Source organism: Anguilla anguilla, chromosome 1 (genome assembly GCF_013347855.1).
Source record: "Anguilla anguilla isolate fAngAng1 chromosome 1, fAngAng1.pri, whole genome shotgun sequence".
NCBI lineage: Eukaryota > Metazoa > Chordata > Actinopteri > Anguilliformes > Anguillidae > Anguilla > Anguilla anguilla.
In genome coordinates, this window is record NC_049201.1 from 61,336,450 (window position 1) to 61,480,628 (window position 144,179).

A 144,179-nucleotide genomic window follows, 5' to 3' on the forward strand; every position below is an offset into this window, starting at 1 on the left:
TAACTGGCCCGACTGCTAGTTAATGCTGTGCTACTGGCTGGGATTGGGGTTCAGCCTCATTAGCTGAATGTGTACTGTACTCTGAAAGCAACTGAACTGACAAGCATAGCTGTGCCCTGTGGGTTGATATGCATGACATCAGGGTTTCAAATGCTTTATTTTTCTTTTATCGACTTAAAGATAAGACTTGTGCTTTATATATTGAGTTGCCTCAATATAGATCCAAACGTTTTTTAAATGAAATGTTCCATCTCTGTGTTAGCAAATCTAGTTAATAGTCATTCTTCACTTTAAGCACATTCATCCAATACATATTAGTGCATTTTTGTTATAGAACGGGAGCCATCTCATGGTTCCAAAGTGTATAATTATAGACTGGAACATAGAGCTTTGACTGGCACCCCTCACCAACCCCCCCAATCCCCCCCCCCCCCCCCCCCCTCTCAGGCAACCCTTATTCCTGTTAATCACCAGAAAAACCAGGCAGATCTGCAGATCACATCCCCCTGCCTTTCCACACAGGCGATTATGAAACAGGCGCTGTCGATGAAACCCAGCCAGGGCGGTGGAGGCTCTTGTACAGTCATCTCCATGCAGTGAGGAGAGGCACTTACAGCAGCCTGTGCTTCTCTCTTCTCAGGCTGAAGCTGACAGAAAAAAACACCCTTATTTATTTAAAGAGGTTGCCTTTAGGAACAGGGTAACGCTGACTGAAATTTCACTGCCAGGGATTCCTCATTCCACAAACTGCCATTTGACACAGCTGAAGGGTTACCATGGCCAGGATTGTGAAGGATGACCTAAGTGTCATGATGCATGAGGAGGCTGCAGACATCTTCCTTGAAGGTAGGAAGTCTAAGGGTGACGAGGGGAGGGGCTGCAACTTATTGGTGTGTTTGAAAGTGAATTGTGTACTGGGTCGTATTCAGGTATTGAACTAATTCAGAACACAAGGACCTCATAAATATTACTGATTGGAGCGAGTTTGCATATTAGCATGATGGCTTTGCATGATGGAAGCAAGGTAAAAACAACAACAGATGAGACACAGATGAGGAAATAAATAGTGGCTGGGATTTATTTTGGGGATATTTGATGTTGGCTATGGCTATGATACACACACATTTTGGCTTTTAATATTTTATATTTATATGTTTAGGATTTTAAGAATTTGTAAGGAGTACATTCTCCATACTTGGATTTTACCCATTCTAGTGGTCAGAATGCTGTGTAGGCATTCTGATAAAAATCTCTCAGTGCGTATTATAGTTTTGAATTATGAATTGTTTATTTGTTTGTTACTTACAGTAAGTACAGCTATGTAACAATACTTAGTTGATGACAGAGGATGCTTCAATACCTACTCATCACACATCAGTGTAGGATTATTCTCTTCTACCCATGAATTGGTACTAATGGTAGCTCAGCTAGTGTCAGTCAACAAAGAAAAACTTGACTATTCACCCTAATACGAGAGATTCTGTTTTAGATCAGATAATAATATGGAGTTACATTAAGCCATTATTTAATCACAATAGCTAAATTAGATGCAATGTCCAAAAAGTCTTATCCAAGGACCATGTTTCTTCCTGTATCTTGTTAATACCATCTTGGTTCTTGTGAACTACTCATTAGCTTCGAATGCTGCATGTGAATTGCCAACATACTGATGAATCAGTCTGCTTGTGTTTGGCTTGTCTTTGAGAAGTGTGTCTCCATTAACTGGTCACTGCTAAAACATTTGCAACTGAAAAGTGTTCTATAATTCATGCATTTTTCATAGCCTAAACACACCTGTGTCCCATATTTCTGATTCTGACTTCAAGGATATGCCATTTCTTAGTACGTGGCAAATCTTTTTCCTGGTCCTCCATCAGATGATTGTGTTCATGTCCTTCAGAAATTTCTGACATTTACACTAAATGCATACATTTTATTATTAATGTTACTAATACAATTATTATTTATTAATACTTTTATTATTTATGTAATATTACCATAAATTGTAACATATGACAGAAGCTGTTTTGGTTGTCTTTATAGACATAGGTTTGTGCACTTTTCAAGAGACACTACACAATGTTGCACCATTTGTCTATAAGGCCAAATTATCCACCATGCACATTGACAATGTAATTTCCATCATAGTATAGATGTAGACGTATAGACAAAGTAGTGTGTAGACTTATTTCCCTGGTAACACACTGATTCCTGCATCATACAAAAAGATAAATGGGATAATCTAAGAAATACATCTTTAATTTCAGACAAAAACATAAACAATACATGCAGGTGATCAAGGAGACAATAAATGTTCAGTTTCGGCCAATGATACATAAATTGACTGTGTCTGCAAAGACATAGATATTCAATGTATGGTTCAATAATGTACCTGTAGATGGGGTGCAAGCATCGCTAGCAATTGAATCATCTGAAGACCAGGGTCACATCAGAGCCATTGGCCCTATGGACTTATCACTGTAGATCATGGCAATTAAAAATACTGGCACATGTTATAACCATTGGTCTTTCTAGTTAGCACACACTTATAGCTGTGTGATTGACAGGAGATTCAGCAAGGAGTTGGTTAGACACATAGACACAAACACATGCATGCACACACACACACGCACACACACACACTTTCTGCTTTCCTCTTGGCAATTTAAATTGTTTGAGCCGAGATTATGTGGTGATTAGGGTACTACAGAATCCATGTTGCTTAGAAACAGGCAGAATCACACAAAAAACAGAATTTCTGCAGCAGATCTGCAAAACAAAACCTCCCATCTGCAAACCATATTATATGTGTGTACATTTTCAAAAAAGTCTACTGCAGCATGATAGCAATCCAATGCATTTCAGTACCTTTTCACCATTACCTTTCACTGATGCAGCTGAGCATTTGGCAGTTGCTGTTACTATAGTTCTCCACCCACAGTGCTCTCAAAGCAGCCTTTAAAAAACAGTTATGATCAAGCAATCCTACCTAATTATAGAACATCGCCAGTGTGCATTCTCTATGCATTATATGCAGGCTTTCCCAAATTGATCTCTTACTGTCAATTCAGTTGATCTCTCTGTCCCTCTGTTACCCTCTCCTCTTTTCATTTTGCTCAAAACCCTTTAAGTCACACAAAACTCCCCGCTGACCATTTCTCAGCATATCTTCCCTGGTTTTTTCTTTCTGTTTTATCATATGCAACATTTCTGTAATTCCTATTTGGATGGGGATGCATTGCCATTCCCATATTACATTAGACCAATGCTAATATGACATTAAACATTGAATTATGCAGGAAAGTTGCAGTGACTGCCGTCCCATTTTCATCCCTGAAATACTTCTATTCCCATGATCAGTTCCTCTGACAAAATTTATTTTGCACAACCTGGTAATCACTGGCTGTTAATCCAGTTTCCATGGCTCCCCACTTTCTCTTTTGCATCTCTGTTCTCCCCATAGCTCCAACAGAGCCAACTTATTACCTTTTAAGAACGTAATTTCTCTGAAACTCAGTCTACATGCTGTGGGCAGGATAAGACAACAGTCATTCATTAAAAAAGAAGTGCTACAAGAGGGATGATTTAACAATTCTATGCAAGAATCAACTTCAAGGTGGGGTTACATGTATACAAGTGCGTGGATGCATACCCTTTATGGTGTATAATCACACAATTATAAAATGGATACTTCTGGTCCTGGATGCTGATTGGCTGAGATTGGGTTTGAGTGTGATTGTAAATCCAATACAGTAACGGTTATTCAAATAGCCTGTTTGTAAACAGTATCACACTGTGCACAAACCATAACTTATGAAATAAGATTACAAAATAAAAAATAATCAATTAATTGTATCTACACGTAACCATTTTATTCAAGCAATATGGCACCTAAGGCCATGCTGTATCATGAATACAGCCATGGCTATAGGGGTTGCAGCACTCCACCTCACGCCTAACAACACCACCGTTGCCGTGACTGTATTCACAATACAGCACTGCCTCTCGTGCAGTATTTCTGAAATATGTGATTAAAATGTTCTTAACTGAACACTCTACTGCTAATTTAACAATCACTACTGGGAACTGAAAGCAATGGAGCTCTAGAACATCGACTAACAATTTTGAAAAAATACACTTCCAAAAAATGTACTCTTCAAAGGCCTAAATGCATCATTACAATATGATAAACTATATAAACTATATGCCATAGTTGTTTCTTTACTGGTATTTGTGATGTTAGAAAATTACGATATCATACCCCTGGAAAATATGGAAATTAGAGCCATCAAAAGTATGTGGTTATGCAAATTAAGGTGAATTACCCAAAATCAGTGTTTTAAAACATCATTTTATTGTAGAGCTCGCTTTTCCCTGGAGAAATCGCATGTGGGAGCAAAATTATTAGCCTCACTTTAAGTGATAAAAGTGAAAAAGCTATGAACTGAGCTGAATTTAAAACAGTTGTCCCATGGTTATGCATGTTCGGACATATGCATAATTTTGATTTATGCATTTTTCTACAGCTACCAAACCCACATGCCAAGATGAACCTTTTTTCTGGTGTTTGAATCCCATTTAAATTTCATCTAAACAATAAAATGGGGTATCATAGAAAACACCCTGCTAATATAATTTTATACTTGCCAGTCTCCAAATATAGTTCTTCAAGAAGTGGTATACTTCAACAATGCATATGTAAACATGCTTATAATTTCATTTAAATTAAAATGAACAGCTTTCATTGACATAAAATTTGAAGGACAATCTCTACTTAGAGTATATTAAGTTTACTAAACAATCCAATTAAGGAGCCATTACCATTGCTGACATTGGCAACCGGCAAAAAAATTATGAATTATGTTTATGCTACTTAAAGTTCCTAAAAGGAAAGGTCATCAAAAAGTAAAGCTTACTCAGAATAGATAAATAATAGGGCAATGTTTTCAACAACAACAACAACAAACAAAAAAAAGCCAGGACAGCTGTGTAAATACATGTGGTTAATTGCAGTAAGTGATACATCTTCAGAACTACAACTTGTTTCATCAACTCGCCACTTATGTTGAGCCCTCCTTTCTGCTCGACCGAGTCAGAAATTGTCCGGGTATGTAGGTGGGCCGGTGGATGGGAGAAAATTGAGGCACTCCAACTTAATAGTTGTTTCTTGTAGAATAGATAAAGAAATTTGAGTTGAAATTACCCCTAGGAGTAATACCATAACACATTAGAATAAAGTTGGCCATTCACAAAGTTAAAGACAATATTTCTATTTAAATTTTCATCCCAAAATTGTGTTTAGTTGAAGTATTGGAGACTAACCCCTGAATCACCTTTAGAATCTTGAAACTGAGCTATTGACCTTAACATGCATAAACCAGATTCATTATAATCTGAGTTAACTGCATCTTTGAGTATTAAGCCATGGCAAGTGCAAGATCCCAATGCTAAAACAGGAAATGGTAAAATTAAGAGTATTCTGTCTGTAGCAGTTTCTTCAAAGCTTAATTCTCTTTCTCCTTGTGAACTAACAGGTGTTCATGTTATGACAATCTTGTAATGAGAACAAATGAAAACAAATAAATATATTTATAAGTGCTTATAAATATATTGTTTTCATGGGAATGTAGTTTTAGTGCTTTCGCCAAATGCACAATTATACATAATATAATCAAATGTGCAATAGTTTGTGCTTCTTTTTATCAAATGATAAATGAGATTGTGATATTATTAACACAACAGGGCCTGTGGGTTGGATGGCTTATCTTGCAATTGATCATCAAAAGTACTGTACAGCTGTGACTCTGTAGGCCGTGGTGTCACAAGGATCTTTCCAGATGCTCTTGTTCACATAACTGATCTCAACTTACTGAAAATGCAAAAGCCATTTGTATGGCATTCATCTTTTCATCATTATTAGGAGAACAAAAGTTAACAGCCACACTGTAAAGTATATGTGAAAAGCTTCCAATTCTGTTACTCCACATCTGATATGTATCTGTTAACAAAGCAAATTAAAGGGGTACATCCTTAAATGGGCATTTGTGCACACCCCAACCCAACCCAACAATAATTGTGCCAACGAACCCTGGTTTCAAATTAATTCTATATTTATTTCCATTGTACATTTCATTTATTATTTTTATATTAAATGTCGCAAATAATTTATATTGGTTGCTTCATTCTTTGTAACTATGGCATTTAACATTTTGCCAACCAACCCGCAACATGATAACATTTAAACATTAATCACATAATTTTAGAAAACATCTCTGGACATATTAAATAAATATATGTATGTATAGCTGAGAGCCTAACTTTTCATTTGCTATTGTTATAATATTCTAATATGAATTATGCCAGGGTAATATGGCAAAGAGTGAAAAGTGTGCCAACTAACCCCGGTATCCCCGATTAGTAATTTATCGTCAGTTGACAGTGAGGCGTCTCCACTAGGCGTCTGGTCCGACCTCAAGACTTAACCGAGTCTTAGCAGAGTTTAATAACATAAAGATATTATTGGTCGTATTTTCGAACAAAAACATGGTTCAGGGGTATGTGCAAATCTTAGGCAATAACAGATCGAAAGGATATATATGCGCGAGACTTTCGTTGTAGGATTATTACACACGTAACAAAACTATTCGAAACCCCCTGTAAAAGAGGAAGCGTGTTCGGAGTAGTGACCATTATAGTGCATATTTTGTTAGCCTCTGACACATGACAATTGCCTTTTTGACATTATTTCACAAAATGTCACCAAACAAATATCAGCTGTTCTGCCCTGATCACCCCGGTCGACAACAGCCCGGTCTTTCACGCCTACCTCCCAGAACGTTGCCTGCTTGCTTATTGGTCCGCTGTCGCGAAAAAAAAAGTATTACTGCACAAATCAAAACTGCTGGTGGACGCTCTACATTTCACATGAAAGTAATTTCGTTGGAGAAACAAACTGTGCTGTTAACCGTTACACCACTGCACTCTTATCAGATGCTTACTTAGAATTCTACATGTTATCATTAGCTAAAACAACAGAAATTGGGACATATAAGACAGCAGCAGCGGGTGAACGGCCAGATATGGCTGTCGGATGGGTCATCAATTTATTGGAGAACCGCGTAAATTGATACTGATCATTAATTTTCTGCGAATATTTCCGGAGGTGCGTACTGCCCTTTATCTGTGAGTGTTGCATAACTTGTTGTATTTCTTTACATGTATACAACAGTGCTTTTCGTGTACAATAGTTAGACGTGGTGTAATGCGCACTACTGTGACTTCCGAAGTTAGCACAACGCATATGAAGACCAGCCACAGGCGCAGTAAACGGGATTAAACCTACGTAGGGATTATAGGTTGCGCTCTTTCGAGTCAAATCGATTGTATGTTTTCTTTTTCTTTTGGGTTTAATGTCATCATAGTAACTGAAACGGTTTAGTTCTCTGGTAGAATCCTCTATGTCTGAATTTATTTCGGTGCTTACATGTAGGTTGAACCTCTTCAAATGTAGTAAGTAAGCCTTTTGCTTAGTGTTAGTCTTCCCACATCACCAAGCTAGTACAATATGTGACAAAATCGTCGATCTCCTGCCCTAAGGTAGAAAGTGTAAGGCTCTGTATACCAAAATATGGTTGGTAGTGTCATGACAAGTCATTGGGTTTGGACGTCTCTCCATCTTAGAAGTACCTTTTGTGCTTCATATAGTCAGCACATCTGTATTCTGATAGCAGAGCTCCAAGAAACTTCTTTTCAGATATCACATGGGCCTATTCCTTTCTCCCATATGTTCAATTTCATTTTGCACTGTAGAAGGCAGACTGAAATGGTCTATTAACAGATGAGTGGGAAGACTTTTAAGATAAACATTTCTCCACAAAACACACGTACACAATGGAAACAGTAGAGTTTAGCTTGAGTTTTTCCACCATTTTCAGTAATAATGATTTGCATGTTTTCTGAGCATTGGTGTGGCAGAGTGCATTGATTCCTGAGCTTGTGACTGGAAGGTTCACGGATAATAAATTGTCCCGAATAAGAGTTGCTGTGTTAAAAACACTGTATACTGTATCATAGTAATTACAAATGGAAGATATGAGGAGAGTCAATGCCTCAAGTAAAATACTTTTTGTTTTTGATATTTTCTTTGGCCAGTTCCAGTAGGAACTCAATTTTCTGTTGAGTACTTTATGCATAATACATTTTTCTGGCTCTATTTTTCAGTCACACCCAGTAAGTACTGACCTTTTAAGTGAAGTACATTAGACTGCTATTTCAGGAACATACAGTTCCATTCCTGATGGGTTGGAGCATATAAAAGGTTTTGTTTTTCATTTATTATCCTGTCTTAATGAGCTAATTAGCTCTATATTCCAGCCATATTTTTCTCATTAGACCATGGTAAAACGTTTTAAAATAGGGGCACAGTAACAGTCTTCAGCTGTCACTCATGAGCTTATTACTAAATTATCTGAAATGCGAAATCACACAAATCATGAGGCTAATTAAATAATTAATATCAGGAACTGGTTGACCTCAACCTCTTTGAAGTCAACCAACACAGTGTCTAGCAAACATTGGCTCCAGAATCCTGGCTAAAACTGTGTGTGTGTGTATGTGTGTGTGTGTGTGTGTGTTCCTGTGTGTATGTGTGCGTGCGTGAGTGCGTGCGTGCGTGCGTGCGTGCGTGTGTGTGTGCTTGTGTGTGTGCATGCACATGTTTTAGGTCTCACTTGCTATGGGTTTTAAATCTAGCAAATTAGAGGTTATAATTGTGTGTGTTCTGTTCTCTTTTGGCTCTCTTCCTCCCTCCCATTGCATGAGCATTTTTTGAAGAGGAGTGGCTCGCATTTTCTCAGCTAACAGTCATTTAGTAAGGCGTGTCACATGGTAACTGAGATGCAATACTCTGGCCACATCCTCCCATTGACAATGTAGCCCCCCTTATGTCCTTTGTATGTGTTGTTTCTGGAATAGTTATATTTTCTAATACAGCAGAAGTGGAAATGCAGTGTGTGCAATAGCATATTAGGAATTAGGCTGTTCCCCAAAGGCTGCTGGTTTGACCCCTTTGATGGGTCACTGTTGTTGTAAACTTAAGAAAGGTATTGAACCTGTATTGTGGGATTAAATAACTTTAAATGCACATTCAGTATAAGAAAAAATTATGGATAAAAGTATCTGCGAAGCATTATTATGTGTGTACCGTTCAAATGGGCCTACATTAACCATTGTGGCAGCAGTCCACTGGTTATTTTTAATATATGTGTCATGTACTGTTGTGAATATTTATATACATTACCTAATGACTGCAAAATAGATAAACTGTGTTGTTTTTTTGTTGTTGGTATAAATGTGTTATCCTAGAAGTGTGTTGTCGGTTGAAAATGGTATGTATAACAGTATAATGTTTAGATCCATTGTTTAATCACGCAGCTCAGAGGCTGGCTAATCATTTGCCTAGAGCTTCTCCTGTCCCTTGTTTCACTTTTAATGATGTGATCTATTTCGGTCATCATATTATTGAAACCCCAGAACTCATAGTTTTTTGTTCTTAATAATAATAATAATAATAATAATAATAATAATAATAATAATAAAAATTATTATTATTATTCCTTGCATTTAAATAGGGCTATATGGAGTTTACATTTACCCAAAAACAAGGGCCATCCACAGTTCTGGACAAAAATAATCAGTTTGATTATTCAAGTATTTGATTGTGGTAGCAGATTATATAACTTGTGATACACATCCCTAATTCTGGTGGGATTTGGGACCGTGCCGCCTTGAGTGTGGCATATAATAAGAATTACTTCAGGACATACCCAAATGTTTTGGAGTGTGATATTTAAACTTGATCTTCGTAAGTTGTCCTTGATAAGTTTGCCTCTTGCACAAATGTATTCTGTAATAATCTTTCCTGTTTAGGCCCAGCATTAAAAAAGGCCAACACAATTGCTTGTGACCTATTAGGATGTTTTTAAGACAGCTTAGCACCTGATCAATATGGTCAGAAGATAATCTGACAGTCTGGTTACTGTGTTTTTGGTTGTTGAGATTATTTTCTTTTTGTTTATTGACTGTAATTTGTACTAAACAGCAGGAGTTAGGCTGAAATCTTTCTGAACTCTTAGGCTGAGCAAGTTAATGTTGTGAGATTATGTACTTATACTATAGATGGCAATATATTTTCTGTAGATATTTGTGTATGTATCTTCATGAAATGTGTCTTTTAAACAGATTTGTGTTTATCTTCACATAAAGACAAGTGATTCAGTTTTTTAATAATGTATGAATCTGGCTCTCTGTCCATCTATATGTGTGTATGGACTGAACTACATTGAAGAAAGTAAACATTTGTAAATGTGAGCAAATGTTAGCAGTACAGACTCACAGGAATGATGCATTCTTGAACAATACACCTCATAATCAAATTAAATATAAATGTTGTACTTTTGCAGGAAATGTGTAGTTGATATCACTCATTCATTTTAATTTAGTTTAACACAGCCCACTTCAGAAAGTTAGAGGGCATATGCCTCAAAGTATATTTCATAGAAAGAGTATGAACAGTTTGTGAACATAACTTTCGAGAAAGGTCACTCTATGGCAAAAACTAAATCAGTGAGTAGCCATGAAATGAGACCAGCTGTTCATGATGAAAGGAATACATTTCAAGTTAGCAAAAACCCTTTTAATTCATTCACATTCTCAAATGTAATGAATAAAAAGTAGGATCTGTCCACCCAATCCCTGCATGAAAGAATTCTTCTCCCATGTAAGGGAAATCAGACTGAAAAATCAGTACTACGATTAGAAGAGGAGTTTGACTAAACTGGTTTCTAGATGGGAAAGAACAACAAGGCCACAGTGTTCAAAGCAGAGGGTGCAGCCCACGGCTTGATGGTGGGTTTATAAGAGCCTTCTTGTTTTATTTTCATTGTATATTGTATGTAGTTTCCATGGTGATTGTGAGTTTAACTGGAAATAAATGTTGTCAGAACCCCACTGAAAATATGTCAGCATGCTTATGAACAGTTTACAGGACATCTACCCCTAAATACTCTTGCGCTGTGCCCTTACTGTTACCACATTATTTCCTCCTTTCAAATCAATAGATTGTGTGCATTTGTTTGATTTTTGTGAAATTACTTTGCCTTTCTGCCCTACTAAGTAATACTAGGGATGTACAACATCAGGGTGGTATTGGAGTTGGGCAATGATAGCTTCAAACAATCTTATTGGTATCAGCTGATTAGCTAAGGTTGCGGCTGATACAATGGGCGTATATGGTGATGCAATATGGATGCACCAGAGGGTGATTCATTTGATGCACTGCAGATGCTGTAAATGAGGTGCAAATATCATTCTCAAAAAGTAGATAACCAAATTCCCATGAGGACACAAAAATGAATCTAGGCAAGCCCTCTGCTTCACTGAAAACACCTAAGGCTAAGAAAATGCAATCTCTCGTCTGAGGTATCCTTTTATCTAATCTTAAAAGCGATCCAAACTTTGACCAGCAAATATGATGCAAAACCTGTGTGCCTTACTGTATTTGGAAAGCAAATTTGAGAAACTATTTGCAATTGCAAGCTTAAGGAAAGCCATTGAGTTACATGTGGCAGGTCAAAACGAGAACAGCTGTGACATCACAACTTTTAAGGAAAAACTGACTACCTATAGAATAAAAATATAACTGATGAAATATGGTTGAAACATACCCAGTGTGGGAACCTATTTCAAACTGAATCATTTTCCGAGCAGTAAGGCTGGGCAATATGGCAATATGAATAAATATTCAACACCCCCAGGAAACATTCCAGTCCAAGTAAACCATTTAAAGTATGCTAAAATAATATTCATATGCCTACTAGGTTATATGTACACTTACTTTCTTTTTGTTTTTTTTTTGATAAATGATTAGCACAGAAACAGCCTCATAATTGGAGGAGTACAGTCATAGTAAAATATTTTGTAGCCAACATGAGTATTAAACCTTCAAAAATGGAATTGTGAAATGTAATCTACCAAAAATGGAAGATACCTACTGTCACTTATTCTCCTGGGACTCGGTAGAAATTTTTAAAAGTATGTTAATTTATTGACATGAGATGACACAGCTGCAAATCAAAATGGGTTTTTCTAATGAACAAAGCAAGTCAAGTGTTCATTGCCACTGACGTCAAGCCTTTGAAGTAGACTAAGCTGCAAATGATCCCATACTAAACTGCATCAAACCAACTGGCAAATGGGTCATTGCAATTGCATTGCAAGAGTTGTGTATTTGCTTTAGTGTCAGAGACAGTGTTGTTCACCTCAGATGAGGTGGGTAGTGGAACTTGAGAACAACAAATCTTTGCATTTCACAATTCATTTTTGTCATACTTTAAGTTGGGAAAAGTTAAATACCCTGCCACACAAGGGTGCACAATGGCCCACGATGGATTTAAATGGGTGACGTTATTGTCCATATTTCCCTGCTTGACCCTGACTTGTCTTCTCCCGTGTGTCCTGTTTCCCCACAGGAGTGTCCTCCCCTGGCCCAGAGGTCATGGCCTCGGTGCCTCACTCTCCTGGGGGCCCCAATGGCATCATCCGGAGCCAGTCCTTCGCCGGCTTCAGCACCCTGCAGGAGAAGCGCTTGCGGTGAGTGAGGGAGGGAGAGTGGGAGGGAGGCTGGATTCGATTTGTATAGGAGTGGGAATGGGTATAGCGCTGGGAATGGGAATAGGAGTTGGATTGTAATGTGAGTAAAAATCTGAATAGATGTGGGAGTGTGATAGGAAACCCGGGTGGAACAGAGAGTCAGAATGGGAATAGGAGTGGGCGGGAGAAGTGGATAAAATGCAGAAGCCATTAAAAAGTGTTACACAGAGCATGGCAAATTAAAAGTCATTATAACATGAGATTTTTAAAATAACATGAGTGATGTGTATTTATGATCTGCACGATAATCTAAACAAGGCACATGATAATGTCCTGGGGTTTGAAGCACTGTGCTGCAGTCTAGCAGCCAATGAGCAAACTGCCCATGGTCAAAATCTTCCTTTTTGGCTGATTTAGGATATTAGGCCCAGTGTTGTGTGGGCTGACCTGCAGTAATTCGCAGGGGGGCTGTACTGTTGTGCCCTTGAGCAAGATACTCAGTCTGAATAGCTTCAGTAAATATGCAGCTGTATACAGGGATAAAATGTAAAAATGTAAAATTTAAGTCACCCAGGATAAAACCATCTGCTCAGCTGATAAATCTTAATCTGCACAGCCTGTGCACTTTTTCAGTTTTTTTTCCATGCATTTTCATCCCTGATGCAGTTCTCAGCTCTATTTCGCTTTCACTAGTGAAGTGAAAATGTTGATCATATTACCATTTGTACAACTAAGTTGTGACTGGGTGCAACTACAGAACTGTTATATGAGAGGCATGTCCGTTGTAGAGAGAAAAGTGAATTGGAATCTGTGCTGGTCAGGGAACCTGGACATTGCCACATTCAGTGGATTGTGCCGGAAGGTGTTTTGGGTAACCTGCTCTATCACTGACTTCCTGGAAGTCAATAGGAAGGGGATTATGGGAAAAGCCCCTTCTGGATAAAGGGACTTTATGATGCATGATGGACTTCAGGGAATCACACCAGGTATTTACAGAGTTAAACCAGACTATGATGTATCTACTCATTAGTGGGATCTAAATGGAGCTGCCTTTGGTTCATTTTGGCACCAATTAGTAGATATGTCAAATTTTGATTACAGACCTGACGTCTGTTCCCTCAGAGATGATTAAGCCAGTTAACAGGGGTTGTCCCTAATATGATACAGTAAAACTACCTGTGCCTCAGAATCCTCTAATTTACCCTCCAGGTTTTTGCAGAAATATTAAAATGAACACAAATTTTAACTTTATTTTAGAAATTTTTGAATTCATTCACAGTAAATTTTTGCGAAGGTGCGAAATGGGAGTGCGGAACCCTGCTGACGTCTCTGTACAGCCACATGGAGGGCTGATGCACTGACGCTCATGTTGGCCTCCAGGTGTAACTCCTTCATAGGGAACACGCTGGTGCTGAAGAAGCCCCTGTCCAAGCCAAAGAAGTCACACCTGTCAGGACACAAGGCCAGCGGCAGCTCCCGTGAGCCGCACCCCAAGAGGGTGGAGGAGGTGTACGGGGCCCTGAAACAGGGCTTGGTGTGAGTACACACACACATACACACATTCACACACACACACGCATACACACACTCATACACACGTGTATGCACACACACACACACACACTCAGTCAAACACATACGCAATTGCACTTATGTGTAGTCATATGCAGACAATCTCTTATATACATAGCAACACAGACACACACTCTCATGCACACCACTGTGTCAAGTGTTTGGGCTGACCTGCAACTGTATCTGTGTCTGCTCTGTGCCAGTGAATACTTGGAGGTGCACCAGGTGGAGCTGGACAAACTCACATCCCTGATGAAAGATATGACGCAGAACTCCAGACTGGTGAGACCAGCAATGACAATATGATAACTGCAACTAATACTCATGCCTTATTTTTATACATCTGATTTGATGTTTGGTTTTTAAGCACAGTGCCGAAGTATTTGCCTCCTTCCTCATTTCCGCATATATTTATATATGTTTGCGTATAATATGTATATGTATATTGCATAATAAAAGTATAAATTGCATAATATGAAGTTTTTCTAGTACTGCTGCTCTGTATAGTCATACTGCAACAACACTACTTTCATCTAATGCTGAAAATGTGATACTGTTCCGATGGATCGGCTATCATACTCCACAAGCAAAAATGCTTCAGTCAGATTATAAGACCAGAAATACATCTTGCCTGGGAAACAGTAATGTTGCTAGTAATGAATAAATGTCTTATAAGATAAATCCAGACATTAATGTGTTCATGTTATGTTTTCCTGATTGTGTTCTGTAGGGGGTGCTGTATGATCTTGACAAGGTGAGTTCACCTTGATGAACATTCAGTTGTTCTGCTGGCCATTAATATCTATTACATGGATGTTGGATGTTGCATTACTGCAATATTAACATTGATGAATGTGCACTGTCCCTGTTAAAATTAATGTGAATATATGAATCCCCCTGTGTGGCTTGCATATTTTGTACCATGATCCTATCTCTATCTGTAACCCCCTGTCTGGATAAAATGGCGAAATACGTCTGCTCTCCTTCAAAAAAAATCTCAAGCCAGATTAAAGGTATTCTATTGCTTTTACAGCAAATCAAGACAATCGAGCGATACATCCGTCGGCTGGAGTTTCACATGAGTAAGGTTGGTTTTTTGTGACGATATTATTCCTTTGTATTATCTGGACAGTAATTGGTGCTATTGCAGCTTTTTACGTTAATTCCATGATCAAAAGTCATTGGTTACTCAAGTATTTTGATAGCAACGTGCTTTTTGCGTGTATCGCAATAATGTGTAAAACAGTACATGCTAAATGATAACGGTAAAATCATGAAACTACTGATTATTTTGAAGTGTGCTGATAAGAAATTCATGATAACTTGCCTAATTAAAATGCGTAATCTTTTTAACCTTTGTAAAGGTGTAAAATTACAAATATGTGATTAGAATGTTCTAAACTGAACATTCTAATGCTGATGTAACAATCCCTACTGGTAATTGAAAGCAATGGAATTCTAGAAAACTGACTTTGAATTTTGAAAAAATACATTCCAGAAAACCTACTCTTCAAAGGATAGATTAGCACCCCTTATGTAAATCACTATATTCTCCCATACCGGAATCTTGTTCTTTTTGGTAGATGACACTGAATATAAAGAGTGTGAGTGTGGGCGTGAGGGTTATTGGTTTATATCCCAGTCTGGCTTAGACCACACAAGATGTGATGAGTGGCTCAATATCTGTTATCCTGGCCCAGCTGTAGATTCCTGGCTGCAGATCAGGCTTTGTGAAGCCTGGCCCTGCAAGGCCACAGTGTGGAGGATTTCATTTGAGCCAGACACTTCAGCCCTGGACTCAACTAACCCCTGTTTGTTAGACTGAACCGGATTAGCTTCCCTGCTCAGGTCTGAGAGTATGCGTTTAAAGAAAGCAGGAGCAACCTCTTGGACTGCCCCCTCCAATATGCCTGCTGTAGCATCAGTTGTCCATAGAAATAAGGTGTCTTTACATACATCAAACACCTTTGGTGATCTGAGAGAAGAGGTCTGCTGAGGCTGTGACACCTCTGACCTCCTTTTGCTCCTCCTCTTCTGCCTCTCACATCATCCATCCTGCTGAAACTCGCAGCCATCATCGCCCCCTGCTGACCCCCGCCCACTCGCGGTTAAACTCATAACAGACAGGGCGGAGAGTGGACAAACAGTGTACTTTTTCAGATTGTCTGGACGCACCTAAATCAGTGGCCACCTGGTGCTGTCTGTGCTGTGAGAAAGCAGGATGGAGCATGGCGTCTCTCCCACGCTCTTCTGCACTCAAACCAAGCCTGTTTGCCTCTTACATAAAATAACTGCTCAGTATTAGGTATCCATGGAAACCTGGCATGAAAGCATGGAAGCACTGAAGCTCAGTAGAGAGAAAGGAGAGTTATTGCTCATGATAACCCCCGTTGTTCAAATATTGTTCTCTGAATACATGGTTTAATTTCTTGTATCCTTATACCTCAAGTGAATCTTTTTTTTTTGCTTGTAATCATGACCACATCTGAACATTCACAATTCAGACTATACTGCTTGTGATTTGCCACTTCATTAGTTAGCAGCATACAGAAGCAGAGAATTAAGGTCAAGCTATCAACATCTCTTCTAATTGCTCTGATACATGATTGGGAACCAGTCGGAGTGATATCATATGGATGCTGGGGTCTTAGTTGTGTCTGTCATTTTATCATGTTTATAAAGGAAGAGGATTGTCTGCCATGTCTGTGTGTCTATTGGCTGAATTCTCCCAAGCTGTCAGTTCTGACCTTGTTCCTATATGAGATAAAATCCTGCATTTCCAAATGTTCCTTAACCCACACTAATATTTTACATTTACATGAAGATCATAGGCAGATTTTATCTAAAGGGTTTTCCCACATGCTATGATTTTACCTTATTATTGAGCATTTGTGGAGATTAAATGTCAGAGCTGATCATCTTTTGTGTATCATAAAATGATTTTTTTTTCTGTCTAGACATAACCCCATTCTTCCATTTATCCTAATTACAGCTGAATATTAGTGAATATTAGCAATGTGTATTCATTTGTTATTGTTTATTTTATTTTTTATTCCCACAGTCAGTTTTTCCAATATTGTAGCATAACATTCAAAGGTCATGTGTGGTTTCTTGAGAGATAATTAATTCCAGTAGTCATCAATGTTGCTCCTGTGACTAAGGATTCCTTCCTGTTTGGGCTGTGGGATGGCTGAAAGGAGTGAAGAAAGAGCATGTTTCCCTGTCAAACAGCAGTGGTGAAAAAAACTATGTCTTTTACCTACTGGGGAACCAGCAGGGGAGCAGGTCAAAACCACAGCTGACTGCAGAGAGCTCTTCATTAGAGTGTCTCTCTCTGCTGGTGGCCTCTGCCTGGTGAATGTGTGCATGTCAGCATGTGCATGTGTATGTGAATGATTTTTAACATCAGAGATGGTGTTTGTACATGATATACTGTAGCTCACTGTGTGTGTGAAAGTGTGTTTTGTGTGTGTGTGTGTGTGTGTGTGTGTGTGTGCTTCTTAGTGGATGAATGCAATGTCAGTATTGTAAGAGTGCCATTACTTTATTAGCACAGTAATGTATAACCTTGCCGTAGGTGGATGAGCTGTATGAAGCCTTCTGCATCCAGAGGTGCCTACGGGATGGAGCCAGCAGGATGAAGCAGGCTTTCTCCTCCTCTCCCTCCTCCAAAAGCTCCCGTGAGAGTCTGGCTGAGGTCAACCGTCGCTACAAGGAGTACAGCGAAGTGAGAGACGCACTTGTGCATAAACACACATCCTGGGATTCTGAATTCTGTCACAACCATGTAGCACGTACACAAGCGACAGGGCGACATAGCTCAGGAGGTAAGACCGATTGTCTGGCAGTCGGAGGGTTGCCGGTTCAAACCCCGCCCTGGGCATGTCGAAGTGTCCTTGAGCAAGACACCTAACCCCTAACTGCTCTGGCGAATGAGAGGCATCAATTGTAAAGCGCATTGGATAAAAGCGCCATATAAATGCAGTCCATTTACCATTTACAAGCACTCTTAGAGTATATGCAAACAAACACTTTTCCGCATTGACATTCTTACGCCCATGAACAAACACAAAAATACATCTGTATTTATGTACACATGCAGAACACACCCCCTGCGCTAACTAATCCTGCGCTATAGTGTCTTGAAAAAGCCTATGTTTTTCTCTTTGTAAGATTGAGTGACATCAGGAATGATTGGTTTGCACTGTTTAATGGGCCACATGTTGTTCTGGCAGAATATGAGCAGTTTTGAAGATGAGCTGGAGAACCTGTTGGGAGAGTTTCACATTAAGATGCGAGGTAAGAGCATTTTGTCATGATGTGTTGTTATTTGAGTTTTAATAATAATCTTCAGGATCCTGGCCCTCAGGCATTTTTTGGTACGTGACTTTTTGTTATAAAAGCAAGACGTTTTAGGAAACAAAGCAGTTTAAAATGGGTGAACTGTAACAATCAGAACAGTTAACACAATATATTGTGCTGTGGTATAACTGTTAGTCCAAGCTTAGACTTAAGACCTTATGGAGAGATGTAATTACATATGTAAGCTCTTTGCAAGTGTTACCTCAGGTCACTGGGTAAGTACTACGTAAATATATGTGTACAATAACCTCAGATTTTCCATATCGTATTTATTTAGTACTTATTTGGTATCCACATATTTGATTACACAAGTATAAAGCCAATGATGTTTCTTGCTATCTTCTCTTCCAGGTTTAGCTGGCTTTGCACGACTCTGTTCGGGAGATCAATATGAAGTTAGTACCATCAATTATAAGCCATTTTCTGTGAAATCAGCAGATTCCTGAGCTTTTTAGTGTGGGAGCTACCATGTGCTGTCAATTAGAGTTTTTTTTAATCAAAGGGCCGCAATTGCGTTCTTCAGTAAAACCACAGTTTTTTAATTAGTTTTTACTCATAGTCTTATTTTTTATTTACTAAAATACTTTCAGTTTATTCACTAATGAGCATAATAGTCCTCAATCTGTTTAATCTATAATCCTGTTTAATCCTTAGTCTCATCTGTGTGGTGGCGGAATTTTCATTTTCATTTAATCATAAATTTTAGGTTAAAATAAGTGAACATTTGAAAATACACAAGAGCTCAGCCAATTTTGGGGGTAGTAATGCCTCTCTCTCCCATTACTAGTGAATCGTTGTCCTTCTTCTATTGTAAACTGCAGCACTCTCAAAGATCCCTGTTCTCTCCTCTCAGGTCTTCATGCGTTACGGGCGCCAGCGCTGGAAGCTGAAGGGTCGCATTGAGGTCAACTCCAGGCAGAGCTGGGATGGGGAGGAGATGGTGTTCACGCCCCACATCACAGAACTTATCTCCATCAAGGTGGGAGGAGTCCAGAGTTCTAGGCTCATTCCAATTATCTGTGGTTGAGAAGAAGCCAGCATGCATTATGGGCCCAGAACAGTCTTTTTATGCTAAAGCTAAGGTATATTTCTCCAGCTTCTGTGAGACTCCTGCTGCAGTATTTTATATGTTATATGAGATATATGATAATAGTGTTAATTTGCTGACTTTTGATTGTCCGTCATTATGATGTTAGGTATTGCTTTCAAATTACCAGAAATGGGGAAATAGAATATAAAATGTAATCACTTCCTGATTTTTTTTTTTGTCCAATAAGGTGTCAGAACTGAAAGGCTTGGCCAATCACATACTGGTAGGAAGTGTCATCTGTGAAACCAAGGACCTGTTTACAGCCATGCCACAGGTGGTTGCTGTTGATGTCAACGACCTGGGCACCATCAAACTCAACCTGGAGGTCGCTTGGTTGTAAGTGGAGCAGTATTTGGGATAACAAAATCCAAGTTACTGCTGCTGCTCGTTTCAGATCTGCTCAGTCATGTTGTCTGTCCCCTTCTCCCTAGTCCATTTGATGTGGAGGACCTGACTCTGTCCTTGGGGAACCTGTCTAAGGCAGCCGCCCTGCAGAGACGAGTGTCTGTGTACAGTCAGGGAACGCCTGAGACGCCCATCTTTCAGGACTCTTCGTACTTTGTGAGTGTCTTAGTGTCCCCTCAGGGCTAGAAAGTGTCCCCTCAGGGCCAGAAAACAGCCAAAAGGGAAAGTCAGTATGAGACAGGAACTGTGAATGTGCCTGGCACACTGAGGCCGAAAGATTAGGGAACCATTCAGGCAATTTAATGTTTCCATACTTCATGTGCGATTTGTGTGAACTGTTTGGCACATGCAGCTTCACTGATGGTCTCGTTGAGTGTATTCTCAGAATGTAGATTGGGAAGTGTAGTTTTGTCAAGTGCGTGTATGTCCATGAGGCATGCTGTGTCGCATCATTGACCCCACCTTCCTCCACCCACCCCCACCCCCCCAACCATGGTGTCTGTCCTGTGAAGAAGTGGGACACCAAGCTGCAGGAAGGCCAGCACTTTTCTTTTTTCAGTGCCTTGCGTGACACCTTCTTAGCGAAGCTGAGACACAGCCGCTCGCACGGGGACCTCCCCTCCCTGCAGCTGTGCCCCAGGTCCAGCTTGGAGGTCTATGTGAGTGCCGTGTGCCCAGTCCTGTGCCTGTACTGTGTGACCTACTCTGGTCCTGATTTTAGTGTGCCAAGGACTGTATGCCCAGTTTCATGTCATCTGGGGTGTTGTCTGCTTCAGCACTGTCTGGTAAAGAGCCCCTTCCCCCGGTGTAAAGACCTTTATCTTTCCCGGCAGTCCACGCTGGCGGATGACGTGTTTGAGAACGGCGGCTGCGGCGTCACAGAATGCAAGCGGCTGTCCTTCACCTTCTCCGACACACCCGGGTCCAGCCCCCTCCCTCTCCCCAGCTGGTCCAACCCCGCAATCATGGTCACGCCCCCAGAGAATGACTGCCACTCTCTACAGTCAGAGAGCGCGGACGACGGGGGGCGGCAGAAAGAGGAAGACGGAGAGGAGGACGAGGACGACGACGACGAAGAAGAGGGGAGCATTAGCATCAGCCTGGCCAGCGAGGCGGGGTCCGAGTGGGAGGAGCAGGCGGAAAGCCTGGACAACAGGTCGGCGTCCCTGGGCTCGGACCGGCTGTCCGCCTCAGACGTCTTCCTGGACCGCTCCGTGTCTGACGCGCTCCTGCAGGAGGACGGGTCAGAGCTGAAGCCCGTGGAGCTGGACGGTGAGGAGGGCAACCTGACCAAGCAGCTGGTGAGGAGGCTGACCTCTGCGGACATGCTGCCAGACCCCGTGCGGCCAGAGGGGGCGCTGGGCTGGGGGAGCAGTCTGGAGGAGGCCTTCCATGGCCTGCTGCTGACCCTGGAGGGCCTGCAGGAGAAGAGCAGGGAGGTGCAGAAGCTGGAACGGGAGGTTCTGCATCTGGAGGATGTACTGAAGGTGAGAGAGGGCATTTTGGGGTTAAGGTGAGCACTATGAAGGTAAGAAAGGGTACCGTGAGAGTGACTGTAGAGCATGGGTGCACAATAAGGACCAATCCGTTTCCGAATTTTGTGCCAGCATCTCTTAATTATTTAATTAGCTCGAACATATCGTGATCTGACATTTGTATAAATTCCCAGTACAGCTACTGACTGTAAGTGCATTCTAATATTTACACAATGTTTTTAAATTTAAAAAATGGCCTGTTGAAAGTGTTTCTGCCGTGCCCGCCTTGTGTCTCTCAGAGCAGAGCTCCCACACACAGGAGCAGATCTTCTAGTCTCAGTCTGACAGTGGAGAGCGCTTTGGAGAGCTTCGACTTCCTTAATACCTCAGACTTTGATGATAATGACACAGGTGATGATGAGCTCCCTCATTCAGCGTTCTTCGACATGGAGACAGAGCGAATCGGGTGAGTGTAAACCCTCACCGCCCACTTCCTGGTGTCCCACTCCAATCTTAGCCTCCCCACTTTGTGGCTTCCTGACTCGTAGGGCTAATGTATAGTGCACACACACATGCCCTAAAGTGCTTGGTGACATTGCACAATGCAGGGAGCTTGTGCTAGCTCAGTGTGCATAGGGAAATTGGGAAATTCAGATTTTGCAACTATGCAAACATGAGCTGCCATACCATGTGCTGCAGTGGATGGCTGGAGTTGCAGACTCAGAAAACTGTCAGGGAAAGTTGTTGTGCACCTGCAGTCTGGTGGACTTGCATGAATTGCATTAACTAAACACACGTTTTCTTACAATATCACATGTATTCAGTGCTGCAGCCAAAATTCCCTTCTCATACATACATTGAAATAACATTACCAAGAATTTAAGCATTTGCAGGTGTGTTACGGTTGAGTCTGTATGGAGCATTGCATTACATTTGATGATTGAGGTGCCTTGTGTGTCTATATGTGCCATTCACTTCATCTTTGTGTGTGTGTGTGTGTGTGTGTGTGAGAGACATCTAGAATGTTGTCGCATTTACTCTCGCTGCTGATATCCATGATGTCCATGGCTTTATGATGAATTACAGCGCTCTGTACAGAACGCTAGTACAGTGGACTGTGACACAGCGGTGCTCACGCCCTGCTCTACTTCCTCAGGGCGAGTCAGCACCCTGAGGCGAGGGGCCACCTGAGTGAGGCTCTGACGGAGGACACGGGGGTGGGGAACAGCATGGCGGGCACGCCCCTGCCCCTCACCACGGGCAGCGACAGTCTGGACATCGCCATCACCAGGCACCTGCAGTACTGCTGCCACCTTATCCAGGTACTGTACCTGCCCACACTCGGGCCTCTCAACTGCGGTCCTGCCAGCTCACCCTCCTGCAGCCAAAGTGGAGTATATGCAAAACTGGCTTTTATGTGTAGACTGTAAGCTCTGTGAATCACTCTTGATTAGAGTGCGTGCTGAATACTTAAAACACAATGCAAATCTCTGTGTTAGCAGACTGCAGACAGAGCAGTTTATTGAAGTACGTATGTAAAGGTTTAAGCAGTGAGCAGAGATTATGACAAGTCATCCATGCCACAGTCAATAGTAGAGGCAGTATATACACCTTAAGCTTGAGGGCCTAGCGGTTTTGTTGGCAAATGGATTTGAGGGTGTAGTGCTATATGTAGCATCGGTAGGGCTAGTAACCCCATAACAAAAGCTCAGCATTAGTTGTGGGTGCAGTGTAAACAGCAGTGTTTTCATTCCGCAGTGTAAGGTTGACTGATTGATTGAATATCCCTGACTGACCAAGGGTATTAAATACATCAATATTGAATTTAGAAGGATTCATTCTGTAGTTTTTATGTCATTATTGATCTCCTTGTGTACCATCACATCAGATGGCCTGGAAAGAGTAATGTGTAAAAGCATTGATTTTAATCTTTAGTCTTATTTCTGACTGTGTAAATCACTGCAAATATTCAATTATTTGTAAAGACTAAAATAATTTGTAAGTGTGAGTTTAATTGTAATACTAAGTAAAACACGTTCAAAGGTAAACAGTTATTACATCAATGTGTAAACATTGAGTTTCCTCTAAAAGCAGCTCCTTTGTGTAGTACTGTATATGAAGTGGGTATGATTACCTCTGATACTTCAATGTTATTTCAGCTCCTGTCCAGCAGAGGGAGCCCCTCCAATGCCAGAGCCCAGCTCCAGAAACTCTCCTCTCAGACCCAGCTGCTGGAGGAGCTGGGAGAGATATTTGCCAACCAGCAGGGATCCATTGACACGCCTGCTGATGGTCAGAGTCATACTACTACTACAACTACTGCAACTACTACAAATAATGCTACTACAAATACTACTGATGCTAATAATGTATTGTGGTGGGCCGTCTGTCTTCAGTGCTCCCAGGACTGGCAGAGAGACCAGCGCTGCTGTCTCTGTGGTTGGAGCTCAGTGGTCCAGTCAGCCCTTTTCACAGCTCTCTGGACAGAGTGCTAAAGTACCTGCACCACAGCTTCACTGCAGCCCTGCAGGAGAGACACCCAGACACTGCACACACAGGTACCATCACACTTCTGTACTGACCTTTCTCATACCAGCTGCACATTTCATTATAGAGTAAAGTGCCTCTTTACGCGAATCCTGTTCCTCTTTCTACAGGAGTCTTTGCAGTGTTTCTTTCTCAGTTAGATATATCTGATGAGTTATGCCCTGTGCTCCAGCACATTGGATTTGAAATGAAACAATGAATATGCTGTGTATGGCTGCCAGTGGAACTGTATAATTTGTCTTTTGACTGTTGAGTTTGTGTGTGATGCATGCAGCTCAACCCTTCAGCTGTGAATATTTGGAAATACATTTTGGTAAATAGTAGAAGAACTGAAGTGAATTTTCCAGAAGATACATATGTAATATAAGGTAAACTACTGCAAATAAGAATGATACATTTTTAGCCCTTCTAGAATGCCCGCAGACATGCTGGTCCTTACCGATATTTTTGAGAGACAGAGCTGTGTGTGTGTGTTGTTCTCTGAGAGGAGTGTGTTGTATTGCATCCTACAGTAATTCGGCTGGTGGTCACCGAGATGATGGACAGGAGTGAGCTGGTCTCCTCCCCCTGCCCCTCACCACCTGCCCCAAACCAGGACATCCTCACTGTGTTCCAGTTCCACAGCTACGCCTGCACTCACAGCATACATGACATGGAGGAGCACTTTCTGCAGGTGGCTGGAGAAGGTAGGGCATAGGCAATTTGGCGTCATTTTGTGGTGATCTATTGATTTGAGAACTGGACTTATAATTACAGCTGCAGTTATTTAATATACCTTGGGGTACTGCTGTTGTACATCCTTAGGATGATACAGTGGTAAGCAAGGAAACAGAAGCTTAAGGAATTTATTAAACAAAAAATAACACCCAGGTGAATGAGGAATAGCGAGTGTATACAAAGCAGAAGATAAGACAGGTGTGGCTCATCTATTAACGAAGCGATGCGTAAGATTTCAGCATGCATAAGATTCTTTATAAAATTCTGGACAGGTTGGTTTGCCTTTAATTATTGCCAGCACAGAAAAGAGAAGGCCTCACTGAAAGAGGGATGATTGTTGGGCTTTGTTTGGCTGGAGCTTCTGAAAAGACAGCTCAACTTTGAACACAAGTAAAGATATTAAATGCAAAAAGATCCAGTGGATGGGAGCACATGCACTAGGGTTGTGATGTCCATACATTCATTTGATCTGCAAGGCACAATAGATCAGCGGTCAAAGGTCATTTGACCAAAAATTTCAGCCTGAGGTGAAAGCAGCCAGTTTAATCAGAACAGTTGTGGTCCATCACCCTATTAAGTGGACTGTAAAATGTTGTTATTTATTTCTTTGTTCACCTAGATAAAGACATAGTGATGCAAAAAAAATGATGTATAACTGATGCAGATGCAGGTCCTCGTTCAGTTACTAGCCATGGTTATAAATAGTAACACTGTGATTTATGTCATGTCTCCTTTTATACTGAAAAGTTCTTAGTCACCGAATATTCAGATATTAGACTGATTCAGAAATATTCTGATCTCTTAATATTTCCGTAGTTCACTACCAGAAAAAGCATTCCTCGTTACTGTGTCTTTGTGTGGTCTAGTTATGGGCTCAGAAACATTGCCACACACTGTGTTCTTTCATTATTGTGTATTGTTGCTTAGTTGAATTTGTTGCTGGTCTGCGCTCTGGCGACATCGAGTGGACACTCAGGGAACTGCAGGAGGCCCAGGCCTCAAGTCTGTGGCCGCAGGAGGAAACTCTGAGGGCCCTGGCTGCGCTCCTAGTGGCGGACACTCCACGGCTCAGGAAGGCTGCAACTGCCTTCCTCATTTCAGCCTCTGCTCATTCACACTTCAGGTCAAAGGTTAGACATACTTTATCAATGGTTTATTTTTGTGTACACATCTTATTTTCATTTACCAAACCCGTATATCTGTGATATATAATTTAACTGTGAGGTTCTCAGAATAGACATTGCATCACAGTATGGTTTGTTGTCACCTTCAAATACTTAAATTGGATAGTAAATTTTGACTGGGACTCTCTTTGAAGGCTGTTATCAGTTTGACTGTGTGTGCGTGTGTGTGTGTGCGTGTCTGTGTCTGTGTGTGTGTGCGTGTGTGTGTGTGTGCGTGTCTGTGTGTGTGTGTGTGTGTGTGTGTGTGTTTTCTTGTTGCACAGGCGGTGGATTGCTACATCCAGGCTCTGTCAGAGGCAGGCGTTCAGACTCAGAGAGCAGCTTGTGTCGCTCTGAGCTGCATACAGGTCAGTTGTTGGGAGGGAGGGGCAGGTTTGGCAGCAAGATTTAGAGGCTGAGGGAGATGCTTTGTGACAGTGCCATTATTCATTGGAAGTAATGCTCTCTAAAGCTCGTATGTCAAGAAACTTATACCACGTCAAGTTTGAGTAATTAATTGAAACCGGGAATGAAGAAGGCTTACCCTGGACTTTCCCAGTCTCGTATGATGCCTATCAGCCAATCGTGAGGAGTGCAGGACAGAATGAAGACACCCCTGCTTGTTTGTAAATCATGATTTCAACTTGCACTCTATCTTTCCTGTCTTAGGCCAGTGAGAGCACTGAGGCAGTGGTGTCCTTGTGCAACTCAGCCGATGAGGAACTTCGCCATGTTGCCATAGAAACTCTCCTTACTTTTGGTAAGTTACAGCAAGCCAGTAGTTGAGCATAAATCATTATGTGGACCACATAGGCAGGATATCTCCAATACAGCATATATACTTGTCACACGCCAGCGTGACACCCCTGGGAGGGACATGCAGCAATTCCATGCGGGGGAGGGAGGGAGGGAGGGAGGGAGGGAGGGAGGGAGGGAGGGAGGGAGGGAGGGAGGGAGGGAGAGAGAGAGAGAGAGAGAGAGAGAGAGAGAGAGAGAGAGAGAGAGAGAGAGAGAGAGAGAGAGAGAGAGAGAGAGAGAGAGAGAGAGAGAGAGAGAGAGAGAGAGAGAGAGAGAGAGAGAGAGAGAGAGAGAGAGAGCACCCGTGTCAACACAAAACTGAAATAAAAAAAACACCTTCTCCCTTCCCCCTCACGTGTTCCGGGCAAAAACAATTAACTAAAACAACAAAATAAAATAAGAAAGTCAAAAGAAAGCAAAGCTGAGCGGAAGTCTTTTGGGTCACCGTTCATAGCTGGTCTGTCTGACCAGCTCCTCCAACTTTTCAGGGGCGGGTTTAACTTTCTTTTTGTGCTGGGACAAACAAAACTGAAACTAAACAAAATGAAAATCAAAACTCGTTCTCTCGGTGTTTGCTTCCTGTGTTTGCTGAACTGTGGAGAGGAACACACCTTTAAGCACCTGGGCTGATTAACGCAACTCAGGTGCATGTGCTGTCTACCAGCCGGCGCAGCCAAAACCAATCCACTTTTCCAGCAGACCGAATGCTACTGTTCCATCTGCCATTTGTGATTCTGTTGGACATCCACTGGTTATTAGAATTTCAGGGTGCTGGTCTTTTTTCATATACCTTGGAAGAACTGCTAGATAGCAAAAGAATATCGTCTGATTTTGACATAGCGTCTGTTAAAAATGACCATGTCCAGATGCCTGTTGGGCCATGGGACATATGTATATGCTGGACTGGCTGTTGCCTGTGCAGGTGAAATTGTGAAGGTGATAGGACACAGAATGCCATATGTCTGCCTCCATAGGTGAGAAAGGGCAACTGGCATACGAGCAGCTGGACACGGTTCCCGGGGAGATGGTGCGGCTGGGCACGCGGCGAGGAAATGCGGTCACCACTGCCCTCTGAGGGCCCCCAGCGGGGCCTGCAGACTCTGATGGGGCCCTATGGAGGGGACCCCAGCCCAGCGTAGCCCTGATGTCCCTTTCACTCTGAGACTGAAGTCATTCACAGGTGTTCAGTCTGAACCGTTAAGCCATTTCTGTGTGTGCAGACTTTATCAGAACTATTATTCGAATATTTGCAATTTATCATTTGTGTTCGTACTACTAATGGTTAATGTTAATATTATTCGTTTCTATTGGTGATAGTCACAATTTTCATTTGCACTTTGAAACTGCATTACAAGCAGGCAAGTACAGCATATTGTACTTGTATTGTAAATGTGGCATATCATGCTTTATATATTTTTTCTATATTTATCTCACATTTGACTTTCATTGTGAGAGATTTTTATCTACCACAATTATGCTTCATGCTTTACAACAGGGTCCATATAGTCTCACAGTTTCATAAATGGTTCAGATGTTAGGAAGCTTGTTTGACTGGTTTATACTAGGCTGTGTTTGGCAGCCATTGTAACTCCACCCATCATGGGATTCAGGAAACGTTGTGCACTTCTAACACCTAGTCATGGGAGAGGAACATGATCTCCATAATAAGTAGGGGGTGATTGTATAGTGCAATGGTTTGGGAGCTGGGCACAGCTGTCGTACCCTTAGCAAGGTTCTAAACCTGAATTGCTTCTGTAAATATCCAGCTGTCTTAATGGATTGTATGTAACATTAAAGAATGTAAGCCGTGTAAGCCAGATTCTCTTATCTAGCCACTCTATATAAGAGTATCTGCTTAAGCCTAAAATGTATAATTTAATCTGGAGCAATCATACACTGTCAATCACAGACTTTACTCTTCACGAAAACTGTGATTGGTTAAAATACAATGAGTTATTGATCGCTAAAATGAGTAATCACACTACGTGGATCTGTTATTTGTCCTGAATCTATTTTTGACCACAACAGAAAATGTAATTATATGCAGAAGATTGACTTAATGACCCATCTCTAGTCTTTGTTATAATTAAAATTGTTCAATGTGAAGCTCACAATAGTAATTATTATACCACATTCAATGCAATCAAATAAAATGGATATAAACTGTTGGTGGGTGATTCTCATTTTAATTTAGACTAATCATGCATCAATTAGTAATATAAAGGATGTATTCGTTTTAGCTTCCTTTTTAAACACATGGACCACCCTTGTAAGCCTCTCTTGTGTGAGGTTTAGAATTGGCATTTTCTATACTTCCAGGATATTTATGTTGTGTTAGGGTACAGAGAGGCATGGATGTACAGCAAACCACCTATACACTGATGCAACACATCTTTACAATCGAGCACTCTCTACTACTCATTTCACACGTGCCCTGAGAAAGTGTCAGTTATTACATTACATTACATTATAGGCATTTAGCTGACGCTCTTATCCAGAGCGACTTACAACAGTGTAACCAAACTCAGGATCAAGTCCACTTAAGTCCATTGAATAAAATGCAGATAAAAAGCCTTTACTATAGTAGCATACAGTAAGGAGAAGTTATCTTTTACGAGAAGGTGGCCATTGTCTGGGACAGCTTTCTGTTCTGGACACCTTGAGGCAGTGGTCTGAACATGGTGATTTGAGGAGGATGGTGCATTTTTGTTCAAGAGAAAGATAAATTGTGTCCTGTGGATTGCTTAGATCAGTGTTGTCCACTCATGGTCCCAGGGGTACACAGTCCTGAGAGTTTAAAATATTTTATTGCATTGGTTACTTTATTACAGCATCGCTATTGAGGGTTGCTTACATTGTTCAGTCTTGTCCGTACTACCTTTGTGCTACCAAACAAGTGGAGTAATAAAATGGTTTTGTCAATATATTCAACTAGATGAGTTGTGTTCTTCACAAAATAGATCATTTTTTATCTCTTGTAAATATTCTTCAACCTGCAGTACAGGCCAAACGAATTAGACCACCTGTGTTTTTTATTTTTAATTAGGTAGAGGGGAATTCAGTTCATATATGCACATTTATTAAATAAAAAATAAAGTGTAAACATTTTTTTTCAATTTCTACAATAACACAAAAAGATGAGTTTTACTTAAAAAATTATTTTAGATGTGACTTTCTTGGAAATGGCCTCCTTTGGCTTGAATTACAACTAAACTAATATTGTAAGTCTATCCAATCGTTTTGCATAATGGGAAGTGGAGGGGTGGGAGGGAGGTGGAGGGGTAGTTACACTGATATCTTATCTGCCTTATGTTTTTTTAAACCACCGGTAGCCAAATGCCTTTAGCCTGTAGTGTAAGTAAAATAGGCACTAAAGTTGCGAGAAATATTGAAAAGAAGGAGTTTGGCTTAGATGTGTGGGGCATTAGACTACCTGTGGTTTTTAAAACAACTTGAGGTAGATAAGATTTCAGTTAATATATGTAAATTTACCCCTCCACCTCCCTCCAACCCCTTAACTTCCCACTTTGCAAAATGATTGGATAGACTTCCACTAATTTGTTTAATTGTAATTAAAGCCAAATAAGGCTATTTTGAGTTGTGTCTAAGATTATTTTAAATAAAACTAACATTTTTGTGTTATTCTAGGTAGAATTTGAAAAAAATTAAATGTCTATACTTTGGTTTGTTAATCAATAAATATGCATAACATAACTGAATTCTTCCCTACCTAAAGCTTTTTTTTTTTTTTTGAAACCACACATGGCCTAATACTTTTGGCCTGTTCTGTACAATAAGCTGTGAATCTGTATTTATTTACATTTATTAATGACATATGTAATATGTAATATATCAAAAACAAAAGGTGTAGCTGTTCTCCTAATCATGAACCACACAAATGGTTAGTTACTAGTCAGTACTTTCTTGGACCCTGAGATTTTGGTGTATGTTGGGTGTGAAATTGAGAAACTGACTGATTCCTTTGTGGTCTTCTATATTAAGGCTTCAAGATGGTAAGAAATACGGATGTTGAGAACTTGCTTGTTTATTTTACGAAGTGATGAAATTTTGATTTTTACTATCTTATATATTTTTATTACAAAGAAAAACTACATTGTGATTTATATTTTAATCCAATAATGGATTCTTGGGTTTCATTTATTAATTTTGACCAATTATATTGCCTCAAAATGATTCTGACTGACAAAAAATGTACTTCTCACAGAAACATCTAGGCCTATTTCCAAGCAGTGGTCTGTATTCAGTAAAATACTATAACACAGCACAAGAATTAACATTAATTACTGACCTGACTGTAAAACAAGCTAAAAGATTACTGACTGCAATATTTAAATTGATTTTTGGAAGATTTCATTTTGCACTGAAATAACTTTTCTTATTAAAAGAAAGTTTGTTTTCCTCCTGTCACTGATTCTTATCTTATCTTCTCTTGTCTTTATCTGCTCTTTAAACAGATGTTATTTCTTCTGAAATTCTGTACAGAATTAAGTGACCTGCACTGTAATATTCGTTGAGGTTTGGGTCCCACTTGTTTGAGTTTTGTTTGGTTTCCACCTTGTTTTTAAGGTTATCATACGTTTTTCTGTTTGTGGCAATAAAGTTTATTTTTGCATAATTATATACACAATTATATGTCTGTGCATATTCATGATTGGGTTTTGATTCTGCTTTAATTCTGTTGCTCTTTGAAAAAATAAAATCATCATTACAGTAGAAATCATGTGAAATATGGTTGAGTAGTAGATTAACACTGAACAGATGTTATTCAAATATTTATGGAGGTATACGCAGCTGCAGTATCTACAGTCAAGTTATTTATCTTGATTCACATTTTTGGTGAGAATGTGGTCACATATTCCTTATTTAATAAAAGACTGTCAGACTTGGTAATGCCTGCAAGGTATGCATAAACCCTTGAGTTAATTATACACTTGAAATGCGTGTGATGGATGTCATCTATTGTGTGGTATGAAAAGTTGACATGTGACTGGTTGGCCGCTGACCGTTCCAAGACATTGCAGACCATTAGAGTGAAGCCATGTGTGTAAACCAAATCTGTTGTATCTTGCCTACCATGGAAGAATTATTTTTCAAATAAACATGAGCCCTGTTCTAGAATCTAGCCTGCATCAGTTGTCAAGTTCTTGTGTATTAGCTGATTATTATTTTTATCTGTTGCGACACAGTCTAAAGAAAACCTTTAATGAGGCAAATAGTACGAGTACAAGGAATTTAAAATTACAGAATGAAATGTTCCACTTTCCATGACCTCTCCACACATCTGTGTGGTGTTCTCCCAAATGGAAGAGAAACTTTCTGTAAATACTGACAAGAATCATTCCTTCACTTTGTATTCTATCTGTCAGTCCTGCAGCCCTCCTCAAACATTAGAGAAGTTCATTTTGTGCCACTGATATGCTACCCAACTCCTTGTAAGAGCCTACACTGCTATAACTGTCTATTAAATGGTCTTCCAATATGTGGAACCAGACTACCTCAGCTTATTCAGACCACTGCTACTACTGTCTGTTCTTCCGTCTAACAAAATATGTTGATGTTTCTTCTCTCATCGTCTCCTTTCTCTTGACTGTGATCACTGCTGACCTAACTTTCAAGAAGCTGTTAATACCTTACTTGAAGGTCAATTTAGTCCATTATCAGCAAATAAATCACAATTTAATTGTGATATCGTTCACCATGTAAATTTTGCCTCATTGTTAGACATTATGTGTGCAAATGAATGTTGCTCTTGTGAATCCTTGTTTGGAACCATGCAAATGCATTATTATTTAAAGCAGGGATGTCAAATTTGAATTCTGGAAGGCTTGAGTGCTCACTGAGCTGCTAAAGAGCACACAAACCTAGCTTGTTTCCAAGGCCTATATTGGCTAGTGATTGAAAGGAAACCACAAAAAACTACTGACACGTCTGGTCCTTTAGGACTGAAGTTTGGCACCCCTGATTTAAGTCAATCATGCTTTTATGGATTATAGTATAGAGTCTATTATGATATTGTGGCATAATGTTGCATTTCTGGGCAGAATATTTTTTCTGTTAATTTTTTATCTTAATTGCCAAAAAACTTTGTGACTATTTTGTTTCTGTTTTGTTCACTGTTTCACGTAATAGATCCTTAAATACTCTGGAATGGTAGCTAAATAAACACAATAAATTGTAAGTACACAACAATATAGGCCTGACATATCATAAATATGATAAATAGGGAACGTATACATTCAGTTACAGTGTTTTCATTAGTCATTCACTGGATCAGTGACAAGTAAGTCCAGGGGGAACAGATTTTCAGGTGGTAAAGGAAGAATTGGAAAGGTTGAATCAGTAAATGCCGTGATACGGTTATGGTGGTGGGGGAATGCCATGTGAAACAGTACGTGGTCCTTGGATGTCTGTACCAGAGGATTAAATGTATAGCTTTAGAGTTTGAACAAAAATGTGGTCTTGGCAAGTATGCACTGTACAGTTGAAATATTTCTTAAACCTTTCCCTATGTTCTAGGCTGCTACAAATAGGACACTGTGGACACTTTATATTTAAACTGGAATATCGTGTAAGTTTTTATCATATTTCACAATATCATGTTTTACAGTTGGAAATAAATTCAGGGCACGTAATTTTTTTTGCGCATCTAAATCATTGTTTACGGTATCGTCACAGTCATATGCATAGGCTATACACGAAACAAAACATATTCAGTAAATGCAGTTGTAATTATTTTATTCGATGTATTTTTAGTAGATTTCCTCGATATTATCACGAAAGGATATTTTGTCCTTACAAACCGTCAGATGTGTTATTCATGTTCCTTTGAACTCCTGTATTTACGTAGCTAGCTAGACCGTGACGTAGGTCAGCCATTTTGAGTTGTTTGTTCAGCAGCGAACAAGTTATTTCAGACGACAAGGAAGCGCAGGCCGAGGACAAAAAACAGGAGACGAAACAACATTTATACATACATTGTTTAGTATGGGGCCGCCAAGGAGCAAAATTCGATGTATACTGATTGAAAGAATGGGGGATTTCAGTTGGTTTGTCCGTTTATCTTGACATGGCTTGTACTAGGTGTGGGAGCTGACCAGCTAACGTAGCTAACGTTACTGAAAAAAAAAACAACAGAAGAAAACAAGAGAACAAGCTAGCTTGTTAGATAATAACTTGGCTTGCTAGCGAGTAAGTTACCACCAAGACAGCACCGAGGACGCTTAGTCGCGGTAACTATCTGTATCAAGGTTGCTAACTAGCGAATTTCGCCAGCTAGCTAGCTGTTCTTATTCGCAGTTATCTTTAACTCGTTTTGTTTTTTTAATGGAGTGAAGCGCAGATAGCTGGCTAGCTAGCTACGCATATTAACCATGGCTGTCGACATACAATAAAATCGTTTCTTACAATGGTAGCTAGCTTTCCAGCTAGCTACAGTAAGTAGTTGATAGCTGGATTGTGTGTAACGTTCTAACTGAACCAGACTGAGAATGTAAAAACGGAGGACGTTATTTGGTAGGCCTCGATTACGCCGAGTAAGATAAGATGTAGCTGGCTGGTTAGCTAGCTGGCTACATTAGTTGCAGAGTAGCTAACGTTATCCCGGGGCACTTAAATAACGCCATAACTATGACCGCAGATGTTGGGGCAGTTTTATTGCTAGAGAACTCCGAAATGACGACTCACTTTTCTTTTGTTTTTCCTGGGGTCAAACCCTCGAACCTGCTTTTACCAGTCGCGATCCTCTGTACCCCACAGCCTTGGATGGTAACCCGTTCATAAAACGGCCTCTCCAAAGAACTACAAACCAACACGCCAACCATGGACGAGGCTGGGAGAAAACAGACTTAGCTAGCCACGTGTATTGTTTTATTTTTGGTTTTGTATTACGGTAACGTTAGCTAGCCAGCAAGCGGCTGGGTCAGCATGCGTTTGGAGGCATCATGTTTTGTCAGTTGCATTTTGTATAGGAATAAATCGCATCTTAAGTTTAGCTGACTTTTTCCTCTCTTGGTTAAAGTTGCCGTTTTTGTTAACCCTTGGTGAGACTGAGTAACCTTAGATGAATTAAAGAATATTTGGGCTTAAAACTAACTAGATCCACCTATTTTTGCAGCATGATCATAATCAATTAAAATCAAAATATTTCCCAAAATGTAACCCCTTACCCTGCGCACCCTTGAGTCAGTAGAAAAGAAAATGACTTAAATTCTCATCAGCCACTTTGTTTAAAGTTAGAGTAGCTATTCCAATTAGCTTTTTGTAGGATTCTTTGTTTTGTCTTGTTTCCAAAAAGGGAACTCCTCATTTCACACAATGTGCTAGTTAGGGTTAATTAAACGACAAAACCACAGAAGGAAAGCGATAACCATCTGTATTTCACAATGGGGGACCCAAACTCCCGAAGAAAACAAACAATGAACAGGCTACGTGCTCAGCTTCGGAAGAAAAAGGAGTCTCTTGCTGACCAGTTTGATTTTAAGATGTACATCGCTTTCGTGTTCAAAGAAAAGGTGAGCGTACATTTCATGCGATGTCTCAGGACTGGTGGAGTATGGTTGTTGTACATTTCCCACAATGTCAGTTCTGTCAGCAAGGTCACACGGATGCCTTGTCTGACGTCTGAATTGTACTTCATATGATTTACCTTTTACGCTTTTGCCCCTGTATGCCACTGGATGTTAAACCCTGGAGTGGAGGTTATGTACCTTTGTCGAAGGTACTACTGCGGTACTCCCCGCCCAGATAAGACTGTCCAATTCAGCACTGTCAAACTCCAGACCGATAATTGATACCATCACCTGTAGAGGGAACAGTAGGGGACATTCAGTTGTCACTTAACGTTTTCCGTCGTCGGCCAGTCTGTGTGACGTGCAAAATTCAGTGAGCTTTGCTGCTGCCTGAATTCCACGGTATTTAAGCAGCCAGTCTGCTTTCATCGATAAGAACAAGCTCTCCATTCGGTTCAGTTGGTCATTAATGTAACTGCTGCCTAATCAGTAATGCACCTGTCTTTCCTCTCCCTCATTCAATAGAAGAAGAAATCTGCACTTTTCGAAGTAGCTGAAGTGGTACCGGTGATGACCAATAACTATGAAGAGAATATTATTAAAGGCGTGCGGGATTCCAGCTACTCGTTAGAAAGTTCTCTGGAACTGCTGCAGAAGGACGTGGTACAGTTACATGCCCCTCGCTACCAGTCGATGCGTAGGGTAAGTTATGTCTACCAGTGAATACATATTTGTGTGACCATGTTGTTGTGCTTGGGAATGATGGGCCAGTTTTTATCGCATATCAATCCAAAAACTCAAGCCCCAAAGATAAGGGCCACTACGCGTAATGTATATATGTGAGTGATATTAAGAGTAGATGAAGCACAGAATGTTAACTGCATGCATGGTTACTGTCATTGTAGTGATACACAGTCAAGGCTATCCAAGAGTGGAACCACAGTTGTAGATTAATCCTCTACAGCAATGCTAAATATTTCCGTTGGTAGGTTAAGGTAGAGAAACATTATATACCTAGGGTAACCCAGTATAAAAATGAGTTCTTAAATTTAAAGGGAATAAGTGTTGAGGATTAAGTTGTGCAATGTGTGATAGCTTTTTGTGTGTTTGTGTTCAGAAAGTTGAAGTGAATAGGACAAATTGAGTGGACAGTAGTTACTTGTTGCTAATATGTGGATGTAAAGCTGTGTTGTCATACTGTTCAAAGCACTTTTTGTCCTTAAATAAGAGCATCTGCCAAATAATGTACACATACAATGGATATAGTCTCAGCCTGAATCTCCTGTCTTATTTAATTTCAGGATGTCATAGGATGCACCCAGGAAATGGACTTCATCCTCTGGCCACGCAATGACATTGAGAAGATAGTCTGTCTTTTGTTCTCAAGATGGAAGGGTTCTGAAGATGAACCTTTTCGGCCTGTTCAGGTGAGTTGAAGACTTTTAAAAAAATCTTCCCAGGCTGTTTTAAACCTCCCCCTCCCCTCCCTAGGAATGCTCTTGGAGCAGACAAGTCTTCTGAATTTTCAGATCATTTACTTCTTCTCTGATCTGGCTTTGATGACTGTTGCAGAATACAGTAATATTCATGAATATTTTGCTGCTGCTATGAATGTTTTCATACAACCGTACTGCTGCAGCAAAGGGTAATTAAGCCTACCCAGAATTCTGTGTTCACTTCAGCAGGCTTGCTATAAATAAACACAAATCCTTTAAAAAGAAATGAGATGACCACTTAAGTTATGCTGGACTTTTGGTACTCTCCTGAGACTTGGTTTTTTTTTTTTTTGGAGCCATCTCCAATGCAGCTACCTGTTCAAATGTATTCATCTCTGCACCCAGGCCAAGTTTGAATTTCATCACGGAGACTACGAGAAGCAGTTTTTGCACGCCGTGAGCCGGAAGGACAAGGCAGGAATGGTCATGAACAACCCCAGTCAGTCTGTGTTCCTTTTTATGGACAGACAGCACTTACAGGTAAGTTAATTCTGTGCTGCACTAAATCTCTTCTTCACTATGTGCATGCCACTCCTTAATTTTGAAGTTAATGCCGATCTTTAATTATTGTTGAAGAATGTAGATGACCTGCACACTGGTGTATATTTAAATGGATGAAATCCAAAGAAGAGGCTTCAGCAAAAATATTAAGTAAAAACTGCTCAAAATTCTAAGCAAATGAACATTTTGGTCATAGGCCTTCATCAGAAAATAGATTCACATGGAATAATGGTGGAATGGTTCATTGGTGTATCTAGACACTGGTGAAGGTCTGTGACTGAAATGTTCTTTTGCTTTGAATTTTGAGCAATTTGTACTTAAATATTTTCACTGAAGTCTCTTCAGATTTAATTACTTTATACTGGTGTGCGGGTCTTCTAAATTTTTCTACTTGGCTGTTCATATTGGACCGACACACCTGGGTTTGTAGTTTTTCTTGATTTTTATATAGACCGTATTAAGTTTTTGATGCCATTAAGTTTTACAGGTGTTGTTTGTCAATACAGTTTTTCCAGTTTGACTAATTGTTTCCTCACCATTGAGCAGACTCCAAAAACCAAGGCCACCGTTTTCAAGTTGTGCAGCATCTGCCTCTACCTGCCACAGGACCAGCTGACCTCCTGGGGCGTGGGTGGCATCGAGGACCACCTCCGTCCGTACATGCCAGACTAGAGTCTCCGCCAAGCCGCGCAGGGGAGATGGCCCAATAATCACTGCAGCAAGCTCGCCTCCTCACCTTCAGACCCTTCCATTGAATACCAGTGAACTTGTACTTGGAACACTCCCTTTGTGTTAATCTTCTCATTTTCACCCTGGAGCTTATTTCATTCGCTCACTCGTTCATTTGTTCATTCGTTCATTTTAATTCTTTTTCTGTCAAATCTGTGAATTTTGGTTTAATTTTGCACTGATTTTTTGTGACTTATCATGATTGTAAATTACCAAGCTGGCAGGAGGCATGCTATACTGGGCTTTTTAAGTCATCACTCAGATCTGTAATGAGGGAGGGCAGGTGAGTTTTAGAGGACTGTCTTAAGAGCAACTCAATTCAGTATATAAAAAGTGAAAAATTCTTGTCAACGGTCAAAAGCTGTAGGCACCACTTGGTCTTTTTCCCAGTTGACACATTTTGAGTTTTGCTGGATCTTATTTTTTGGGGTATCTCCCTGCTTTGGCTAAGAATTATATAAAATATTTTTTTGTTTTATTATGGAGATTTATAAAAGTTTATCCCTGGCAGACCCAAGGTAAGACCCGGCGCATGAATAGCTCAAAGGAAAGTTTGAAATTGTGATGCAGAACTGCAAAAATAAGCTAGAAATAGTTTTGGATGCATAAGACACAAATTGATGGCACACAAGCAATTCATGCACTATACTCTGGCTACCAGGAAACCTTTTAATGTGGGGATGTGTGGTGTTCTATATGGGGAAAGTTTAAAAAGGGGTAGCACGTGTAACTAGAGAATAAAACTGGGGCGATAAATTTCTGGAACTTTTGAGATTTGCTTTTTTGTTTTCGCTTTGGGGACAGATGGAAATTTTGGTTACTGTTTTGGAGCTTTGTCAGAGGGCGATTATTTTAAGGCTTGATTTACTGGATAAAAGGCACATCTGCAATTTTTTGCCTTGTTAAATCAATTAAAACCTGAATTTAAAGCAGATGTTCTTGGTTGGTCCCTCATGTTTAAATCATTCTTCTGAAGACTCATTTTTGAAGAATATATCAAATTAATTTCATTGTTGGTTTTGTCATAAATTTTGCTCTCAGTTTAGACTTTGCATAAGCTCTCTGGATTTGACAGTTAAATGTGACCTGCAAATTAGTTCTAGTTTCTGATTTGAAGGAGTTGAAATGCACAGTGTACTACACTGAAGCTAGAGTAATGAACCACAATATCTTTATATGTTACATCATGGCCACCATTATTTAAAAAGGAATTTGTACTGGGCACCTAGTAGATTGTCTCAGTGCCTTGGAGCAACTTGAGAGTTAACTGTTCCCAGTGTTAACATTCACCGTGCATTTGCAGTGGCTCCCTGTTGTTTTGCAAGTGCTGTATAAAGTCAGGCCTGCTGAGACCTGTCTGGCCAATCATGAGGGAGATATTGGCAGCATATACCTGAGGCTCCCGATCAACTCATTCACTGCCTGGCCATTCATATGAAACTGGTGATTTTTACTGCTTAAAAATTTCTTAAGTGAAAACATTCCAGAGCTGAACAATCACTGCCTATATTAAAAAATGGGCATGATCTCAAATTCAGAACTGCCTTACACTGCTACCAAACCATTTAAGACTCCAAGCAGTGATTTGGTGTGATTTGGAAATATTTTTCTTCAACCAAAAAAAAAGCTGTAGCCCTTTAGATAATGGCACTGCATACGGTGTAATACCCAACAGGTTTGAAATATATGAAATTTGTGTTGCAAGTGTGTTGAAATTGTAATCCTGTTATTGGCAGGATCGGGTGAAAATATCCTGGTTTTGATAAGCTTCACTGTGGGCAGCGTTTTTCATTAAAATGTATTTACCGATTGCAGTTAATGCGGAAAGCTACAGCAAGTTTCTTAACCTGGCAAGGGGAGCGTCTCTTACAAATGTAAATCCTTTTCGATAAATATGCACAAGGAAATACAATATAGGGTAGTTCTATTGTACTGGCACAAGTGCATCAGATATCTTATTCACCTCCTCAGCATAACAAATAAATTAAAATTTTTATGTTTAGTCGGTCAGCACAAAAGCTCACCTGTAAGAAGGTTGCAAAAACTCCCACTGATTCACATTCACAATGACATCCAACTCTGCATAATTATGTAGCAAAAAGTCACCCTGTCAGCGCACTGGACGCACTTCTGGTGACATCAAAGTCAGGGACGACTACTCCAACCCCTGCCCTCTCTCCCTGGCCAATTATGCGCCAAAAGGAACCGGCATGGTCACGATTCAGTAGCAGTGCATATGGCACATCATTTCTTTGTAAAACAGTAAGTCCCAAACTATTAAGAGGATGAACAGAATTTGTATGTCTTATATAAGATACGCGCATCAGCATCTAAACTGCCGTAATTTCCAAATGTGTTGATTTATTTCATTACCAGTAAAAAAATTAATTTTATCTTCCCTGTGCGGTACCAATCTGCACTTAAAAGCCAACAATAACTGAATTCAGGATTATGTATCCCTTTAACAGTGAAACTTTTTTATGCTACCCCTAAACCGTGAATCTAAAATCATCAGAGATAGAGTTTCTGATTCAATTTCTCGCAATCCTGGAAAGTCAGTTTTGTGAATTCTCTGCCAATTATTCATACATAATTTGGTTATAAATTAATATTTCAGAACAGCAAAGTATTAAAGAACATGCTCAAAAAATGGTATGTAATTTCCGTCAATGGGTCATTGCTTGTTTATTAGTAATGACTAAATGATTTGCACTAGAAATTTTTTTTCTGAGATCATAAATTTCATTTCACATGTAAACCTTGAATCGTTTTTTAGATGTTCAGATACCAAGTATGACTACAAGATTTAGGCTGTAACACCACATACTTAATTTGCACTCTGCAAACCCATGTCCATCATTAAAACAACCAGCTAGAAACCTTCCATCTGTTAAAATTAAACCACTGAGGTTTAGCTACCCAGAATCACCAGTTACATTCTCTGTAAGTAAAGATGGCCATCTAACATTACCACTGTCAATATGTTAATGGTGATCTGGGAACACAAAGGTATGAATTGCTTTAGTACGTTTCAAACATTTTGGTCAGTAACATAAGCAGCACATAACAGACAACTGCTATAGAAAGCTACAGTGAGCACACACTACTTTTTCCAGATCCATGTGTAGTATATATTTTTCCCTTTTTTTAGTGATACTGGCATCAAATTCTAACCATTGCTGGTGACTGATTTTACATAACCATGTGGAATCACAACTTGTTCAGCTGTTTGCTTGCTGTTGGTGGGGAAACAGGAAGAAACACAGAGCCAGGTTGAAATGAAGGAAAACATGGATACAGATCATGGCTTGCTTTGTTCGTGTTTAAGTCTTAGCTGAAATTCAGTTTAATAGTATGGTAGATAGACATGTTTTATAGCAGTATTGTTTACAAATGTACAGAGGTATTTTCTTGGTTTATGTAACTTCTCTTACATGGAAAATGTATTTTATTAGAGTAATACAAAACAAGACCAGGTCAAAACCTAGTATATGGCTGGACCTAACACACGTGATCCGGCCGACCAATGGTGTAACTTCATCACTCACTCAGTCACAGACATTCGCGTTTGTAGGGCTGGCCCTGCTGTTGCGGTCCAGCCAAAAACAGTGGACCCAAGTATGAGACACTTATTTCAGTGAGTACACAGACACAATCTTAATCAACAATACTGCTAATTAAAACTAGTATTGGCTGTAATAATAATTGTTATAATAATAATAGTAGTAGTAGTAGGTGGGCTGGAAGCAATACAAGATTTAATGTTTTTTTTCTCTCTACAGTACGATAAAACATATGCATATGCCTTTTACATAGTGATAACTTTGATAACTTCTCTTGGCCTGACAGAAACGGCACAATCCATTTTAAAAAATCAAATTCGGAAACAAAACTGTTCTCTACAAAATCAAAACCTTTAAGAAAAAATATAGTTACCTGTGTTCATTAAATACTTGTACATCCATATATGATGTACAAAGTAGGCCTAGGAACACTAAATGAAAAGAAGGAAGAGGTTTGGTGAACATGTTTTTGTCCTGTGCATGAGAAATACAAGCTGTTAGTACAAGCCCATAAGGCTATATATCTATCCATTATAGGGTTCATGAGGCATCATGCTCCCATAATTAACAAAGCACATTCCTAGGAGTCTCTTCATTTAAAGGGACTGCTACAGAAGGATTGTTTACACCGTGTTTTAAGACCTTTCAGTGAATTACATCATGTGCAGCAAAAATAACATGTCCCCTTTTGTGACATTTGTGAAACAATTTCACAAAGTATGAATATACAGACAGTGCAAGGATTGTGTTCTTCCACTCAGTAATTTTCTGATAAAACAATTTGATAAAAATATAAATATAATTTAAATTGTAATTTAACTCTTAAGAAACCAATGCTTACATGTACACAACTTTCATTTCAATGTGATTATACTGTTGCACATTTTTAAAAGTAACATTTACATTTACTTTCCATAGAACCAGTGTCATCTTCCTAGTTTGCAAACTAAATATAGCATCAATGCAAATCATTCCTAAATGACAGAACTACTAAGATATCATTCAATATAATTATTTCAGACAACACATATGACGGTTAAGCTCAGACTTCCCTTTCTATAATGACAATCATTGTGTTTTTGTTTTTTCAATTAAGCTGCAATGAGTCAACAACATTGAAATCATTGAGCGTCACATCTCAGCTTTTCTGGGATGCCTTCAGCTGCTTCTTGATGAAGTGCCCCACCAGCATCTGAGGTCGTTGCTGGAAGTTGTTGAGGACATCATGAGAGCTTGTCAGCTGATCCCCTTTGAGGCGATCCAGCAGTGTCACACACACCACTGCCGCTGGAGTACACAAAGAGAGACATGACAGTTGTTTGAGAATGTGCCTGTGTATACCAACTGGAATCTCCAATTCTCAGAATTGGATTATCCCTGAGAAAATAGCCTGCAGTTTTACTTAATTGTGTGGTATACCAACAATAAAGACCACAGAATTTGTAAACAACAACTTGGGCCTGTTCCGATAAACAGATTTTGTAGGCTGCAATTTGGCAGAAATCTGCCATGGGTCTCTCTCGCTGCTCTATTTAACTATGTGATCAAGTTTAGTACAGTCACACAGTAGAGCACAAATCATGTGACTTGACACAAATGCAGGAGGCAAAGAGGGTAAGATAGGTAAGTAGCTTTTATGAAAGATTGACATCATCACAAACTCTTTGACTGCGTTTCCATAAACAAGAGCACAATGAGGAAAAAGTTCAGACGTTTAATCTCTTAGCTTAGTAAAAAGGGGACGTTGGGAAGATTTGATTGAGGCTTTTAAATTCATAACGAGGATTAACAAAGTGAACTACAAGTGATTCTTTAGGTTAGTAAAACAAGGGGACATAAATGAAAATTAGCAAAAGGTAAATTCCGCACAGACATTAGGAGGCATTTTTTCATGCAGAGAGTAGTCACTGTGTGGAATAGCCTGCCAGGTCATACAGTAGAGGCAGAAACTCTGTGGGTTTTCAAGACCCTGCTTGATACAGTTAGATACTATCTAGTCTGTAGGTAATCAGAGCACCAGGTACAATTAAGTTAGGAAAATGGCAAGCATTGTTGGGCTGAATGGCCTGTTCTCATCATTATGTTGTTATGTTAATACATTTGCCTTTTGGTCTACCTGTCTCCAATTAACCAAATTGAACAATTAAGAAATTCATAATTTACTAAAACTGGTACAACCATAAATAGCATCACGTATTTCTGTATTTGGTTTGCAAATAATACCTCACCATACCTCTAAGGCAGCTGAGTTTGCACATAGCTGCAAACACAGACGATTCCATCTCAATGTTCCTGATTCCTGCAGCATACGCCTCGCCCAAATAATTCAGTTTGTCCTCTTCAGTGTAGGAGCAGAAAGCACCATCCAGACGGGCTTGACCTACAAAACAACACTTAATCAGTCCATCATAACTGAGATGTTACAGATGAACTGTGATTCAAATCCTGGCCACTTATTTCTGGTTATGATTGACCACTACAATAGGTCTTCTCAGTTGACCTTGACTGATCATTGTTCTGTTTGTACTTGGTTTCTCTTCAGTTTAGGTCATCAATACTTCAACAGGAATTAGATTAAAAACAACCAAAGATGGTAGGCACTTGAATCAGGGACAACTCTACACCTGTGACTGATACCTTCATAGAAGTCCAGTGTACACATGGTGTTGCCTATGACTGTCTCAAATTCATCCAACTCTGCCCCACATTGGAGAAGTTCCTCTGCCAGTTCTTCATCCAGGTCAGTACTTCGAACGACGGTCTTTCCGAGAATGACTTGTTCCAACTTTGGTTGAAAAGAAGCATCCATCGATTGCTTGGTGATAACCACAGTACCTGGTTTTAGGCCTGATGAGAGAGACAGAGAACCATTTTATGTACATGTAGATAATGGCTTCTGACTTCCCTCCAAATATAGTAAGTACAGAATATGCCTTTACCTATTCCTTGAATTAAAAGTTGCACAGAAAGATATACAAGGCTTTTTTTCCCCAAACCTCATTTCAAAAAATTTCTTTATGAACTTTCAAGAAATGGGTTGCTGGAACTATGTTTGCATTAACAGAAAAAAAGAAAAGAAAAAGCATTATCTCTACTTTATTTTTTCACTTTAAGATTTACTGACATTCAATTGAATACACTGAAAGTTCTCTTGACACATTTATACAAAACAGTATCAGTCGGAAAGAGCTACCTATTCCACCTGAAGTCCCGATTCGCACAACTGTGACATCAGAGCAGTTTGCGTGGTAAAGGAGCTTGATGAGTTCATGTAACATTATGGAAATAGAAGGGATGCCCATGCCATGCTGAAACACAGTCAAACACATCACACTGTATGTTAGACCCAAGCTCTAATCAGCGTCATCCCATAGAGCACTAATTACGTTTGATTTTTGGAAAGCCCTGCATCCTTCAATTCTACACAATATTTAAGAGGAAAATTAAATTACTGGATTTCTAGACGTTATTTATTTATTTTTATTTTTTTAAATGTTCTCAATACTGTTAAGCTCTTGCTTGGTTACTCAGAACGAGGTTAGCACCTTGATCAATTCACCCAGAACACACCAGCAAGGCTGATTTAATTCAGGCCAAATATTCCTTATTAATAAAGTAAAAAGCCTTTCCTTTGTTATAGGACATGCCAGCAATGCTAATTTAATTTAACAAATAATGCAACAAATTTAATGCAGACAAAATATTCCTTATCAATAAAATAAAAAGCACTTATTTAGTTACAGGACTGAACAGAGCAGCAGTAGATTATTGTCATTATCACGCAACGTACGTATACCCACACTTACACTGACAGATAACACAGGGCCAACTTTGTACATGCTGTAGCGGTCAGTTCCTGCACAGAGGTTGGGGTAGTCAGCCTTAGGATCCCCAAAGCCCAGCTCTCCAGCGATGTACTGGACGAAGGCCTTCATTCTCCATGCACTGCCTCCAACACAGACAAACTGGGACAAGATTAAATAAAATAAAATGAATTTTATTTATTACAATGGTATGAGTGCACACGCATGTGCATACTTACAAATAACCACATTTAAAATATAATGGGATCTAGTAAATATTACCAAGTGGCATAAGCACTGGGTCTTACTTTAACATCCCCAAACATCGCTGGTAAATCCTGAGTGGCTGTCCCCAGGTTAAAATGGTACAGTACATCCTCTTTCATTGAGTCCAAGTGTGGATTGTTCACATGAACAGATCTTGGGCTAGGAAAGAAAAAATGCAACTAGGATGATTACATTTGCTAAGTAAATTTCCCTTTTCAGCTTGCATAGTTAACATACTTACTTGTAATCGCCACATATTTAGTGAAGAAATTTAGGTTAGGTCATGCTCTAGAGAACAGCACCAGTGCCCACAGATGGCATTCCAATGCACAACCTCTAAGCATTTTGTAAACTAAATAGTGTTTCCTTTGGAGTGATTCACACCCCTCAAGTGTTTGCATGTTGCACTCACAATGGTTGGGGGTTGAACTTAAACATGTTGTAAACATGAAAGATACCACTGGCTCACTAATGGCCTTGATCCTATTATTTTTCATGCTTTTATGCTAAGGTTTCTGCATCACCTGGTTAGCAACTGTTTAAATGTTCTTCTTTTTGATGGAAGATTTGATGCCAAAGCACATTAATGCATAAATGGTACATGATTTATTTTAATACTTGTGCAGTAATCATACAAATGTTGAATGTTGCCTGAACATTGTTATTTAGTATCCCTGCTATTGCTGTTCCACATTTTGGGTCAAATACAACAACTAGAGGATGTTTATTTTGTTTCTACACTTACCGTTTGGCAATTCTGTGGTTTTTCAGTGTGTACATGTGGGAAGTTCCAGTAGGGTTTTCACCATGATAATCAGAAACACTCCTGATAGAGAGCAATTTCCCTTTTTTCTATTGTTATATTTTACCCATTACAGAATGAGAAAGACTTTTCAAACATATCCTGTATGTAGAGATGTGAGTATAGCATTAAAAATGTCACTTTTTAATGCTGCACTGCAGTTGTCATTGGCAATCTGAGATATAGAATATTATATTTATACCAAATGTACATTTGTAGGTACAAATATTATAACCCTTTTTGATATTGAGTGACTTCCATTTGGAAATAAAGCTGAAATTATATAATTCAGCGTATTTACTGCCTGTTGTCTAGTGGACTCCCTTGTCTAGTGGTTTATTCCTTGTCATTTCACAAAAGTGATGGATAATTAAATTATATATATATATAAGACAGCACATCCAGAATCCCGATAATAATTCAACAGTGCCTGCTTTTATTGATATTACAAATGATACATTTACAGTGTTTATTTTTATTTTAGATACTGCAGCCTTCAGAATACAGTCATTGTGTTACTACTTGATTCCCAAAACCCTCACCTTTCGCCTGCTCCACTCTTCCGATTGCTGAAGCCTGGCGCCATTTTCCTGAGAACATAAATTTCACACTTATTATGCTTATCATTTTCTCAAAATCAGACCTTTGCTTTTTAACAATTTTGAGATGGCAAGATAATTTAATATAACAAGCTATATTCTTGCCAATCCCTGACAATTAACAATATTGTTATTTTCCTGAAAGTAAAGCACTAACAAAGAAATTAAACATAGCATTGAAATGATAATTAACTGAGCTAAACCATGAGAAAAGAAGACAATTTGTACAAGACAAGAGTACAATACAGAACATTACATTACAGATGTTGGTGAGCTGCTAGCTGTATTTCCTTAAGTCCTTTTAAGTGAAGTTACCCAGAGTGTATTGGCTGAGCTGCTAGCTGTATTTATGTTAAGCTATTTTGGAACGTAACATTAGCCATCATTTGTAACATTGAGCAGTCCTTCTCAAAAAACCTACTCACCATGAATGATCTGTATTTTAGTTGTGGTATGCCTACACCATAGGTAGAAGTAAGGAATAATGACTGAGGGGCTGGGCATTATACAGTTTGAATGCCCAACACATTGGTAGGAAATAGCCTGAGGCGAAGCACTTGAGACCGTACAGTCACCTTCAGAATGACTGGTTCCCTTCATGAAACTGAGCAACAATGTTTGTATAGGCTATAAAATACACAATACACCTTCACTCTAATAAAAATTCTTGTTATAAAAACTTTTTTTGTAATAGTAGCCTATTTTTCTCAGAAACATTGGGGTAAGTGTTTTTATATGATTATTATCACCCCTAAATAATATTTAAAATAAATCCAAATTGAGCAAATTTTCATCTGTGATTAAATTCTATTTTTTTTTAATTGATCTCCAGAAACTGTATAGTGCAGGCCAAAAGTATTAGGTCGCCAGAAGTACACAGCCCTGAGAGTTTAAAATATTTTATTGCATTGATTACTGGCTTACAAGCATCGCTATTGAGAGTTGCTCACATAGTTCTGTCTTGTACGTACTATCTTTTTGCTACCCAATCAAGTGAAATAATTAAATGGTTTTGTAAATATATTCAACTATATGAATTGTGTTGCTATAACTTTTTTTTTGTTTGATCTACAGTACAGGCCAAAAGTTTTAGGAAATATGTGTTTTTTTAACTTTAGGTAGAGAAGAAATCAGTTAATATATGAAAATGTATTAAATAACAAATTACAAACATTTTTTTCCACCAACAGTAATAAAAAATCTTAGACATGATTTTCTTCAACATAGCCACCCTTGTCTTCAATTACAATTAAACAATTTATTGGAAGCCTGGAGGGGTGAGAGGTAGTTACATTGAGTGAAATCTTGTCTACCAGAATTTTTGGAGAAATAGGAAGCCCGAAACTCTGATTGGCTGTTGACGGGCGAAGCCTGCTAAACTGTGGGAAACATTTTTCGGGCAACTTTGGTTGCTCGGGGTCGCTCAGCTACATAGAGAATGAATGGACTTCCGGCAACCTGGTTGATGAGTTGATCACTGTGTGAACGCACCTCGGCTAAACGGCGAAACATTTATTGATGATTATTCTTAGCTATATCAATTTAATTTTAAATTAGCAAGCAGTCGTAAAACCATGAAAACCAAATAGATGTTATCTGATCAATTAATAACGATGGTATTTCACGTTTCACCACAGTAAATTAACTAGCGATGTTGTTGCCCCACTGAGATAGCACTAGTCTAGCGAGAAAGCTAACGTTATACTTAATAAATTACGCTCAGTAATATACATATCGATACATATTGGAAGCCCTGGCGGCTTGCTATTTAGCTAACATTTTCTGTTGATTGTTCTTAATTAGATGCAGACGAAGTGATAATGAAACGAGAACTCGATAAAAACGCAGCAGGTTAACTTGGCCGTGATAGACTAGCGTCAACGTTGACGGGACTAATCACAAGTTAAACATCAATCACCTGCGGACCTTATTGTTCATAATTAGCTAACATGTATTATAAAAAATAATATATAAGGGTTATTAATTGACTTACCTAAAATACCCGTCCTACTTTAAGCAGTCAGTGGGTTATCCAGTGTGTTCAGTCACAGTACTTCTGCTGCAGTGAGGTATTGTTATGGGTAGGTAGCTACGCTTTAGCATACACCAATAAGCTGACTCGTGCTCGCATTTCTCTGCGTCGCTTCTCCTTGGATGTACATATGGAGAGATCGGCTGGTTAATTCTTAGAATCAGTTGTGATCGACCACTCACTTTTTCAAGATCTGTGATTTGCGCACACAGGACGCACACATGACCTCCGTGAATTTAAAAATGGCCAGTGGTTCCGTGATTGAGGAAGCCCGGTTTAGTTTGTGCAGATGTGGTTTTTGTCTTCGGACGGTAGGCCGTTTGTGCTACGAGCACAGAAACACGTACACACGTACGCCGATATTTCTGGCACGTGACCAAATACCTGGAAGAAATTTTCCTAAGCGCAGACCTAAGCGTTTAAAGTACCCCTCCAGATGTATTTTAAAATTTTGAAAATTATTCAATATTTGTTTGTTTTTTTTTTTTTTTTCAACCAAAAATGTTTAACGTTAATAAACTACTGAAAATGGCTCAGTAGTATCGCTACACCTTTACCATCATTGTGAATGCCAGAATCGATTAATATGCAAATTAGCAACATTTGCTGCTGTGGTCCCGGGATGTAGGCTATTGTCGGCAGGGTATCGGATTCAAAATAAATTTCTTCGCGAAACCCATTGACTTCAGCATGAGGTTCTGGAAGCAGTCTGGCCTATAAGAAGCCATACTATTTCTTTCATTGAGAGCAGCAGTCTCAGGCAAAGGGGCCCTTCTTTTGAGGGCCCCTTTTGGCTCCTTGTAGTGCTGCAATTTCATCCACTGGATGTCTGTTCACATGCCCCTAGATGTGGGGCACACAAGGTAAGTCTAGCTTCCCCATCTGCCAGTCTTTACTTATGCTAGAAGAGAAAGCCATGTCGACACCAAATGGTGTCTTTTGAAATTTTATCTTTTTAAAAACTAAAAGCAAATTGGTAGCTTTAGGGACCATGCACCCTAAAGCTACCAACCTTCCACCCATTGAATCAAGACATCAAATATAGTAGGCAGGTCAATAATATGATATAATGGGACCTTTCTTTTAAATAAAATTAAAAAAACTAAAAGGAGCCATTTTCGCACTTCTGTGGGTGTTTTCATGTACCACCATATTTGCTGGTTTGGAAACTCAAACACAACTAATTTGAATCTTCTGAAGAAGGTTCATATGATACAGAAAATCCACCAGTTATGCTCTACAACAAAGGGCTGGAAATAAAGCATAAAATGGCCTTGGAAGAGCCCCCCCTTTTTACATTTGTTTTTAATTTATTTATTTTTTAGCAAATTTAAGTTAATTCCTTCTAGAAGATACTACTGTCCCTTATTTCAAAAGTAATAGAAGCAGGTGATGTATTATTCCCTCCTCTTTCTACTTTTTATTAATGAACAATAATGGGCTGGAGAAAGTTTTGTACACTACTGCCACTCTCCAAGAACCATTTCCTGGTATAACCTGTTCCTTTCCAACATGTCCATTACGAATAACTGTCAGTGATAATTATAAATGTACCTCATTGAACAAAAGGGAAAGACCAAACTACCTACAGCCAACTGGCTAGTTTAATTGGCTAATCTCAACAGTCACAGTGAAGTCACGTCAGCTGTGGGCACATTAATAACTGTCTGGTAGCCATCAAGCTATATATTTTTTTTAATATGAAATCAAGACAACTAAGACAATGGAAAAATAACGAGCATTTATAATACAATAAATTGGAATTCAAATGTACCAAGGCAACAGGTTTATTTGCACCTATAACATGCTTAGCAACCAAAAGGACACTGCCCTAAATACCTTCCTTGCAGATGCATCACCATTTATAGATGGTAGAGTATTACCGTATTACCATACCACTAACATTATTTCAAAGAAAACATGTGCTCCCAAGTTGAAAAATATAGGAGCACACTAATCCATCCCAATTAGTAGAAGTGCTACAAAATTATTTTTCCAATCAGCACACATCAACTTTCAGGAGCAAATGCTCTTAAAACATCTCATTGAAATGTTAATCCCCTTAGTACCTTTAAAGATGCGAGTGATTTGCAGAGGTTAACAGGCAACCTCTTTCATTGCCATAAGTCTTCAACGGATGATTTTAGGTGATACACCTGAAAGAAATGCAACAACTATTCTGTATTGAATTCCAAGCAAGATTTAAGATTTTTTTTCAAAACACTCCAGATATGGGAAACAAAAGGTCATGTTTAAAACAATGCTACTGTAAAACTCAGTGACTACAATTTAGAAATACAATAATGCAAACAATGGTGTTTAAACCAATTCCTGGGGGGAAAAACAACAGGAAAGTTTACTCATCTACAATAAGTTAAATGGAAAACTTAGTATTATACAAATATAGAACTGTACACAGGAGACACCAGACAAACAAAAATTAGTAATCTTTTATAACACCTACATTAACCTACACTGCATTACAAAAGCAGAATATTTTGTGTATCGTTCCACATCTGCAAGCTGTCATGTGAACAAGGAGGCGAGGAACTGGTACATTTATTTGAAAAAAATCTTGAGCCATTCTGAATTCTTCTGGGGTAAGGCAGTTCTCAGTTCTAGTGGGGGATGAAGATGGGCAAAAACAGAGCAGAACAGATTGCAGTACAAAACGACTACAACTATATAAAAACACTTTAAATACTACAATAAAGAAACAATGCAATTCTAAACACTGCATGACACTACTGCTACAAAGTAATACTACGAGTATAGTTTTTTTTAGCCTGGGTCTTATTTGCATCGTATTTTCCATCATTTCTATTGGATCTGATCTGAGTATTTTACACACCTGCTTCATTGTCAAGGTTTATGATCTTTTAGAGGTTTTTTCCTCCATGTCAACAGCTTCACAACAGTGTCTCAGACATATCAAGATACAGGTTCAATTTACCTCAAGCAAGTCCAGTTCATCAAAACATCTCATTTGGAAGTGAAAATGAATGTGAAAATTTAAATTTGCTGAAATTGCCAAAAATTCCATTTCAACTTGCAGAACTGCAGAAAAAGAAACCTCCATATAAAACATTTTTTTTTTTAAACTGACAATGAAGCAGCATAAGACCCAGGTTGAAAAAAAAAATGAAATCATCCATTAGTTAAATTATGAAACCTACCTACATATGATTTGTTACCTAGGCCTATTTTTATGTATTTTTTTCATACTGATTGCACTTCAGAAACACCATACAAACAATTAACAAACAATATATTAACATTACATAAGAAACAGTGAAATAGTATAGTAAATACTTGTTAATTGTAAATTGTACTTACAAGTCATCTTGATCCAGGGCACGTCAGAGATGCAATCTTGATACATCATGGTCTCTCTGTTGGAGCAAGATGTCAACTGAATGCTAAAGAAAGAAAGACTCAATGACATCAAATAACAATTATGCTACTGACAAAACAGCCTTTGTTTACTTCAGTCATGAAGGCAGTCTCCCAAAACATTAGAACCTTGAAACATTGAATACATCTTATAAATGTAGTAACTGTTTTTTTTTTTAATCTACAAAACCTGTGTGTTACATTTGAAGGATTAAATAAAAAGTACAATCAATTTATTTTTAAAAAACATTTGTATTATAACTTACTTACTGGCTTATCCAGAACAACTGGGTGCTCTGGTAAGAAATCAGGCCTTCTTTTGGCAATTGGGGAGCTGGCCAACTTGATCAGAAATTCTCTGCTGTATGATATTCTTTCTAATGGAGCAGGGCAGAATACATTATCATCATAAAATAAAATATCAAGATGCAGTAAGCCTATCAAAAGTGCAGTGCACAAAATATACAGTGGCACATTTGTCGATTTGGAGAAAATAGAGCGACAGGCCTCTGACCAGCCCTGCAGAACAGCTTGTGTCTTGTGATTACACTGTTGTGAACAAGGGCATAAAACATGTTTAAAAGGCCACAGAGGAAAATGAACCAGAACAACATTCCTCTTGCATCAGCAAGATTTCCCCTTGGTTTACTCTTCACTGACACCATTAGTGTAACAGCTCTTTTTAACTATAAATTGTGTGGGCTAATTACAACTGACCATGGCTATTTTGAAAATCAGTTCATGGAAGGCAAGACACAAATGAGATGACCAATTTCTTTATACTTGGTGCTTCAAGAGATTGTGTAATATAACACGGTATTAGTCCAAATGTCAAAAAATGTCACCCACTGGCCTTCCATGGGCTTGTGAAAAGCGTTTTGAAACTGCGAAAGTGCAGTTTTCATCCCGCCATGTTGTAAAAATTGGAGCCCGAGACTGCACATTAGGGCAATGGGGGGACCCCTTATATGGGCATGAAGGCCGGCCGAGTCCGTCATCCACTAAGCGTGTGAGATACAGTGACTCGGCAGTGATGCTAACTGTCCCTGATTCATCCACAAAATTTAAAAAGATTGTCCAAATTACAGAATAACTTAAATCAGTACATGGGGAGACACTGCGACTACAATTTTGTATGGAAAAAAATTGTCTTGATATTTTGACCATATTATTACCATTGAATTACATTGAAATGGACAGCTAAAACACCCATACTGTGGCCAACCGCACTAGACACTAGTGAGCAACATCAACAACACTAGGAAGTGAGCTTCAAATACAAAGCCCGGTTTTGCCTGCTTGCATAAAATACACGTTCAGACCACACATACAATACATAATCCCCCATGCTACATATTTCCGTCAAGCTACATATGCCATAACCTATGAACCATCTTACCTTTCTTGGGTTTTTGGTGACTTTGGCTATGAAGATGAATAATTTCATAAAGCTGATCCACTCCAATGTTTTTCATCTTTCCAAAAGACAGAAGAGAGATTAACCAAATGAACAAATAATTTCCCACGAGACAGGAAATATTAATCAAAGTCCTGCTTTTTAATGAGACAATATTAATACTAAAGCAGACAGCTCTCTGGGCTAGTCTTTCTTATGGTGAAAGGTCTATAGCACGCTGCTTCAAGTCTTCCCTAGCACATAATTCAAATGTTCACATTCAAAAGGAAATCAACAATAAAAATAACTTACTGGTTTGTCCTCTGTGTGTGAGCATGTATATGTCTCAATTTCAACATTTCTTCGAGGTTCTGAATAAGCAAAACAAATATGAAGTAAACATCAAAAATAAACTTGAAGCTACATATTACATTATTTTTTTCACCACTGCAGAAGTATAGCTTATTCATACCTCAGGATGTACTTTCATCAGCATTGTGGAAACTGAAAGCATAGTTATATAAACTACCAATTACTTCACACTGAAAGTAGTACAGCAAAGCTACCATGAAGAGAAACGTAGCTTGCAAAGCTACAATTACACAAAAAAATGTAGTTCAAACTACTTTTGGGGGGGGGGGGGGGGGGGGGGGGACTACCAAAAAAATGATCAATATTGTGTTCCCCAGACATGATGCCTGTGGGAGCAATGCCTTTTTTTTTGCACATGGCAAAAACCTCTATTTAACTCGGTGTGGAGAACCAGCAATGAGTAATGTGTGGCAACTGGCAGTTGATGACTGGCAACTATAGTGAAGCAGAGTGCTTCTTACCCATCAGGATTACAGGGAAGAGAGAGGGAGGAGGCAGTTTTTGTCAAAAGTTGTTTGGAAAAAATTTGTGGCCAAAAGGTGGTTGTTGCTGTAGTTAAATACACCTCAATACAACTTACTACAACCACAACACAAATTTGAATATAGTTGAACTACCATCAAAATGCCTCAAATGTAATTAAACTACTAGTTTACCTACAAGCAGTTAAACTACTCTCCAACACGGACCGTCATACATTATAAACAGTGGAATAGGCTGTCATTAATGGCCAAATAGCCTAATAGACACTGAAAAATAAAACAACCCAATTACCAGGATCAATATTCAAGCGACGCAGAGGCCTTGCTGGCTGGAGGTGCTTGTTGTAGATCCTTCTTCTTGACACTTCCATTTTCCCCTGACAAATATAGCCTAAGTTACATACGTAATGTTATATTACACTGTACTAGTTATACGTTAAGTTAGATAGGCCCCAATCCCCGTGATAACCCCAGCATTTGGAAACATTACCCTCGCCATCTTGATATTGGTTATGCTAGGTGTCCAAACAGCTATTTATGACAAACGAACACATCCAATTTTTTTAAATGTATTGCATGGATTAACCACGTCGAGGGTGTTTAACTGAACACCTGGATTATGTCGAATTATGAAAAATGTATTAATAAATGTTCACATCCAATTAGAAAAACTAATTGACATTAAACGAATAAACGATAACATGGTCGAATTTTGAAACCAACACATGAATTAACAAACGAGTCGACTGAATTGAATCTTATAAAGTCGTACCGTGTTTTCATTCAATACTTGCGTTGCCATTTTGAGGTCCGTTTTTTTCTTTGAAATGTGACTTAAGTGTCAATCAAAAAGTCAACACCCACCCATTTTATCCTCTGGTGGAGGAGACGGATGGACTATTTTGTCCAAGCACGAAGTCATGCGCATTGAAATGGATATGCAAAACAAGCCACTTGCAAAACTTGGGTTCTACTTGGCTAGCTTGTTAGTTTTAAATGTAATGCGGCTACATTTCGTCATTCAATTGAATGTTTTTGTCAACTAATATGTACACGCCCCGATTTTCCGTTTAAAGCCAAACATGTGCATTCAATTCCAACTGAGATTTAAAATTGACTAGCAAGATAACTTTGCTTTCAAGGCAAAATCGACTGTGACCCATGCAGCAAACCTACATGCGTTTAGTGCCCATTCAGGAGCGCTAACAAGATAGTAAGTAAAAAAAACATGAGCATCACAAAACATATAACAAGCAGCGTGGTGACAAATTAACGTTAGAACTTAAACCGCAAAAGTATGAATTGCAGAAACATGTTCATTTTACCTGCTTATGGGCATTTCACTTCGTCCGTCACGAATGGAATAATGTCAAGTCAGTATTCACAGGTGCAGTCACGCTTCACTGAAATTGACCGGACCTCGAATTTACGCAAGTGTCAAATTGAATGCACGCCCTGATTTTTCAAAAATCCGTAAGGTCATTGTTAATTTACAAAAATCGATGTGGCCATTTAATGTTTGAATGCTGGCACTGAGATGTAGCTATAGACGAATAGCCTCAAGCCAAAATAAATTCCAAGTACCAAGTGCCAAATTTCTCTTGCAAGCAAAATAGAGCTGGCTATTTGTAACACGACCCTACAGTACTTTAGGGTGGTAAAGACCGTCTAGAATTAAAAAACATGTAAAGACATTCACGCAAAAAGTTTACACGGAAATGGAATTTTGTGAGTGACAATGAGTGGGACGTAAAGTAATGTGTTAACTGTTCGGTGCCAAGCCATGATAAACCACAATAATTTAAATAGCCATGTATGTAGCAAATTAATTAATTATACGAGCCTGTGGCTTTGAAGCACAGGGCAGTATCTAGCATCTAACTCAAGGTTCACTGGGCATTGGCAGTGGCTTGCTATCAAACAAGCTAAAGTTAATTACTGCTAACTGCTAAAGTTAAAATGTTTAAATAGCGTTTGGCCGTGTATTGAACTACCGCAACCGTAAAACAGATCTGCTAAACCCAGTCGTAGCTAGCTAGATGCACGATAGGCAATCCAGGATAGCGCTCGGCAGCTAAACAAACCGACAATCTAGTTCTTATCAGCTAGACTAACGTTATCTTGCAATCTGTTGTCAAATAACCGTTAAATAACACAGCAACTGATATTTGCTAGACATTCACAGATTGTGTGGCTATAACGTTTGCTCATTAGCTCGTACGCTCCACCACGTAACGTTATTCAGAGGCATCGCCTGCTAGCTAAACTAGATCACCACATGTGTGTATTGTAATCTTCTCTAAGTAACATACACAGCTAACAATATTTGAAATATTTTACTTTCCAGCATTGCTAGCTTGCAATAGTTGTATTTTAAGCCACAGCAGCAAACTTCGATAATGTCATCCCAAACCGAACGAAGAGAAGGGGCGGGCCCCGTTCTAGCTAACTTTTTACATTTCCGAATAACCTGTTATGCTACTAGCTAGTTTGTTAATGCCAATTAGCTTGCTATCTGGATACCTAGCAGCAGCCTATCGATCGAGGAAATGTTTTGCCAATTAGCTCGCATACCTTGTATGTAATATGTAGCGCTATCAGCCAAAGATTTTTTACTGCATGTCATACGACAGATTCTCACAGTGATCTCATGTGATCCTGGTCCTTTCCCAGTCACACCGCCTCCCCCTAGCTCTCCACAGGGATGCGGTGAGCTCCGCCAGTCCTCCTGCCACAGAAAACTACACGCCGTTGGGATTTGAACTCGTGACGCTTGCTTGCCTCCGCTGTAAAATCTGGGATACGTTTGCAGTTTTGTCCGTGATGCTGTAACGTTAAATCTAATTAGCCATGAATTCCAAACACATCGGAGTTCGTGATGCAAGCTTGTGTCTATAAATATTCAATACAATAACCTCTTTCAGATTAACCATGCATAAAACAAAATATAGGAAACAGCTTTTGGTGCTTAAGGTAAAACAGATTTTATGACAAATCAGCCATATGTTAATGTCCACATTTTATTTATTATTTAGCAATATACATACACCCTGCCTATTTCCAGCACTGAATTCTAGGCTACCTAAGTTACGCGTTTGAATACGAGGGTTGCAGCTTCCCCAGGCGTTGAATAAATGAGTAGCCTAGAGTAATCACTTATCTTAGATAGTTATTTCCACATTTTAACTACTGACTATGTATAATAACTATATCAGTCATCATTAATAATTTTTAGGCTTAACTTTCGCGAAGGTGTAACATTAAGTTTACCGTGCACTTGCCACCAAGTGCCAAAGAACAGTATCCACTTGCTCAGGAAAACAGTTCATTTTTCATGCCACAAGAGGGTTCTATTGCACACGAGGGATAGACATTCATGTTGACTCAATACCTTCACATTATGGAAACGAGTCTTATATTCTATTTATCTATTCGCTCCATTCTCTCCTTCCTTAATCCTTCATTCTCCTTTACCACTACACGACAGGAACCCTCTGCAAAGTGCAAACCAGTAATTCTGCTGAGTAGGGCCAACGTTTTCTTATAACCATTTGTTGGTGTATAAATTTCTTTTTTCTTGTATAATAAATACAATGAAATGAGTATATCCATTTGCATGACCCCACACTTAGGTTGTTCTTCAAACTGCTCATCCTTTTAATAATTTACACCTTCAGGCAAAACGTTCATGGAGCTGGTTAATCAATTTCATTTTTTCAGTGGTGTAACAGTTCTCCAATTACTGTTGACATCCTCCAGAATTTGACTTTGCTGCAAAAAAGGCCATTGTTTGCAACAGTGTCTACAGTTTGGAACAGGGTATGGTCTGCACAATGAGATTCAGTACTTTTGTGATCAAATAATATAATTTTGAAGTAAATATAATTTTCTATATAAATATGACATCATTTGATTTAGACACTCAATGTAAAAATCATAAATCTGGCACCTTCATATTTACTGCTGCACTGCCCCACCTAGGAACTGCACCTGCAACCATCTAGTTAAAAGCCCAAGTCCCCAACTATGTCTCACAGCTGTACTGTTATAACATCTAACTTATTTTAGCCATCAGCAGATACCCATAACATGTTGAATCATGACAGGCACAAATAAGGAGTTAATCATTTTAAAGTTTTATTGATAAATTATTATTTTAAAAAGACACAAGGTATACTCCAACTCACCCAACAACATCAGTATGTATGTGTGTACAAAGAGTTTGGGTCTACACATTCAGAAGATTAGCTGTGCCCTTTTTCTCAGAGGAACACTGAACTTCTGCAATACTATCAAAGTTTCACAGAGTTCTGAGGAGAAAGGACTGACATACACTATAAACAGGGAGAACAAAGATGCCAAAACACTTAAACAGTAAGTGCTGGAAAATGCATAAAATGGTGTAAAATAAAATCATGCACACACAATTTTTCACCTTTTAATTAGCCAATATAAGACATGAATGTGCAGAGGATCTTTAAAATGTCAGTTTCTAAAAGGCTAATAAAGGCGTATGGCAAGTATACTGACAATGGCAGAAAAGTACTGAACAAATGTCAAGGTCAGTTTTGTTCAATTTCTTAAATAATTATTGGAATTATTTAAAATAAGGAAATTTCGACCATTTACCATTAACACATTTTCAGCTGCTAACAGCTGAATACTCTAGCAGCAGAACAAAATTACTGCATAACACTTGTGCAATGAGCAATTGTGTTTAAAAAGATTAACTCTTTTGGTATACTCTGTAACAACAGCACTTAAAACATGTAAATATCCATTTGTGGCAAATACTTGCCCTCAAGAGGGAAATCCAGCAGATATACCCACCCAGAAGAATACTATCAGATCACTGTACTTAATTACATATCTTATCTTGTTTAATTACAGAATTGCTGTATTGATTTCATTATTTAAATCAGGATCAAGACTGCTGTCTTGAAGACCAGCATAGGCAGACCCTAAGCAGAATCCAAATAAAATGAACAATACACGATTGCCTGTGCTTGACAGACATGCAGTCTATGCAAAGCTGTTTTCCGGATAGCTAACTTTAATGACTCCCCAGTAACAGGCCCGTACCAGACAGATCAGACCCAGGAGATATGCAAAAGCCCAAGACACGTAAGTGGCGTGGTAACGTCTTGCAAAGTCCTGGGTTCCCACCTTGCAGAGAGGAACATGTAGTAAGAAAAGTTAGGAAACATCAGAGGACATGTTCTCACCAGAACTAGCTTATAAGTAAAACAATGTAGCTTGACCAGAGCTATATCTTTATTGGAAGCTTTGCAGTTGGTACGAATGGTTCACAGACTGACGGATGCTTTTACTTCACACTGCTCATTTGCTTGGCAGATGGCCATAACCAGGATGACTCATCTCAGATACAATTTTACATAGTGTTCTTTTATAGGGCTGGATATTCATAGAAGCAGCACGGGTTAGGTACCATGCTCGAGGGTATAAAGGGTTTCTAACCTGGGACTCAGACTCACAACACAACACCTGTGCCACCGCAAATGATAATTTCAGTAGTATGAAATAGCTTAATGATATGGAAGGACCAGACTGAGCACAAAACCCACAATACTACAGTCATAGCAAAAACTCGGGTAGCATTAGGGTCAACTACAAGGCTACTAAAATCTTGAATCTTCAATGGCTGACCATCTTTCTGTCCATATTAGTTTTGTGGATTGTCTGAAAATATTGCTTTGTACTACTTTATTTTATGTCCTAACATCTGTATTGATAAAAAATGGTACAGGCACATCAATGGGAAATCTGTGGGGTAGAACTATTTGATTTAAAGTGTGTATATCCTAAGAATGTTAGAATCCTCAGTATTTTTTGGGAGCAGGATGAGGGACAGTCTTGTATACCCGGGGACTGTTGGTGAGTACTTACAGTTAAGCCAACACCAATGAAGATGCAGATCATGCCAACAGTGATGTAGGCACAACAGCGCCTTCGTGGGAGGGCACTGCCAACGGAAGATCTGGAATAAAGAACAGTAATCAGATCCAACTGAACACACAAGTACCTTTAAAAGTTGATTTGATTCTTAGTGGGGTAAGCTAAAAAGGTACTATCTTTACACGCACTTAGTGTGATCTGTCAATTCTACAATGTGAACTGGCTTCACAGAACTGAAAATATTCATTCCAACATCTCATTTATGACCATGTTTTATGTGTGGTTTCTTCTTTCCATATTAACTCTTCACAGCGGGAAGTAAAACTCCATCTGGAGTGGACAGATATGGTAATGAGCAGATAACTAGCTAGCAATCAGTGGCTGTCTCTCTCATCAGAACAAGCGGGCCAGCTTACTAGCATTCTTCTGAAATTCAGCTTACCTTTCCAACCATGAACACTCATTATAAACATTAAACACTCTATATAATTGTTTACTTAAATTATTTGCTTAGCATCATTTTCATGGATGATGTACATAACATAAATACAGTGAGCTCCATAATGTTTGGGACAAAGACATAATCAGGGGTCCAAGCAGTGAAGCTTGTTTTATTAGGATTCTTTTTACTGTTGTTTTATTCTTCTCAGCCTCATAATGGCTTCCTTGACTTTCATTGGCACAACTCTGGTCCTCATGTTGACAAACATCAATAACTCCAAAGGTAATCAAAGGCCTAAGATTAAGACTAGAACACACCTGTCTAATCAGAACCGCATGTGAAGCTATTTGTCCAAAATAAATTATGGCATAAAAGGCACCATAATTTCTACATTGTGAAATCAAATTATAAAAATATTAAAATAATAAAAGCCGAATCTGCACTTCAACCACATGTGAATAGTTTGACGTGTGGTTGAAGTGCAGCTCCCCCCAACTCAGCTCCCCCAAACTTCCCCCGGCCTTGTCCCCGGCTCATGCAATGGCAGCAACACCATAGCTGGCAACAGGTATACAGGAATCTGTTTTTTAAGGATAGATTCAGGGTGATGAGTTGATGAACTGAACTTGAACTGTGAGGTTAAGCCCTCTGATTGGTGCCTCTTGTCAGCTGAACAAGCCTATGTTCACACATCACTGGAGCAACTCTTAGTCGAATCACCTGATATCCCTTCACATGTCAGATCTCACATGTGACCAGAGTGGAGAAAAATCTTGTGGAGAACTATCACATTGGCAGGCTCAGACAAATTAATCTCTCCCCATTCCAGGCTCTGGGCGTTTTTCATACATACATAGTCAGTTTTTATTTTTTAGCTCCCTGCACATCTACAATAGGTCACTTCCATATTATATATGCATTTTACCATCCAGTGGTCCTGCTCCCTCAGTACCAACAACCTCAACTAAGATGAATTATTTTAGTAAAAATTGGAAAAAATAGTAAGTTTCTGCTACACTTAAAAAGCCACAAAGGGGTTGTTAAAGGGTTTCTTTTGTTTCAGACACATGCAAACAAAACGAACATGTACTATCAATTTATTTGCTTTGAATCCAAGCAGTCCATTTATTTTATCACCCCAATATCATGTCCATTTGGTTTGAGTAATCCACAGATTAAGTAGTCTTGCCAAACTATTCATTCATTGCATGACAGACGGGCAAAACACAGTCACACGTATCCACGCAGGCACGCAAGCATTGTCAAAAACTCAGTGCTTCTCACATTAAGCAACACCCTGTTTTTGCTTCACATGGTCTCACCTTAAGTGAACCTGTACCCCTATACACCACCCAATGTTCAAAAGCACTGTATAAGTGCACACAAATAACATATAGATGAGCAAATGACATAATGGTTCCAACAGATCCAATATTTTTAGTATATGGTACAAACAGTCATTTCAATGCTATTATAATTTTAGTATCTATAGAGTTTGGGAGCCAAAATGAAATGGAGATTAATGAAATGCACGTAATAAAGTGATGACACAGACAGGAGGAGTCAACAATTCACAACCAACCAGTTGATTCAAGTCATTGACAAAAGTGAAAACAAAACAAAAACCACTGATGTAGCGACCTATTGACATCTAACTTACTTTGTTAGAGATATACATTTCTCGCAGAATAAAACTAGGAAATTAATTTTAAAGTAATTAATACAGAGTTGAGCCCTCATTATACACTACAGCATATTCATCAAAATAATCAGTCATCAAGTAAAAAAAAAAACTATTCATTGCAAAATGGCAACCATTATTTTAACTGTACTTGTTGCTTGCACAAAACAATTTGAAGAAACTGTTTGGAGCTTGAGGAAATAAGCATAAGCCACACCTCCAAGGCACTGACACACAATGATTGCATTATTTTCTAGCCCCAGGATTATCCATCATAACTAACATCCTGACTTAATCATAATTAAGGCTTTTGTTTGCATGAAGCACACACTTAGTGCTGGAATGATGGAAATCCCTGGGGAATTAGAAAAATGTGATTAGTAATGTAACTTTGTCTTATTGCATGGCTGATTTTAACAAGAATTAGTTAATTCGTAATTTCTTATAATTTTCAGTCATGTCTGACTGAAATGGATTTTAATGAGTGATCAAATACACATGAACTTAAACACACACACACACACACACACACACAAATGAGAATTCCATACTTTAGGGTCTTACATTTTTTTGCAGTGTGGACACTTGGCCAATGTGTTAAATCTGAGCTCCATCCACTGTAAGGAAAAGCATAGATCAATTAGTGTTGAAAGAGAGAAAGAGTAGCACGGTTCAGGTTTCAGGTCACTGACACTGGCTTCAACACAAGTCTGCAGCCGATCTGACTACAAACTCTGTTTGCGAGACTACTCCAGGAGAATGAAGCCCAAGGGTTCTTTGCATTTTGCTGAATTGCAACTCTAAAAGTGGGAGACTTAATTTTTCTCATTTCATTCATGAGTTCAAATTTGAATTGAATTGGCCACACCCTACATGAATTGGAATGTTGAATTGGAATGACAGGAAGTGGAATATAATTTATTACCATTCAAAGAAATTCCACTCAGTCACACAAGAGAACTTCATTACATCTGACATACAAGTTACCACAAAAGTACCAATAATTACATCATTCATTTCAAGAAATGATTCCCATCTATTTCCTTGTGTAGAATAACAAGTAATATTGCTTTTCATTTTAACCTTAGTACCAACTAGATGAAAATGAATACCATGAATACCATACCAAAATGAATGCTGTTTTATCATGTTCTAGACCTCATACAGAGAATTTTGTTTTATATTTAAACCCACAGTCCCTTTCATTTCCAACGGAATGTTTTACAGACACTTGAGGCATTGCTTATTTATTTAATTGATATGACATATATCAATTCAATAAATACATGTGTATTTTTTCATCAGCACGAACATACTCTACGCAGTCATAATCCAACCATTAATTAAAATTTATAACAATATTTGGTTATTTCATGTGTTTCATGTGTATAAATCCTTACTGTAAAACACTACACCAACGCATATGAATGCATTGACGTTTGCTGAATTTTAATTCTGCTTCCTTTACTTCAAATTCAAAATACAATTTGGCATCCTGTTTGCTTCCATTCAAATTTTTTAAAAATGAATTGGAATTAAAGAGGCATTCACAATTCAATTCTGAACAACACATTCCCACATCTGAGTGGCCTAAAGGGTATGCCCACGTGGTGCGCTATTCAACAGGCAGGCCGGGGGCCATATACCAGGAATGTGTTCCCACAGTGTCCACAGACAACACGCATGCCCTCAGGCTGGATGGGCAGGGCTGGCTGGGCTGGCTGCTCCTCTGGGATCACCATCACAGGACTCAAGTTGATGACACGTCTGCTGCAGGAGCGGGAGAGAAGAAATGGCACAATGATGTTACAATGCCTGCTGATCATGTGATGGCTTCAGACGTCGTATCTTTAACCATTAAGAAACTGAGCACAGCCGCACACAGCAACTCTTCCTGTTTCTTACCAGGGTATTCAATACATAGTTAGAGCACATTGTCACATATCCATACGTTGGTGTGAAACCAGAAGAAGTGCCCCACATGCATGAATGGAGCTGCAGAGTTCTAGTTTAGCACATGGATGTATCACAGTCTGTCTTAACCTTGTTTAACAACCCATGGTCCTGGATAAAGAGTTTCAGTCACAATAAAAAAAATGGATCCAGGTTCTACTTTTGGAACTTTATATATAACAATGCAGGTACAGAACACTCAATGTGAGCACTGAGTCAGCCATTTTGGTTACTATTTATCTATATGGTCATATTTTCCTTCGCTTGCAAAAGCAAAAACTTAGACACTTGTCTGTAAGTACTGCAGTGCACACTATGACTGTACGTCTATGTGTATCCACATGGAGTCCATGTGTAAAACATATTTTCTGTGTATCCCTGAGAATGAAGGAGGACGTAATCACAGAATATCACACTTACCAGTTGGGCCTCGGACATCCTATCCTCCGGGATGTGTCTTTACAAATTAGCAAGCAATTACAAGGACATCTCACATACTTTTTTCCAGTGGGTGGGTTTTTGATGGGCTAGACAATAAGAAACAGGAAGTCATTAATATTCTACACACGTAAAAGGACTACCACATTACAGCCATCATTACAGCATTGATTCCAGGCTTATGCACCACAATGCACCACTTAACTGTGTGTCAATATTCAGCAGAGAGCCAGTGAATTAGGGTGTTGTGTCATGTTGACAGGATACAACTAGTGCCTCTTCATATCTATAGCATTCCTGAAGTATTTGTCTTGGCTGATGACCCAGACCAGACACAAGGACAGTGTAGTGGGACACAATAGAAATAACTCTAACAGAAATCGTGTTAAAAAACATAAATTCTAATCTGTATATAACTTTTTCATGAAAGAGAATATATGCAGCCATTTCAATGTTTAACCTGCCACAATCTCTCAAACTTCATTGTAAGGCATTGCCTATGTTGTCAATGAAATTCTTTGAGGTGAACTGTATTACAGTTGTACAAAAATTACAAACTGGTGTTGCTGAGCATGACAGTATTTCAATAAGGTACAATTTACTCCAATAAGTTAATAAAGCTACATTTCTTATGAATACTACCAGAATAAACAAAAGTAACAACATATTTAAATATGTGAATATTCCCTGTAATGCAGAGAAGCTTACCAATTTCAATTTCAGAAATGTATTTTAAAAGAAAAATGGAAAAACAACGCCCAGAACATTTTCTTTTACAAAAACTAATACTGCATTGCATCTAATTCAATTAACAAAGATAGTTCAAATAAAAGAAGTATGCTTGTTCATTTAAGCATCAGAACCTATTGGGCATAAATAAATTTGCCTATAGGCCCTGTTGTTGTTGAGCTATAGTATCTAGCAATGGGGGAAGGGTGGGGGGCAGAAGCTGGTTACAGATTATCAGATAAATGAAGATGGCTCCAAAGTGGCTTTGCTTCTTTCTTTCAGTAGATATGACATCAGCAAATCACATGATCAGCTATGTCAGATAAACAGAAATAGCACTCATGGAAATGGTTTGAACCTATTAAAATCATAGTCTGTATCTGGCATAACAGAGACAAACAGCCCTGCAGTAGCAGGAAAAATATTAACTGCACAGCAGAATCCGTTACCATCCAATTCAAAAATAAAAAACAACAACAAGAGCAAAGTCTTGACGTCTTATTGATGGTATAACCTAAGAATGACAACTGCACAATCAACTATCCATGCGGTGATGAACTGATTCTGCCATTTTGAAGAGTAGGGAGTTCTATGAGTAAAGAAAAAATATGTTATCCCAATGTTTCTTGATGAACAAGGGCAATTGCTATCTCATAGTAAATTTACAACAGTTGTTACCACTTCTTCATTACAGAGTGCGTTTGTACGGACCATTCCGGAGCACAAGGACAGCACTGCGTGAGGTGTGGGGGCCTGCTACGATTGTTCAATTATGTCGCTTAGCTTGGATCTCATTGTACACTGCTGTGTGCATGCGTGGATTCTGACAGCACAGCACTTACTTTAATCCATCACTCCAGCTAGACCAAGCATTTATTTATGCCTTGTTTATCCAGGGGGGTTGGAGGGGTGGGGTAACCACAAATGACAAATCCTGTGAACTATGCTGGACAGAACAGTGACTGGGTCAGTAAAACTGGATCATTGTTTGAATGGTTTTTAATCAAGAAGAAAGATTTGCATTGTTTACACAAAAAGGAACATAGTTTAATACAGTTATCAGAGACCGAAGATTTGGACACTTGCTCTTGGGAGACAAAAAATAATTTGGGCAGTGAGAGTGGCAGAGCTCCACTTTGTTTAATAAGGTGACTCGTGAACTTTCCATATAGCCTACAGCTACATGGGTGATATACAGGTAATCCAGGGCAAAAGAGTAGCTTATGGCTCAAAAAACTGCTTGTAACAAGGTTCAAATTGATGGGGTTACTACATTCGCACCCTTGACTGAGGGACCTAGCCTCAACATAAATAACTAAATTTTCCATGAATAACATGTAAAAATTCTAACTATATCACCTCCCAATATAAGCATGTGCTAAACAACAAAAAATTATCATTTATAAAGAACAAAGTGATTGTCATCATTTTATTCATCATCAACAGTAATCTGAGAGAGAACAAAAGCAGAGATTCACACTGAAATCCAGGGAGTTTTTTTGTAGTGATGCCATAATGGGTGGGGCTGCTGCATGAACCATATGAAGAGACATTGTATATAAAATCACTATGATTGGTAGAGATCTATCTGTAAGTGTCTAAACCCAACCATTTTGGGGTTCATGAAGTCTAACTCTCTTAGTGGATTTGCACCTTGGCCTCAATCAGACAGAGGTTAACAAGAAACGGGGGGTGGCAGATAGTGATAACAACCGCTAAAAATAAACAAAGTAGCCAGGCCAATCCCCAGCCGAATCTTACCGTGGCTTCATTGCAGATGGTGCACTTGACCACGTGCTGGTGGAGCTTTCCATCCAGGTTAATGAGAGACTGACACACCCGGCAATTAATCACAGGCACGCCCCCTGCATCTGGACTGGCGATTGCTGTGTACGGGGGAGGGAGCTCAGCTGTGAAAGGATTTAACCAGGGTAGGGGTAGGGAGAAGGGAGAAAGGGGCTCACAATGTTATAGCCTATCTGTAGTAACAGTATAAGTTAGTGCTGAGGTAAATGGACTGTGGACCAAGGACTGCAGATTAGAGGCCCAAGTGGGACACTGCTGTTTTTCCCTTAAACCAGGTACCAGATCGCCATTGCCAAGTCCAGATTCTTCCACTTTGTCATCATTATTAATGCAAACTACTCTTCCTACATACCAAGTTCACTGTGGCTCAAGTCAATACTCCACTAGAGTCTTTGAAACATTTCTTAAATTACGCATAGTGATCCATGTAGCATTTCTTTGACTACCCAAATGAAGCAAATCCCTGACAATTAAAGGCAGAGGGCCAATTTATTATTAGAGCCCCACTGACTCTCCCCCCTGTGTTGCTGGGTAGGTTTTTAGTTTCAGGGCTCTACTGCTCTGCTTTACCATAGCAGAGAGGCCCAATCCTGTTGTGTCTCAGAAACATCAAGGGCCTCAAGTCTGTAAAGAAGCAGACCCAAAGAAAGAATCCAATAAAATAGTCCAATTCTGGAATAAAAAGCAAAATAGGGCTACATGCCAACAAGTATCACCTCTCTCATAATCATTAAAAAATGAACTCAGTGGAAATATCAATGAATTTAAGGAGACAGAAAGAGAAAGAGGGAACAGTTGATCTTGTTAACCCAGTTACTTTACTGTCGTCAAACTCCATGTCATCAACATAAAATGAGGCTCAAAAGAATGGAAAAGCAGGTGGTCAGGTGCTGTTATTCTGTTATCATAACCCTTGAAATGTGCTATAAAATCGCTGGGGTGAAACCAATTTGTTTACAACAATAGCTGTGTCATACGAAATTCTTCACGATGGAAACCAGTATTGACATTCAAAGCAGGATGCAGTTTTTATTTGTAATCTAACAAGGTACCACAAATCTATATGTACAGCACCATATTATAATTACATATTTAGTGATGACAACTATGTTAAAAATAAAAAAAATCATTAAAAAAAATAAAGAAGTTGGACATGCACATTTTTGCCATCAATTGAAAAAAAAGCAACGTTAGCAAGTACTTGTCATTCCATACGATTACAAAACAAACGCCCATGTCTAAACGGGCGAGGTCGCGAATAATGTGGTACAGTGCGGTGTCGTTAAGATAAAATTTGTACAGCAAACATCGGTCTTCCCCTAATGTTAGCAAAGTTATATAGCGAGAACAGCCTCGGCAAGTACAATGCTGTCATACTAACGCCGTTAGCTAGCAATCTCGCTAGGTTTTGGCTAGTAAGCAAGTATAACCCTAGCTGGCTTATTTCTAGCATTACTGTCAGTAGCAATACCGTTTCCCGACTTCCACGGACGTGAGTGTTTATCCAGCAGTACACTTTTTGTGTAGCATATTTGGCAGCAGAACTGCAATGCACTGCCAATTTATAACAAGAGTAATATTTGCGTACAACTCAATCTCCGCAGGCCTTTTGCTGACTTGTAAGTGAGGCCATATCTCACTGTGCACCCCGAGAACGGGCCAGTGGATACTGCAGATACCAATCGGAGCCAGTACTAGCTCGCTAAGCTAACTTAGCTAACGTTACGTTTATGCATGCATTGCAACGCACTGCCTTCTATTTTACCTCTGGGACTGGTGTCTCCTAGGTATGGAGGAGCTGTAGGTGTGACATTCCCGGATTTTGGTTCTGACAGCAGCGGAGATCGCTCATCCAAGCCATCAGAAGCCATGTCCGCAGCGAAAGCGGTGGCACTACAGAACAACACAGAAATGAGCGTCCTCCAATCTTTTACAGCACTCCCGAAGCTTCGGCTAGGATAGCAGCTAAGGGGCGGGGTTAAAGACACGCACAGCAGTGGGAAATGTATGAAATGTAATACAGTGGAGTATCTTGCTGCGGAGACGCAGCATAGATCGTTAAAGCACGTACAATACATTGTTGGACAAGACTGCCTGTAAATGTCTGCCTTTTAAAATAAATGCAAGTGCATATGTTCCCATCGCAAATTAAAAGCTTTTCTTTCCATTACAGTTCACGTTATATTTGTTCATATTGCAAAAAAATATCTGATTATCTCAATGCTCCAACAACCTACGGTCTTCGCATCGTTGTCATTCTAGGAAATGACCATGGTGTGGTCAACCGAATTGTTAATGAGAAGTTTTTATACACCGTATTTGCAAAACTCCGTTCAATTCGTATTTAAGCGGCACACCCATACTTACCAGTAGAGGGCAATATGTCTCTTTCCAGCTCCAACAAATTATACACCAATGAACGGTAAAGTTCAGTGATACACACATTACATTGTTTTGTTTTATTCTCTAAGAAAAATGGTATGGCGAATTGATGTTTCAGTGGTTTGAAGAGTGGTACTAAGCAGGTGAAGTTCTGTCTACAAATACCTCTGCTGGTATATTGCGAACATGGGTCTCAGGATGGAGAGGAGAGAACAATTACACTTTCATGCCTGACAGAACAACATTTCAGCATTAAAGATTCAAATATCCCACAGAAGCATTAACTGGATTCATAAATATTAACGTCTTGTAGAGACTTGTGTGTATGTGTTTTGAGTCAAATACCAACTCACTTTGCTGGAATTCATTTACATTTTTTTGTTCACTTTTTCCCAAGAAACTATTTTAAGAAATGCAAATTGTCCTAATCAGTTTTAATCAAGCTCCACAATTCTTCTGATCAAGTGAGTCTGTTTGATTAATAAGCTGTGTTAGGACCACGGCTGTGCCAAAGTATAAGTTCAATTCATAACAATGAAATTCGGATTCTGCAGAAAAGCAAGATGTTTCTTGAAGTGGAAGCTGGATAATGAATTTACTTCTTTAATAGTTATTAATTTTACTAATGACTTGTCAGACTGAGACAAGTGGAATGGACAAGTAAAGCCATGTATTTAAATAGCACTCAGAGAAGGGAAAACTCCAAAATGAAAATTTAGTAACAGGCATAAATAGAAAGGAGTCACAACCATGAAACTCCGTGATGTCACAGTCATAGTAAATTCATAGGAACTAGAATTAAGGAAGACATTAATACAGATGCATGTTCTTATTTCCTTGCATGTACCACTGTTGTGAGAGACCAGAAGTCAGAATTTCAGTCAACATTAATCCTTTCCTGGCTGATATGTGTTCCCAGGCCTGCAAATGACAAATGATCCTCATCAGTTGCTTTCCACTAAAATTCTGCAGCATCCAGCATGATGGAAACTAGCATCATGCATCAATCTGACTGGCAAAATATGCTGTGCTTCAGCTCTATGACGACAGTGATGTCATTGTGGTGGTACACTGTTAGCATATTTACCAGTGCAGTGTTGGATCTGATACTTGACCTTGAGCACCACTACATTTGAAACCCATGTTGCCCCTTGGCAACTCACATTTGTCCTTCATTTTGGATATTGTAAAACTGATATAAATAAAAGCTGAAATAAAACATACAAGAAAATACCAACCACCCTTGTCTGGACAGAGATATTACAATATTTATTACACAGTAAAGAGTACAACAATACCCAAATCTTACCTTAAGATTTACAGATTTATATATCATACATTACAGCTTAATTAATAAAAAAATGAATAAATAGGAAAGCAATCCTGACATTGTGGGTGTAAAAGAGTCCGTTGACAATGCATGATGCTGGAGCCCCAGTGTTCATCGACCTTTAACGTGTGGCAAGTATATGAGTAATCATGTACAGTATTGCACTAATTTCATTCTTTTTTTCTTCAAAAACTTAACCTCAAAGAATCCTTCAGTCTGCATTTAACTCCACTCATGAACTATTAATTTCTTCAAATGGAAAACAGTTTTTCCCTTAATAAGTTGTTAAAACAAGCATGCATCAGTCAACCACCCTGTTTTATATAGTCCTCCCTGACATGCATTGAAACATTATCAACAGGTGGCACTGCCACAACAATAAAAATAGTGAAATATTTGATGTCATATTTTTCACCGGCAGGTTTTCCTTTTACTAAATGAAGTCAATATTTTATTTAATATATATTTAAGCATTAAGAAAACAAATGGTACATTTTAATTGAGTGTGAGTGACAAGCATAACGTAACAGAACAAGAGTTCCTGTACTGCTGTGTATCGAGCGTATGAGGTCTATATTGTAACCCAGTACTGATATGGTTCTGCAGCTGTATGAGCTGTACATTTTGGTTTGTCCTGTTTCTTACACACATTTGGTTTGCCTAGACCAGTGTCAGTTCAGCTACTAGTGCTGTAAGCACACTATCAGAGGTAGAATGAGACATTTTTCACACTGAAGAGGTTGTGGCAAAATAAAAGCAGGGGAGAAGAGACCTTTTGTGAGTTTTCAACCCACAGTGTTCTGTAATTAACTGATGTGACGCTTCATATTATCCAGAAACACACAATTTGTTACATCATGGCAGTTTTGTAACATCAGGTGGAATCACAGCTTTTGAAACATAAACAGCTGTTAGACACTCTTTTGGAACAAGTTTCTATTTAGACTGTACTGGAAGTGAGATGATACAGACAATCTCAGACAGTACAAATACGTTATCAGAGAGATCAAAAGTCAATAGTGAGCCTTTTAGCACCTTCATACCTGCCTGTGAATCAGAGAAGCTCTCTGTGTAGCTCAGAGTAAGTGCTATCTCTTTCAAGCTGAGTGTAACAGGGACAGGTCTGCCGCAGGTTTAAAACCTACCCAAACAACACAACAGGAGATAACATTAGCTTGTTGAAGAAAAGACACAGCTCAAGTAACTCTTCTCTTAATCACACTCTAAATTGATGTCCCCTTCTGTAGCAGATGTTTGCATGAAAGTGTTTTATTCTTTCATCTATCTTTTTATTTCTGTATGTATAAGTATGGTAACGTCAAACAAAGTTAGGCAATGATGATTCAGACATGGAATAATAAGGGATATGATCTCCCATAATTCACCTATGCTATATTTCCATTCCCAAGGGTCACAATTTTCTGGCAAGCCAAGTGTCTCAGAACAGTGAAAAGACAGCAGACTTAATTCAATGAGCATGGCGTACATTTGATGTTGACTCTACAAGTAGAGAATTGTTCTCTTCCATTTACGGCGCTCATAAGACCAGTGGTACTGCAAGGCATCTTTACCTGCGCTAAGGCATCACCACACAACGTGTGTCCTGTGGAGTCTGTCATGCTGCGGTCTATGCCCTAATAAAACAGCTCTACTCTGTCACTTATCTTAAGCGTGCTGTTTGAGTGACAGAAAAAAATGTGCCAGTGGAATCAATAATAAATGAGCACCATTCAAAACACGAAAGGTGCCATCGACTAACTTTTTAATGTCATAATTCCTTTTGAGCAAACTCTGCTCCACAATCATGTTTTCAACAACATCCAATTCATCTGTAAATAAATATAAAATCCAGGTACACCTTACAAACGTAAACAAAAATTGGTCATGATTGGGCCACCAGTTTGTCTCTACCATGTGACCTGAATGGATTTAAACTTGTGTTTCAATGTTTATCTTCCAGGGGTCTCCATAGACACGCCAACTGCACAGTCAAGTGACTAAATCATACAATTGAGTTTCTAATTGAGACGTTTATAAAAATAATTAGTTGATCTATTATGGAGCATGGCTCAAAAGACATTGTGGAGAATGTCTGTTGACCCAGTGGTCCTCACTCCTGGTCCTAGAAAGTCACAGGGTCTGCTGGCTTTTGTCCTTACTCAGCACTTGAGTAGCACATAAACTGACCATATAAAGTAGTTAATTACACAGTAAATTCAAGTTACCTGGTTTCATGGGTCTGAATCAGTCACTGATCTGAACAAAAATCAAAAGCCAACAGGCTCTGTGGCTCTCCAGGACCAGGAATGAGTATTGCTTCAGTAAAAATAAAAATGCATCCATATAAAGCAGGGGTGACCAGTCTTATGTGAGGGCTTATCTTATCTTAAGGACCGATGTGCCTGCATGTTTTTGTTTTAGTCCAGCACTCAGACACCTGATTCGACTTAAGTTCTTCTTTGAAGACCACAATTAGTTAATTACTTGAATCATAAATTTATTTATTTGACTTTATTTTAACTTTAGTTAAATGTTATATAACTACTCACATTTTTAACTTGGTCATTTCCCACTGCTTATTATAAAATCTAACATGTCCCTGTACAACATTTAAAAATACTATCGCATGTCCGCAGTAGTAAGCAAAAAAACAGAATCTAAAACGTCGCTTTTATACATCGTTGTTAATCACTGTCTGTGCTTAATTAGTGGCAATTTCTTTATCAACTGACATTACTGAGATGGTGTAAATGGGATCATTTTCTGAGGAGTGGTTTGACAAAGAGGCTATAGTGACATCTAGCTGGTGGAAAACTAAAGGACCATGCAAGAAAACAAGGAAAGACAAATTGGTGGCACCAGTTACAATGGTAACATGAAATATTAGTTTAAGTCCCGTAGACCCAGCAGATTTATCTTAACATGATATTATTGCACATACACAAATGCACATCTCCACACCCTTCAATAGTTTCCTTCCAGACTAACATTAAGTTAAATGTTTTGGTTCTAGACTGATGGGTTCACAAGTTTTGAAAAGCATTGCTGAAACAGGTTTTGCCTAATGACCAAAGATAAAATTAAAAATTGTAGATGACTAGGTCTGTATTTGAATGCATCTCATTCAACTCAATCAAAGTAACATTTGGTCCTTCATGTCTGTCTTTGGCTGACTTCTGTGTTTTACTCTGTAATACTGTCTAAACTAGCACCCAGCCATTTTTAAAGCTGTCAATCACCACCACTGCATTTGGAACATTAGTTTCTCCTCTCAACTCTTTCTCTCCAAAATCCATAATACGTAACAGCCTTCATAGGAATGCACAATTTTGGACAAATGTATGAGGAGTTGTGTTACCGTATGTCAATAATATTAACTATTGATATTTATGACTTCTGTCTTTTCAGAGACAATCACAGTGAAAATCACTGATATGCAACAGCTCTCAATAAAATCAGTGAAACCTTGTTTGTATCAAGGAAACGGGTTTGTCTAAAGAACCATAACTTCGGAGTCTTGGAGACAGTGCAAGATACATTTCTGTACACTCCTTTTGGAAATCATTAATGTTGGCATTCCATAAAGCATGCTAATTCTCAGGAAAAGTGAGCCCTCTGGGTGACGTAGCAGCTGTGAGAAAAAGCTTGTCTCATCAGGATAACCAAAAGATTTATTTCCCTCTTCAATTCAAAGAGCTAGAGAAATTGTATATACAAATATTAAAAGCAGCATAAACACGGTACAAAATTTCCCTCTGCACCATCTACAGCAGGAAACAGAGAAACTAACTTGTTGACATGGATACACTACTCTGCATCACAACTGTCAAAGACAATAAATCACAATCAAAAAAACTACACAGGACAGTTTTTACACAAAAAAGACTTCTTAGAAACAAGAATAGGGAATGAAAATGGTAAAAAAAAAAAATTATTTAAGGAGAGACATTAAGGGGCCAGATATCAAATATTATTTTTGAGGAATAAAAATAATACATGTTTTTTATTTCTTATTTCCCCCCATTTTTTCCAGAAGATATTCATCTGACCTATCATAATATCAGAGTTTGAACTAGATCTGCAGCTGATGGCTGGCTTATCTACTTTGTTACTACAAAAGCCTAATTTATTTATGATATTTTTTGTTAATCATACTCTTGTTGCTGTATAGCCATCTTCAGAGCCTGTCCTGCTCATTCCTTTTCTCTTCAAAAAGAATTGAATACATTTCTTGAATAAGTAAAAGTATGAAGATCTGTGCTGCTTGACAGTCAGCTGTGAATTAGGTAAGAGTGGTTTCAGTTCCATTAGTAATCCCTGGAATCTTCTTCCAAGTGAAACATCAAACCACTTTACATAATTCATGCTCTTGAGGCCTTTTCCTACTCTCTCCACTTTTTTTTCCAAAACAGTAATCCATATTCTGTCAACATTTTAGCTATTAACAACATACATCTCTTGGTTAGTGGTATTGTAAAGTGTCTTTCAATGAGGTCAGCTAGTTTGTAATCCCAGCTACTGATTTAAAAAAAGAACAGGGTGAAAGTCAAATTTGCTTATCTGCAACTCTTTGCTGTATTTACACATATTCACCTTTTCCCATGAACATAAATATAAAATAACAACAACAGTAACAATATAAGACTAATATCAATAACAGCAAGAATGACAACAGCAATAACAGAAGGTAAATAATATCCTTGTGTATTGTTTTTCACCGTAAGTCAATATGACTCATCAGGAATGTGAGACCATTTAGAGGGAGGGGTTATCCACGTGGTGTGATGTCTGTGGTGGAGGGCGTGACCAGTGTGACAGGGCAGGGCGATATGGAGCGGGGCATGGTAGAGGGCGGGCTTTCCGGGCTAGCCGTGCCACTGCGGGGCGTGGCTGTGGAGCTGATGGAGGCGGGCACATTGCTCTGCGGTTGGCCCTGGTTCTGGCCCTGCAGAGTTTGGCCGCACATGTGGTGGTGCTTCTCCCAGTCCTTGTGCTGGCAGAAGGCGCCGCAGTAGCGCGCTGCGTTGCAGCCGCTGCAGGTCTCACTCGCTTTGCGCCCGCAGTTCCAGCAGCTCTACTCAGGAGGCAGGTGGGAGGAGAAGAGCATGTACTTACACAATGCATCAAGCTAATACACATGTTATGTCCTGTGAATGAACTATAAACATAGTTGGGATAGCTGTACATTTGATGGTCCTGCCCATGAAGACACCATTTGGTGTGCTCTACGCTCTTCAGAAGCCTATCTTACATAAGCCACAGAATCATCATGAAACATACTCTTTGCAGTTAGAATTGATGCCAATGAATGTGGAACGGAACAGGATCCATTGTCCTTCATCAATAGTGTTCATGCATGTGTTGGTGGGGGGCATGTCCAGGGACAGGTCTTACCTCACTGGAGTCTTCCTGCTGATTAATGAGGGACAGGGCTTCCTCGGCTGCCTGCCGTTTGGCATCAGCCACCGTGCGCTCCATTTTGGCTCTCTCCAGGCTGATCATCTCATGGGCCTTGCGCTCTGCCTCTGACACGGCCTTCTGCAGCTCTGACATGGCCTGCCTCTTCACCTCATTCACAGCCTCCTCTGAAAGATGACAATTTCCCATTTTTTAAAAATGTTTTCTTCAAAATTCTAAGCCATTCTATAATTGAATTACCAGTAGTGATTGTTAAACCATATAGTTAAAATTGAACAAATAGAACAAATAGCTAAGAACCTTGCGGTCACATATTTGTGATCTTACACCTTAAAGGGTTCTTAAATAGAATTGATGTACACCATCCTGAATAAGGGCATCTTTAAATTAATTCAACCCTTCTTCTGAAAGAAAAAAAATTGAAAAAAAGAAAACTATGGTTTCCCCTTAACCTCATGGAATTAGGCCACATATGAAGGCAGCTTATAATGTATGACAATATGGCAGAGAAGACACACATGGTTCTCACCAGCTTTTTTCCAGATGTCTTCTGGAACATATCCCACCCCTGTTCTGTGGAATAACTCCCTGTGAATTTCTTTAAAATCAAACAAACAAACAAACAAAACAAAACAGAAGAGAAGCATATTAGAGTAATAAATGACTCACTGATTTGAATATAGTGTTTAGCGAGGGATAAGCAATTTCCTGTAATTACTGACAGATCATTCTCCAAGTGAGCCTATTCTAGAGTGACGTATTGTATGTAGTACCTGGTGTGGTGGCATCATGACTGATTGGACTCTGCTGCCTGGAGAGGGCGCTGTTGCTGCCTGTCCCCTTCTTCTGGTCCTCAGCATCGCTGTAGCGGCGGATCCAGAAGTTCAGCTCCTCTCGGTCCACCTCCTGGCATCGCCGGAGAACGGTGAGTGAGCGCCGTGTCTTCTCCACCATGTCCATGATGCAGTTCAGCAGCTGCGAGGGGCAACATCCAGCATCACTCCAAACATTTGTGCCGAGAGTATCACTCATCTAACACAAATGGAATGTAAACATAGCACTTAAATGGTCAAAAACCAATGCTTTTAAAGTTTATCTTTTCTTTTTGTTATTCACCAATCCTTCACAGTGATGGGCAAATCAAATGTGCAAAATACATTGAGGAGAGCTTTCACTATCTGGTAAATGACACTGACAAAACACATAAACAAACATAGCAACACACACTCATAAGATAAAGAAGCTGCATCGAATATCTGGTCATTTTGGGGACAGCTAAATACATAAAACCCATTATGATTATTATAGCACTGTATATACAGAACCAAATTTCAACATATTTTAATTGGTCGAAAAATGTAACAATATCACAGCAAAAGCATATTTACTATTACGTTAACACAAGTCAGCCCTTAAGCTATAAACTCATGTTGATTGACTAGAAGATAAAACCAGGATTACAAAATAAATATCAGCATTTATCTTAAATTCTGATTAAAAAGCCTACAATATGCAGTGGGTCCGTGGGGATCTTGATATCCATAGAGGCGAACAAAAATATGTTTATTAAAATTACTTGATATAATGACACGCCTTGCATCATGACATACACAATACACAGACACACATTTTACAGTCTTAGTAATAAAAAGGCTTCATTACTTTTCTTACATGGTCAAGGTGCTTCCATTCCTCCACCCATTCCCTGTCATTAAGCCGGTGATCGATGACACCATCCTGACGTGCTCCATGCATCCCTGTGAGTAAGAGAGGAGTAATGACTCCATTCCTAAGGCCAGAGTTAAAAAGCAGCCTCCATCTCAATGTTGTGAGAAGAAAAATTGAAGGTAACCCTACAGCATCTCAGTGAAATCATTCAATGTGAAGTACACATAATACTGTGTGCTAATTGCTACCGGTCTATTCCCTGTCCATTCCCTGTGTAGTGTATAAACCCTCCGAAAGAAAGTCTGTAAAACCACCATCTGCATCTGTATTAACCCCTGCAGGGGCATTAGGGGGGAGGATCCATGTCAAAATTAGCCATGTTATACCCTGCTCAAACAGCGCTTCTGTGCACACAGCCTCATGCTCTGCCCCACTCTTCCCCTACCCTCCCCTCCCCTCCCAGTCCCTCCCCTAACCACCCCCCCCCCCCCCCGCGCTCCCTCCGTGGCCCTCCCTGCCCCTCCCTAGCCACCCCACTCACCCATCTGCCTGTGGCGGTCCCTCAGCTCCCTCTGGGCGAGGTGCCTGTAAGGGTGAGCCACATCCTCCAGGCGGTAGTGCTGAGGCGCTGGGGGCGTCGGGTGGGGCAGGCCATTGGGCTGGTAGGGGGGGCCACTGTTAGGGCTGAAACGCAGGCCAGGGCTCATCGTGCACGGCCTCTTGCTGGGGGGCTGGCTGTTCAGCGGCTCCCTGTTGAAGCCATTCTCTTTGGATCTGGGCAGGAAAAAAGAAGAAAGTAATAAGTTAGTATTTTGTTTCTTCTCTTTCATGGACTCTTATCATGGTGTCAATACCAGTACACAGAAGAAAAACTCCCCACATCAACAGAATCAGTGACAACTGATATTATGTCAGACTGGGGGGCAATTGGCCACATTCAGAACTGTGACCAAATTCAACTACATACAATCCATGGCTCTATTCCTTCTGCAAAAGTAGGCCATATTGCCACAACCACTGCTACAACCGCCTCAATGCTACCCTCTGCCTTTTCCTACTGCACAACCCCCAAGAAATACATTCACAGTTACAGAGCCAGCCTCCACTCACACAGGCCTTTTATCAACAGTAAATTCTTTTCCTCTATATATATGTGTCCTAACATGTACACTGTAACATTAAAGAATTAAATGGACAACATGGCTGCCTTGAACAGTAGGTGCATAACATGGAATAGAACAAGGAAGAGCCGCAGGCAAAATCTGGAGCTGCGGAATCAGTGACAGCTGGCAGGTTTCGCTGAGGAAACAGAACCAGCATCTGCGATTTACACATACTGAGACAAGAGGGAAGTCGTGTCATTTCATCCTGGATCCCAGCTGCTCTCAGAAATATATTTTCAGCAAAATGAAGGTATACATAGTGTCTCCAAGCACAACGTTAAGTACAATGCAAAATACTGTGCATGAAAAAATAAACTTTATTTATAGTTCAGTGGAAAGTGTTTGGGACAGATTACATTCCTAGCTACTCACACATGCTATTGTGTTCAGCCAGTCTAGGCTGCACACATTTTCATTTTTCAATTACTTGTGACTTACACTGCAATTGTACCAGTGAAAGTATGCATGCAATAACACTTCACACAATATTGCCATTGTCCGCTCAATGTCTCACAGTTATCATTCCATAGATTTAATCAGGACAGGTGCCATACAATCTCAGACAGAATTTTGGGGGCTCACCTGTCTGGGGACTTTCTCTTGCTGCTCTCACTGACATCCAGCAGCAGCTCAGACGAGTCCAGGGGCGAGCTGGTGCTGGTGTCAAGGAGTAGCTGCTCGTGCTGAGCCAAGTACTGGGCTGGGTTCTGTTTAGCCGTCCGTGCACAGTGCAGGAGCTCCCCCTGCAGTAGAGGCAGGTTGGCCTGCAGGGGGAGCCAAAGAGACACCTCAGATATTTCTGCATTTTATGTGCATTTTAGCAAATGTGGTAGCATTTAAAATTGATTGGGCACTAAATGCATTCTAAGCAAAATTGCTGCATGATAATTGATTTAAGTGGAAACGTACATTTTTAGTATGGCTAAATGAAGCTTCTACTTTTTAATTTCCTGGAGGGTCACTCTAGTTAAAATCCCTGATATTACAATATTACTGAAAAATATGTATCAAATGTAGTAAATGGCAAATGAGGAAAAGCCCATTAGAAACTAAGCATATAGAAAATACTACAGTCACTACAGTGCAGTCATCCAGACACCATCCCCTAATATATGTGCAAGCATGTACTCCTGTGTGAAAGCATATATAAATATGTTTTTATATACACTGAGCACCACAATGTTTGGGACAAAGCCATATGTTTTCTTGATTTAGCTCTGTACACATCATTTTTGATTTGTAATAAATTAATATGTGGTTAAATTGCAGCTTTTATTAAAGAATCAGCACTTTAACCACATATGAATTGTTTGATTACAAATCTAAAATTACAGAGTACAGAGCTAAATCAAGGAAAGAAAATGGCTTTTCCCAAACATCACTGCATGCTTTCACACAAAACCTGAATGGGTTCCAGAGCAGTGAGATGCACAGTACCTTCAGAAATGGGACAACAAAGGGTCGCAGTGGGAAGTTTGTTGCCTCTTGCAGTTTGGAATGAAACTCTTCTATGGTTAAGGTTGAGTTCTGCGAGAGAGACAATGATACATAAAGACATGCCATTCCATGCAATACATATAAATGTATGCAACAGCACTGTTGTTGTTTTATTGGGTTAGGTACTTGACTTAAAAAAAAAAAAGTCATGTGATTTGTTTGATTCATTTGAAAAATGACAGAGAAAACATGGCGTTTCCCCTGTAAAGCCTGTATTTGTATGTCTTTACTGCCCGTGACATCGCCCTTTGTGGTGACTAAATGAGGGTGAACGCTTCACCTTCATTTAATTTCCAAAAAAATAAAATAAAATAGTTCCAGCATGCACATACCTCAGCTCCTGTGTTCCTGTGTCTCTGGACACACATTGCACAGGCCCATTTTGACATCATACTTAGCTTTTTGTAAGCATCGCTTGGTACTAATTAGTGTGTCCCTGGCTTTAATTAAAGAATCAGGAGAAAATTACTGAGGGTGAATGAAAGTGGACTGGATGTCAGGTTGTACTCACCACCAGACCCAACACCAGAGCTCGCACCCTCTCTCCGATTTCTGGAGATATATCATTCCCGAACTGCTGCAGAGTGGTGAGGAAGCGCTTCAGCTTGCTGAGCTGCCGAGCGCCACACGCTGGAGGGAGCGGCTGGTTAGCCAGCGAAGAAGAGGAGGAAGAAGAGGAAGAGGAGGAGGAGGAAGGTCCATTGCTGAAACTGCTGGGTGGAGAAGGTGCTCCATTAGATGTGGTGGGAGAGTGACTGTTTCCATTGGTTACTGAAAGAGGAAAATACAAAAAGTGACTTATTAATACTATTCATTCAAAATCACGACTATATAGCGAGGCTGCGATTGCAATTTAGCAAATAAGGTTATCAAGGATGGCTAGGGTAGTGGCTTAATGCTCACACGTAGTGGGAGTGAAGGAGCTGGTCCTGGGTACTGTCTGTGTGGGAGGAGGTGGTGGCATAGTGGGTGGAGTCAACCTGGATTGTGTTTTTACATCCACAGGTGAGTCTGGCATGATAAAGTTTTTCTCAGTGTGGCCTGGGGACAGAAATAGAGAGAGAGGGAGTGAAAGAGGGAGAGGGGGAGGGGAAAGGGATGGAGAGAGCTAATGTACTTACATTAACATGATAACATTTGCAAACCAGAACAGCCCAACTCATCTTTGACTGTATCTAAACAATAAAAATGTTACATTTACATTTAGCAGATGCTCTTATCCAGAGAAGCTTTGAAAAATGCACACGTTTTACAGTTCAGCTGGCATGCATCTGAGGTATCGATATTTATTCAAACATAAAAACAGGGATCTCAGGGATAATAAAGGACCTAAGACACTACTGTTTCTATTTTATGGCCTGATAGGATATTATCAGGGCATAAAACCATAATAAAAGCTACAGAATAGGAAAAAGGGGACACATTACAGTTACCCAAATAACTAAGCCCTCCTTGGAATTGTGAGAGAAAAATTGATACATCTAATAAATTTAACAAATGCCAAAGGAAAAATGGCGGTCAAGAAAATAAATATCCCAAAACAACATTTAGAAAAACCTAAAGCAATCCATTCCATTCCATTCCAACTGCAACTCAATATGCAGTATCAGAAGTAAAATTTTAAAAAGAGAGAGAGAACAATTCTGAAAATGGCAACATTTAGATAAATGAACATTAACATAAATCAGAAAGAGATAAAATATAAAATGTAGGTCCAAAAGGCCAATGCAAGCTCTTACACTTCGTCCTGCATGTTGGGTGTCTGATCTGGAACTACGGCTGTATTTAAAGTGGAATCAAATCCAACCCCAAAATCACCAAGATGTGTGGGAGCAATAAATCTGGGGTATGTCTTCAGTAGGAGCCTAATTAGCCTTCAGGAAAATAAGCACACCATTACAATCTACGTGACAGTACATTTTCCCCCGGTTTTACTGAAAAATTAATTAGATTTAATTAAGTACAAAGTTCATAAATCAGCCTGTGGTATGGAGCCAAAGATTGAAATCATGAAATTTATATTTAAAAAAGAATATAATTCCATTAAGAAATTATTTGTATTGGTGTGCACCAGGGCTGATCTAAGTCGAACACTGTCAGTTCACATTGCAACAGCCCCTGCGCTTAGTCTACATGAAAAGTGACTCATTCTTAGTCTATGCACGTGACTTTGTCCTGCTGTCACCTGCAGAACAGGGATTAAAACTGTCTCACTTAGAACATGCCTGTCAAGAATAGTCTGGAGAAGAATAAAATTATAGACTGCCAGATCTCAGGGAAAGTACAGCATCACTTTGGGAGTCAACATGTTTGAACCTGCTACCAATTCTTTCTGGATCGGGGTCTGATGGTTAGAGCTTCTGGAAGGTTTAATATTGTGAGACATAGTCTATTGTGTAATAACAATATCTAATTATCTATAAAAGGGAAAAGATTTTGAGGAAATTATGTAATTTCTTTATATAGCCCACCCTTCTTTTTCAGAATAAAATATGGGGTCCTCCTGTATTCAGCCAAATAGACTGCAAAATTAAAACTGGAAAAACTGATAAAATCACCTTGAATTACGTAAAAGAATATTGCATATCCATAGACAAACCTGTATAATAAATGTAGGGCTCTGTCAGGACACTTCCTCTCTTACACTCAGTAAAACCAAGAGCAATCAAATTTTGGGTTCAGTAAAACGAGGTTGACCTTCACTAGCACTACTCAGCACTGCTCAGAAAGATCCACTTTGACAACTGGCCATGTTTGTACAGTTCTTGAGGAAAAACTTTCATTTAAAAACATAATGATGTATCTGAATACTGCGTTTGTCTCAATTTCAAATGAGCAAATTTAAAATCTACTGAGCTCTGAACAGAATATGTTCAGTTTTGTCATATCTTGTCAAGGTCAAAGACCAACAATGCAAAATGTCAAGCAAAATGATAAACACACACGAGACAAGGAATGACATATTACCTGCTCTCCCTGGTGAGGAAGTGCTTAATCTTAGTCTTTTCAAACCTCGGCAAATCTGTCATTCATTTAATTAATCTGTGATGTAATTAATGATGCCGTAATCCTTGCTTTGACTATATTTCTAAATGTCAAGTCACCTCCTGCCCTTAACCATGATCTATTTCATTTTTTCTGCTCTTACTGCATACATTGCTGATTTTGCCTGACCTGGAAAAATCAATCAGTTGACATTTAATTTTCTTTCTTCTTCATATAATTAAAAACCAAAATAGAATGTTTGGCAAAAAAAAGTCCCAAATATAGCCACCTTTCAACAAAAGGAAAAAATAAAACTAAAAACACTTAAAAATGATCTTCTCTTGAACATCCGAACTGAATACAGAAAGGGGCATTTTCCACAATGAGCCTATGAATTACCTTCCACTACAGAGAAACAGCTTTGTCTCTCATTTCTTTTTGCATTATCTTTCCAGGGTGTAGCTGTTTGTGTGCTTAAAACCTGGCTTTTTGGAGCCTGCTCAGAATTCAAAAGCATCCCCCCTGTCAAAACCATCAGTGCTTAAATTACTTAGATACACTTTACATTGCCCCCCCCCCCCCCCCCCCCCCCCCCCAAACCACTACTTGTACACATTGCTGTGGTATCTTTCTTCCATAACTTATTCTTAAAATGAACATGGTTTTTTCTCTTTTACAAACTCCAACTGAAGCAGTGGCAGTGAACATATATTTATCTGGATCTCTAGCCTACTACCACATTCAGGTATTGAGATATTCATTAAGCTTCACAGTGGCATAATGCATTGGGAGTAGTTTGAGTTCTGAGCTTATGTGTGTGCGTGTGTGCATGCGTGCGTGTGTGTGTGTGTGCATATGAATGGATGCTGGGATGCACACATTGAAGCTAAAAGACTGCTCTTTGACTGTGAAATTTGGGAAGAACCAGGGGCCCCTTCTCCCATGGGAGAAGCAGGAGACTCTGACAGACCAGTGCAGGTTAAACAGGTGCTGCCACAAAATTATTAACAATAGCAGTGCACAGCCCCTAAATTAAATTCTGGGTATCAATGGCTCCAATAAAAGCACTCAAAAAGAGCCAGTCTTCCAGTAAGTAATTCACCATCTAGCAATACACTGATTTTACCCCTGCTAACTTCAGTTGATGACAGCTTCTTAAAGTATTACCTATCACCTTATTCAAGTATCATCTGCATGTGTGACCATGCAGGTAAACATACATAATGGCCACTGTCACAGACTAGAATGCACAATGACAGCTCTAACACGAACAATTGATTACGGTTTTCAATGGTGTTGTCCTTGTATGATGGTGCAGCCACCTGTTCCATGAACTGGGTGACTGAAAGAATGTGTTGGAATGCTGTACATCAGTTACACAAAATGTGAATTATGTTACAGTAATAAATTAAACATAATGCATCTGACCCAACATTATGCATCTGCCAACTGCCAATAATACTTGACTAAAAGTTCAACAACAAACCTGGACAGCACATTCAATACAAATATTATATCCATCTCAACACCCTGTAAATATACAACTCATGGTCAACTCATTACAACCGATATAATTACAACCTATATAATGCAACATTCCTTCATTCAAGCTCCCATTCAATATCACTGCCCCCATCACTACCCAAACATTATTAAGAACGTCAATAGGAGTATCATCAATGCCAGAAACTTTTCCATCCTGTACATTTCATGTAACCGTCTGTAGTACATCAAGGAACAGGTTCACTCTCATTCAAAGACTTTTGGCAGCACAGAATTCGGGAGAAATTTCTACAGAATGTCTGCAAAGTAACTGCAAAAGTTTGTTGGTTGGATCTGCAGAGTAGACTGAAGAACTGATTTGTTCTGCAATTGCCTTTATCCTGAGCAATCTAATCCACCTCTACTAAAGTGCTGTGATTGCTTAGAGTGCAGTTAAACAGCATGAACCTAAAGAGACTCAAACCCACACCCCTGTGGTAATGAGTCAAAACACCATTCGCTCCTCCACATCATCACTACCCAACTGTGAAAACAAGCAACATCGGGCTCCATCCAAGAGCAAGCTGGATAACTGCAATCCAGACCAGTCTAATGAGTCCCTGAGCCTTGTGCAAAGCTCCCAATGAGGCAATGCTCCAAGCAGGCCTCAGATGGCACAGGGCTCATTATCCCATCTGCTGTACCACCGCCGCGCCTGTCCTGCAAGGTGGGCAGATGTCTTCTCCTCTAATGAACGTCCCACTCGTCCACTCATCACCGCAGTGACCGTAAATACCTCGGTATCTTAGAGAGAGAGAGATAGAGAGACATCCATACAGCGATGATGCAGCTCATCCGAGCACCAACAATAATGACCCACCCCCAAAGATAATTAGTGCTGTTTCCTTCAGGCGGGGATATTGCACAATGGTGTGGGCAGGGCCAGAGGCTCCCCAGAGCCCGTGATTTGCTCCAGCGAGTCTCCCACCTGACTGAGTGGGAGTCATACACTTCTGTGATGCTGCACAGAATCTGAGGCTCCACACTCAATTTTACCGACACTCTGTTCTCTGTCTGAAGAAATTTTAAAGCAATTCATTTTCATGGCTTTTTTATCTGTTGATTTTCAGTGACTATAAATACTGTATAATAATCCTATGAAAGAAATAATACACCGAGATTCAAAGCTATTTCAGCAACCATTATAAGTATAAATTAATAAATAAGAGGAACAAAAATTACAAATCCATTAGATTCTGTCATGGAAAAAAAATTAAATTCAAAACTTACTCAAATAATAAAAGCTGCTATTGGTACTATATAAACATTTAGTTACTTGGTGGCATTAGCCTTGCCATCGTGTCAGGAAAGAATAATGTAGTTATTTTATTAAATTGAAAATGGCTATTCCCACGCTAGGCAAAGTCACTGAATATATTAGATCTGTGAAATATTGTATATTACACATGCAAATGTAGGCAAAACTTGCTCACATACATTCTCACTTTTCAGTTTTATTTAAACAGACACATTTAACAGCTGTTGAGCTGCAGATCAAATTATTTCTTATACACCAAATATAACACACGTCCACACAAATATAGAGTATATTTAAAATATAAACACACAAACATTCACCACAGCGGTGTATCATTAAAGTGGGTACATTGACTTATTTAGTAAGAAATCCTCCATGTAATCTTGATGGCCTTGAATGAAAGTGGACAGAAAGTAGGAGACAGCATGTTTTTTTCAGATGCAGAGATCATTCATAAGATATTTCTGCTCCAGCTTTCTCAAAGAGAGAAAAACTCATGATAAATGTGATTTGGGAACCAAATACAGACCCCATAAATATTTCATAGGTAATATCAGGAGAGATATTGAAATGCTAAATGATTCACTGGTGCTTGCCAGAGGAGTGAAGTGTTTTCCATTTTGCGTGCAAAGAGATTTCTTTTAATGCATTTGGAGCAGCACTGTGGCATTATAAATAGCCATTAACTGAGGGCACCCAGCCGCTTATTTAAGTAGAGAAGTGCACTAACAACCTCAGCTTCACCTCCCTCCTAATGGACGTCAGCACCTGAAAGAACGGTACTGACCAGCCTGTTACAGACAGGATAGAAATATAAACGTTTCACTTGTTCTGCTATTGATTACTTGACACCATTATTAACAAAACACATATAAAAGCTATGGCACTGTGCACACAGTCACTCCAGAGTGTATGCATGCAATGATTATCAGCTGTCACTAACAGCTGCAATTACACTGAATGACTAATGAAATGCATTATACAATGCCGTCATCAAAACATATTTTCCGAGCAATGCTCTTCCTTTAATGATTTAAAATGGCTAGGTATTCAGATATTCTGATAAATGCGTGTTTGCCACAGATTAACATTCTTGACTTCTTCAAAAGGATTTCTAGAATAACAAAGCGTCAGATCAAGAGATACATTGCAAAAATCCTGGAACTGTAATAGACAAGGTTAATAGCTTCATGTTCTAACAACAGTGACCCCCTTTCATTTAACATTGTACACTATGAAGGTATATGTCAGCTGGAACACGTGCTTATGATTTCTCATGTACTTTATATACTGTGATTATGTTATTAATCGTGGACCACGTCATACAGCATAACAAGGAAAGCTGGAGAACTTAAGAATAAACTATCCAAAACAACAATGTGAGAGAGGGGAGTTGTGAGTAACAGAAAAAAGGAAAAGATAAGAAGAGAGAAGAAAGCAAAAAGCAGAAGAGGGGAAAAGAAAACAAAGTAATAGCATGTGAGTGAGAGTGAAAAGGGGGAATGTGAAAGATATGGATGTGAGATGATGAATGAAGGATGATAAAAGAGACATCAGATGATTAAAATAGGGAGGCAGGTGTCAACGAGACATGCAAAGGGGAAATGGGGGGGTTGTGGGGGGGGTGTGTCCATTGGTATGCAGGTGCAGTCTCTCCCCAGAATACATTAGGAACTCACACAGCACTAATACACTATGCAGTCATCAGCACCAGATGGAACAGTAGGCAGTGCATGTTCCATCAAACCCCCAACTTGTCAGGAAAATGTAATTAATGTCCCTGTTTCTCTGGCTGCATTGCCTGCATTTATATATTGATGTATTTATCTGTTCCAACCTGGTCATGTATATTATGTGCTTACTGATCCATTCGCTTCCCTAGAATTCTCTGCCCCATATGCTTTCTGGATGGCCCAAGTTTCCAATCCCTGACCAAGTCCTGACTGCCATTCCTACGGGGCGCTACACCAGTGTGGCCTTGATCCACCTCGCCTCAACAAACCACTGGTGATGGTTTGAGCACTGTGTCCACCAGGGCTCTCTCACATTTGCTTTACCAGCTGCACTGGCAGACGGCCTGTGCACATGAAATATTTAAAGCGAGCACATGCTATTTCCTGGTGAGTGAATTTAAATACTGCAGCCAGAAAATAAAAATAACAATTATGCATTTAGAACACAACTGCGCTTTCTAGCACAGCAGGCGGCAGGGGAACAGCCTGGACTGAAGCTCAGATGCCCCCATGTCTGGTGGTGGTCCGTGGACCCAGCTATCAAACTTATACCTGTCATGATACTTCTTTTGATATCTTGTGAGTTTTAATAAAGACCACTCATCAGTGGCAGATAGCTTGTCTAATATTGCAGCCATAGAAAACATTTGTACACATACAAAACTTTAATTAGGACAAAAGAATTGGGTCACATAAATAATATATTATTATTATTATTATTATTATTATTATTATTATATTACTTATGACCAAAGAACAGGAAGTAATTATCACTTGAAATCGATTGTTTCATATGAAGTTTCCTCAATATAACTTATTTTATCTGAAGTGCACAAAAGGTAACGCTACAGTATCACAAATACAATCAAGCAAAAAGGAATCAGCAGCAAATGGCCTGCTTATTAATCCTGCAAAACAATCACAAACAGGTTTAGGGTGATTACCAAATAAAGGTAGCTTCTATTCATAGAGCACCAGCTGCCACTGTTATCTATGGTAGCAGTAACCAGTCATGTAAATCCCTGTGTTGTTTAATCCAGCATGCATGTCATACTGAAATATGCAAGGGATGGGACAGAACTGTCATCTTTGAGTGTTATCTTCTTTAAAGCTTCTATTTTTTTGTCTGTCACCTTCTTAGGAATGGCTGCTATTGTATATATACATTTATATTTATTTATGAGACAACATAAACCAGTGTGACTCAAGAATCAATTCAAAACACCGTCTGTATATTTCTACATGACTGGACAGTTACAAACGCAATTCAGGTTCACTCCATTTTTCACGTCAAACCAAGATATGGGAAGATCTCAACATATGCACTCAACATGGGTTTTTTGTTGGTGTGTGGTTGTGCATTAGTGCATCTGTCACCCCAGCAGACATTCAAACTCCTGCAGAAAACCCAATGGGCTACTGTTAGGTGCATCCTGTTAAGGCACTGTTCTAGTGCATGGATGAGGCCCTCAGCCTGACGCATTGATGCACGCAGTCCGTGCCACTGCTGACTGTGACTGGCAGCCCCGCAAGGCATCACTCTAGTGCCACCCACGGATAGGTGGGTTTCTATCAACCGGGATGCAAGGGTCTAGCCGGCTGGTCGAATGGGCACCCGGAGGTCCACCTGTCCAGCTCCACATGAAGTGTGTACCTCCTGCTCATGTCTGTGCCAGCGTGACCATCAGACTGTGGTGTGATAAGAAGGGGAAGTTGACATCTTGTGCTTCAGAGGGGAGCATGTGCTTGTTTGCGCTGTCCCCAGCCGATAGCAGAGGACCCAATGACAGCTGAATAAATATGACTGGGCATTCCAAATTGGGGAGAAAAGAACAAGACAAAGGAAAAATGCGGCACAGTTCCTCAACAACAGCATCGCGATCTCCCTTCGCCACCTCATCGCCTGCATGTGCTCTTAATACACCAATTGACCCTGAAATAAGATGGGGGCACATCAAAGGCACACTGACAGGATAATAAAGCCTCATCCATGGTACTGTGTATCACAGACATAATGAACCAATCTAAACTTTGCTGTCTACATCAAAGCCTGACATAATTCTTTAAATCAGGGAGTCCATGATAAGAAATGACAACTTCCCTCATTTTAAAGTGATATTTCACTTGCTAATTGCTAACTGAAACTCCAGCAGCTGAAACCATTACCCCATTTCCACACATATCACATCTCCCTCATCAGCCAGTGTGTGAGGTACCTCCCACACTTACAGAGCAGAGTGCCACTCAAAACATCACTTCTATGCAAATTTGCACCAATTTCGAGGAACCCTCCATTACTGCACATCAAAATGATGTACTGTACAGTAATTAACTTACTGTATCCATGGTAACAATTCTACATCACATCCTACAGCATTATATAGACAAAGGAAAAAAATAACACGGCTTAAATAGTTTTTTTCCCCATTGTTACTTATCATTCTAAGAAAAGTAAAATTGGCACTTGTTCAGTGTAATTAGTCTGGGAGTGGAGAACAATAGGCAAAACCATTCTGTAATATCAAAATACACATCCCACTCTCTCTGTGTGTGGCAGGAACGGTCTGCACAATAAAGCATATTTCAGAGAACAAAGAACAGACAAACCGCATCAAATAATCAGCAGCAAGTGAAATGAATAAAAGCAACAGAACAAATTTGAAGAAAGCAATTATTCCATTAAACTCTGTTGGGGCATTCCACCCATAGCTTAATGCATTTTTAAATGTTTTGTATTATCATTGTACTTTTATTCCTTTATGAATGTAATAAAATAACTGTAGCTAAAGTGCAAATCAAAAGAGCGTTAAGGTGGAATGCTTCTCTAGAACCTATAAGATATAGACAGAACTTTCAATATCAAGAAAAGAGTTGCCCTTCTTGGCTGTTTCTGATAATGTGGTCTTTACAAGTCTTTGGTAGATTCACTTAGATCTTATTGTCTCTTGAGCAAAATCTTTTCCATGATACTACTTGATCTCAGAAGCATTTTAAAGTCATGTTCCCCTTTGGTCCAACACTCAACTCAGGAGTGCTGGGGAGAGTTCCTCTAATTTATAAACAACACACATGAGTGAAATGTCTTATTAAGGACCGTGCTAAAATAATTAGGCTTTTCTCTGCAGAAAGTGTATCCCAATGTGTCAATGTGTGTTAAAAAAGGGGAAGCAGGGCTTCGGGGGGAGGAGGCAGGTAAACGGGGTGGGGTGTTTCCAGCGGCTTTTTAATCAGAAAACAGGACAGGAACAGGACATCCTGAACCAGAGCACCATCTGCAGATTGAGGTTTCTGAGCTAACACTCCAGCCCCTCCCCCTCTACCGCACACACATACCGCCAGTGGCCTGCCTGCCTTATCCGATGATGAGGTGCTACTCTCAGCCACCTGACCCCCCCCCCCCCCCCCCTCCCCTCGCCCCCCCTCAGTCCTCACTCCATCTTACTGCCAACACCATCCGGCAGATGATACAGGCCACTACAGCATGCAGGCCACAGCACATTTTATTTGTGAGGGACCTCCCTGACAGAGTGAAATAATGTAGCCCTGCCTCCACTGTACCAGACACACTGCGTGTGCTGACACACAGCCAACCGCTTTAACACCTTCAGAGCAATAAGCTGCTCTTCTTCTGCCTACATCAAACACACTTCCAAGGTCTAAATGTCAAGGATAATGATGTGTGTGGATGAGATTCTGTGAGAATGCAGGCGTGTGTGTGTGTGTGTGGGGGGGGGGGGGGGGGGCATGTGTGTCTGTCTGTCTGTGTGTGTGTATATGTGTGTGTGTGCGTGTGTGTGTGCGTGTGTGTGTGTATGTGTGTACGGTGTGTGTGTGTGAGTGCATGTGTGTGTGTATGTGTATGTGTGTGTGCGTGTGTATATGTGTGTTTGTGTGTGTGTATGGTGCGTGTGTGTGTGTGTGTGTGTGTGTGTACGGCGCACGTGTGTGTGTGTATGTGTGTGTGCGTGTGTGTGTGTGTGACTCCCCTGCTTGTGAAGACTGAGCCTAACACACCAGGCTGGCGCTCAGGGCAGGAGCCAGGCAGAGACAGATGGAGAGCTGCCACTCGGCTCTGCACACAGAGCAGAAATGCCAGGGGGTGACAGGAGCACATGTGGCCACAGACTGGCATGCCTCCTCAGGCAGAACGGCACTGGGGGAGGGGGGCAGCTGGAGGCTCATCTCATCAGCATCACCAGAGCCGCAGCACTGAGAGAGGGAACAGGGAAAATAAAAGAGACAGAGAGAACAGGGAGGAAATAATGGAAATAGAGGGGGATTGGGGAGGAGAAAGGTAAAGAGGAAAATAAAGAAGCTCTTTGCCAAATATATGCACGGTAGTAAAGATTTGAGGTGCTCAGTCTTTCAGCCTGAATTGGAAGGCTATAAACTGAATGTAAAGTATCTTTCCATGACGGAAAAGAGTGTCCAGTACATGAATACATGAATATATAACAATAAAATGATAATACAGAGATGAAAGCGGCACTTCTTAAAACAGGGACGTTTGTGATGTGTGCATACAGGCCTGACTGTGGCCTTCTCCTCGCCTGCTCACCATTTGGGCTGAGAGGAAGTATCACTTTCAATGCCCACAAAAGGCTGATTCCCTGGTTAACAGCTTCTGTATTTCCAAATATGTCTATGATAAATATGGGGATTCCCTTTTAGAAGAAGAAACGGGCATTATTCTGAAGTGATGGCAACAATGACTGACACCTTCCACCTGACAACACCAATGGCCTCCAATCAATCCCATGTGGAATAAGAATACATTTTTAACATATTCTCTCATGCTTACAAGGTACATCCACCGTTTCCCTTTCAATCGCAATCTCCATCACCTATCATTACCCAATTCTCTCTCGCCTGAACTTCAACCTCTCCCCTCAATTACTATCTCTCTCATCATTCTCTCCTTCTGTACCCTCTCCCGATAGACTCTTCTGCACCTCCTCTCTTCTACTCCACATCTACGCTCTTATCGTCACAGCTTCTTCATTTTCCTCCTACGATCTTTAGCTGTGTCTGCATAGCAGCTCCTGTTGTCTCCTTGAGGAGCCGTATAATTTTATAAAAACTTCAACAATGACACTCACTTGTGAACAACACCTGCAGGCTTCCTTGTAAATCAGAACAGGACATTTCCAAGCTTAATAAATAACCTCTCTGACAGACATTTAGCCCACATTTTTGGATTACTACGTGGGGAGTTATGGGGGGGTAAGAACCCCCCCCCAATATTACAAAACATGCCAAATAACACCCACATAATATAGCATGATGATGAGAAAAATAATTTCATATAATAAGGATGGGGATTCCATGATGTGATTGGGATATACTGATCAGTAAGGCTGGGTGTTTGTCATGGAAGTCACAGGCGTACGGATTCCATGACTTTCCCCATTTTTTGTCATTTCCGCGATTTCCACCGTTTTTAGTGCTTTCCGTGATTTTTCAGCAGTTTTGAATGGCAAATGTCAACCTTAACATAGCCGACAGTGTTATCTGTATGGGCTTACACATTTTAACAACAGCCTATTGCCAAATGCTGCATGGGAGAAACAAAGTGGGACAATGTATACAGATTCTGGAATGCACTGGGATCAAGATTCCCATCACTTGTTGCAATCAGATGTTTGATGAACCCTTCATGCCAAGCGCTTCCTCCCCAATTAACACCAGTGACAACAGATGCTCATCAAAGAGTCAAGCCTCGCAAAATAGGTAGCCCACAACATATTGTACTAGAACAATTCTCGGGGTCTATGTATTTCCACTAAGCATAGACCCCAATTCAAAGTTGCACCCTTGCTCCACACTGTTCTGTCCTTTAAGGATTTTTATCCCATCAGCACATATTCAGACTGAATGTACTTGTTTTTCAATGCTTTGCATTTCACTGCACTTTGAGCTCTTTGGGGTCTTTACTGCAGCCCCAGTTCTTGGAGAGCCACAGGGTCCGCTGGTTTTCATTGTCACTCAGTACTTGATTACAGAGTTAACTCAACTCATTTGGCTTCCTAGGTTTTGTTGATTTTAAAACCAAAACCAAAACAAGAACAAGCAGATCAGACTCTCGATAGACCCTAGTTCTACCTGCTCTAGTATAACACCTTCATACTGCTACGGATAGTATTATTTCCTCTCAATTGTAGAAGGAATACTCTTTCCAGGATAAAAATGTGACACCATTAAAACATTACAATTCTTTATTAGCAGAAGTGATGGAAGCACAGGGGCTGTGCTCTTACTGGATGAATTTATCATGAGCTGTAAATATTCTAGTGCAAAATTATAACTGTTTTCCTTGAAATGATAGCCTGTGCTTCGTACCTCTGTGCCCCTTTACTACATTTTATGAAAGAGAATATAGGGAGAGGCTGGAATGGACCTACTCACATAAGCCAGGTCTATCATCTGTCTCCCTCAGTATCCCTCTTTAAATGTCTCATTGTGAGAAAATCACCCATGTCTCTCCCTCCAACACTACTTTAAAATGTCGTTAGGAGAAGCACATTTCTGTAAAGCAAAAAAAAACAAAAAAAAAAACGAAACAAAACATTTGTCGTGTGAAATCTTTGAGTTTTGCATCTCTTCTGTTCTGCCCAGACAGCTTCTTCCTCTTACTGCATTTTGCCTAGTTCTGTTCTATTTGTCTGACAAAGTGGCCAACACTTCCAGTTAAATCAGCACATATTCAAATAACTAACATTATAACCACCAGCACTTAAGCCATCACACACCATTTGGCAGAGCAGAAAAATGCATTTACTTCAATGAAGCATCCAAATGAGGAAAACTGAGAGATGCTGAGAGAAATCCTCCCACTGCCAGCCCTCCCAGGTACCGTATGTCTACACAGCATCCAGAGCCTGATACAATGCAAACTCATGGCTCTATCACCAGGGTATAACTGAGCTGTAACCTGACAGGGAAGTGGAGCAAGCCTTAGCATGTTGCTTTCAAATTAAATCTATGTGCCAGTCTCCATTTTCTCCTAGGTAATCGTCAATACTTACTGAAATTATTCAGGCAGAAAGACTAAAAACAAAACAAAAATAGCGATAAAATATTAGCAAAGACCTTTCCACTATACCAGGCTACCCTCTAGCTCAGGACATGCCAGCTTGGACAGGAAGGGGGGTGGGGGCTGTTTGAGCTGTTATCCAGTTTCCATTTTTCTTCTTCTACCTTTTCTCTATTAAACCACAGACCATAAATTGAGGAAGACCCTGAGGAGTGGCTATAGGAAACAGAGCTGCTGTCAATTTAGCCCAGTCATCTTTCACTCCAGCCCAAATGGTCCGATTTTCCACACGGTTGGATGTATTTTCTAAAAGCTGCCGAAAGGGAGTGCACTGGGACAGAGGCAGAAAGGACAGGGAGGGTGAACGCTGCTTGGACAGAGGAGCTAACCAGACAAGCAGTCTGTTTGTGCCTCTTTATTTTGAACCCAGAAGGCTTTAACTGCCAAATAAGCTTCCAACAGCAGGTGATGAATGAAGGGTAACAGGCCTCTGGGAGAGGGAAAAGTGAGTGCAAGCAAAGACACTTCACCAGCCAATCAGATGCCTTAAATTAGGACAAATACAGTCAGTGCACAGAAAAGAGAAGACCACAGATGAGAACACTCATAAAGAAAAACTAATTCTGCAACAACACAGTATGAATTTGTGCACATATAAATCAAATTAGAGAATACAGGTTTGTAATAAATTTATAACTTAAATAAATAAGTTATGATCTTGACAGTGTTTGTTTCAAAAAAGAAAACAAATTCAATAGCATCTGCTCTGCAAACAGCACATTTCACTACCTCTTACTTCTCATCATTTACACGTAAATGGACACAAAACATAGAAATGTTGAAGGTCAAACTGATCAATACAAATAGCAAATCGTGGTGTTTCACTACACAAAATAATTTCATGGACTATCACCTTCATATAATTACTCTCTTCAAATGAATGCTACCAAGGTTTAGAATTGTTTTCATGCAAAGGTGTATGAACGTACTTCAAAAGTTAGTACAGGCCCAATAGTTCATATAATCATCCTGCTTCCCTATCAAGAGTATGAAAGTATGAAAGGCAAGATACATTGACTGATGCAAGTGTTACAACCATTTGGCATCATTCTTGCATCACTTGTAACTGGAACTTTTAAAAGTTTAAAACTGAAATACATAATAAAAACTTTTCTTCATCAGTCTATACAAATGATAATATTTTCCAGCAGGAATGCTCTATACCCTTGTGAGACATTTTCAGGCAAACAAACAAGTTTTACCCTCTTAAGAGTACATTTGACTTCCATTTCCAAGTGAATGCACAAATACAAATATATACAAAAAACCATTTTATATCAGACAGATGAATATGGAACAATTATTAATCTGAGGGAGTGCAACATGTACTCCAGGGGCTATAGCTGAGCTCCCAGAAGCAAACCACACTCAAATAAAAATTTATGATCAAAATTTAACATCAATATTACAACATATCAACTCAATCCGATAAAACATTTCAAAGTAAAGTTAAACCCAACCAGAAAAAAAAAATTCTGATAGTGTGCAGAAGCAATCATGTAGCCAACAAAACTAAAATTCCCTGCTTAATGCTAAATGAAAATAAAATAAATGCACAAAATCATTAATGCTTTCACACAATAAATATCTTGCAAATCGGTCATGTCAAATCACGTTACAGCACACATTTACATTCAAACCAAATTCAGATGATCAAAGTCAAACTGTCTACTGAGGTTCAAGCTCCACTATGCTATGGGGCTCCATAGCATTTTCATCACTTGTTAAAAAATGGTGACATCAGCATCTGTGCCAATTTTAAGATTGCACCAATGAGGCCTGCCTGAAGAGGGAGATGCTTGTCTCCTGGGACCCCCCCCCCCCCCCCCCCCCCCCCACACCTTATTGTCCCACCTCAGGGAGCCCTCCAGTTTTCAGCAGAGATGCTGGACCAGCTCGTAGGCTCACAGTTGTCTCCATGACAACAGGTAATTTCAGACATGTTCTGTTGTCTACTGCAGCAGTGCAAAATAAGTGGGAACACACAGGAGGTGTATTTGTGCAAGATGCTAAATAAAGTTACTGTTTACATCATGCAGTCTGATAGAAGACGAATACTTCAGAAAGACAACACAAGCACAAAAATAATACTGCAGCGTGTGGTGAGGGTTAAATTATGTTCAAATTGCCTGAATAAAAATCGACCAGTCTCTGTCTGACTCATAAAAATAAAATTATGTCTTGGAGCATGTGGGCCATTAGTGTCTTCATGCCTGCTGGCCTGACAGCCTTTAACCCATTAAATCAAAGCGCAGACAGCACTGAGATGCATTATATTATTTATGTCCTTAGCAGTCACCAATATCAAGGGCCACATGCAGAGCTCATATATTTACCTGCAGGCCTTTTAGATCCTTGGGATATTTGACATCGCACAATGGCAATGCCCCACAAGGAAGCTTAGTTCCTGCAGCACTGTCACAAAGCTTCCCCTGTTGTTGCTGGGATGGGCAGAAGGGTAAGGCTACATTTCCCATTAGTTCACAATCATCTGCCTTACAGCTGCTAAATGGAAAAGACTGCTCTGTAAGGTGACTGTGCAAAAGAAACAAAACCAAAAATGCACCGCACGGTAAGGCAGAGACAAGATGCAGTGTGGTGCAGTGCACACAGGTTCTAACACAGTCACACTGCAGCACAGATAGGTTGCAGATAAGATGCAGCACAAGGTGCAATTAAGCAAGAGAGATTCCCCAAGATGCAATGCAGACAGGTCTCTCACATTGGTCCACGGTATCTGACACAAATAGACCTAAGCAACACAAAACAACCGGCAACAGTTCAAACTGTTACAGGGAGTATGAGACAGGAACATTTCGTCTCACACATTATGGCTATATGCCGTATCATGCACATATATCTGTCAGGAGGGCTGCAAATCTATCATTAAAATGTTATGTATTGGTAGTGTATTATTATAAATTATGATTATCCTTTTCTTCATGCTTAATTTTAGTCATTGCTACACTTAACTCACTGATAAATATAAATAGTCATTTTTTAAGCAAATCACCAAAACACAACTGTGAAAACGTTTAATTTAAATTTATAGTAATGGACAAATGTTGACTGAATCCTGGCCTGTGTGAGGAAAAACCCATCGCATTTAATTGTGAATGAAATACCAATCTGCATTTGTGACTGCTGTATTTGTGCCAGCACCATGCTGTCTGTGCTGTCAAAATTGGACCGCATGTATTTTCCCACAGAGTAAATAATCAAAAAGCAAGACTATGCCTCTTAAAAAACCAAAGCCGCTTCTTGTCTGTAAAATACTTTCAGCTAAACTGATGGCCCATTTTATTCTGAGATGAAAAGCTTTAATATGCCTTCTGCCACATCCAACTCAGACAGCCCAGCCAACTTAAATCACATTCTTGAGAAAAGCTGTCATTTACACAGGTGTTGCCTGTGATGAAAAGTTTACAGTTGCCCCACAGTTAAAGCATTATTAACAAAGCTAGGGAATATTTATTTAACATATTTTTTGTCTCAAAAATGTCCTAACCTTATCAACTAAATATTAAATATGAGGAATATGAATATTCATCATGAGATATCCCGTCAAAAGGCTTTTAGTCTCAACAAAGGCAGAGACAGAATTTCCAGCGTTAAGAGCTGAAAACCTACTGAAGCCAATATAATCTGTGGAGTCAAATGAGATTTTTTTGTTTGTTTATAGCATCTTGCTTTCACAGTATTGTGTGAGGTGACACATTGAGAAGAAGGGAACAACCATCTTAGACATTTTTTTTTTAAATCTCCTGTTAATTTCAACAAAGATCTTGTTTGAATTTATCATTACTCATAATGAAGCTGCAGCAAGATGTTTAGTGCAAATCTATACAAGCTGAGAGGCCAGTGTCTGAAACTCAGCAATTTCACAGTCCGCCACATCATTATGAGCTGACAATGTGCATGTCCTTAAAAGCACTGACTAATCACTGACTAGTCATTCAGAATCTCCACTATCTTCCACAATGCAACCACACAGCTTTACTCTCCCACACACAAAAGAGTCCTCTTCACTCATACATCACAAACGCCTATCCTCTCTCTCAACACCACACGTGCCTATTCTCACATACACCACACAGTCACACTCGTCGACAAGTGTTTGTGACACTAGTACAGCAAACAGCAGGAACCCTGATAACACCTTTAAAATTATGGCATATTTATCAGGCACAACAGTAAATGACTTGTTAATTTCTCAACTGCAACATTAAAAATTTGTTATATTAATTACATTTTAATTATTAACCCTTGACAGGTAAGGGAATGGTTCAGCATCCAGATTATGGAAAAATGTAATTTATATTACATTATATATTATATACTATATAATTTTACATTTTGTATTATGTCTACTTTTAGTACTAGTCATTTGACTCCAAAAGGGACAATAACAAAGTACTAATTAATAGAAAAAAAGACCTCTTTTGAAGTTTTCTGACTTCAATTTCTCATTGACAAACAAGCCCATCCTTTGGGACATGTCACTTCATAAAAAGACTGACTGCGCAGTCACAGTCTCATCAATCAAGGCCTTGTAACTATGTGTAGACAATTCCTGTCAGCTTGTCACTTTCACTTCTCTTTGTCTCAAAACGGCCTTAAATCTATGAAACAAACCCGACTACAGGCAGCGACATGTGCATGTAAGAATGACAACTCCCTGTTTGATTTTCAGGAAAATCACCCCGAAGATGTTCTAACTAAAAGTTGCTGTTGCTATTATCGTGATTATACGCTGCCTTTCCACTCACACATAAAGTGCCACCATGGCAGGTATTTAATTTCCAAAAAGACAGAAACATGGAAACAAACTCTTACACTTGACCATAGTGATACGTAACAAAAAAAAAAGACCCAACAAAAACCTCATTGTTTTTGCCTCATGAAGCAAATTCCTTAGATACATTTCCTGGTAATAGACACAAATGAGTATATTAGTATACCATGTACCACATACAGTGATATACCATTTAGTAAAGGCTAGTGGATCCGCACAGTGCCTACTATAGTCCAAGCAGGGTGACTTTAACAAAGATGGTTTTACAGGGCTATGTATCATACGTATACAGTTCAGCAAAAGTTCAGGATCTAAAAAATAAAAATAAAAACCTTTTCTGCCAAATGGTTTTCATAATTCCATCAGCATTACAAGACAGGGAATCACTGCCGTTCCATATGAATTCTACATGCATATCTGAACATGGCCTTAGATTGCAATTAAATCCTGCTACTGTATGTCAACAAGGCAGGTAATCAATCCTTTAATTAAATACTATGTCACCACACCTTTACCACAAATGCAAGTGACTGCCAGTATAAACAGCCAAGCAAAAATGGGTAGTCTCTCCGATTTCACTACATAGTTCTATGCTTCTATTCCCCCAACACCAAACACACACACACACACACCCATACCAACCATATGCACCCATACACACAGTAATACTCAGTAAAGTGTCCAGCATGAAGAAAACATAGTAGAGCCTTTTTGATCCATCTTGGACTCATAACTCTATTAGCATTAATTTACACTGTACATTTAACCGTGTATAAACTGTGGCTAAACCAAAGCTGGTATCACCTAGTCTTTCCAGACTGGAGACCTGTTGTACAGATGGCCCCAGTGACCGCTGAACTGGCTTACTGTTTGAACAGACACATAGACAACACACAACTGTGCTCACAGGTACATTTAGCCACATCAGCTAGTGTTTGCTTTTATTTTATGGTCATTGCTTTTTCTCTTTCTTTTTTGGGCTGATGGGTAAATAAAATGAAAGATATGAATTAAATGAAGCAGAATTAATTGTCTACATGAAATTCTGAAAAACCATTGTCTTCTCTGCCACTACTATTCCCAAACTAATGACATCTGTTTCAACAAACCCAAGGAGTCAAATATGAAAAAATAACAGTAGGCATGCATTTCTCTTCATTGCATCATAACATTATTCATAATATATTTATCTATTCAAACATTATTCATTCATACAAAAAGGATATACATAATGTCTCGTTTAACTACATTCTGCCTTGTGACTTGAATGCATATGCCCTTATTCTGAAATAAACAAATGTATCAGCCAGAAATATCGGCTACTCATCTGTAAATGCCAGCTAAATTGGTAATATTTACTGATTGAATGTGAGGTATAAGAGGATGCTGACAACTAGATGTTTTCATAATTTTAATTAGCTTAGTAGAAGATTTAACTGGAAACATACAAATAATTCACAACTACAACAGCATTACAATAATTGAATTAAGATAATAATACCACTCTTAAAAGTCATAAAGTGCAGGCCATATCAACTGTTCTTCTCTTATTATATTGTATAATAATAGCTAGTTACCAATCAATGGAACTTCAAATATGGCTCAACAAAAAAAGGATTATGTATAAAAAGATTTTCTTTCTATTCACTGTGACAAATAAGCAAGAGAACCACTAGCATGAACCAGTCACATGACAGTCACGTGACTACCAACTGCGCTACTAGAATAGGTAAGTGCAAAACATACCCTGTCATCTATGCAGAAAATCATGCGCTCTTCTCACAAGTGGAACTCCTGCTGACAGCTTGGGTGTGGGCGTAATAAGCAACAGTTAACCTCTCTACTCCCAAAATGTGAATGTATCCATTTGGGAAAAGACAAAAAATACAATCAACATAACTTAAAAGAATCTCCCTCTGGCAGTCTAGTGAAGCACACAATGGTTGTGGAAAAAATATCCCATCGCAATACCATGTAAAAAGCAGAAATACACAATTAACGAGTGTCAAGGCAATTTTCTATAAAAATCCAGTCATTTAATCATTGAAGAGGGCGATCTTCCAGGGCAAATTGTTAACCGGATTTATGAAGTAGCCATACTGTAGGCTCCATGTACATAGTGTAGCCTATAGTGGACAGACTGAATCTGGGACATAGCAAAAATAAAGCATTTAATTTAAAATCAACACATAACCATTTAACATTCATTCATATTACTGCCATGGTGCCAATATTTCACAGAAAAAGTTGGGTTGGAAAAATCAATTACACTGGATCTACAGACAGCTGGGAGTTATAACTGTAGAGTGGCGTAATAAAATACACAGTCAAATAAAAAAAATGTCCACCTGGAGGGCAGCACACTGAAGATCCACCATGAACTGTATGGGATCAACTATATGAGCATGTTTCAGTTCGGGAAATTTATGGGGGATACGGTCACATGACAACACAGCATATAAGTAAATAATAAAATGTACACTGTGTTGAACTCCTCGGTTCTGTCCAATTGCAAGTAGCTACTTCATCCTTATTGTGTCTCTGCTTAAAACATTTTAGCCTACGACAGGGCGACTGTCAGCCCATGGTAGTCGTGTAAGCATCTGCATCTAAAATCCGATTATTTACTTATGCAGCCACCTAACAGATCAATTCTCTGCTTATTTCAAAATAAAAACAGCAGAAGGCTACCTATTTATATTTTAGTAAAGGTTCTGTGTGACTAGAACAACGCATTTCTGCATTATTATGAATGTCACAATACGGCACAATAACAGCTCTCCTTGATAAGGGATGCTGAGATTGGTAGTGGGCTATAGGCACCGGAGCATCTTCGCTTTAAGTGCCCCGTTAATTCTGGTGGAACTAGTCCAATCATATTTTATTTGACTGGCAAATAGCCTGTGTAATTATCGTTGCCATGCACAAACATTACAGTGAATTCATGTTAGCGAGTTTGACAACGAAAGTTAAAGTATTCTATTCTATCAGTAACAGAATAACTTAACATAAGCTTGTTGTGTCGATTAAGTGAAGCCCCAAGCTTAAAAAAAGTTGCAGGTAATTAGTGTCTACGGTAGTAATTAGGCATACAACGCGACAATAAGTAGCCCATCATATTGGTTTTTAAACAAGCCATAGCATACATAAATAAAACAATAAATTCTAAATAAACAAAAAACGTACCATAAATAAATAAATAAATACCGGTTAGGCTACAGGCTACTGTAACTTCAGTATGTTCAAGAATACGTTTGGCAGACCTGTGCGTAATGTAATTCCTTATAGTTATTAGGATATCTGTCGTACTAATAGGCTACTCGTCATTTCAGACGGTTGACAAAGCAGTGTTTTATATTTTCCAGAACTGTTTGCAAATCGTAATTAGAAGACGGAGTTGGAAGCATTTTGTAGAGCTTGACTATTTTAAGAACATAACCGACACTTACTTCGAATAGGGACTGGAATTCCCACCATTCGTTATTTAGTTGAAAAGACTGTTATTTGTTTCCATTCCTGGCCCCGATCTGGCTAACGTTTAAAACATTACGTTTCTTCCTTCAAGTCCAAAGAGTTGAACAACTGATCGACGTCCAGCGCTGTCCAAGACGTGGCAGAAGCCTCCAAAATTACAGTCCGCAGGGAATCTATTGCTTTCTGTTGCAAGAACAGCAGCGGAATAAAGCAATGTGGTAACTAAAATTAAGCAGACCCACGATTGCAAAACTAAAAACGTTTTCTGAACTTCTTCTCTCGTGTTTTTATTAATTTCTAGAGCCGTACATTATGCACTTCTCCTACGACAGTCACGCAGTTAAAATATAATATTATACAAGAGCACGCCTTCAACATCTGATGCGCCCCTGCTGCAAATGGTCCTGAAGCAAGGGGATATGCTCCAAACTGCAAAGCAGAACTCACCCAGGTGCTGATTGGGCGGGGTGAGATCAGTGGGAGGTGCCTGAGGAAGCGCTGAAAAGAAGTTCTTTCTATGGTAACATCGTTCCTTTTTCACCCTACACAGCGTAAGGTCGGGTAAGACGGCCTTAAAAACAATGTCGATTTACTGCTATGAACAATATTTGGATATCAGAGTAGTATTTACATAATGTTTATTCATGTTCAGTACTGGGGCAAGATATCCCCCTACCTGGGGCGAGAAGCCTTTTATAAGACTTACTCATTTTAAAGTATTTTCATCATCACATTCTGTCAATTGGTGTTATTTACACTTACAACGCTACACACCCAGTTTCAAATTTAAATTGAGTGACATTTTTAATTACAATAAGCTATGGTGAATGAGAAATCACAGAACAAAGATTTGCTCTTTAGTTTTTTTTATTAAAGTGTTATATTAATTTGTTATATTGTTATATTGATGTTATATTAATTTACTGATAACAACAATGTTCAAAGTGTGCCACAGATTATGACAAAGCAATATTAAAATAAGTTTTTTGCAATATTTTTATTCCAAGGCATTTAGTTAAAACAGGCTACCTAGAAGCTGCTAGCTAGCTAGCTATAGATCAATGCTAATAGTAGTTATTGACATTATAATTAACAAATAATTACAAATTGCAAATAATTACAAATTAATTACTCTCCCCACAAAAAACTAACCTGTCACATGTAGTTTAACACATTTACATAGGACACTATTTTCCAGTTACAAAAATGAGATCAGCGTGCCTCAAAACGGTGGAATACATTTCACAAATAGGGTGAGTCAGAAGAAATGTCAAGAATCCAAAGAGCAAACATGTTGGTGAAATTTGGCACAATCTATTGGTCAGGAAGAAAATTAAGGGGGGCTTCTTTTCCCATGGGTTATCCTTTCGGCCAGGTTCCAAAAATTGTATAAGTTAAATAGTAGCCTGACGCATTCAACATTAATCAAAGGTCATAACCACTTTGGTACAGCAGTCAAGTGTATTTAAACTGATGAGTGGTTAATAATAAAAAAGGCAGTTGAATGCCTTCAACCCCTTCACCCACAGTGTGATCTCCCACTTAACATACTGTCAGGGCAGAGATGGCGAGAAGAGCCATATCTCTTCAGAAATATATACATTTGAATTCTCTGTTCCTGGTGAATAATATTGTGTTTTTGCTCAAATGTGTGTGTGTGTGTGTGTGTGTGTGTGTGTGTGTGTGTGCGTGTGTGAGTGTGATTAAGGCTGCATAAAATTGTATGTATATGTGTGTGTGCATGTCTGCCGGATCTTTCTCAAGCCTGTCTGTCTGTTTATTGTTTAGTGTCCTCCAAAAGCACTGGCTGCCCTGTAGTTACCCTCGACAAGCACTTTCTCCTGACCATCTGGTGTGCCCCTGGCTCCTGTCTGTGTCTCATCACAGCCTGAGCTAGCAGAAGCACCTCCTGATAACAGCACGCAGTCAGAGCTCCTTCCCCCGCCGCCACCCCCGCCCCCCTCGCCAAATGAATCCTTCTGTTCACTCGGTCTCCCTCACCCTTGCACTTGCCTGTTTATCTTCACATGCGATAAAGATAAGGTTATTGTCTCCCAAAAGTAAATAAACGCAATACAGCCAATGCTAAATCATATAATGGCTTATGCTGTCTGTTTTCTTGGAATAGTTTCAGCTTTGCCTGGCTCAGACAGATCGCTATGCCTCATGCTTTTTTAACATTTTTTTTCTTTTTTTTGTGCAGGAACAGCATTGCTGCAGTGTTGCTGCCTGATAAGCACTTTGCTTTGAATATGCTCAGGTACCTGTACAGTCAAGCTCATGCAGTCATATTTATCAGCTTGCACAGTAGTCTCTCCAAAAGTGTCTGTAAGCATTGGTAAAGCCCCTGTTATAATGACAATCCACTATTGCTCTGTATCTCTATGAACATAATTAATTTTACTTTAAAGACAAACTGTTGTAATTAACCTGATCTACTGGCCATTGCTGACAACATACTTAACCAAAACTAATGTTAAACATAAATCCTTGAAAAAGCAATGCCATCAAATGGAAGACTTGCTTTTCTTATTGAATTCAGAAGGTATACATGTTTAACAAAGCAAAGGGTTAGGCTAAGCTGGAGAAAATTTCCACCCAATCCTACTTTCGTAATAATGTAGTCAGTCTCATTATTTTTATTTTACTTCCTATGAATAGGTTATAGGCTGTCACATCTCCACAAAGGCTGAATAAGCTTTTGTATGGTTGTATTTCATTCTTTGTAATGCAACTCTGTGTGCAGGTATATGTCAGTAAATAATATGTATATGATTCCCCATGTGTGTATTATGTATTCGTGCTACTGTGTGAAAAATGAAATAAATGCAATTCACCCGCACCCCTATTTGTGCAGACATAAGTGCTTCTTGATAATGCACTCAGTTTTCTGGAGAGCTCAGATTTTCTGAATTGCGGGAATGGGAAATGGGGCAGAGCAAGAAAATTTGACCAAGTGAATTATCCAAGTGGATTAAATGCACTGTACTAACATCAAATGTACTCTATCACTTTATTTAGCATTTAATATTTTACTGTGTACAAGGTTATAAAGGGAATGTTGTAGCTGATAGAGCACATAAGGTGTAAAATATGGTGAATATGGTGTCAATCGAGCAGAGCTGGTTTAAAGATATGGTCCTATTTCCTAAAAAAATTAAATACGCATGGTAGGATTTAGCTTTTAGAAAGCAACTTGCAGCTTCACGTGGTGAATTATTATTCACATTGTAGCCATGCAGTGTTGGATTAATTGCAATTGTATCTAAGCTTTGTGAGTTTTAGGATTACCATGTGTGAAAATATAAATTATTATCAATCTTTTTTTTTGTTTAATTATGTATACTTTAACTATAAAAAACACACTTTGGAGAGACACCCTTATGTCCAATAATGAGAGAGAGAGAGAGAGAGAGAGAAAGAGAGTGGGAAACTACCGAGGTCATACTGACTGTCAGTCCCCATTCATCAAACCAAGACTTCCCAAACCATTTACCAGCTGGGGTGGCTCCTCAGTTTAAACACCTGATATGAAACCATCCGTCTTCTGATAACTGGCCTGTGTCTGCAGATGGGGCCCCTGCACTGCATGTGTGCCTCCTCGGACTGCGCAGCCCGGTTGCACCCGTGATGGACAGGCTGGAGTCAGGCAGGCAGAGATACGCTCCTCTGACAGGATCTTCAGCCCCTGCCAGACTACAGAGTAGGTGTAGACAAGGACAGAAAGAAAGAATGAACCCTGTGTTGTGGAAATTAGAAGTGTATGCAGCTCACCCCTTTGCTTAAATACCAATGATGAAGCATATGAGGATACACTCCATTTCCTGTGTGTTCTGTCTCTGGAGGGAAAGGCTGTTAGATTGCGATCGCTTGCTGTTATATTTGGAAAAGGAGAGCATGCATAAATCCAATTTCCTGATAAGACATTTAAAATAAAACAAAGAAACAAGAAGTTCAGGCCTGCTGATTTTCCTGGTGAATCATTCATTCTTATTATCCTTGTCATCCTATTATGTGTAACATTTGACATACATCAGAATGAGAATAAACTCAATTTGCAATTCCAATCTACTTTGTCTAGATGAGGCAGATGAGAGGGAGCTCTTGTACACACAAACACAGTCACACACACACTCACACACACACACACACACACACACACACACAGACCAATAATACACGCACATATGCATAAACAGACACATACGTGCACCACACACACACACACACACACATGCATGCACACACATACACACACACACATGCATGCACACACACACACACACACACACACGCACACACACAACAGTTGGCTATATTCTCAGTAGCTCTGACTCTGCTGTCGGCTCAGATGAAGCAGTTAGAGTGGGAGGGCCAATATCACAACAGTAATGTGAGGGGAAAATGAGGTGCTGCATTAGATGTAATGAACTCATCCAGGTCATTCTGCTAAAAGCGATGCTTCACCAAAGGTCATGATGGCAGTGTTCCAGTCGTCAGTGCTGTTTCTTGCACTGTTTATTAGGCAAGGGAGCACTTACAAACACTTCATAAAACTTACATGAGCTCGCAGGGAGCGCCAGCAACTGAGGCGCAGGACAAACAGCTGTCACATCTCCACAAAGGCTGAATATGCTGCGTCTCTATTACATTGGTAGCACAGTGAAAAAACTGGTTTTACGACTGAACGAAAGCAAAACTGACCCCTCCATCTTATTACATACAACACTGATACATAGCCACTTAAGCAGTGGTAACCAAACCTTTTCCTGGAGATTTACCATCCTGTAGGTTTTCATTTTCAACCCTAATTTGGCACACCTGACACTACTAATTAGCAGCTCAAAGCATATCGTTAGCTGTTGAAGGAGGTGTGCTTTCCTAGGGTTGGAGTGAAAACCTATAGGATTGTAGATCCAGGAACAGTGTTGGTTACCACTGCACTAATGAAATCGTCATATTCATCATTATGCTATCTGAATCTTGGACACCTTTATAGAGGGTGATTTACATAGCTTTCATATTTTCCATTTGTCCCAGTGTATATTTGCCAGCAAGAATCATGTTGTACCATATAAAGGGTACAGGGTCAGTTACAGAGTCAGGATTCATACCTGCAGCCTATTGTTCACAGTCATTGTAACAGCATCATTGCTTCAGTGGCTATAGCATCGTCAATGCCAAGGGTGAGTAAAAGTTTTCAGCAAGACACAGTCGCCGTGACAACTGAAATGTGAAAAGACATGTGGAAGTGAAGACTTACCCTTGGATTCATTTAAAACCACCACATTATCTTGAAGTGCTATTCAAACAAGAAAAAGATCTTCCCACATTAATTTGGCACCTTAAATGAATTTTGCCCCTTAAAATATTTTGTATTATATATATTATTTGTTGAAGATTGTATTTAACACATACACAAAAAATATTGTAGGATGCAAGCGAATTGACTCAATCAATTGATACACACCTTTAACAGGTTTCAAAGACAACTATCATAATTCAGTAACTAACCTAATTCATGCTACTGGAGAACCAATCTGACAAAGAAGCAAATAAATTTCAAATCTTGGAAGCAACATTACTTCAACCATAGAATTAAAAATACAAAATTAAAGCTTTCAGAAAACTTAAAGATGCGTATATATGTGCTTATATGTGAGTCTAGGTACTGTTGGGAATGAGCTGCTACAGGTCAGTCACAACTGCCTAGCTCTGCTGAGGGAGCTGCTCACTGAACGAATCAGTGCTATATTACCATTTCTAAAGACACTCCAAAAAAGGCTTTCCTAAGAATTAGCCCCTTTACTTGGAAGGCCTTCCTGGACAAGAGCTGGGTCTTCTGCTGACAGAGCGAGTTTGTGGATGCCACCATATGGGCGAGGGAGCATGGCTCTACGTGGGCACTTACGGGCTGCCTGTGTGGGCACGAGCTGGCCGGCGCCGCCTGTGCCATCCTCGCACAAACAGGTGCAGGCTCCTCTTCCAGCCCGGGCAGATGGCGCCCGCGTCTGGTGCCAGGGAAGCGGAGAATTGAAGGTTGTGCCCGCCAGGTTTGAGGCGCTGCCAGGCCCGGCTGGTGCTGGAGGTTCAGTCCACCTGCCTCCCGGGCCTGGGGACATCCGACTCGATCCAGTAGAATGAGCAACGGAATTCCAGGAGGAAATGGCTGTCATCTGCTCCCCAGTTTTGAAAATGCTTGAAAATATGTGCCAAAAAACAATGATAAAGAAATTATGCACATGAAAAATAGGATTTACTGACACTCAATAAATAAAATTATTTAATGAAAGATTCAATCTACTGTGGATTTGAAGACTGGTGTTAGTTTGATGGATATAGAAGTATGCGAACAAGGCTCTGTGACTCTCTAGATTTAGATAAATTTCTAAATATCTCATTTGTGTGCTATAGATTGAATGTTGCAGTTTCTTTGTCTCAATGTGTTACATACATCTCAATTTCCAAGGTACGGATTGAGAAGAGTTCAATTTCACCTACTGGTGAAGGTGCAGTGCATCAAATATTCAAGAATTATATATTATGCAGACACTTTTACAAACCAACCTACAATATAAGAGAACGTAACATAACAGAAAGGTAATTTCACCTGGTTTACATGAAAATTAGCGGCAGACCTGGCTCACAACATATGAATACATATAGATTTTCTATACTAAGTGAAAAAGAATCTATATATTTTCATAACTGCTATAAGAAGGAAACCCTATAACCTTAAAAAAAATATCATAACCTGAACTGGGGAAAAAAATAGGAATATATTAGGAATGGGGATGCGAGGGGAACCAAGCTGGAGTCTGAGGAAGTGTGTTACAGTCTGTCTGTGTTTGAAGATGGACAACGTTTCTCTCCTGACCAAGGTGAAAAGTTTGTTGGAGCACTGGGGCTGGCAGCACAGACAGACATCATGAGTGGGAGGATTGAGGACTGAGGGAGATAGCCAGTCGCTCTGAGGGTGCAGAGCAGAAAGATATGGCTATGCAGGGTTTGGAGGGTGATTGGAGGTATGGTGGGGTTGTTCTGTGAACTGCCATGTTGGGGAGCACAAGTGGTTTAAGCTTTATGCACGCAGTAACAGGCAGCCAGGGAAGTGAGGTACGGATGGATGTGGCGTGAGCGCACCTGGGAAGATTGCTGACGAGCACAGCTGCATTCTGTATCAGCTGCAGTGGTTTAGTGGCACAGGCAGGAGGAACGATAAATACTTTATTGATCATCAAATAAAAGTCTCAGATATTAAAATGTCAGATGTTAAACAAATAAAATATGGAAAGAAATAAAAGATTAAATGCAACTTCAAATACGAAAAGATCAGAGCACGAAATCCAACAAGACAGGAAAATAGATATTATCATCCATAACCACAATATCCATTATAAAAAGTTCAGATTACTGGAAAGATTGCAGATTTGCAACAGGCAATATTTTAACCTCAACAAGAGCACTGAGGGAAGTGGTTGAGAAAGAAACCTCAAACTCAAAGCATCATATCTAGTTCCAGATATCCTATCAAGCATAATTATTGATGCAAATATATATATATATATATATATATATATATATATGCATCAAGAATTATGCTTGAGTGCCTACAGTGATGTATATATGTATATATATTGTAGGCACTCAAGAAGAAATAGCAGTCCTCGTACATTTTGATTAAAATACTGGTTATATGAGAAGTTTTCAGGTGTTTATTGCGTCTATCCAGCTTAATTCCTTTTCATGCATACTCATATTCTGGCTTCTCAGTGCTGAATATCCTTATGGCTATGTGTTATGCCACTGAGATAAACTATCTGTTGACACACAGTTTATCCTAACAGGTGTCCATCTCGAGTGGTTTCCCCCTCCACACTTTCTCTCTCTCTCTCTCTCTCTCTCTCTCTCTCCCCAGTAAAAGATCAAGTGAAACATTTGATGGAACAGTTTGATGTTCTATACACACATCTGCCCATGGTGTCAACAGTGAGAAGGGGAAATGGGGAAATGTAGCTCTTAATTGTTGTTGATATACTCCACGTTTTGAAAAGCAATAAGTAAAATTTTCCAAAAAATGTCACCAATTTTACAGCAGCATTTACCCTAAAGTATCACACTAGTTACACCATGAGTGATAAGTGATAATGTTTTAAACTTGGCCAATGAGAGTCTGAACTACTAAGTATAATGAATAATAGTCCTCCACCCACTTATCGTAAATACCTTCTCTACTTATGCTACATTTTGACTTTGCATAAAAGTGGTTTTCCTCAGACAAAACACCAGTCATTCTTCTCAGAGCCTGGCAAGCAAAAATAAGTCAGAAGTTAGGAAAAAGGAAAAGCAGCACTTGTTCATATGGATCTCATTTTTTATTTCTTTGCCTTCACCCCACAGCCAGCCTGTGCATAGCTGGTTGGTTGAATACGTCTAAATATATTATTATGTAAAATAAAGGCAGCAAAATTTAAATAAATATATGGTTAATACAGTAGAAAACATGATCTGTTATACAAAGCCAAATCTACCAGTCATACAGCCCATCTGTTGCAGATATTTTGTTGAAAATCCACCTTGAAGTTTCTCGTTCATTCTGCCAAGCTCAGAAATATAATACAAGCATTTATTTGACAGATGTCCCACCATTTCTTCATAGTAGCACTCTTAGAAAGGTCAATCTAAAGTGAAGAAGTGATCCAGACCAGAAAAAACATACCAGAATATTTCCGTCTCCTTGGATATTTTTTAGCAAATTGCAGAAGATGGAAGAACCGGTCAAATACATGCATAATACATTGAGGTTGAAATTTTACCATTGCCCTTTTTCTACCTTGAAAGGCAAATCTCAGTTAAGCATCACTATTACAGAGTCTCCTTTAGAGACACATTTTGTTGTGCTGTTTTTAAGGCTGACCATTCATATGCAAACATTATTCTGAGAACATCGCATAGCCTGATTTATTGCGCAAAGTTTGCCATTGATCAGCATTTTAAAGCGCAGTGGCTGTGGTAATCTCCACACAATGTACCTTATGGGATTTACGTCTGCTTTTGCAGAACTTTTTTTGTGAAGAAGGCAATAAGGCAGAACACCCTTTTATGGAGGCAGAAAGTGAAGTCTGAGGAAGGGCAGAGCCACAGAGCACGGGGTGTGCATGTAAAATTTAGTGGAAAATATGCAGGCTGCACAGCACCTTGAAGGCTAAAAAGCAGAAAGTTGGAGGCGGATGAAACAGGTCTGAAGCCAAAAGCATGACTCATGGTACGTGCTTCTTTGATGGATGCTGAGGGGATGTAAAAGAAATGATGAAAGCAGCAGGGATTTTATGTGAGGCGTAGCACAGGGCTATAAAAGGTGTAGGGCAGAGAAAAGTGATGGAACAGAGAAGGATGTCAGGTGAAGAAGCTGTTCATTCAAACTGGAAACTTCTGGAAACTTTGGCAGTAGTGTGCCAGGGAGAGGGAACTTAGCTAATTCCCACATGGTACACTGCAGAAGTATCCCTGCATGAGCTATAGTATCCAACTATTCTGTTTCAGAGAAACAGAATAAATGGTAACTACAAATTATTGTAAGATATGGAAGTCATCATGAAAAAACTACAATGACAGCATAACTGTTGTGATTACCTGTTTCAGTGTTAAGACCTCACAATGCTGGAGATATTTCTCCTGTAATCATGGAATTGAACACAGTTGGATTCAAAATCAACACAGGTGGACCTTGTTAAAATATTTAATGTGATCTCTCAAGAAAATGGAACACACCTGGCCCAAATTAGGTTGTAAATGCCAAGGGAGAGAATGCTTATCAATTAAGTCATTTTTAGGTTTCTATTTTTTATATAATTCTGAAGACATCTAAATACTTTATTTCATTTTGAAGCAATATACAGTATGGTATTAAATATATTTTAATTTGATTTTGCATCATAATTAAATGATCTGGGGGGGGGGGGGGGAGGGGGGGGCGGGCGGAGCATAGAAGGAGCAGTATGGCTGGGCTTCATCACAACAAGATGACAGGGAACCCAGGAGCCAGACTCAGGCCCCATGTTCTGATTTATTTCTCTGTGGTAACTGGTTTATGTCTAGCATTGGTGTTTAACCAGTGTTTAACCTTTCATACAGTCAAGGAGAAGAGACAGCAGACAATAGTGTGGAGAATATTTGAATGGTAGCATACTTTGAATAGTGTACTTTAGTTGTATAACACTTGGAAATTACTGTATTTTTTCTATGTATGTACATGTACCCAAATATACCACTGCTCTCCCTAATCTTACCAGGTCACATTAACAAAAACAATTGACACAAGCATCTTGCTTAATTGCATACAAAAGCATTAATTGACATGGCATGCAACCACGAAAAAGCAAAGAACTATGCAAACAAATAAACGATACCTCGTACAGAACTTTGTTCTGACCAAAATGTGTTTTTTTCTCAGCAAGTCTCACCAACTGAAATCTTATGTTCTATTCTACACTAGTGCCTCTAGTAAAGAAATTCTTGCATTCTGTAATTTTCTTGCAATTTGTGACAGATGAAAGAAAATGAGTATTGAGCCAATCCAGACATTTTAAGCAGCCATGTTTCTGCTGTACATCTGGTTCTGTTTTGATCCATTTGTAGTCATAGATTAAATTACATTTGGCTGTATTTTTTATTAGTCATTCTTGATTTATAAAGCACAAAACTGATACTGGACAACATTTGAAGTTGTTTTGAGGGAACATTAAAAAACTGGAAAAGGAGATGAAGGCTAAAGCTCCATTCAACATTCATTCTCTTCAAACCTTCATTTCCTTTTGCAGTTATGATCCACAGTGCCATTTGCTTGTGTACCCATCACTGATCAGGTCATGGTCAGCACTACTGTGATAAAAAAAAAATCTTATAAAAAACTATAGTAAGGTATGCATCACAACAAACAAAGGTCCAAATAAGAGCTCTGTGTTAAAACCTCAAATTGATATTAATGCATGTGATGTCATGTGTCATGATTTGTGGTATACAGGCCCTGGCCACCACTGATGGCCATTGAGGGTAGGTTTTTTCAATAGAACACATTCTGTAAAAAATGACCCTTATAGGACATGAAAATCCAGCAGTGGCCCACAAGTGGCCTTCTGCTGGCACAGTTCTCAGTCAGTGTTCTGAGGTACCGTGCTCTTCTAGCAGACAGTCAAGGTGAAGCAGTCAGGATGATCAGCTGTTGAGACACAGCTGATCATCTTGACTGTTATGCGAACACTCAGAGCCAATTTGCAAACAGCTGTCACCCACATCAGCCCAATAGGTGTTTGCTTGCTGGGAAACTATGAGTTTGTGGGGGGGATTTATGATGTCAGTTGTCAGTCCTGTTTTGTTTAGTAGACTACACAGACTATGCAGTTGGCATTGATGTTTTTCACTTGGTATGCTGAATTGTCTTTATTCAGGCCTGAGTTGGTAGAAACAAAGATACAGGGGGAACAAGTTGCAGGTTGTATATCAAATTGCAGTCTGCCAGGGAAAGAGAGAGAAACTAATCTTTTTTATCATTACTTTGGAAGATGGCCTGAAATGGGCTTGTCACAGATGTTTCAACAGAAGGTGTTTACATGCTGTTCCTTAATACACCACCATAGGGGACACAGTGTGACCATCACAATCACCAATAAGTAACTCTCACAGTGTGTGCCCAACCATGCCAAATATGGCATCTGTTTTTGGAGCTTACACCCAGTGGATTGAAATGTACAGTACCTTCATTCTGTTCTGCTGTCGGTCATAAAAGTCCACTAAATAATGGGTTTGGATGAGGGAGAAAAATACCAGCCCAATGTCTTCTGTGTCCAGTCACATTTTTGATAGTTCCAGACGCATGTGTGAGTGAAATCTGTTGCTACAACTAGCCACCTACAGCCCTAAGGTCATACTAGTCTGCAATAATGCTCTTCCATCACTGTCCGGTTATGTAGGTGCTTGCCCAAAATATTTGACATATTTCGGTGCAGAAAGGTTCAATCTTCTGCATGACCCATTTCACATGTATTTGCTGAAGTGCTTCTTGTAGCAATATGATGTGTAGTCTTGCGTTTTGAAATCAATTTTCAAAAAAAGATAAAATATTATACAGTGCCCTCAATAACGTTTGGCACAAAAACCTTTTTTTCTTGAGATGACCTGCTTTAATCAAAATAAATAATTGTTTAATACATTTTTTGTTTCGTCATGTAGAAATGACAGCACTTTTTATACATAGCCTCTTAGCTTACAGGCTCATTTCCAATTAGCCTAATCTGCATGGCTTTGTACTGTGGGAAGAAACTGGAGCACCCAGAGGAAACCCATTTGGACACAGGGAGAATATTTAAACTCTGGTGCCGGGCACCTTCTTGCTGTAGGGCGACAGTACTATCCACTATATCACTGGATAGCTTTAGTAGTAAGCTCCAGTGTTTACCTGTCCTCCCCAGCATTTTATTCCAATCACCTGCATTTGCTAATTAGCACAATTCTTCAGCCAGGATGCAGAACTAAATTGTGCAATCAGCTGGCTGAGTTCAAGGGTGGGCAAAACACATGGCAGGACTTTTACTTTCTGACCCATGGACTTTCCATGTTTGTTCATCATGTCACCTAGGAGTAAGTCCAGAACATGCTAGCCTGATCGAAGCTGTAGAGTTTAAAAGGAGAATAACTACAACTAATACATAAAACATATTATACAAATAATATAAGCCATTAAAAACACATCCCAAGGGAAAGCAAAGTGGCAAATGATTACATTTTGTGTAAAACGTGTTTCCAATAGAATGTGTCTGAATCCAGTCATCCTAAAAGTAATTGACTGATATATCAGATTTTCAGGGTAGGCAATATCTGGTAATAAATCATCATATGCTTTATACAAACAAATTCAAAACGATTAACAAATTGAAATAATCATTCAATTTATTCTGATTGTCATATTTCTCTGAGAAGATGAGATTGTATCATGCAGAGATAAGCTTAGTGAAAGTAATTGCCCACTGTTTTCACAAACCATGATTAACATCTCAAATTTCTGCAAAAACTGTGAATGCACATTCCAGGCAAAGCATTTAGTCAGAGATACCAAACATTATTTGTGAATCAGCATTTTAAGGGCTGTTTTTAGGAGCATTTTAGAATTCCAGCACCATTTAGCTATGAGAGTTGAATAACATAAGGGTAAATTAAAGATTCCATTGTTTCAAAACACAGTCCAGGGTGTGTTTTAAACTTGAAAGACAATGGATGGGGCACAACTCATATTTTTAAATTGTGAAATGAACAATGAAAAAGGATCCCAGAAAAACTTTATTTTAGGCTATATAATTTAATTGGCCAAAACACACACACACACACACACACACACACACACACACACACACACTTTTTTGGATTCAAAAGCATTTATTTTTACATTTGTGAATAAAGCAATCTCTTCCTTTGACCATAACAACTTATTTGTTTTGCCATTTCCCATTCTGTGCTAATAAATACAGAAACAATCAGTCAACATAATTCAAGCAACGTATTCCTGTTTCAAATTCTATTTGAAAAATGTCATTAATTCCATATATCAAGTTCGGAGCCGCCATCTGTTTGCGCTGCGCCGTTGCGCCTTCCTCCATCTGCCCGGCTTTTCCTCCGGCGCCCCACTCGCAACGACTCATATGACTGGGAAGTTCAGCACGCGCTTTTCATTTGTCACTCATAATCAAGCCAGCTGTACAATTCCGGTCTCTCGCGACGCACGTTGCCGCTCATTTTCAATATCCGGACCTCTACATCGCTATCTGCTGCCATCTTTGCCACCAAACTTTTCCTCCCCGAGCTTTTTTCCCCCTCTTGTAACCGGAGGAAGCAGATTGCAAACTCCGTGCAGTGAGACGTGTCCCCGCCACTGTTAAATTAGCCGCAGCTGTGCCTTCATGAATATGAATACATATACACGTCCACGATATTATTAGATATCGAGGTGTGGAGCAAAGAACGCTGTAAAAGAGAAAAAACAGGTAGAGATGATTGCGCCACACTGTGCCCCTGCCTTCTGTCTCTTTGCATACATTATGCATAGATTAAATGTAGAAAAACAGAAATCCGAACAGCGACCATACACACCCCAACACCGATTTTCTGTGCTTATTTATTAGTGGAATATGGAGTGGACTGGTGCGATACTTTTCATTACCGAGACAAGAGTCAGAGTGTGTACAATGTAGGCCAATGTCAATAAGTCTCTCAGTCAGAAATGATTTATTTACCGAGGCACTCTGCCATGTACGCTTATGGAAGGAGCAGAATCCAGCGTGTTTAATGTAGTGTAGGTTAACCATATGCTGCTGCATTACATTTTCACTGATTGTCGACACTCTGCTGCATTGTGTTATTCATAAAGGATTTAAAATGAGGCTTTGTTGCAAATGTTTTGCAAGTACCTAATTGGGAGAAATATCATTTTCACCTTTGTCAGATGTTTGCTTGTTTTTTTCTTGTAGGCCTACATCATTAAATTACCACTGACTATTTTAATGGCAGTCATGGACGAGTATTTTAACTCTAATTTTCTGTGTGATCCATTAGGAGGCCAAGCATTATAGATACCATGTTGTTATTGTTAAGATATTTACTGCCACATACAAAATGGCTTTCAAATCCAGATTACGCCTGCATTTTATGGTGAAACATAAATATCTGCTTTGTGCAGTTGAATATCTTTAGAGAGACCTGTTAAACTGTATGAGGTGTTTACTATTGGCCAAGCTGACAAAATTCTTCTCTGGATGTCCCTCTTTCACAAGCTATGAGGAAAAGGTTTCTTTATGAAAGTTTCTTGCCACCAAGACTTTTCTAATTGCTCACTGGGCTGGTAAAGACACAATTACTTGTATGAGCAATATAGATGTGCTGTCATTTTTCATAATTGATAACTAAAGTTTGTGGGAATGATTTTATAGCTGTCATAAATATAGCACTGAAGACATTGGATATTTTCCAAATGTCTATTTAATTTCAGTCAAAGTTAATATTTAACTGTTTAGAAGTACAGTAAATGTGATCTATATATGACATCTGTTGTATTATTTGCCATATTATGTGCAATTAATGTATCTTATTGCAATAATTCATTTAAATGAACTCAATGCATTGATGTAGCATAAAGTATTCAGGGTCCCAGGCAGAACTCCAGCCCTGGGACTTTTGTTGATGATCTGCTACATTTGCTTGGTTTTTGTTTGATTGCATGTTGTTTGCTTCTGATTTACATGGGTTATAGCATGTCTGTGGAGGCTGTACATGATCAGTGCAAGAATAAAAAGGTTATACTGTCCACAATTTCACATTAGAAACAAATTCAAATATTTTTTTAAATGTTTGAAGTGACTACTGGGGCATTCATTCGGCTAAGTCCATGGGTATCAGTCTGCAGGTGCTTGGTATCCAGTTGTGACTGTGTCAGTCCTGACTGGGTAACAGATTCGGTAAAGCATAATTGTATAATTGCCCATGACATCACTAGGAGAAGAAGGTGTTGGGAATGTCCATGTATCGCTGCACAAGGGGAGCTCTTCTGCTTGATTAGGCTCCTACAGGCTACCTGCCAGGTGCACAAGAATTAAACTGATCAAGCGAGGGCATACCTGGTGGACTGCAGAGTGAATGAACCAGTGGCTGGCAGAACATTATTCAAAAGAAAATGTGTACTTTTGTATTTCCCTGAATTGATGAATGTGATTTCAGCAAAGAGATCATTTATAAATAGAATTGTGAATTTAATTGTGAAAAGGCAAGGTTATAATGGGTTGGAATTCTTAAATTAGTGTAAATGCAAAGTTTGTGAGAAGTGAAAGTTTTACATAATAATTCACTAATGTAACTTATGGTGATGTGCATTTCAAACAGTGTAACCCTATTGCCTTATTTTTGTGTATTGAGTACTGCACTGTAAATCTGTCTCATATTTACTGGACAGAAAGAATACATGGCAAGCCAAACATGTGGTTCCATGTCAACTGGTTTATCAGATGTTTAAAATACTATCACAGTTCTGAGCCCAGGCACAAAAAGCCATAAGAAATGTGGGATGTTTAGCACTTCAGTGGTGATGTGGGGATTGTATAGTAATAATTCCATTATGCTCCAGTGTCACTCCTGGGAAGGTAGAGTATGGAATATCCTGATGTAACTGGAATCCCAGAGGACAAAGCTGATCCGGGGTCAGCTTTCCGCTGAAAGAGCCATTAACTGTAAGGGTACGTTGGTGTAATGGAATGTGCCAGGAACAGCTGAGCAGTTCTGAGATGTAAGGGATTGTGATTAAGAGAAGCTTCAGGGAAGAAATCAAGATTGCACAGGAATAGGGGGTTGGGGGGAGAGGTGGTGGTGGGAATGGTGGTAACAGTGAACAAAGGATTTGGGAAAAGCGATTGTTTTCTGTTGGTTGCATCTGTTCTTATGCTCATTGCCCGGAGTATTATCTCATTGCCCGATGTGATGTGTTCTTCCTTCAGTGGAAGCCTATCCGGTATCACTTGAATGCAAAACCAAATTAATATGCATTATGAGAGGAGAATTAGTACTGTATGAGAATGTGAGAATCAGTATTTCCCATCCCAGTTGAATTGCCTTTCTACACACAAAATACATGTATATTAATGCTGTGCTTTAACAGACAATTTTGTTTTTCTATACCACACACAAATTGTCTATGTGGAATTATAATGCACTTCATCTGTCTAGCTGTATTTGTGAGTTTGTGCATATCTGTGTGTTTGCATGCGTGTGTGTGTGTGTGTTTGCATGCGTGTGTGTGTGTGTGTGTGTGTGTGTGTGTGTTCAAGACTGAGTGAGACAGGGGCACTTCAAGTTGGATAGACAATAAAGAATACCTTTGAGACCACTGAACTCGCAATGCACAAAAATGTGATGCTTTTTTCTCTCCTGGATTTTTACAGCAGATAATTTGGACATCCTATTTAAATACAAGTGGAGTCAGGAACCAAGAACAGACAGGTGTATGCTGATAAAATAAAATAAAATTTGAACTCTCAATTTTAACATCTGTGTCACTTAATGTTCCTGTTTACCAAATAGAGGAAAATAGCTCAGAATAGCTGTAGGAGCTGGGACTGGGCCAAGCAGCAGAGCTTTAAACAGACTGGGTTTCTGGGGAGAGTCACAATGCTGGTCCCCATGAGAATGAGCCTCAGCTGAATCTGAGAGAATATTTTCTTTCTCCTGCCTGTATTACCAGCGCTGGCGTGCTTCCTTTAGTTGAAGTCCATATGTTGTGCAGCTGGTGTGTGTGTGTGTGTGTGTGTGTTTGCCTGTTTTTTTGTGTGTGTGTGTGTGTGTGTGTGTGTGTGTGTGTGTTTGTCTGTTTGTTTGTGTGTGTGTGTGTGTGTGTGTGTGTGTGTCTGCATGTGTGTGTGTTTGTTTGTTTGTTTGTGTGTCTGTGTGTCTGTGTATGTGTGTGTATGTGTGTGTATATGTGTGTATTTGAGTGTTATATATCAGACACAATGTACCAAAGTAGCTGATCTACTATGCAAAGATCCAGGTCCAGGCAAGAGTGTTTGTGCATATCTGTATACTGTAACTAACCGTCCAACTGTAATTGTTATACTGAATAAGTGATTATTGATTATAGTTTTTTATAGAGTGCATATACATGAATATATGAATATTAAAACAATTTAGATACAAATGAAAGTGCATAAGAAATATTGAGACTAGTCAACAAGAATGTGTCTCTAGTTATTGAGCCATTTTTGCATATCATTTGGTTATTTCAGTTTAATCTATTTTGTAAGTATCACTACAGGATGCTCCTATATTGTGATGTCAACCAAAGTAATGCTTGGTTTCCCTAGACATGTGTTTGGCATCTCTCTTTAAGTACCTGTGACTCACAAATGGGACACAGAAGTGTTTCTGAATGTAAAAATCAATACACAGTAATGCTATATTGTTAAAGTGTATTGCATTATGCGTAGCATTCATTTAATTACCAGTGAGTACTCAGTCTAATGCATTGCCCACACTGATTTTCCAGTCTCTGTTTGTGTCAATTATAATAGTATTAGTATGTGCCTTTAGAAACACACACATTAATATTTGATAGCATTTGCACCATTAGAAGCATTGAGGAAGAATGTAGAGCTATTGCATTACATTTTAACGTGCTAGAGGAGTAATGGGTTATTGGTAACAAACAGGACATTTAAAATGAAAGTGGATTCCTCGATAACAATAAAGCACAGAACAAGGCATAAGAAACAAACAAAAAATCCATGAAAAAGAACATGTTAATGATTTTTAAAAAATAAGGTTTAATATGCTTCAATCTTGCCTGCCTGCCTACATGCATAAGTGAAAAAATGTCTTGGCTTTTCAGCACAAACACCTGGATACATATCTTTACCTTTTGCCATTTCCACAGGCAAGACACCAGTAGTGACAGAGCCGCCTACCAAATGGTTAAAGTTAAGTGGAGCAGAGCCTGGTTAGTAGAAAGGAAACATCTTGGGAAAAAATAAAATTGTAGACGAGCACATTTCATTGTCACAGGAAATTGTAGGCAGTGGGGTTATGTCTACTTGACAATGAAGAGACGGGCAGTATATTTGTTCTTAAGTCTTTTTAGCACATGTGCATGGGTGTGTGGGCATGCATGTTTGTACAGGAATGTGTATACAGTATGCCTTTACTCCTTCCTGTGTTCTGCTGTCAAACAGCATCACAAATAAAACCCTAATTTGGGCCTCTGCCAACCATCCTTTGCATTGCTCTTGTACACAGCCCATGTGATGGTTCTTAAGATTCGAAAGAGTAGCAGCATCTATTAATTATGTAGACAGATGAAACATGCCTGATGGTTTGTATATTCTGCTTGCACAGAGCCATATACACACAGTGTTCCCATGAGACTCTGGCTGTTTATGCTACATTTCCATCAGTAAAAAAGGCTGGGGTTAATTTTCGTGCACTGGAAACACAAATGGATACTGAGGACTGTCTGTAATGGTATTAAAATGAGCACAATGGGGGAATTGTTGTTCAAATGTCAAAGTTAGTGGTTTATAGTCGGACAGGCTAGAGGAGAGGAATGAACACACAAACACACACACTTGCACACATACGCGCATACATACACATGCAGGCACGCACACACACTCACACATGTTGTGAGTCTCATCTCATTTGTGAGTTGTTGTGAGTTGTATTTCATTTTTTCAGTGTGTTGCAAAATTTTTATATTCATACTAATGTGTTTTCGTGAACAACTTAAGAAAAAGACAACATTCACAATGTATTCTCACTAAGCACCTCTCTCTTCTCCCTCTTTACATGGATGTCACTATACACAATGCACATAAGTGTAAGAGAGCACAGTATTGTTGGTTTGCTTTGCTGTTTTTGCATGCATTTTTCATACAGTCGATACACAGATTTACATTTGACACTTTTTTCATCTGGAGATTGGACATACCGTTCAGATGTATTCACAGGAATCACATGGCCTGTTGTGGCAGCGATGGTGTGGCACGTTTGGAAGGACGTTATGATAAGGTTGGGTATGGTAGATAGCGCAGGTACACAATCAAACCAGCTTATCCATATCCACAGGTCACAGCACAGGGAAACAGGTACAGTAGAGAGTAAGACTAATTCAGCGGTGCTGCAGAGAGGTCAAGGTGGGCAGCTGCGCTGAAACAGGGAGCTCATTATCAAAGCCAGCCGCGCGCTAATAGAATCTCTCCTGAGCGCGCGGGGCAGATGCGAGATAAGTCACGCGGATCTGAGCGCTCCGAGTCCCAGCTGTCGCGCGCTGTGCCTCAGCGAGGGAGCGGGAGTAACACGGGTCTGTCAGTTATCAACACCTCAGCACCGGCAGCCCGGACTAGAGCAGAGGAGGGAACACAGTCAGTCAGACAAGCATCGCAGAATCTGTATTCTAAAATAGGAGCTACTTCACATCTACATCCCTCTCTTTCTGTTCCACACTAATGATTAAACAACCATTTCAGACATTACTAATCAAGCAGACTTCTAATAGCAGTGGTTTATCAGGGCATTGGGAGAATGTCAGGGATCATGCTTCCTTGTGAAGGAGAGGTAAAAAATAAGTTGTCATGATGGTTTCACTTGAAAGCCTTTGACCAAACCATCCGTAGAATTATTTTTAAAAGGAATCTTCTCCAAAAGAATATAAATAAATAAATAATTGGAATTTAAGGAAGCTGAAATTTAGAATTCATGCTTTTGCAATAGCAATTATGATGGATTGTGTTTATAATGCCTTTCATCTCATGATCCATTACATGCAATGTATTATGGAATTATTCAGTGTTTGGGAAATAAAAACTTTCCTTTGGAGAGATTTGAACCAAGGGCCTTATGCTGCAACAGTGCCAACAAGAAAACGGGCTGTAGTGGTCATACGCATTTGACAAAACGTTGTTCAAGGAACATAGCTACATACACTTTAAAATATAGTTCAGGCAATATAATGCCATATTCTTTTTTGTCAGTTCCATTCAAACCGGTTATGCCAGATTGGATTGAGATTTAATGATTTGCATACTGTATAACATACAATTGATTGCAGAGTTGTGCCAGTCCTGTTGTTTCAGGCATCTGAATTTATATCATTGATGAATGATATCATTGGTTATGGATCCATAGATCTCTGTTACCTGCTAGCTTCATATTTACTAAAATGCATAGAATAGTAAAACGACTTGCTTGATTAGTGTGTAGCACATGTTCATTTACAATACAGCTAAGCATATAATTTGAATTATTTCTCCTAACAGCCTCTAAATTGTCATTTTCACAGGTTGAAGGCAGGTGCTGTTACTGTGACAAAATGTTGATTTAAAAACAACAACAGCAACAACGTGATTAGGCTTTTGGCAGGGATGGTGCTGTTGACTGGGACCTTGGCGCAATTCCAGGACCACTGTATCTAATTTTGCTTGCGTGTGTGCGTGTGTGTGTGTGTGTGTGCATGTGCATGTTTGTGTGTGTGTGAACACCAGCAGCTGGAGGGAGAGCACACCCTGCCATTATGACAGGCATGCCTTGTTATTTCAAAGTCTCATTGTTCTCAGCTGTACAAACAGGTGAGAAGCTGAACAGGTCACACCAGCGCAGTGAGACAGCTCAGTGAGACATATAGTTATCTCTATTCACCCGACTTTGGCAACAAAGAGGAACAAATGAGGTGATCTTTAATTCCACTTACAAATTAAAGGGCAGAACAAAAAGCATTCAGCATGTGTCTTATGAGGTGTGTGATCAAACACATAGAAGGGAAGCCAGATGTATGCTGGGCTCATAGCAGGTACATCAAGTTCACTGTAGCTAGGCTACAAGAGAAAACATGAGATTTAAATATATACTTATCATCTCTGCCAAGTGTTTACCAGTATTTTTATGAAGCCTGATTGGATAAGTTACAAAACTTACTAACAGTCATTCAATATTAATCAATAGCACACGCAATTGGAGAGTTCCACCACTTCAAAAGTGTCAAAGGGAGATATGATTCACTGTAATTGCTTGCATGTGGTGCAGTATGGACTTTAAAAGTGTATGCACCACTGTTGTTTTTAGCAAGCACACCCAGGAACCACTGAGATCATTTACTGTCAGACAGATGCACACAGAGATTCTTCCAATCGAACAAAGAACAAAAACGTCTTTGAATCTGGATACGTCTGATTACACCTCAAAAGAGCCATCTTTTCACCTGCAAATGGACATCTATTTTTACTCATCTTTTTCATTTAAATTTAGTTCTCTTTAAATGGCTTACTTACCTTTGAATAAGGGGACAAGGTGATGCATTTATTCTCAACTCCAGGGAATATGTTCAATAATTGTTTTATTTCAGATAGAATGGCACAGAGGATGACTTTTGCCATCAAGTACACAAATGTAAAAGGTGTGATTTTTGTAATCAGGTCCCAATTTAACAGGAAATACAAATTGTCCTTGATGTTGTACTGACACTGTACTGACATCATTCAGCGTACCAGAAACAAAACGACACATGTAGACAGCAGCCGTGCCCACATGTTGTCCTGTTTCTTTGCACAATGTTGATAATATCATGATTAAAATAGGCTGAGGCAAAGGAGATGGTCTTACATGTTGTCAGAGGTTGTTCAGAATTTTTGAAAATGCAGAGTGAGAAGATTCTGGAAGGCAGTGGCCTCTATTGAAAATCAATACAGGGTAACGCGGTCATGCTGACAGATAAATGCCAACACTCTCCAGGCCACTTGTCAAATTCTTAATACAGTACTGAGAGTGAACACAGCGCTGACTGTAGCCATCTGTTACCGATTGAGGGGCCAGGGGAATTTCACAGGATGGGAGAGTAATGTCAGTTTCATCTGTCAAAGAATGGCAGGGAAAATGTTTTATTAAATATACTCGATTGGAGAAAACGTGTGTGCCACATAACTTGCTTAACCAATCATACTCAACGCAGTCACACAGAAAGGTAAAAAAGCCTACAGCACTGACTTGTGGCATTGCATAGTAGTCAATAATATTGTCAACGGATGGCACTTTTTTGATACACAGAAAAGAGCAACAGCAGAAAGGAAGTAAGAATTAAGCCAGAACATTGTTCTGAAGTCTGATTAAAACACACGGCAGAGCTTTTGGAATAGATACATAAATTATACAGTAGTTTATTATTTACTGCTGGAAAGATACGAATAAACCAACTGCAGTTCATATTACTGTAGCTCCAGTAACAGGACATTATTCTACGGGTGCCTGAGGCAATGCATGGATTATTGAGTGGCTTGTCACTGATTGCAACTAATAAAAGAAGAAATTTTTAAAAAATCTCAGTATGTTGCTGTATTTTCATTAAGGCACAGGAGTAAATAATTGAGGTAATTTGCTTATAATGTTATTGTGGCATAATGGCTTGTTTACTTAGCTGGGGACACAGATACTGAATATTTTTCTGCTGATTTTGATGTAGGAGCTTAGTTCCCGTGCTGTCTGCACATAATTTAGCAATGAATTTATGCATGAAAAAGGATTCTGTTAGATGCATTAACCAAATTAGAAATAATTTTTTAAAATATGTTTCATTTTTTAAGTATAGTCCATCATAAATCAATAGCACTTATAACAGAAAAGTATTTTTAGGAATACAATTTGAATAGTTTTTTTTAGAAAAGTAATTATTTATATAAATATATACTGAAACTAAAATATTTTACTGTCTGTAGGTTCTGCATAGAGCCAGTTAATACCAAAGTAAAATGAAAGACTCTCGAAATTTCTTACATGCAGTGAAGATTAAATTAATATTCTAAACACTCATCTTAAGTGCCACAATATAACCACTCAATTCAAATAATATGACTTCAGACCAAAATACATTATTGCTCAGATGCTGGATGTAGAACCATAATACACTTTCAATGACATTCTCCAATCTTTCAATTGCATAGGAGGCAGTGAAAGAGTAGGAAAGCTATGATTAATGGTGAGACCATTAGTATGTGTGTACTCAAGATAACATGCAAGTGTAGCACAAACATTAAAGTTCCTATAAATGGTTCACTGAAATGGTGGATAAAATATAAAAGCCATTTATTTCCCAGGGGATAGTAATTGCTGTTTGAAGAATTGCCTTGTCAAGATTTTCATTCCCTTTGAAAAGACAGATGTGAAGAATTACATATGATTTTATAAGAACATGAAGTCTGTAACAATTGTATCTTGCTTGGTTATATTAACTGCTTTCATTTTCTAGTTATATTTTCATTAATATGCAGTAAAAAGTGTTGCTACTTTTTCTTGTCATTTGAGAAAAAATTTAAATAAAATCTTACTTTAATAAAGAGTTTCATAAAATTAGAAAGCATTAGCTTCATAATAGAATACGATGTCTCATTTAAATGTCCTTTCATCGATAACTGAAATATACTTGCACTCTTGACTGCTTTCGTCTTACCTCATCAATCTGGTTTATGCAAATGAGGCTTTAATACAGTTAGGATGAGTCATGTGGGAGAGGAAAATTACATTCTTGTTTACTTTAATGGAAAAACGTTTTCAGTGCCGTTAGCCAGAGAGGGATCACAATCAAGCGCAGCTTTCATGTGAAAATGGACTTGGTTGTTGTTCTGCAAAAGAAAAAGATTTTAAAGACATTCGAAAGTCAGCAGTGTTCAGGATGATCAGGAAAATAGTAAAACACTGAAACCCTAAGGATCTTTTCAAAAAACAAATGCTCTTTAAAAACCTTGCCAAAGCTGAATAAATCAATTATTTCAGTGTAATCTGAGAATGTTAATATATAATACAGCCTTTTGTGTGTTGAGTCAAACATATTGTATCAGCGTCCATGTTGAGTCAGACATTTTTATTGTATCAGTGTCCATGTTCAGTCAAACATTTCTATTGTAACAATGTCCATGATACATGCTACAGTCCCTCTACAATGATCTGTATGAAGAGAACTGAATATGTGGCGGTTTATGGTGGTACAGAATGTCTAATACAAGCTAAGCTAGCGTCTCAGTGACCTTCCTGGTTCTGAATGGACACACACATTTTGCGATGTGGTCATGTAGGTGTGGTCATTTCTTTTATTTTGGGGCTTCAGCTTACTTTTAGCCTTCTTCCTGAAAGCCACACAATCAGCTTTTTTTTAGGTGTCTTCTGTGATTGGTTGAGTGGTGGCCGTGACACCATGCATGAGTAATATACTTCAGTGAGAGAGAAAATTGTTTTCTTGGAAACAATTTTAGCCTGAGAGAGGCTTCTAACAAGGCACAATTCTGAGAATTTTTATTCTGTGTTTCTATGTCTAACTAACCAGCAATGGTTAACTAACTAACAACCCTTTGAAACAGCTCAAATCTGACTTAGGGAACATCAAACTTAGAGAACTCAGAATACCATAATACAATTAGAGAGACAGTTTTTAATTTAAATGCCTTGGGTGTCTGTACGAATTGTCCTGGATACAGAATTGCCATGTAAACCTAATTCAGAAAACCCACTGAAATGAGGACTCCTTAGTGGCTTAGTTAAGATGCTAACCACAAATGCGGATTAGACCCCACAGTTGCAGATGCAAGACCCATGTCATCTATATCATTAGCCACCAATGCATCGGAGTTCACGGTGGTTTCCTCCTTGTGTGGGTGCAGGTGATATTGGTGGTAGTTGAGAGGCCCAGCTGACAATCCCAAATTTTGGAGAACAAGAAAAAGGGGGAAATAGTGAAAAAAGAAGAATCTAGCAGCATTCGTTATGACGGTGAACTGTTATATCCTGCCAACCCACATGGAATGAACTAGTCAAGTATTTACCTGGGATTTCATATTATTCACATGATAATGCAGATTTCTTTTATAATAACCAACACATACATTCACACACATAAAATGTCATTATTCAAGTTCTGAAGGAATGAGAAAATCTCACCCACATTATATCTTAATGAATCCATACTACATTACAAAGAGGCCTTATATGTGCAGTTGTACTTTATTTCAGGTAGATCAAAGGGTAGAATAAATATTTGAAAAACTTGTCTGATAATGACAACCCGTCAGACTGCCTGGGGCTTCATTTATAAAAATGTTCTTAAATTTATACTTGAACTTAGTAATTTCCAATGGTGTGCTTACGTTCGATTCATAAAAGATACTGAGCATAAAAAACCTTGCTTACGCAGGTTCTAAGAAGCCCATTTGTAACTTATGCACCTGTTATCTATAGATCTCAAATTAACTTAAAATCAACGCCACCTGAACATGCCTTACAATCAGCGATTTCCCCTTATATAATGCTAGTACAAATAAGGGTTTAGTCAGGAATAACCATGGACCAAAAGAGATGATCTTCCAAATTTTTTGGAAGAGCATCATGCGCAAAAAAGCCATTCCAGTCTCTGAAAACTCTCCCATCTAAAAGCACGGTTTTCAATGTCTTCCAATAACGCAAGAACAGCCATGGTTACTTTTTTCTAATTTGACACACTATTTATAGAACATCGCATTCTGTTTTTAATGCAAAACGCCTTGCGTCTGGCAATTAATTCCTCTAACCTTTAATTGATAAGTCCTATCAAATGGTTCATAAAGCTAATGCAAAATTCACCACAGGCTTGGACGCCTGTGCGTCCCAAACTACAATACCTTACATAACCAGCAGGAAAATCACTTATGTCAAGTCTAGACTTTGCATAGAGATAAGATCATTTCCACATCAAAGTAAGGTTTTATCAATAACTACTTATACGTGTTTTTCTGCGTAAGTCATACTTAAGACCAAAATTGATCGTAAGTCCATTCTATGGACATTCTATGAGGCCCCTGGTTTGATTTACATGGCAATTAGAGTGACCATTGACCCCATCTCTCAATAAACCCTTCACATTATCAATAAGAACCGGGATTAAAGTCATTCTGTAGGGATTTATGTGTCTGTGATAACATAAATAGCCTTTGCTTCTTTCTCCTTTCCTTCACTTTTTCATTAAAGGCTATTGTTTCACTACATCTTCAGCCAATTAATTGATTTTATGCTTACATCCCTGACCTCAAGACAAATGTCCAGTGCAATTGGGACATAGTGGTTAGGGAACATGACTTTCTGTAACCTCAATCACAAGTGCAGTATTCCTGTCATACTCTTGTGGATGGTACTAAACTCAATTTACTTCAATGAAATATACAGTGATATATGAGTAATATGAATGTCACCATGAATAAGGCCCCCGGTGAAGTGTTAAATATTAATGTGGGTGTTTTCTACTCCAGTGTTATGCAAGACCTGTGAAATCTACACGACAGTCGGCCTGGATACATGTCACATCCTCCACTATTTAAATGCAATCCCTCATAGACATGTGAGGCAAAGCTTGGTATGTTCATGAATACTAAAAACAATGATCTCACTCCCTTGTGCCCCAATAATAATGTGATTATTCCCTCATGTGTAGGCTCTGGGTCTCTGGTGGAGTGAGCTAATTGCATCTTGCATTAGGGAATAGTTGCTATGATATTTAGGAGGGGGTAGATTTTAACCAACTTAAACCAAACTGGTTTTTGGGTCACAATACTGCTAAGTGAAAGTGGTGTAGAATGGAGGTTTACAACTGTATTCCTTTTAGCCCAGGGACTTAACGCAACACCACTCTTTGATGTTTCCCTTTTCAGAGATATTAGAATCTATATTAAGGATAGTCCATACAACCATTTGCCATACTCCCAGGGGAAATTACACCTCTGGTATAGCAGCTATGAAAGGATACACCTGTGTCTGCTGCCTGGGATGTACTGCATCATTGTTGGTGATATGGATTGATCTGCACTTTGTGCACAAACAGCTTTCCTGAATCTAGGAGAAATAACGACCTCACCACCTCAACTTTGTGCAGAGGAAATCTGTCACAGGTTCTATAAGGGGATGTCTGCTCATTTGAAGCAAGGTGTGAAATGGTGAATGATTTTAGATTTTGCTGTGGCCCACCTCCACCCACCTCGCAAAATAGAGAAATCTTACAATGCAAGTCTATCAGAGAGAAGGCCAGGATACCACTGACCTGCTCTTTGGAGGGCCATCGACTCATCAGAGTGAAGATGGGTCTGGGGCAAGACCCCATCACTCTCTTAAAGACTTCTGAGACCCTTATTGATTCATGCTACTTCAAGCTGAAGTTGAAGTTCAAAGCAATCTCTTTTCTTTTCACCTTGACCCTGTACTGTCTATTAGTTTGCCTTTGCGGCTATAGAAAAATCACATGTGCGACTCACAAGCTGAGTTTTTTTTTTGGTCATGTGTAGTGGAGAAGGACAAAGAAGTTACCTTGATAATGTTCCTTTTAACACCTTATTTATTTCAAGTACTTGGACTTCATTTCAAGAATCCCTCATGTCTTCTGTTCAAGTCTAGAGCAGCGGTCCTCTCAGCATGTTTGTCTTTTTTGTGGGCTCTCTGTCTTGTTATGAGAAGTACTCATTCCTCGAGATATCACAACAAAAATAGAATGAGAGCAACAGTAAAATGGGATCTTACAGTGGATTACAAGGCACACTGGAGGACAATACAGGTCTGTCAGTGATTATTAAAGTGATTGTAAAGGTGAATCCGCGAATAGCTTCAGTTCAGCTTAACTGTTTTTAATGTATAATTCAGTCACTGTGTTTAAGCTAAATGTTTTGCATTAATTAGACCCAACATGGAAAACATGAATGATGCCCTTAGCCTTTTTTTCTCTTGCAAATGAGTGATCATTTCACCTTCCTTGAGTCGGAATGATTGGCTATCAATCATCCAACCAACTAATGATTCTGCTGCAATGTTTATCATCACACAAACTGGTGAAAAACAGGGTGTTATTGGTGTCATCATCTATATGCTGAGCAAAAACCCTTTTCCAGGGAGACAGGCTGAGCTTTCTGTTCACACATTATCTATTTATGTAACTGGACATTTACTGAATAAATTATGGCTAAGTACATTGCTCAAGAGTATAATGCCCCATCAGGGAATCAAACCATAACCTTAAAGTTAAAAGCTCAGTTCTTTAGAAATTACAGTGCAGTTACAGCTTTGATTGTTTGTTTTTTCCAGTGTACATGTCATGTTTCTGATTCTGTTATTGTATGATATATTTTATACCGTAAGCCAAAATAAATTTGAAATTATAGGTTTAATACGAAAAGGAGTTTTAATATATCCACACAGCCAGGCAATCTCTGCATTCTAAATCCTAATTCCTTATAATATTCTAGTGTTGAATCTGGAACATTCCGCTGGTGTGTGCAAGGTCGGAATGTTTAACAGGGTACCATCTCTGGGCTTCATTTTGAAATGCTAACTGACTTTTCCAAGAAAATGTTGAATTGATTTCAATCTCCATTAGAAATAACAAAGAAAATAGCTTGCAAGTTCGGTTTTGCAAGAGAGTGGCAACGATAATGCTTAGAGTGGGAGAAAAATTCGCCATTTCCATTGCCCTATGACTGCTTTGCTTACTAATGCATTATAATGCTAGGTGCTTTTAATGCCATTATCAAAGATAACTGCTAATTGAGATGTGCATTTGTAATGGTCTTGTGGCGGTATTTTTGTAGGATGATGAGTAAGCCTGGCTTTAATAATGTATAAATCCCACACCACATGAAGGCTATTTCTTCAACTACAGCATGCTCAGTGCATTTGTACTGGACAAGTTTCTAATTAAGATGAGGTGTTTTTGACAGAGATATGTTTTTGAAAATGTGTTATAAAACACATTATGCTGTAAACTATAGGTTTGGGGGGAGATCAAACTGGGGACAAGATTGCAATTGCTGATGCCCTGTTGAAACCCAGGGCCTAGACCATTTCGGTATGCGATGAAGGATATTTGAGATATTTATGCAAGCGCCTGAAGACCTGTTGGCTTTAAAATGACTGACATAAGGGCATCATTTGGAGGTCTGTGGTATAGTAAAGCAAGAAATTACACTTTAAGTAACTCCAAAACTCCATGCCAATATGTACTGTTTTAATCAATATGTGCCTTAGTCATGGAACAACTTACTATATGGATCCTATTGTTGCTTTAAGCTGTTTTTATGTGCCATGTAAATTGTACAGCTGGTTATCTTGCCTGGTCTGTCTTGCAAAAAAAGAAGATATTGATCCGAAATGTCCGAAATGCCCTTGCATCACATGAAGGGAGACGTGGCTCCAGGTGCTACACTTTCAGAGGAGCAGTGCTAAGCAAACCAAAAAGAAAGAAATGTTACACTGACATATCTCAGCATGAAGCTCTGTTTAGCCCTGGTGATGTCAATCATGTTTCCAATGGGGCAGTGTTAAAGAACAGGAGGGAAACATGGGATATCGGCAGAAAAGGAGTTACTGTGAGTACCAAGGCCACAAGCATCAGGTTCATGCTGTGTACTTTATTTTGCTCCAAATGCAATATATATCCAACTCAACATGTAAACCTATAAGCCTTGCACCTGATGCATAACTATTGAAATCACTTCCGTCAAATAAAGGTGCACTCTTTTACTGCCATACCAGCATCGAATTAAGTTGACTCTGCTTGTTAAAAATGAGAGCTTTACAAATCCAGGTTTTAAATGGCTGTTACAGAGACCAGGAGAATGCAACAAGAACAAGGGGATCTCTAATTCAAGCCAACCCAGTGCTTATATTTTCTTTTCAGTTCTCGACCTACACAATGTTTTACATTCATTTACATGATTGAATTGAACTCCTGGTGGTTTGTAAGTATGGTGAAAAACACATGCTTTCACATACATTTTATACCCAATGCTAAGGGCAAAGCACAATAGTTGTTAGATTAAATTGACTGTCCACTCTCAGAGTCCCTTTTCCAGCATCATACCAATTTGCTCTTGTTCTGGTGCATGACATCAAAGGCCATGGACATCAAATTGTCATAGAAGCCTTTGTAGCCACTAGCATTACTGGAGACATGGAATAAATCAATTAAAACGCCTTCAGCACAATGATGGCGGGGGGTTTTACCCCACTCAAAAGCTTGAGAAGAAATACAGTTGCTACCTGCTGCCAGATGAGTCTCTGGGGGGCCAATTAAGTTATTGCGAGGCACTGAAGTGATGATTCACGTCAGGAAGCAGTCTTGTTCTGTGGATTGTAACCTTTTCAGAAGGTTTCAGTATATTAGCATTGAAACCTGCAGCAGCTGTTAACTCCACTCCATTCTCTATTCTGAAGAGAAGCTTACGACTGTGTCTGTTGAAATGTGGTATGAATGCAAACAGCATTCAGCAACTGATATATAAAAGGGTCCCCAACTATGTAGAACACAGGTCCTCTACTCTCAGCACAATTGTAGTTTTAGACACATTTCACAGAAAGCCCAATATTTCAGATTCCATATTGGTTTGATGAACAGGTTTTTCTTACCATGGCTCTAAATGGTAAATGGACTGCATTTATATAGCGCTTTTATCCAAAGCGCTTTACAATTGATGCCTCTCATTCGCCAGAGCAGTTAGGGGTTAGGTGTCTTGCTCAAGGACACTTCGACACGCCCAGGGCGGGCTTTGAACCGGCAACCCTCCGACTGCCAGACAATCGGTCTTACCTCCTGACCTATGTCGCCCCTACACTGCCACTACCACTCAGTGTTTCAAGGACTTGGCTTCAATACAGAGCCCCAGATTATTTCTACTTGCTATTTCTGTGCACAGAGAACATTCCAAGTTGTACTTAAAAAACGTAATTATTTAAACAATGAAGACAAATTCAAAAATGTTCAATAAGTGCCACTAATTCTAAAGATATTTTAATTGTTTGGTTATATTTATGAATGTGTGTTCATTTCAATTTCTTTTTGAGGGTGCCTTTCTCTAAACCAGTGGTTCTTAACCTTGTTGGAGGCACCGAACCCCACCAGTTTCATATGCTCATTCACCGAACCCTTCTTTAGTAAAAAATAGTGTGTGTGCCCACTAACTGCAGACTAGACTGAGGGGTGGACCTCTGCGGCGGAGGCTCCACCGAACCCCTGAGACCGACTCACCGAACCCCTAGGGTTCGACCGAACCCAGGTTAAGAACCACTGCTCTAAACAATCTAATGTCTGTGCATTGTGAAGTGAGTGAACAGCAGCAGAAAAGAATGAGAACATTGACAGCCAAGCACCATGGTACTGTTCATGAAGACTTATCGATCCTTTCAGCAGTACTGAAATATTGCATCATGTTCCTATGAAATATTGTTTCCACCATTCTCTGCTTAAATGCTGAAATGAGCAGACTGTTTAAATAGCTGTGGGAGAGGTGTAAGTGGATTTTATTTTTAGACAGTATGCCACTTAAACATGTAGATAAAATGTCAGGTCATTAGAAGAAACACTGCATGTGTATATTGTTTATCGCGTCACAATAACCAAACCAAATAAGTGCTCCAATACATAAATACATTTATAATATATATGAGCATCACTGGACTGTTGTGATAAAGTAGGAATGTTCAACAGCTCCATGCACACTTATCAAAATATTTTGGATAGCTTTTGTTTTATCAGCCAGACCCAGGATTAACTTCCCACTCTCAAGTATTTATTGGCTAATCGTTTTTGCAGGCCTTTGAGGAGGTGCATTTAAATGCTACTCTAGTGCTCCCCCTGATGGAATCTTAACACAAGTATATTCAACTGAAAACGTTCAATGCCTTTTACTACATAGAAAATACTGTGCAATTTCTGAGCTTCAAACAAATTCACAGTCCTTATTTAAATAAATTTAAATATGCATCTCATATTTTTATTTTACCTTTATTTAACCAGTACATCCCATGAGTTGAAATCTCTTTTTGAGGGCTGCCTAGCCAAGATATCAACAACAAAATGGGACATACAAATCAACTCAAATACAGACTGAGGCTTTCCATTTACTCATAATATGTTGTGATGGTGAGGGAAGAATGTCCAGTTTTATTTTTATTTCTATTTTTTTTTATTTATCTATTTATTATTTCAAGCATGAACCGCTCACTTCAGGTTCTGCCATAGCATCTCTACCGGGTTCAATTCAACACCTTGACTACACCACTTTAATTTTGTTTGTTATCAGCCATTTACATGTGGACTTTTTCATTTTTTGGATTATTGTCTTTCTGCATAACCCTATTATGCTTCGGGTTCAGCTCATGGACGGATGACCCGACATTCTTCTTAAGAATTTTCTGGTACAGAGCAGAATTCATGGTTCCTTCAATAATGTTCACCACTGTTCCAAGATAATGACTCTCAGAGAGGTTGGTGGGGTCCCAAAGCCTTATAAATGGTTTTGTAACCCTTTCCAGACTGATATATTTCAACAACTTTTTTCTCTTTTGGAATTTCCTTTGATCTTGGCATAGTGTTTAGAATGTTTCAGGTGACTACTTTGCTCTGATGGTTCAATATGAGTGAGGCCAGAGTGGTCAATAGTAATAATAGTGATAGAAATGATTTCTTCTTTGGAAAAATCCGTTATTCAAATTCAGCCTGCTGATCCTCCGTGTTCAGTGGCTCCTGTTGGTGTTACTATATTGTCACTTTTAGTAATGCAGGAGTTTAAATGTGCTTTCTCAGTGGCAGTGCACAGTAACAGAAATCCTCACAAGCGTGAACAATGTGCTAGTCAAAATGCAAAGCAAGACCTTGTTACTATTTTATAAGTATAAACTTCATAATGAAGCCATATGTTTGGCAAGCATGAAGGTTGTGAGTGTGTTCCTTATGTGAGCTGAGAATGAATGATTTAAAACATTGGCAAGACCCAATTATAAAATGGCAGCATGCCCAGCAAAATACCCCCCCTCCCCAACACCTTCCCACACACCTCAAAAATGGAAAGCGAAAATTATGCTGCCATTCCTGTTTATAAAATGTAATTCACAATCTTTTAATTGAAAGCATAATTACCCAATTTAAAGAGAATTACAAAGGTAATTAGCCCATCTCTGTGACATGAGATTCCCAGTTCTGGAAAATACGGTCTACAATTTATTAATTGCCCGTACAGTAGGCTTTAAGTCGCAAATCAGTAATCAGTGAATACAAGGCAGTTTCAAAAGCTTGGTTCACAACTTTTTGGGAGCTACACTCTTGGAGTACACCTGCTGCACACCCTTGCATACAATTAGACAGCAGAAAATGTCATGTCGGACGTGTGGAGCTCCAACATTGCAGTATATAAATTATTTACCTGGATGTGACTGGCAAGCAAAGAAGCCCTACCACCACTGAAAGCAGATAAAGATTTGTCTTTGGGACCACATTCTGTGCTATACTTTGGAAACAGGAGCAATGTTTTGGGGGTGGTTAAAGTGAAGGAAAATCATTGTTTTGGCAGTACCTATGAGGAGGTATAGGCTTATATTGGCCCATTCACCTGAAACTTCTGTCAATGTGACCCATCCTAGCAGCGTCTGAAACCTGGCTCTTCGGTTCAATCTGTTCTGCTTCTTACGAGTCTCCATGGCAGAGTTTGCCATAATAACTTATGCTTTACTCAAGGCTTTCCATAGTTCTCTATTTACCAAACAGTAAAACAAAATGAGACACACAAGACATCCACATGATGTCAAACCTGACCTGATTTACAGGAAAGAATCCTCCGCACTTCCACGGGCACTAGGATCTGGATGAATTTTATTTTTTGTCATATTACGACAGGAAAGATGATTTTTAAAAATATAATTTTTGAACTGAACCAGGCCATTGATACTAATTTTCATAAAACAGGACTATCACAACCCATCACTCACAAAATGACAAATGTTATAAAAAGCATAAAAACTACAGAAAATTAGTCATTTCATTTTTTAAGGTACTAAATTCACTGATAATATTGAAAAAATGGCAGAGGAGAATGTGAATGGTATGTGAGTAGGTAGATGGATAGACAGAATCAGACACAGAGAGAGAAATGGAGAGAGAGAGGCTATACAGAAATGAAAGCAGAGACCCATCTGCCATTCTGTAATGACTGTGCTATTTGGAGACAGAAAGGTTCATCTACAGCAGCTGGTAACTCTCCCAGTGACCTTTTAGTATTTCTCCTCTCACATATCTGACAGATGCGCCACCTAAATAATTTCCGAAAGGTGCGGAATAAATAACCAATCATGGACAAGAATCCAAAGCCATGTCAAAATCTCTCATTCTCTTCCCTCCCCCCTCTCTCATTCTTTCTCTCCCACTCACGCACATACTTCACAAACCAAAACCTGCAGTGAAGAGGAAAAAGAGAACACAGAGGAAAGATTTAGTTTTCTTTTTGTGTCCTCTTCCTATATTTTTACTGTCTTGAATTCACGCCGCAGATGTGTTATTGCACAGAGATGGAGTGGAGGGAATGTCATTGTGATGTGTCCGCCCCCGTGGCTCTGCTATTAGCCAGCTGGGGGTCTCAGGTGTTGTGCCATGATGCCGAATCAATTCCCTCTCACTCCCGGCACACAGGTGGGGAGGCAGGAGTCTGAGTGGGGGCTAATTGGCTCACTGAGCTACAGGGGCAGTGGGAAGGTGACTGCATTTCAGACCTGAGCTGATACAGTTTAATGCCTTTCTAAATAGTTTTCAGATAGGGAAGCAGGTGCTGCTTTCAGGGTAGTAAATCGAGGTCGCTGTGTGTGTTTCACTCTGAGACAAACGCAAGGGAAGGGGGGGGTGGGGGCAGACGTACCCGTTCAGCCGGGGCGCAAGTCAAGGTTGTACTACTCTGGAGATCACTGAGAGTCTTGTGTTATAGTAATAGTGCATTTTCATTTATTTCCTACCGACCCCATAATGAAATGCTCCTGCACAGGGCCAGCTTTCAAGATAGACATGACAGTATAGTTGTTTCAGGAGACTGACCGATGTCTTTAGGAGAATCACAAGCACAACTAGAGGTAATTTCTCAGTCACAGTCTGGTTTGGCCACAGAAATGCACAATACATAGCAGACAGGCTGAGTCCCGTTCTAATTCTTTCATTTTGAGTGAGCAAAAATACAATTCTTTTTTTTCCTTCACGGGCAGATGATTTGAGTTAAAATAAAGAGGAAAAAAGTTACTAAAATGGCAATTCTCCAGTTTTCCCTTATTCAGCCTTCCTACTGAAAACTGTACTTTAAGGAAGATTCTCATGAGACCACCTAATTTGGAACAGTACAATTCAGTTTAATACTGCATGATTTAACATTCAAGCAATCATTGGCTTCTACCAATATGCTTACAGCCTGTACCTGTACATTTTCTTTATTATTTACATATTGCTTTTATATTCATTACAAAGAATTTAAGCCACTCAATCCAGCCATGAAATTGTTCGAAACAGTATTCTGTTAGAACATGGTTAGGCAAGGTAGGGATGTAATTGTGACCTATTTGTAGGTATTTAGTCAAAGCATAATAAATGTGCAATTCACAAAAGACAGCAAAACTACATGCATATCTCAAACATGGCTTCACATGATGACGAACCTCGGAAGATGCATACAGAATTTCAGCATTCGAGCCAGTGTGACCACTATTGAAATGCAATGCAGATCACATCATTTACATCATCTACTGTAGTACATTACTGCCTCTGCAGTTAAAACGAATTATGGACACAGAGGGTATAAGAGAGAAGCAACTGGGCAGGATTGATGGGACAGGAGAGTAAAAGACGGGCAGTCAGTCATGCTACAAATTGGTATGACCCTTAGCATTTTGAGGCCTAAAGCAATGCACACCAGATAGCCTTGTACCACTTCAGGGATTCGTGTGTCTGGGAGGCTTTTTGTCTCCTGGAAGCTCTCCCTCTGTGTCCTACAGGATTCTCTCCTCTTAGGAAGCCCTGTGTTGCCCGACCTCACTAATGCTCTTCCGGCTTAATGGAAGCAAATCTCTACAGCAATCCTCCAACATCATTTTGCTGGTTTTATAGAATGTAGCAATGAACTGTGTGGTCGTTTGGTTTGATGTTTTTGTTGTCTTTGATATTTAGTCTGATAATGCCCCATGTACCTAATGGGGTGTTTTGTGCGGACCCCAGGAACAATAGCTGCTGCTTCTGCTGGAGCTAATAGGGATCCTAATACATGAAATTAAATCTAGTATTAAGCCTTCCCAGAAAAGTGGAGGTTGTTACAGCAGTGAAGGTTGGACCAGCTCCATATTAATGCCCATAATTTTGGATGAGATATTGGATGTCAGGTGTCTAAGCCATCTAGGTTCTCAATGATTTAAGAGAACAGATTTCCTTTGTGGCAGTATTAAAACACAGATTCTCTGATTTCCTGATCAAACACACACATTACTGTTTTTAGTCAAAGTACTGTCATGCAAAGTGCTATACAGAGCATGGCTAGCACAGCAGTTCTGTGTGAGAAAACAAGGTGGATGCAGGTGAATATGTTGGTGGGCAAACAGAAGGAACTCTTACCACCGGATCAAATCAAAGGTAATCATGTACGCTGTGCTTCACCCAGGTGGGTGTTAATCACTGATGATAAATGAGACTTGGATTATGGAGAGCATATCATTGCAAACCCTTCAGCCCTTGTCTTTAAAAAATGTGCCCATCAAATAATTGTAAAAGAGTTTTTTGTTCTATAAAAATATCTTTAATTTTTCAAAAATTAGGTTAATGTATAAATCAGCATTAGCAATCTCGCTGCTGTACAAACTAAAACATAATGTATGCTTAACTTTAATACTTTGGCCATGTTTTTTCTGCAGCAAACATGGCTGCAAAAATCACATTCACGTAAACATATAAAGAAAACAAAAATATCAACAAAAAAAAATGTATTATATGCAATTTGTAAAACAAAATAAGCCCAAACACTGGCCTACTGAATGCAGTGTTGGTGTAAGACAAACGTGTTTCCTGCAAGACACCAAATGCTGCAATAGCTCAACGGGGTTCACTCCATAGGAAAAGGAAAAGAAAAAATCTCAATGTTCATAATGTTGGCATAATGCAAGACTGACAGTTCTTCACAGCTCACAGGTCTTGAAATGGTGACCGGGTGTATGTTGCGGTTGAATTTTTTCAGTAAAAAATAGAACAGCACCACCCGCTGGTAGACCATGTAAGTTTCCAGTCCCTCTCTTAGCAAGTGTTGCCAGATTTGACAGACAGCTTACCCTTATGAGTTTGAAGAAAAAACTTCAGAGCTGTAGTACAGACTTACAAAACTTTCAGTTGAACAGAACAGTGGTGTATATGAAGGAAGCATAACATACCCAGGGTTTCTTTGTTTGCTGGCTTGACAAAACCTAACAACCACAATCAGGCTTAGGCTAAACGATATCATGTTCAGCTATGTGAACACAGGCTTCGTCACTCAAGCTCTGGGCGTGTTCTCATAAAAGGGGAGGGGTCTGCAGCAGCATAAACCATATTTAAGCAGCATAATTCTCTACTGAGGAAAGAAAAGACTGATGGTGACAGGTATAATGGATCGATACAAAGTACATAAAACAATCATAATGGGAAAAGGCAACACCATTCCAACAAAGCCCGGAAGGAACGTAGGCAAAAAATAGCTAATTCCTTATTTGTTAGTCAGTACCTTATGTCAAAACAAATAGCTTAATATACATGCTCTCAAATTGTCCTACAGTTAATGTGACAACTGCACATTATACAGCTCCTAAACTTTAAACTTAACACAAAATCTTGCCGGAAGATAAGAATAAGAATAAACTCAAGAATTATGGGACTTGGGCCTATCGCCGTCTGAGTTTGTGGGACACATGGCTATGGACTCACAAATAATATGGACGTCAGACATGACATCCTTTCCCTTACATTCAGAGATCATCTTTGGGTATTATCCAAATTCATTCAATTCAATAATATGTCTATTTCCAATAGCCAATGGTAAAAATAGTTTTTTATAATGCAAGGCAGTGACACAATGGTTTCAGAAAGTCTAAATTATTATATCACCCTTTCCAGAGAAGATGGCGGCCATGAGGCATCCTGCTCCCTCCTCCCTGCAGCAACCTGGTCATCGTGCCTCCGGGCCTCGACTCTTCTCCCTACTGGCTCCGCAATGACAGAACAACCTGCCCACCTCAATCAGGACAGCTGAGTCCCTCCCTACCTTCCAGCTTAACCTGACGACCCGTCTGTTCAGGAAATACCTGCCCAATAAAATGACACATTAACTGCATTTTACTAAATTAACATGTTCAAACATTTCTAAACACCTGATCAAAAATTAGGAAATAGCCGAAAGTACCAACACCAACCCAGTGCCGCAAGTCCAATTTTGTCAATCTTAAAGCAAATTTCCAAGGCACAAATCTACACACTAGATCACTGTCCTGCTTCAGGAAACATTAAAAAGTAGATTTCAGAAGATTAAGCTTCTGAAATTTCTAAAAAAAAAACCAGGTCATTTCCAAAAAGTGTAAGACCAACATTATTAAAGAGTATGCCTGCACATGCCAACCCAGGGAACACTAGCACAAACACTCAAAAAACCCAGCGTGCTCTTGTCTGGGACCAAGAAAGACCATTTCAGAGTTGAGTGGGTAAGCTCATGATTTAAAGCAGTGCACAGCTTTCTTCTGCAGTCCTGAACCAGTATAGGACTTTACAGAACTTTTAAAAAGGAATTTTGTAATACAAGACGAATGGCCCTGCAGCAAAATACCTAACACATAAGTGTGTACTGACCTTCTGGTTCAAATGACAACTGTTGCCATTCTCATTATTCTATACATAGAAAGACACTGTGGTATACTGGACACTCCATTTCTCTTCTGAAAGTATGCAGTGGAAGCTTTAGGACTGTGTTCAATTATTAGTAGGGTAATGCAGTTTAATTAGTATTGATTTGCTGGGAAGAGAACACTTATTCCTTACTCAAACATATTACCGAGCTTTGTAAGTTGTTCTTTGCAGTAGCCCTCCAAGCTCTTCAAAGCTACACATTTCAGTTAGAAAGGTCATCTTCAGACGAACCCTGGCTCTTCTAGCATCTGTAATATTCACAAAGGCTGACTGCACGTATGGGGTGTCTGAGTGATGATCTGGGGGGAAAAGGCCAAGAAGACAATATTTAAAAAAAAGAAAAAAACATACCAAATGCAAGACAGAGAAAAAAGTTTACATCCTGTTTACATCATCTTTCCATAAACATGGGATCCCAGACCTTGGAAAGCTGAAGGTTGCATTCTTAGAATAATCATACTTCAAAAATACCACCAATTGCCACTGCTTGGCACTCTGTATTTAAAAGGGATGGATCACAGGTAATGGCCACAAGGACTGTCCAACCCCATGTGCTGTCCAGCAGGTGCTCTTGTACATCAGATGTCAACCAACCAAGGTGACTGCATGGCACAGTCCCTTTTGATACGTGAAGCAATCAAATACAAATATGTAAGCTTGCAAATTTAAAGAACTGCTATTAAATCCAGAGACTCTAAAGAATGCCTTTGTTTATAAAATCTGGGGGAAAAAATCAAATACTGAACGCATCAAGGTAACCCAGAGGAAGAATTTTGTTCCACAAACCATTAAATTTGTATATACAATTATAAAAAATGGACACAGAAATTAAAATCAAACGAGTTAAAGGTATAAAACT

At 39.3% G+C, this 144,179-nt stretch overlaps 7 protein-coding genes across 21 annotated transcripts in view; 2 read left to right on the forward strand and 5 right to left on the reverse strand.

The window, feature by feature from the left end:
* Positions 1–486: 486 nt before the first annotated feature.
* Positions 487–28,945, forward strand: LOC118212826 (rho family-interacting cell polarization regulator 2-like). 4 transcript variants are annotated; one of them, XM_035391210.1, is made up of 23 exons: positions 487–846; positions 12,528–12,648; positions 14,029–14,184; positions 14,424–14,502; positions 14,951–14,974; positions 15,254–15,307; positions 17,798–17,947; positions 18,456–18,519; positions 18,934–18,977; positions 19,436–19,561; positions 19,860–20,008; positions 20,104–20,233; positions 20,590–20,736; positions 20,911–21,564; positions 21,852–22,018; positions 22,709–22,874; positions 23,712–23,844; positions 23,949–24,110; positions 24,612–24,785; positions 25,744–25,946; positions 26,264–26,347; positions 26,649–26,739; positions 27,752–28,945. In XM_035391210.1, exons 1-23 carry the CDS (start codon positions 777–779, stop codon positions 27,850–27,852), a joined length of 3,249 nt encoding a protein of 1,082 aa, XP_035247101.1. In that variant the 5' UTR covers positions 487–776; the 3' UTR covers positions 27,853–28,945. The 4 variants fall into 4 exon arrangements, with proteins under 4 accessions (XP_035247101.1, XP_035247127.1, XP_035247118.1 ...); XM_035391227.1 differs by lacking the exon at positions 487–846 and adding an exon at positions 6,917–7,182; XM_035391218.1 differs by lacking the exon at positions 487–846 and adding an exon at positions 6,917–7,162.
* A 4,707-nt stretch (positions 28,946–33,652) lies between these two features.
* Positions 33,653–39,041, forward strand: c1h6orf62 (chromosome 1 C6orf62 homolog). Its single transcript, XM_035423193.1, has 5 exons — positions 33,653–35,308; positions 35,831–36,007; positions 36,607–36,732; positions 37,147–37,281; positions 37,849–39,041. Exons 1-5 carry the CDS (start codon positions 35,180–35,182, stop codon positions 37,972–37,974), a joined length of 693 nt encoding a protein of 230 aa, XP_035279084.1. The 5' UTR covers positions 33,653–35,179; the 3' UTR covers positions 37,975–39,041.
* A 2,291-nt stretch (positions 39,042–41,332) lies between these two features.
* Positions 41,333–49,359, reverse strand: upp1 (uridine phosphorylase 1). The gene is made up of 8 exons (XM_035423182.1): positions 49,059–49,359; positions 47,009–47,056; positions 45,706–45,823; positions 45,401–45,559; positions 44,788–44,902; positions 44,232–44,441; positions 43,828–43,974; positions 41,333–42,881 (listed from the first exon to the last, which is right to left on the reverse strand). Exons 2-8 carry the CDS (start codon positions 47,050–47,052, stop codon positions 42,733–42,735), a joined length of 942 nt encoding a protein of 313 aa, XP_035279073.1. The 5' UTR covers positions 47,053–47,056; positions 49,059–49,359; the 3' UTR covers positions 41,333–42,732.
* A 1,324-nt stretch (positions 49,360–50,683) lies between these two features.
* Positions 50,684–56,012, reverse strand: gra (granulito). Of its 4 annotated transcripts, none has more exons than XM_035388469.1 (7): positions 55,605–56,009; positions 55,033–55,131; positions 54,199–54,257; positions 53,890–53,965; positions 52,757–52,867; positions 52,434–52,489; positions 50,684–51,715 (listed from the first exon to the last, which is right to left on the reverse strand). In XM_035388469.1, the coding sequence occupies exons 1-6, from the start codon at positions 55,666–55,668 to the stop codon at positions 52,479–52,481; spliced, it is 420 nt and encodes a 139-aa protein (XP_035244360.1). In that variant the 5' UTR covers positions 55,669–56,009; the 3' UTR covers positions 50,684–51,715; positions 52,434–52,478. The 4 variants fall into 4 exon arrangements, with proteins under 4 accessions (XP_035244360.1, XP_035244342.1, XP_035244351.1 ...); XM_035388451.1 differs by having other exon boundaries at positions 50,824–51,715; positions 52,434–52,516; positions 52,761–52,867; positions 55,605–56,012; XM_035388460.1 differs by having other exon boundaries at positions 50,824–51,715; positions 52,761–52,867; positions 55,605–55,991.
* A 3,611-nt stretch (positions 56,013–59,623) lies between these two features.
* Positions 59,624–69,690, reverse strand: LOC118211335 (type 2 phosphatidylinositol 4,5-bisphosphate 4-phosphatase-like). Its single transcript, XM_035388488.1, has 7 exons — positions 69,471–69,690; positions 67,661–67,809; positions 65,153–65,259; positions 64,426–64,549; positions 63,344–63,396; positions 60,648–60,738; positions 59,624–59,906 (listed from the first exon to the last, which is right to left on the reverse strand). The coding sequence occupies exons 1-7, from the start codon at positions 69,574–69,576 to the stop codon at positions 59,763–59,765; spliced, it is 774 nt and encodes a 257-aa protein (XP_035244379.1). The 5' UTR covers positions 69,577–69,690; the 3' UTR covers positions 59,624–59,762.
* A 6,463-nt stretch (positions 69,691–76,153) lies between these two features.
* Positions 76,154–104,461, reverse strand: LOC118220765 (protein CBFA2T1-like). 2 transcript variants are annotated; one of them, XM_035405088.1, is made up of 11 exons: positions 104,019–104,461; positions 82,067–82,204; positions 81,675–81,934; positions 81,104–81,193; positions 80,249–80,430; positions 79,045–79,277; positions 78,507–78,592; positions 77,609–77,810; positions 77,365–77,433; positions 76,812–77,002; positions 76,154–76,491 (listed from the first exon to the last, which is right to left on the reverse strand). In XM_035405088.1, the coding sequence occupies exons 1-11, from the start codon at positions 104,044–104,046 to the stop codon at positions 76,186–76,188; spliced, it is 1,785 nt and encodes a 594-aa protein (XP_035260979.1). In that variant the 5' UTR covers positions 104,047–104,461; the 3' UTR covers positions 76,154–76,185. The 2 variants fall into 2 exon arrangements, with proteins under 2 accessions (XP_035260979.1, XP_035260884.1); XM_035404993.1 differs by having other exon boundaries at positions 78,498–78,592.
* A 36,710-nt stretch (positions 104,462–141,171) lies between these two features.
* LOC118228459 (RNA-binding protein 12B-like) overlaps positions 141,172–144,179 on the reverse strand; it is a 7,340-nt gene continuing 4,332 nt past the window's right edge. For 2 of the 8 annotated variants that reach the window (XM_035420030.1, XM_035419989.1), the window contains exon 2: positions 141,182–144,179. This exon is cut by the window's right edge and continues 2,369 nt beyond it. The gene's annotated coding sequence lies outside the window, so the exon portion shown is untranslated. The other 6 variants (XR_004765502.1, XR_004765497.1, XR_004765500.1 and 3 more) reach the window with 6 other exon arrangements.

What these genes read in the sequence shown, in the direction of transcription:
- LOC118212826 (XM_035391210.1), top strand. Translation starts at nt 777, where the DNA reads ATGGCCAGGATTGTGAAGGATGACCTAAGTGTCATGATGCATGAGGAG. An exon ending in CTGCAGGAGAAGCGCTTGCG is followed by an intron (nt 12,649 to 14,028) that starts GTGAGTGAGGGA and finishes GTTGGCCTCCAG; the next exon opens with GTGTAACTCCTTCATAGGGA. An exon ending in GCTACAAGGAGTACAGCGAA is followed by an intron (nt 17,948 to 18,455) that starts GTGAGAGACGCA and finishes TTGTTCTGGCAG; the next exon opens with AATATGAGCAGTTTTGAAGA.
- c1h6orf62 (XM_035423193.1), top strand. Translation starts at nt 35,180, where the DNA reads ATGGGGGACCCAAACTCCCGAAGAAAACAAACAATGAACAGGCTACGT. An exon ending in GCTACCAGTCGATGCGTAGG is followed by an intron (nt 36,008 to 36,606) that starts GTAAGTTATGTC and finishes ATTTAATTTCAG; the next exon opens with GATGTCATAGGATGCACCCA. An exon ending in AACCTTTTCGGCCTGTTCAG is followed by an intron (nt 36,733 to 37,146) that starts GTGAGTTGAAGA and finishes CTCTGCACCCAG; the next exon opens with GCCAAGTTTGAATTTCATCA.
- upp1 (XM_035423182.1), bottom strand. Translation starts at nt 47,052, where the DNA reads ATGGCGCCAGGCTTCAGCAATCGGAAGAGTGGAGCAGGCGAAAG. An exon ending in CGATGTTTGGGGATGTTAAA is followed by an intron (nt 45,560 to 45,705) that starts GTAAGACCCAGT and finishes ATCTTGTCCCAG; the next exon opens with TTTGTCTGTGTTGGAGGCAG. An exon ending in TACACTGGACTTCTATGAAG is followed by an intron (nt 43,975 to 44,231) that starts GTATCAGTCACA and finishes GTTGTTTTGTAG; the next exon opens with GTCAAGCCCGTCTGGATGGT.
- gra (XM_035388451.1), bottom strand. Translation starts at nt 55,668, where the DNA reads ATGCGCATGACTTCGTGCTTGGACAAAATAGTCCATCCGTCTCCTCCA. An exon ending in TCCACCAGAGGATAAAATGG is followed by an intron (nt 55,132 to 55,604) that starts GTGGGTGTTGAC and finishes TATGTAACTTAG; the next exon opens with GCTATATTTGTCAGGGGAAA. An exon ending in TCACCAAAAACCCAAGAAAG is followed by an intron (nt 52,868 to 53,889) that starts GTAAGATGGTTC and finishes CTGCTCCATTAG; the next exon opens with AAAGAATATCATACAGCAGA.
- LOC118211335 (XM_035388488.1), bottom strand. Translation starts at nt 69,576, where the DNA reads ATGGCTTCTGATGGCTTGGATGAGCGATCTCCGCTGCTGTCAGAACCA. An exon ending in GGATGTCCGAGGCCCAACTG is followed by an intron (nt 64,550 to 65,152) that starts GTAAGTGTGATA and finishes CCGCTCCTGCAG; the next exon opens with CAGACGTGTCATCAACTTGA. An exon ending in TCATTGGTGTTGGCTTAACT is followed by an intron (nt 59,907 to 60,647) that starts GTAAGTACTCAC and finishes CCTCTCTGCAAG; the next exon opens with GTGGGAACCCAGGACTTTGC.
- LOC118220765 (XM_035404993.1), bottom strand. Translation starts at nt 104,046, where the DNA reads ATGGTGGGAATTCCAGTCCCTATTCGAA. An exon ending in AATTCCAGTCCCTATTCGAA is followed by an intron (nt 82,205 to 104,018) that starts GTAAGTGTCGGT and finishes TTCTGTCCCCAG; the next exon opens with GCCACACTGAGAAAAACTTT. An exon ending in AGACATCTGGAAAAAAGCTG is followed by an intron (nt 77,003 to 77,364) that starts GTGAGAACCATG and finishes GTCATCTTTCAG; the next exon opens with AGGAGGCTGTGAATGAGGTG.